Below are 144,179 nucleotides of genomic sequence, written 5' to 3'. Positions count from 1 at the left end.
GGAAAATGTTACCGTCCATGATGTTATTACTAATCACCTTCACGAATAATCCAAACAGGCCCACGTCTTCCCAAGTTCAGGCAAAAGGTTGGTCCAAAAGTACAATTCAGGGCCGGCCCTGTGGTGGAGCAGGTAAGTGCCCACATTCCGCTTGGGCGGCCCGGGCCTCACTGTTTCACATTACGAGTGCATATCACATTAGTAGTGTTAGGAAATATAGATTTCATGGTATGGTGCGGGCAGAGATCATAAATAAGCAGCAATTGTGAGGATACGTTATCAATACGCACAAGAAAAGGAACCATAAGAATATTACAATCTATGGAAGTATCTGGTACACTTCCCAAAGGCAGAAGGAAGGAAAACTTGTGACCTGCCAAGGTGGAATTGGCAGAGTGCCACGAGATGACACCATCATCGTGCATCAGAACATTCCCTGGGCAACTTCAACTTGTGAGGGAGTCCAGGACTTTTTCTGGGTAAGGTCCACCCATTTTGCCATCTACCCAAGATATAAGAGATAAAACCCAGGATAATCTTACAGGAGTGAAACCAGTGTCTAGAGAGAATGTAGGAGCCCTTTCGAAGTTCAAGGAGAAAGATAGAAACTGACAACAATTGCAGAAAAAGGAAAACTATCCTACCTAGACAGGGTGAGGAGTCAGACTGGTCTGAGATGGCTGTGAAACTCTGTGTGCACGGAGGTTGTCAGGACAACTTCGAATTTTGAGGTCGCTTATGACATCACGGTGAACATGTCCCCCAGGGTGGCCGCATGGTTACAGTCTGAGGATTGGCCTAGGCTAGGCTATTAAAGGGACAGATACCCAGAAACAGGTTTGGCAAACAGAAAGCAGGCACAGAAACTAGAAGAGATAAAACAGAGTCTGATGCAAGGGATAAGAAAGGAACCCTAGGCCACAAGTGAGAATAGAGGGACAGGCACGGAGAGGAGAACATTGTCATCTATTCAAGTCTATGGGGAGGTCATGCTGATTCAAGCTTGCAACTTCATTGGAAACAAGTGGCCGGACTTGGGGTTCATCACACCTACAGTGCCCTTGTGCCTTAAGCATAATGCAAAGTCAAGAAAGATGTCTTGAGGACATTGAAGAGAAGAATCGATGCCTCCTTTCCAAGGCCCATAGCATTCTTTGAAGGTCAGTCTCTTTTTCCGAAGCTCTGGTGTCACGTGGGCCCACTGGGCACATGGTAATGTGTCCCAAGAGATGTCTTGGAAGCCTTGAAGGAATGGAGCCCTGTCACGCTTGGGGTATGTCTCTTTGTTTGGAAGTGCTCTACAAGGGTGCTGAAAAGCACCCTCTTCCACAGGGCTTCGTTCCTTCGTGAAGGCTGCCCTCCCAGGCTAGTGTGCTCTGTTTGCCTCCATCGAAATTCTCTCCCCCTACCTCTTGCCGTAGAAGGATTATTGATTATGTGTTTTGACACCATATGTAAGGAAGTTGCACGAAAATTAGAACTTTACAGTTGTGTTTCAAGAAAAATAAACAGGCCAGGGTAGAGGATGTAGGGCAAACAAATGGCACACCCTATAAAAATTAAGTAAGCCCGTATCTGGACGGAATCTAGGGGAACGTTCAAGGATCAGGGGTCAAGTTCGAAACTTCCCAAATCCGGAAAAGAGACAGAAAAATATCTTTCCTGGAGAGTGGAATTCATCCGATTTGTCTAAGTTGTCTTGGAAACATTGTGTCCGTGAAGGGGGTTGCCAGGACCACCTCGAATTTGGAGTTTCTGATCTCAGGATGTCAAACCAACCCACATGACCACGTGTTCTCAGTGCTTAGTTTGACCTAGGCTAGGGTAGCCAAGAGTCCTACAAGTGACCGGTGCAAATTCAAGGACAACAACCAAGAGTCACGAAAGCACTCACACCTCACCCTAGAGAACATACAGCGATTAACGAAATACAAACTAATCCCTCGGAATGAAGGAGAACGGACTGATAAGCATGTCTAAGGGAGATAGCTGAGAAAGACCATGACGAGTATACTATGGAAAAGAAAAAGAGGACCCAGAAAATGGAAGGTGAACAGAAATCACACCTGAATTATCCACAATGAAAGATGATGTCCGTCTTTAGACAGACTCTGCTGGAACGTTTGAAAGTCAGAGAAATTCACAAGCCAAAAAACGGCAGCGAAGGTCAAGCATGGGCTAACTGGGAAGGGTGAGTTATGAGACTGCTCCAAGCAGGCTCTGAAACCTGTATCCAGGAAGCATGCTGGACCTCAGAGACACAATTATGACAAATCCTCTGACATCACAATGGACCCGAAAAACAACCTAGCCTCATCTACACAGTGCTAGAGTTGGGCTCACTAGTATATTTAACTCCCATTGCACTCAACTGCACGTTGCCACTGAACATGTAAGTGGCCGGCCGGTGGTGCAGTGGTGAGGTCCGCACCTTCTGGGTCTGTGGCCCAGTATGGGCTGGGTGGAATCCTCGGTTTGGGCCTCCTCACCACTGCTTCAGTTGTTCTGGTGCAGGCGTCCGAGGTAGAGTAGAGGCAGATGGGAAGGGACGTTGGACAGGGCCAGACTTCCACAGCAAATACAGGAGCATTGCCAGCAGATGTGAGCACAGCAATGCACTTGTGCCAAAACAAAACCAATTAAAAGTTGCAAAGAATAGAAAAACTGAAGCTAAGGAAAAAAAAAACAAAAAAAACAGGAGCTTGCCATTACGAAGAATAGGATCTCTGTGAATACCCTTAGCAAAACAGGTGAATTCTATGTTAATTCAAAAACTAGCAAACCTTTGGGGAAAGAAACTCAAGAAGACACAAGAAAAAAAAAGATATCGAGGGATCTAGGAATGGAAGGATTAACACACTTGAAAGGTTCATACCGCAGTAAGGAATCTCTGGATTCCATGCAATCCCAGTCAAAGTTGCAGCAGTATTTGCCACAGAGAAGAAGAGAGAATCCTGAAGTTTCTAGCCAGCAACACGAGACCCTGACTAGGCAAAGGAATCCTCAGGAAAACGAACAAAGCAGCACGTGTCACAATTTCTGATTTCAACATAGAGGACGAAGCGCTAGGTACCGAAACGGCACAGTCTGGGCCCCAAAACAGGCATGAAGACCCATGCAAAACAATTGAGAGCCCAGAGCCCAACTCAAACTTACATGGACAGCCCATTTTGGACCAGGGAGCCAAGTGGAGACAGCGGAGAAAGGAGAGTCTCTACAATAAACGGTGCTGGGAAGCCTGCACAGCCACATGGAACACAACGAGAGTACGCCATGATGTTACACCTGGCACACACACCACCTGACATGGATTAAAGCCTTGAATGGCAGACTTGAAACCGTGAACCTTGTAGGAGAAGACCTAGGCAGAGTGCTCTTTGCCATCTGTCTGAGCCGCCTATTTGGAAGAAGCATGTCTGACTGGGCAAGGGCAACAAAGGAAACAAGAAACAAACGGGACCACATCAAATGCACACACTTCTGCCCACTCAAGGAAACCATCAACTGAATACTAAGACACCACAACAATTGGGAGAGGATGTTTGCAAACCACACATCGGACAAGGGGTGAAAAGCCCAAAGATACAATCAACTCGCACGTCTCCACAAGAAAAAAAACAAGCCAATGAAAACCTGGTCAAAAGATGGAAGCAGAGATTTCTCCGAAGAAGACAGAAAGAGGGCGAGTAGGTGCATGAAAACTTGTTCACCATCATGAAGTCTCAGGAAAATGCAAATCCAAACTGCAAGGCCATGGCAGCTCACTGTGGTCAGCATGGCTAGAAGGAAGCAGACAGGAAATAACAAGTGTCAGAGAGGAGGTGGAGAGAAGGGAAGCCTCCTGCACTGCTGGTGGGAGTGTAACCCGGTGCAGCCACGATGCCAAAGGTGTGGAACTGCCTCAGAAGTTTAAGTATCCATGTCCCGTATGACCCAGCTATTAATCTGCCGCTTGCTTATCCAAAACAGTCAGAAAGACTACCGCATAAAGACATGTGCATGGCTGTGTTCACCACAGTCTTACTCCTGATATCCAAGACTTGGAAAGCACCCTGGTGTCCAGCAAGGGATGATTGGAGAAGGAAGATGGGCTATAGCCACACAATGGTATACCACTCAGCCGGAACAAATGATGCAATCCAGCCATTTGTGACCACCAGAATGGCTGTGAGGGTTTTAGGGGAAGTGTAACAAGCCCCAGTGAGAAATTCAAATACCATAGAATCTCACTTACAAGGCGAAGAAAAAGCAAGCACTAACCAACAGGTGGCACTGAACATTTGTATGCGGGCTCCCAGAGGCAAAGAGGGGCGGTGACGGAGGGTGAAAGAGAAGATTAGGCACAAGTGTGTGGTGAGGGCCTGTGATTAGTCTTACACTGGTGAAGATGATGTAAGCTACACAGAAGTCTAAAGCAATGAGGATGTGAATCTGGAAGTTATAGTACGTTCTAATGCAGGGTCATGGCTATAAATTCACCTCAAATCAAAAATCCAAAAAGGGGTCCAGAATGATGTCATAAAGCTTTGGGGGCGGAAAGAGTTTACAGAAGGTGAACTTCCAAGGATGGAAAATCACCTCCAAATGCTTACAGATGCTACAGAAAGGCAGACCATTCCAAATAGGTGAAGAGGAATACTACGAAGAGAACATGATCAGTCCTAAACCCATGAACGAACGGAAAATGTTACCGTCCATGATGTTATTACTAATCACCTTCACGAATAATCCAAACAGGCCCACGTCTTCCCAAGTTCAGGCAAAAGGTTGGTCCAAAAGTACAATTCAGGGCCGGCCCTGTGGTGGAGCAGGTAAGTGCCCACATTCCGCTTGGGCGGCCCGGGCCTCACTGTTTCACATTACGAGTGCATATCACATTAGTAGTGTTAGGAAATATAGATTTCATGGTATGGTGCGGGCAGAGATCATAAATAAGCAGCAATTGTGAGGATACGTTATCAATACGCACAAGAAAAGGAACCATAAGAATATTACAATCTATGGAAGTATCTGGTACACTTCCCAAAGGCAGAAGGAAGGAAAACTTGTGACCTGCCAAGGTGGAATTGGCAGAGTGCCACGAGATGACACCATCATCGTGCATCAGAACATTCCCTGGGCAACTTCAACTTGTGAGGGAGTCCAGGACTTTTTCTGGGTAAGGTCCACCCATTTTGCCATCTACCCAAGATATAAGAGATAAAACCCAGGATAATCTTACAGGAGTGAAACCAGTGTCTAGAGAGAATGTAGGAGCCCTTTCGAAGTTCAAGGAGAAAGATAGAAACTGACAACAATTGCAGAAAAAGGAAAACTATCCTACCTAGACAGGGTGAGGAGTCAGACTGGTCTGAGATGGCTGTGAAACTCTGTGTGCACGGAGGTTGTCAGGACAACTTCGAATTTTGAGGTCGCTTATGACATCACGGTGAACATGTCCCCCAGGGTGGCCGCATGGTTACAGTCTGAGGATTGGCCTAGGCTAGGCTATTAAAGGGACAGATACCCAGAAACAGGTTTGGCAAACAGAAAGCAGGCACAGAAACTAGAAGAGATAAAACAGAGTCTGATGCAAGGGATAAGAAAGGAACCCTAGGCCACAAGTGAGAATAGAGGGACAGGCACGGAGAGGAGAACATTGTCATCTATTCAAGTCTATGGGGAGGTCATGCTGATTCAAGCTTGCAACTTCATTGGAAACAAGTGGCCGGACTTGGGGTTCATCACACCTACAGTGCCCTTGTGCCTTAAGCATAATGCAAAGTCAAGAAAGATGTCTTGAGGACATTGAAGAGAAGAATCGATGCCTCCTTTCCAAGGCCCATAGCATTCTTTGAAGGTCAGTCTCTTTTTCCGAAGCTCTGGTGTCACGTGGGCCCACTGGGCACATGGTAATGTGTCCCAAGAGATGTCTTGGAAGCCTTGAAGGAATGGAGCCCTGTCACGCTTGGGGTATGTCTCTTTGTTTGGAAGTGCTCTACAAGGGTGCTGAAAAGCACCCTCTTCCACAGGGCTTCGTTCCTTCGTGAAGGCTGCCCTCCCAGGCTAGTGTGCTCTGTTTGCCTCCATCGAAATTCTCTCCCCCTACCTCTTGCCGTAGAAGGATTATTGATTATGTGTTTTGACACCATATGTAAGGAAGTTGCACGAAAATTAGAACTTTACAGTTGTGTTTCAAGAAAAATAAACAGGCCAGGGTAGAGGATGTAGGGCAAACAAATGGCACACCCTATAAAAATTAAGTAAGCCCGTATCTGGACGGAATCTAGGGGAACGTTCAAGGATCAGGGGTCAAGTTCGAAACTTCCCAAATCCGGAAAAGAGACAGAAAAATATCTTTCCTGGAGAGTGGAATTCATCCGATTTGTCTAAGTTGTCTTGGAAACATTGTGTCCGTGAAGGGGGTTGCCAGGACCACCTCGAATTTGGAGTTTCTGATCTCAGGATGTCAAACCAACCCACATGACCACGTGTTCTCAGTGCTTAGTTTGACCTAGGCTAGGGTAGCCAAGAGTCCTACAAGTGACCGGTGCAAATTCAAGGACAACAACCAAGAGTCACGAAAGCACTCACACCTCACCCTAGAGAACATACAGCGATTAACGAAATACAAACTAATCCCTTGGAATGAAGGAGAACGGACTGATAAGCATGTCTAAGGGAGATAGCTGAGAAAGACCATGACGAGTATACTATGGAAAAGAAAAAGAGGACCCAGAAAATGGAAGGTGAACAGAAATCACACCTGAATTATCCACAATGAAAGATGATGTCCGTCTTTAGACAGACTCTGCTGGAACGTTTGAAAGTCAGAGAAATTCACAAGCCAAAAAACGGCAGCGAAGGTCAAGCATGGGCTAACTGGGAAGGGTGAGTTATGAGACTGCTCCAAGCAGGCTCTGAAACCTGTATCCAGGAAGCATGCTGGACCTCAGAGACACAATTATGACAAATCCTCTGACATCACAATGGACCCGAAAAACAACCTAGCCTCATCTACACAGTGCTAGAGTTGGGCTCACTAGTATATTTAACTCCCATTGCACTCAACTGCACGTTGCCACTGAACATGTAAGTGGCCGGCCGGTGGTGCAGTGGTGAGGTCCGCACCTTCTGGGTCTGTGGCCCAGTATGGGCTGGGTGGAATCCTCGGTTTGGGCCTCCTCACCACTGCTTCAGTTGTTCTGGTGCAGGCGTCCGAGGTAGAGTAGAGGCAGATGGGAAGGGACGTTGGACAGGGCCAGACTTCCACAGCAAATACAGGAGCATTGCCAGCAGATGTGAGCACAGCAATGCACTTGTGCCAAAACAAAACCAATTAAAAGTTGCAAAGAATAGAAAAACTGAAGCTAAGGAAAAAAAAAACAAAAAAACAGGAGCTTGCCATTACGAAGAATAGGATCTCTGTGAATACCCTTAGCAAAACAGGTGAATTCTATGTTAATTCAAAAACTAGCAAACCTTTGGGGAAAGAAACTCAAGAAGACACAAGAAAAAAAAAGATATCGAGGGATCTAGGAATGGAAGGATTAACACACTTGAAAGGTTCATACCGCAGTAAGGAATCTCTGGATTCCATGCAATCCCAGTCAAAGTTGCAGCAGTATTTGCCACAGAGAAGAAGAGAGAATCCTAAAGTTTCTAGCCAGCAACGCGAGACCCTGACTAGGCAAAGGAATCCTCAGGAAAACGAACAAAGCAGCACGTGTCACAATTTCTGATTTCAACATAGAGGACGAAGCGCGAGGTACCGAAACGGCACAGTCTGGGCCCCAAAACAGGCATGAAGACCCATGCAAAACAATTGAGAGCCCAGAGCCCAACTCAAACTTACATGGACAGCCCATTTTGGACCAGGGAGCCAAGTGGAGACAGCGGAGAAAGGAGAGTCTCTACAATAAACGGTGCTGGGAAGCCTGCACAGCCACATGGAACACAACGAGAGTACACCATGGTGTTACACCTGGCACACACACCACCTGAAGTGGATTAAAGCCTTGAATGGCAGACTTGAAACCGTGAACCTTGTAGGAGAAGACCTAGGCAGAGTGCTCTTTGCCATCTGTCTGAGCCGCCTATTTGGAAGAAGCATGTCTGACTGGGCAAGGGCAACAAAGGAAACAAGAAACAAACGGGACCACATCAAATGCACACACTTCTGCCCACTCAAGGAAACCATCAACTGAATACTAAGACACCACAACAATTGGGAGAGGATGTTTGCAAACCACACATCGGACAAGGGGTGAAAAGCCCAAAGATACAATCAACTCGCACGTCTCCACAAGAAAAAAAACAAGCCAATGAAAACCTGGTCAAAAGATGGAAGCAGAGATTTCTCCGAAGAAGACAGAAAGAGGGCCAGTAGGTGCATGAAAACTTGTTCACCATCATGAAGTCTCAGGAAAATGCAAATCCAAACTGCAAGGCCATGGCAGCTCACTGTGGTCAGCATGGCTAGAAGGAAGCAGACAGGAAATAACAAGTGTCAGAGAGGAGGTGGAGAGAAGGGAAGCCTCCTGCACTGCTGGTGGGAGTGTAACCCGGTGCAGCCACGATGCCAAAGGTGTGGAACTGCCTCAGAAGTTTAAGTATCCATGTCCCGTATGACCCAGCTATTAATCTGCCGCTTGCTTATCCAAAACAGTCAGAAAGACTACCGCATAAAGACATGTGCATGGCTGTGTTCACCACAGTCTTACTCCTGATATCCAAGACTTGGAAAGCACCCTGGTGTCCAGCAAGGGATGATTGGAGAAGGAAGATGGGCTATAGCCACACAATGGTATACCACTCAGCCGGAACAAATGATGCAATCCAGCCATTTGTGACCACCAGAATGGCTGTGAGGGTTTTAGGGGAAGTGTAACAAGCCCCAGTGAGAAATTCAAATACCATAGAATCTCACTTACAAGGCGAAGAAAAAGCAAGCACTAACCAACAGGTGGCACTGAACATTTGTATGCGGGCTCCCAGAGGCAAAGAGGGGCGGTGACGGAGGGTGAAAGAGAAGATTAGGCACAAGTGTGTGGTGAGGGCCTGTGATTAGTCTTACACTGGTGAAGATGATGTAAGCTACACAGAAGTCTAAAGCAATGAGGATGTGAATCTGGAAGTTATAGTACGTTCTAATGCAGGGTCATGGCTATAAATTCACCTCAAATCAAAAATCCAAAAAGGGGTCCAGAATGATGTCATAAAGCTTTGGGGGCGGAAAGAGTTTACAGAAGGTGAACTTCCAAGGATGGAAAATCACCTCCAAATGCTTACAGATGCTACAGAAAGGCAGACCATTCCAAATAGGTGAAGAGGAATACTACGAAGAGAACATGATCAGTCCTAAACCCATGAACGAACGGAAAATGTTACCGTCCATGATGTTATTACTAATCACCTTCACGAATAATCCAAACAGGCCCACGTCTTCCCAAGTTCAGGCAAAAGGTTGGTCCAAAAGTACAATTCAGGGCCGGCCCTGTGGTGGAGCAGGTAAGTGCCCACATTCCGCTTGGGCGGCCCGGGCCTCACTGTTTCACATTACGAGTGCATATCACATTAGTAGTGTTAGGAAATATAGATTTCATGGTATGGTGCGGGCAGAGATCATAAATAAGCAGCAATTGTGAGGATACGTTATCAATACGCACAAGAAAAGGAACCATAAGAATATTACAATCTATGGAAGTATCTGGTACACTTCCCAAAGGCAGAAGGAAGGAAAACTTGTGACCTGCCAAGGTGGAATTGGCAGAGTGCCACGAGATGACACCATCATTGTGCATCAGAACATTCCCTGGGCAACTTCAACTTGTGAGGGAGTCCAGGACTTTTTCTGGGTAAGGTCCACCCATTTTGCCATCTACCCAAGATATAAGAGATAAAACCCAGGATAATCTTACAGGAGTGAAACCAGTGTCTAGAGAGAATGTAGGAGCCCTTTCGAAGTTCAAGGAGAAAGATAGAAACTGACAACAATTGCAGAAAAAGGAAAACTATCCTACCTAGACAGGGTGAGGAGTCAGACTGGTCTGAGATGGCTGTGAAACTCTGTGTGCACGGAGGTTGTCAGGACAACTTCGAATTTTGAGGTCGCTTATGACATCACGGTGAACATGTCCCCCAGGGTGGCCGCATGGTTACAGTCTGAGGATTGGCCTAGGCTAGGCTATTAAAGGGACAGATACCCAGAAACAGGTTTGGCAAACAGAAAGCAGGCACAGAAACTAGAAGAGATAAAACAGAGTCTGATGCAAGGGATAAGAAAGGAACCCTAGGCCACAAGTGAGAATAGAGGGACAGGCACGGAGAGGAGAACATTGTCATCTATTCAAGTCTATGGGGAGGTCATGCTGATTCAAGCTTGCAACTTCATTGGAAACAAGTGGCCGGACTTGGCGTTCATCACACCTACAGTGCCCTTGTGCCTTAAGCATAATGCAAAGTCAAGAAAGATGTCTTGAGGACATTGAAGAGAAGAATCGATGCCTCCTTTCCAAGGCCCATAGCATTCTTTGAAGGTCAGTCTCTTTTTCCGAAGCTCTGGTGTCACGTGGGCCCACTGGGCACATGGTAATGTGTCCCAAGAGATGTCTTGGAAGCCTTGAAGGAATGGAGCCCTGTCACGCTTGGGGTATGTCTCTTTGTTTGGAAGTGCTCTACAAGGGTGCTGAAAAGCACCCTCTTCCACAGGGCTTCGTTCCTTCGTGAAGGCTGCCCTCCCAGGCTAGTGTGCTCTGTTTGCCTCCATCGAAATTCTCTCCCCCTACCTCTTGCCATAGAAGGATTATTGATTATGTGTTTTGACACCATATGTAAGGAAGTTGCACGAAAATTAGAACTTTACAGTTGTGTTTCAAGAAAAATAAACAGGCCAGGGTAGAGGATGTAGGGCAAACAAATGGCACACCCTATAAAAATTAAGTAAGCCCGTATCTGGACGGAATCTAGGGGAACGTTCAAGGATCAGGGGTCAAGTTCGAAACTTCCCAAATCCGGAAAAGAGACAGAAAAATATCTTTCCTGGAGAGTGGAATTCATCCGATTTGTCTAAGTTGTCTTGGAAACATTGTGTCCGTGAAGGGGGTTGCCAGGACCACCTCGAATTTGGAGTTTCTGATCTCAGGATGTCAAACCAACCCACATGACCACGTGTTCTCAGTGCTTAGTTTGACCTTGGCTAGGGTAGCCAAGAGTCCTACAAGTGACCGGTGCAAATTCAAGGACAACAACCAAGAGTCACGAAAGCACTCACACCTCACCCTAGAGAACATACAGCGATTAACGAAATATAAACTAATCCCTTGGAATGAAGGAGAACGGACTGATAAGCATGTCTAAGGGAGATAGCTGAGAAAGACCATGACGAGTATACTATGGAAAAGAAAAAGAGGACCCAGAAAATGGAAGGTGAACAGAAATCACACCTGAATTATCCACAATGAAAGATGATGTCCGTCTTTAGACAGACTCTGCTGGAACGTTTGAAAGTCAGAGAAATTCACAAGCCAAAAAACGGCAGCGAAGGTCAAGCATGGGCTAACTGGGAAGGGTGAGTTATGAGACTGCTCCAAGCAGGCTCTGAAACCTGTATCCAGGAAGCATGCTGGACCTCAGAGACACAATTATGACAAATCCTCTGACATCACAATGGACCCGAAAAACAACCTAGCCTCATCTACACAGTGCTAGAGTTGGGCTCACTAGTATATTTAACTCCCATTGCACTCAACTGCACGTTGCCACTGAACATGTAAGTGGCCGGCCGGTGGTGCAGTGGTGAGGTCCGCACCTTCTGGGTCTGTGGCCCAGTATGGGCTGGGTGGAATCCTCGGTTTGGGCCTCCTCACCACTGCTTCAGTTGTTCTGGTGCAGGCGTCCGAGGTAGAGTAGAGGCAGATGGGAAGGGACGTTGGACAGGGCCAGACTTCCACAGCAAATACAGGAGCATTGCCAGCAGATGTGAGCACAGCAATGCACTTGTGCCAAAACAAAACCAATTAAAAGTTGCAAAGAATAGAAAAACTGAAGCTAAGGAAAAAAAAAACAAAAAAACAGGAGCTTGCCATTACGAAGAATAGGATCTCTGTGAATACCCTTAGCAAAACAGGTGAATTCTATGTTAATTCAAAAACTAGCAAACCTTTGGGGAAAGAAACTCAAGAAGACACAAGAAAAAAAAAGATATCGAGGGATCTAGGAATGGAAGGATTAACACACTTGAAAGGTTCATACCGCAGTAAGGAATCTCTGGATTCCATGCAATCCCAGTCAAAGTTGCAGCAGTATTTGCCACAGAGAAGAAGAGAGAATCCTGAAGTTTCTAGCCAGCAACACGAGACCCTGACTAGGCAAAGGAATCCTCAGGAAAACGAACAAAGCAGCACGTGTCACAATTTCTGATTTCAACATAGAGGACGAAGCGCTAGGTACCGAAACGGCACAGTCTGGGCCCCAAAACAGGCATGAAGACCCATGCAAAACAATTGAGAGCCCAGAGCCCAACTCCAACTTACATGGACAGCCCATTTTGGACCAGGGAGCCAAGTGGAGACAGCGGAGAAAGGAGAGTCTCTACAATAAACGGTGCTGGGAAGCCTGCACAGCCACATGGAACACAACGAGAGTACGCCATGATGTTACACCTGGCACACACACCACCTGAAATGGATTAAAGCCTTGAATGGCAGACTTGAAACCGTGAACCTTGTAGGAGAAGACCTAGGCAGAGTGCTCTTTGCCATCTGTCTGAGCCGCCTATTTGGAAGAAGCATGTCTGACTGGGCAAGGGCAACAAAGGAAACAAGAAACAAACGGGACCACATCAAATGCACACACTTCTGCCCACTCAAGGAAACCATCAACTGAATACTAAGACACCACAACAATTGGGAGAGGATGTTTGCAAACCACACATCGGACAAGGGGTGAAAAGCCCAAAGATACAATCAACTCGCACGTCTCCACAAGAAAAAAAACAAGCCAATGAAAACCTGGTCAAAAGATGGAAGCAGAGATTTCTCCGAAGAAGACAGAAAGAGGGCCAGTAGGTGCATGAAAACTTGTTCACCATCATGAAGTCTCAGGAAAATGCAAATCCAAACTGCAAGGCCATGGCAGCTCACTGTGGTCAGCATGGCTAGAAGGAAGCAGACAGGAAATAACAAGTGTCAGAGAGGAGGTGGAGAGAAGGGAAGCCTCCTGCACTGCTGGTGGGAGTGTAACCCGGTGCAGCCACGATGCCAAAGGTGTGGAACTGCCTCAGAAGTTTAAGTATCCATGTCCCGTATGACCCAGCTATTAATCTGCCGCTTGCTTATCCAAAACAGTCAGAAAGACTACCGCATAAAGACATGTGCATGGCTGTGTTCACCACAGTCTTACTCCTGATATCCAAGACTTGGAAAGCACCCTGGTGTCCAGCAAGGGATGATTGGAGAAGGAAGATGGGCTATAGCCACACAATGGTATACCACTCAGCCGGAACAAATGATGCAATCCAGCCATTTGTGACCACCAGAATGGCTGTGAGGGTTTTAGGGGAAGTGTAACAAGCCCCAGTGAGAAATTCAAATACCATAGAATCTCACTTACAAGGCGAAGAAAAAGCAAGCACTAACCAACAGGTGGCACTGAACATTTGTATGCGGGCTCCCAGAGGCAAAGAGGGGCGGTGACGGAGGGTGAAAGAGAAGATTAGGCACAAGTGTGTGGTGAGGGCCTGTGATTAGTCTTACACTGGTGAAGATGATGTAAGCTACACAGAAGTCTAAAGCAATGAGGATGTGAATCTGGAAGTTATAGTACGTTCTAATGCAGGGTCATGGCTATAAATTCACCTCAAATCAAAAATCCAAAAAGGGGTCCAGAATGATGTCATAAAGCTTTGGGGGCGGAAAGAGTTTACAGAAGGTGAACTTCCAAGGATGGAAAATCACCTCCAAATGCTTACAGATGCTACAGAAAGGCAGACCATTCCAAATAGGTGAAGAGGAATACTACGAAGAGAACATGATCAGTCCTAAACCCATGAACGAACGGAAAATGTTACCGTCCATGATGTTATTACTAATCACCTTCACGAATAATCCAAACAGGCCCACGTCTTCCCAAGTTCAGGCAAAAGGTTGGTCCAAAAGTACAATTCAGGGCCGGCCCTGTGGTGGAGCAGGTAAGTGCCCACATTCCGCTTGGGCGGCCCGGGCCTCACTGTTTCACATTACGAGTGCATATCACATTAGTAGTGTTAGGAAATATAGATTTCATGGTATGGTGCGGGCAGAGATCATAAATAAGCAGCAATTGTGAGGATACGTTATCAATACGCACAAGAAAAGGAACCATAAGAATATTACAATCTATGGAAGTATCTGGTACACTTCCCAAAGGCAGAAGGAAGGAAATCTTGTGACCTGCCAAGGTGGAATTGGCAGAGTGCCACGAGATGACACCATCATTGTGCATCAGAACATTCCCTGGGCAACTTCAACTTGTGAGGGAGTCCAGGACTTTTTCTGGGTAAGGTCCACCCATTTTGCCATCTACCCAAGATATAAGAGATAAAACCCAGGATAATCTTACAGGAGTGACACCAGTGTCTAGAGAGAATGTAGGAGCCCTTTCGAAGTTCAAGGAGAAAGATAGAAACTGACAACAATTGCAGAAAAAGGAAAACTATCCTACCTAGACAGGGTGAGGAGTCAGACTGGTCTGAGATGGCTGTGAAACTCTGTGTGCACGGAGGTTGTCAGGACAACTTCGAATTTTGAGGTCGCTTATGACATCACGGTGAACATGTCCCCCAGGGTGGCCGCATGGTTACAGTCTGAGGATTGGCCTAGGCTAGGCTATTAAAGGGACAGATACCCAGAAACAGGTTTGGCAAACAGAAAGCAGGCACAGAAACTAGAAGAGATAAAACAGAGTCTGATGCAAGGGATAAGAAAGGAACCCTAGGCCACAAGTGAGAATAGAGGGACAGGCACGGAGAGGAGAACATTGTCATCTATTCAAGTCTATGGGGAGGTCATGCTGATTCAAGCTTGCAACTTCATTGGAAACAAGTGGCCGGACTTGGCGTTCATCACACCTACAGTGCCCTTGTGCCTTAAGCATAATGCAAAGTCAAGAAAGATGTCTTGAGGACATTGAAGAGAAGAATCGATGCCTCCTTTCCAAGGCCCATAGCATTCTTTGCAGGTCAGTCTCTTTTTCCGAAGCTCTGGTGTCACGTGGGCCCACTGGGCACATGGTAATGTGTCCCAAGAGATGTCTTGGAAGCCTTGAAGGAATGGAGCCCTGTCACGCTTGGGGTATGTCTCTTTGTTTGGAAGTGCTCTACAAGGGTGCTGAAAAGCACCCTCTTCCACAGGGCTTCGTTCCTTCGTGAAGGCTGCCCTCCCAGGCTAGTGTGCTCTGTTTGCCTCCATCGAAATTCTCTCCCCCTACCTCTTGCCGTAGAAGGATTATTGATTATGTGTTTTGACACCATATGTAAGGAAGTTGCACGAAAATTAGAACTTTACAGTTGTGTTTCAAGAAAAATAAACAGGCCAGGGTAGAGGATGTAGGGCAAACAAATGGCACACCCTATAAAAATTAAGTAAGCCCGTATCTGGACGGAATCTAGGGGAACGTTCAAGGATCAGGGGTCAAGTTCGAAACTTCCCAAATCCGGAAAAGAGACAGAAAAATATCTTTCCTGGAGAGTGGAATTCATCCGATTTGTCTAAGTTGTCTTGGAAACATTGTGTCCGTGAAGGGGGTTGCCAGGACCACCTCGAATTTGGAGTTTCTGATCTCAGGATGTCAAACCAACCCACATGACCACGTGTTCTCAGTGCTTAGTTTGACCTTGGCTAGGGTAGCCAAGAGTCCTACAAGTGACCGGTGCAAATTCAAGGACAACAACCAAGAGTCACGAAAGCACTCACACCTCACCCTAGAGAACATACAGCGATTAACGAAATATAAACTAATCCCTTGGAATGAAGGAGAACGGACTGATAAGCATGTCTAAGGGAGATAGCTGAGAAAGACCATGACGAGTATACTATGGAAAAGAAAAAGAGGACCCAGAAAATGGAAGGTGAACAGAAATCACACCTGAATTATCCACAATGAAAGATGATGTCCGTCTTTAGACAGACTCTGCTGGAACGTTTGAAAGTCAGAGAAATTCACAAGCCAAAAAACGGCAGCGAAGGTCAAGCATGGGCTAACTGGGAAGGGTGAGTTATGAGACTGCTCCAAGCAGGCTCTGAAACCTGTATCCAGGAAGCATGCTGGACCTCAGAGACACAATTATGACAAATCCTCTGACATCACAATGGACCCGAAAAACAACCTAGCCTCATCTACACAGTGCTAGAGTTGGGCTCACTAGTATATTTAACTCCCATTGCACTCAACTGCACGTTGCCACTGAACATGTAAGTGGCCGGCCGGTGGTGCAGTGGTGAGGTCCGCACCTTCTGGGTCTGTGGCCCAGTATGGGCTGGGTGGAATCCTCGGTTTGGGCCTCCTCACCACTGCTTCAGTTGTTCTGGTGCAGGCGTCCGAGGTAGAGTAGAGGCAGATGGGAAGGGACGTTGGACAGGGCCAGACTTCCACAGCAAATACAGGAGCATTGCCAGCAGATGTGAGCACAGCAATGCACTTGTGCCAAAACAAAACCAATTAAAAGTTGCAAAGAATAGAAAAACTGAAGCTAAGGAAAAAAAAAACAAAAAAACAGGAGCTTGCCATTACGAAGAATAGGATCTCTGTGAATACCCTTAGCAAAACAGGTGAATTCTATGTTAATTCAAAAACTAGCAAACCTTTGGGGAAAGAAACTCAAGAAGACACAAGAAAAAAAAAGATATCGAGGGATCTAGGAATGGAAGGATTAACACACTTGAAAGGTTCATACCGCAGTAAGGAATCTCTGGATTCCATGCAATCCCAGTCAAAGTTGCAGCAGTATTTGCCACAGAGAAGAAGAGAGAATCCTGAAGTTTCTAGCCAGCAACACGAGACCCTGACTAGGCAAAGGAATCCTCAGGAAAACGAACAAAGCAGCACGTGTCACAATTTCTGATTTCAACATAGAGGACGAAGCGCTAGGTACCGAAACGGCACAGTCTGGGCCCCAAAACAGGCATGAAGACCCATGCAAAACAATTGAGAGCCCAGAGCCCAACTCCAACTTACATGGACAGCCCATTTTGGACCAGGGAGCCAAGTGGAGACAGCGGAGAAAGGAGAGTCTCTACAATAAACGGTGCTGGGAAGCCTGCACAGCCACATGGAACACAACGAGAGTACGCCATGATGTTACACCTGGCACACACACCACCTGAAATGGATTAAAGCCTTGAATGGCAGACTTGAAACCGTGAACCTTGTAGGAGAAGACCTAGGCAGAGTGCTCTTTGCCATCTGTCTGAGCCGCCTATTTGGAAGAAGCATGTCTGACTGGGCAAGGGCAACAAAGGAAACAAGAAACAAACGGGACCACATCAAATGCACACACTTCTGCCCACTCAAGGAAACCATCAACTGAATACTAAGACACCACAACAATTGGGAGAGGATGTTTGCAAACCACACATCGGACAAGGGGTGAAAAGCCCAAAGATACAATCAACTCGCACGTCTCCACAAGAAAAAAAACAAGCCAATGAAAACCTGGTCAAAAGATGGAAGCAGAGATTTCTCCGAAGAAGACAGAAAGAGGGCCAGTAGGTGCATGAAAACTTGTTCACCATCATGAAGTCTCAGGAAAATGCAAATCCAAACTGCAAGGCCATGGCAGCTCACTGTGGTCAGCATGGCTAGAAGGAAGCAGACAGGAAATAACAAGTGTCAGAGAGGAGGTGGAGAGAAGGGAAGCCTCCTGCACTGCTGGTGGGAGTGTAACCCGGTGCAGCCACGATGCCAAAGGTGTGGAACTGCCTCAGAAGTTTAAGTATCCATGTCCCGTATGACCCAGCTATTAATCTGCCGCTTGCTTATCCAAAACAGTCAGAAAGACTACCGCATAAAGACATGTGCATGGCTGTGTTCACCACAGTCTTACTCCTGATATCCAAGACTTGGAAAGCACCCTGGTGTCCAGCAAGGGATGATTGGAGAAGGAAGATGGGCTATAGCCACACAATGGTATACCACTCAGCCGGAACAAATGATGCAATCCAGCCATTTGTGACCACCAGAATGGCTGTGAGGGTTTTAGGGGAAGTGTAACAAGCCCCAGTGAGAAATTCAAATACCATAGAATCTCACTTACAAGGCGAAGAAAAAGCAAGCACTAACCAACAGGTGGCACTGAACATTTGTATGCGGGCTCCCAGAGGCAAAGAGGGGCGGTGACGGAGGGTGAAAGAGAAGATTAGGCACAAGTGTGTGGTGAGGGCCTGTGATTAGTCTTACACTGGTGAAGATGATGTAAGCTACACAGAAGTCTAAAGCAATGAGGATGTGAATCTGGAAGTTATAGTACGTTCTAATGCAGGGTCATGGCTATAAATTCACCTCAAATCAAAAATCCAAAAAGGGGTCCAGAATGATGTCATAAAGCTTTGGGGGCGGAAAGAGTTTACAGAAGGTGAACTTCCAAGGATGGAAAATCACCTCCAAATGCTTACAGATGCTACAGAAAGGCAGACCATTCCAAATAGGTGAAGAGGAATACTACGAAGAGAACATGATCAGTCCTAAACCCATGAACGAACGGAAAATGTTACCGTCCATGATGTTATTACTAATCACCTTCACGAATAATCCAAACAGGCCCACGTCTTCCCAAGTTCAGGCAAAAGGTTGGTCCAAAAGTACAATTCAGGGCCGGCCCTGTGGTGGAGCAGGTAAGTGCCCACATTCCGCTTGGGCGGCCCGGGCCTCACTGTTTCACATTACGAGTGCATATCACATTAGTAGTGTTAGGAAATATAGATTTCATGGTATGGTGCGGGCAGAGATCATAAATAAGCAGCAATTGTGAGGATACGTTATCAATACGCACAAGAAAAGGAACCATAAGAATATTACAATCTATGGAAGTATCTGGTACACTTCCCAAAGGCAGAAGGAAGGAAATCTTGTGACCTGCCAAGGTGGAATTGGCAGAGTGCCACGAGATGACACCATCATCGTGCATCAGAACATTCCCTGGGCAACTTCAACTTGTGAGGGAGTCCAGGACTTTTTCTGGGTAAGGTCCACCCATTTTGCCATCTACCCAAGATATAAGAGATAAAACCCAGGATAATCTTACAGGAGTGACACCAGTGTCTAGAGAGAATGTAGGAGCCCTTTCGAAGTTCAAGGAGAAAGATAGAAACTGACAACAATTGCAGAAAAAGGAAAACTATCCTACCTAGACAGGGTGAGGAGTCAGACTGGTCTGAGATGGCTGTGAAACTCTGTGTGCACGGAGGTTGTCAGGACAACTTCGAATTTTGAGGTCGCTTATGACATCACGGTGAACATGTCCCCCAGGGTGGCCGCATGGTTACAGTCTGAGGATTGGCCTAGGCTAGGCTATTAAAGGGACAGATACCCAGAAACAGGTTTGGCAAACAGAAAGCAGGCACAGAAACTAGAAGAGATAAAACAGAGTCTGATGCAAGGGATAAGAAAGGAACCCTAGGCCACAAGTGAGAATAGAGGGACAGGCACGGAGAGGAGAACATTGTCATCTATTCAAGTCTATGGGGAGGTCATGCTGATTCAAGCTTGCAACTTCATTGGAAACAAGTGGCCGGACTTGGCGTTCATCACACCTACAGTGCCCTTGTGCCTTAAGCATAATGCAAAGTCAAGAAAGATGTCTTGAGGACATTGAAGAGAAGAATCGATGCCTCCTTTCCAAGGCCCATAGCATTCTTTGAAGGTCAGTCTCTTTTTCCGAAGCTCTGGTGTCACGTGGGCTCACTGGGCACATGGTAATGTGTCCCAAGAGATGTCTTGGAAGCCTTGAAGGAATGGAGCCCTGTCACGCTTGGGGTATGTCTCTTTGTTTGGAAGTGCTCTACAAGGGTGCTGAAAAGCACCCTCTTCCACAGGGCTTCGTTCCTTCGTGAAGGCTGCCCTCCCAGGCTAGTGTGCTCTGTTTGCCTCCATCGAAATTCTCTCCCCCTACCTCTTGCCGTAGAAGGATTATTGATTATGTGTTTTGACACCACATGTAAGGAAGTTGCACGAAAATTAGAACTTTACAGTTGTGTTTCAAGAAAAATAAACAGGCCAGGGTAGAGGATGTAGGGCAAACAAATGGCACACCCTATAAAAATTAAGTAAGCCCGTATCTGGACGGAATCTAGGGGAACGTTCAAGGATCAGGGGTCAAGTTCGAAACTTCCCAAATCCGGAAAAGAGACAGAAAAATATCTTTCCTGGAGAGTGGAATTCATCCGATTTGTCTAAGTTGTCTTGGAAACATTGTGTCCGTGAAGGGGGTTGCCAGGACCACCTCGAATTTGGAGTTTCTGATCTCAGGATGTCAAACCAACCCACATGACCACGTGTTCTCAGTGCTTAGTTTGACCTTGGCTAGGGTAGCCAAGAGTCCTACAAGTGACCGGTGCAAATTCAAGGACAACAACCAAGAGTCACGAAAGCACTCACACCTCACCCTAGAGAACATACAGCGATTAACGAAATATAAACTAATCCCTTGGAATGAAGGAGAACGGACTGATAAGCATGTCTAAGGGAGATAGCTGAGAAAGACCATGACGAGTATACTATGGAAAAGAAAAAGAGGACCCAGAAAATGGAAGGTGAACAGAAATCACACCTGAATTATCCACAATGAAAGATGATGTCCGTCTTTAGACAGACTCTGCTGGAACGTTTGAAAGTCAGAGAAATTCACAAGCCAAAAAACGGCAGCGAAGGTCAAGCATGGGCTAACTGGGAAGGGTGAGTTATGAGACTGCTCCAAGCAGGCTCTGAAACCTGTATCCAGGAAGCATGCTGGACCTCAGAGACACAATTATGACAAATCCTCTGACATCACAATGGACCCGAAAAACAACCTAGCCTCATCTACACAGTGCTAGAGTTGGGCTCACTAGTATATTTAACTCCCATTGCACTCAACTGCACGTTGCCACTGAACATGTAAGTGGCCGGCCGGTGGTGCAGTGGTGAGGTCCGCACCTTCTGGGTCTGTGGCCCAGTATGGGCTGGGTGGAATCCTCGGTTTGGGCCTCCTCACCACTGCTTCAGTTGTTCTGGTGCAGGCGTCCGAGGTAGAGTAGAGGCAGATGGGAAGGGACGTTGGACAGGGCCAGACTTCCACAGCAAATACAGGAGCATTGCCAGCAGATGTGAGCACAGCAATGCACTTGTGCCAAAACAAAACCAATTAAAAGTTGCAAAGAATAGAAAAACTGAAGCTAAGGAAAAAAAAAAACAAAAAAACAGGAGCTTGCCATTACGAAGAATAGGATCTCTGTGAATACCCTTAGCAAAACAGGTGAATTCTATGTTAATTCAAAAACTAGCAAACCTTTGGGGAAAGAAACTCAAGAAGACACAAGAAAAAAAAAGATATCGAGGGATCTAGGAATGGAAGGATTAACACACTTGAAAGGTTCATACCGCAGTAAGGAATCTCTGGATTCCATGCAATCCCAGTCAAAGTTGCAGCAGTATTTGCCACAGAGAAGAAGAGAGAATCCTGAAGTTTCTAGCCAGCAACACGAGACCCTGACTAGGCAAAGGAATCCTCAGGAAAACGAACAAAGCAGCACGTGTCACAATTTCTGATTTCAACATAGAGGACGAAGCGCTAGGTACCGAAACGGCACAGTCTGGGCCCCAAAACAGGCATGAAGACCCATGCAAAACAATTGAGAGCCCAGAGCCCAACTCCAACTTACATGGACAGCCCATTTTGGACCAGGGAGCCAAGTGGAGACAGCGGAGAAAGGAGAGTCTCTACAATAAACGGTGCTGGGAAGCCTGCACAGCCACATGGAACACAACGAGAGTACGCCATGATGTTACACCTGGCACACACACCACCTGAAGTGGATTAAAGCCTTGAATGGCAGACTTGAAACCGTGAACCTTGTAGGAGAAGACCTAGGCAGAGTGCTCTTTGCCATCTGTCTGAGCCGCCTATTTGGAAGAAGCATGTCTGACTGGGCAAGGGCAACAAAGGAAACAAGAAACAAACGGGACCACATCAAATGCACACACTTCTGCCCACTCAAGGAAACCATCAACTGAATACTAAGACACCACAACAATTGGGAGAGGATGTTTGCAAACCACACATCGGACAAGGGGTGAAAAGCCCAAAGATACAATCAACTCGCACGTCTCCACAAGAAAAAAAACAAGCCAATGAAAACCTGGTCAAAAGATGGAAGCAGAGATTTCTCCGAAGAAGACAGAAAGAGGGCGAGTAGGTGCATGAAAACTTGTTCACCATCATGAAGTCTCAGGAAAATGCAAATCCAAACTGCAAGGCCATGGCAGCTCACTGTGGTCAGCATGGCTAGAAGGAAGCAGACAGGAAATAACAAGTGTCAGAGAGGAGGTGGAGAGAAGGGAAGCCTCCTGCACTGCTGGTGGGAGTGTAACCCGGTGCAGCCACGATGCCAAAGGTGTGGAACTGCCTCAGAAGTTTAAGTATCCATGTCCCGTATGACCCAGCTATTAATCTGCCGCTTGCTTATCCAAAACAGTCAGAAAGACTACCGCATAAAGACATGTGCATGGCTGTGTTCACCACAGTCTTACTCCTGATATCCAAGACTTGGAAAGCACCCTGGTGTCCAGCAAGGGATGATTGGAGAAGGAAGATGGGCTATAGCCACACAATGGTATACCACTCAGCCGGAACAAATGATGCAATCCAGCCGTTTGTGACCACCAGAATGGCTGTGAGGGTTTTAGGGGAAGTGTAACAAGCCCCAGTGAGAAATTCAAATACCATAGAATCTCACTTACAAGGCGAAGAAAAAGCAAGCACTAACCAACAGGTGGCACTGAACATTTGTATGCGGGCTCCCAGAGGCAAAGAGGGGCGGTGACGGAGGGTGAAAGAGAAGATTAGGCACAAGTGTGTGGTGAGGGCCTGTGATTAGTCTTACACTGGTGAAGATGATGTAAGCTACACAGAAGTCTAAAGCAATGAGGATGTGAATCTGGAAGTTATAGTACGTTCTAATGCAGGGTCATGGCTATAAATTCACCTCAAATCAAAAATCCAAAAAGGGGTCCAGAATGATGTCATAAAGCTTTGGGGGCGGAAAGAGTTTACAGAAGGTGAACTTCCAAGGATGGAAAATCACCTCCAAATGCTTACAGATGCTACAGAAAGGCAGACCATTCCAAATAGGTGAAGAGGAATACTACGAAGAGAACATGATCAGTCCTAAACCCATGAACGAACGGAAAATGTTACCGTCCATGATGTTATTACTAATCACCTTCACGAATAATCCAAACAGGCCCACGTCTTCCCAAGTTCAGGCAAAAGGTTGGTCCAAAAGTACAATTCAGGGCCGGCCCTGTGGTGGAGCAGGTAAGTGCCCACATTCCGCTTGGGCGGCCCGGGCCTCACTGTTTCACATTACGAGTGCATATCACATTAGTAGTGTTAGGAAATATAGATTTCATGGTATGGTGCGGGCAGAGATCATAAATAAGCAGCAATTGTGAGGATACGTTATCAATACGCACAAGAAAAGGAACCATAAGAATATTACAATCTATGGAAGTATCTGGTACACTTCCCAAAGGCAGAAGGAAGGAAATCTTGTGACCTGCCAAGGTGGAATTGGCAGAGTGCCACGAGATGACACCATCATTGTGCATCAGAACATTCCCTGGGCAACTTCAACTTGTGAGGGAGTCCAGGACTTTTTCTGGGTAAGGTCCACCCATTTTGCCATCTACCCAAGATATAAGAGATAAAACCCAGGATAATCTTACAGGAGTGACACCAGTGTCTAGAGAGAATGTAGGAGCCCTTTCGAAGTTCAAGGAGAAAGATAGAAACTGACAACAATTGCAGAAAAAGGAAAACTATCCTACCTAGACAGGGTGAGGAGTCAGACTGGTCTGAGATGGCTGTGAAACTCTGTGTGCACGGAGGTTGTCAGGACAACTTCGAATTTTGAGGTCGCTTATGACATCACGGTGAACATGTCCCCCAGGGTGGCCGCATGGTTACAGTCTGAGGATTGGCCTAGGCTAGGCTATTAAAGGGACAGATACCCAGAAACAGGTTTGGCAAACAGAAAGCAGGCACAGAAACTAGAAGAGATAAAACAGAGTCTGATGCAAGGGATAAGAAAGGAACCCTAGGCCACAAGTGAGAATAGAGGGACAGGCACGGAGAGGAGAACATTGTCATCTATTCAAGTCTATGGGGAGGTCATGCTGATTCAAGCTTGCAACTTCATTGGAAACAAGTGGCCGGACTTGGCGTTCATCACACCTACAGTGCCCTTGTGCCTTAAGCATAATGCAAAGTCAAGAAAGATGTCTTGAGGACATTGAAGAGAAGAATCGATGCCTCCTTTCCAAGGCCCATAGCATTCTTTGCAGGTCAGTCTCTTTTTCCGAAGCTCTGGTGTCACGTGGGCCCACTGGGCACATGGTAATGTGTCCCAAGAGATGTCTTGGAAGCCTTGAAGGAATGGAGCCCTGTCACGCTTGGGGTATGTCTCTTTGTTTGGAAGTGCTCTACAAGGGTGCTGAAAAGCACCCTCTTCCACAGGGCTTCGTTCCTTCGTGAAGGCTGCCCTCCCAGGCTAGTGTGCTCTGTTTGCCTCCATCGAAATTCTCTCCCCCTACCTCTTGCCGTAGAAGGATTATTGATTATGTGTTTTGACACCATATGTAAGGAAGTTGCACGAAAATTAGAACTTTACAGTTGTGTTTCAAGAAAAATAAACAGGCCAGGGTAGAGGATGTAGGGCAAACAAATGGCACACCCTATAAAAATTAAGTAAGCCCGTATCTGGACGGAATCTAGGGGAACGTTCAAGGATCAGGGGTCAAGTTCGAAACTTCCCAAATCCGGAAAAGAGACAGAAAAATATCTTTCCTGGAGAGTGGAATTCATCCGATTTGTCTAAGTTGTCTTGGAAACATTGTGTCCGTGAAGGGGGTTGCCAGGACCACCTCGAATTTGGAGTTTCTGATCTCAGGATGTCAAACCAACCCACATGACCACGTGTTCTCAGTGCTTAGTTTGACCTTGGCTAGGGTAGCCAAGAGTCCTACAAGTGACCGGTGCAAATTCAAGGACAACAACCAAGAGTCACGAAAGCACTCACACCTCACCCTAGAGAACATACAGCGATTAACGAAATACAAACTAATCCCTTGGAATGAAGGAGAACGGACTGATAAGCATGTCTAAGGGAGATAGCTGAGAAAGACCATGACGAGTATACTATGGAAAAGAAAAAGAGGACCCAGAAAATGGAAGGTGAACAGAAATCACACCTGAATTATCCACAATGAAAGATGATGTCCGTCTTTAGACAGACTCTGCTGGAACGTTTGAAAGTCAGAGAAATTCACAAGCCAAAAAACGGCAGCGAAGGTCAAGCATGGGCTAACTGGGAAGGGTGAGTTATGAGACTGCTCCAAGCAGGCTCTGAAACCTGTATCCAGGAAGCATGCTGGACCTCAGAGACACAATTATGACAAATCCTCTGACATCACAATGGACCCGAAAAACAACCTAGCCTCATCTACACAGTGCTAGAGTTGGGCTCACTAGTATATTTAACTCCCATTGCACTCAACTGCACGTTGCCACTGAACATGTAAGTGGCCGGCCGGTGGTGCAGTGGTGAGGTCCGCACCTTCTGGGTCTGTGGCCCAGTATGGGCTGGGTGGAATCCTCGGTTTGGGCCTCCTCACCACTGCTTCAGTTGTTCTGGTGCAGGCGTCCGAGGTAGAGTAGAGGCAGATGGGAAGGGACGTTGGACAGGGCCAGACTTCCACAGCAAATACAGGAGCATTGCCAGCAGATGTGAGCACAGCAATGCACTTGTGCCAAAACAAAACCAATTAAAAGTTGCAAAGAATAGAAAAACTGAAGCTAAGGAAAAAAAAAACAAAAAAACAGGAGCTTGCCATTACGAAGAATAGGATCTCTGTGAATACCCTTAGCAAAACAGGTGAATTCTATGTTAATTCAAAAACTAGCAAACCTTTGGGGAAAGAAACTCAAGAAGACACAAGAAAAAAAAAGATATCGAGGGATCTAGGAATGGAAGGATTAACACACTTGAAAGGTTCATACCGCAGTAAGGAATCTCTGGATTCCATGCAATCCCAGTCAAAGTTGCAGCAGTATTTGCCACAGAGAAGAAGAGAGAATCCTGAAGTTTCTAGCCAGCAACACGAGACCCTGACTAGGCAAAGGAATCCTCAGGAAAACGAACAAAGCAGCACGTGTCACAATTTCTGATTTCAACATAGAGGACGAAGCGCTAGGTACCGAAACGGCACAGTCTGGGCCCCAAAACAGGCATGAAGACCCATGCAAAACAATTGAGAGCCCAGAGCCCAACTCAAACTTACATGGACAGCCCATTTTGGACCAGGGAGCCAAGTGGAGACAGCGGAGAAAGGAGAGTCTCTACAATAAACGGTGCTGGGAAGCCTGCACAGCCACATGGAACACAACGAGAGTACGCCATGATGTTACACCTGGCACACACACCACCTGAAGTGGATTAAAGCCTTGAATGGCAGACTTGAAACCGTGAACCTTGTAGGAGAAGACCTAGGCAGAGTGCTCTTTGCCATCTGTCTGAGCCGCCTATTTGGAAGAAGCATGTCTGACTGGGCAAGGGCAACAAAGGAAACAAGAAACAAACGGGACCACATCAAATGCACACACTTCTGCCCACTCAAGGAAACCATCAACTGAATACTAAGACACCACAACAATTGGGAGAGGATGTTTGCAAATCACACATCGGACAAGGGGTGAAAAGCCCAAAGATACAATCAACTCGCACGTCTCCACAAGAAAAAAAACAAGCCAATGAAAACCTGGTCAAAAGATGGAAGCAGAGATTTCTCCGAAGAAGACAGAAAGAGGGCGAGTAGGTGCATGAAAACTTGTTCACCATCATGAAGTCTCAGGAAAATGCAAATCCAAACTGCAAGGCCATGGCAGCTCACTGTGGTCAGCATGGCTAGAAGGAAGCAGACAGGAAATAACAAGTGTCAGAGAGGAGGTGGAGAGAAGGGAAGCCTCCTGCACTGCTGGTGGGAGTGTAACCCGGTGCAGCCACGATGCCAAAGGTGTGGAACTGCCTCAGAAGTTTAAGTATCCATGTCCCGTATGACCCAGCTATTAATCTGCCGCTTGCTTATCCAAAACAGTCAGAAAGACTACCGCATAAAGACATGTGCATGGCTGTGTTCACCACAGTCTTACTCCTGATATCCAAGACTTGGAAAGCACCCTGGTGTCCAGCAAGGGATGATTGGAGAAGGAAGATGGGCTATAGCCACACAATGGTATACCACTCAGCCGGAACAAATGATGCAATCCAGCCATTTGTGACCACCAGAATGGCTGTGAGGGTTTTAGGGGAAGTGTAACAAGCCCCAGTGAGAAATTCAAATACCATAGAATCTCACTTACAAGGCGAAGAAAAAGCAAGCACTAACCAACAGGTGGCACTGAACATTTGTATGCGGGCTCCCAGAGGCAAAGAGGGGCGGTGACGGAGGGTGAAAGAGAAGATTAGGCACAAGTGTGTGGTGAGGGCCTGTGATTAGTCTTACACTGGTGAAGATGATGTAAGCTACACAGAAGTCTAAAGCAATGAGGATGTGAATCTGGAAGTTATAGTACGTTCTAATGCAGGGTCATGGCTATAAATTCACCTCAAATCAAAAATCCAAAAAGGGGTCCAGAATGATGTCATAAAGCTTTGGGGGCGGAAAGAGTTTACAGAAGGTGAACTTCCAAGGATGGAAAATCACCTCCAAATGCTTACAGATGCTACAGAAAGGCAGACCATTCCAAATAGGTGAAGAGGAATACTACGAAGAGAACATGATCAGTCCTAAACCCATGAACGAACGGAAAATGTTACCGTCCATGATGTTATTACTAATCACCTTCACGAATAATCCAAACAGGCCCACGTCTTCCCAAGTTCAGGCAAAAGGTTGGTCCAAAAGTACAATTCAGGGCCGGCCCTGTGGTGGAGCAGGTAAGTGCCCACATTCCGCTTGGGCGGCCCGGGCCTCACTGTTTCACATTACGAGTGCATATCACATTAGTAGTGTTAGGAAATATAGATTTCATGGTATGGTGCGGGCAGAGATCATAAATAAGCAGCAATTGTGAGGATACGTTATCAATACGCACAAGAAAAGGAACCATAAGAATATTACAATCTATGGAAGTATCTGGTACACTTCCCAAAGGCAGAAGGAAGGAAATCTTGTGACCTGCCAAGGTGGAATTGGCAGAGTGCCACGAGATGACACCATCATCGTGCATCAGAACATTCCCTGGGCAACTTCAACTTGTGAGGGAGTCCAGGACTTTTTCTGGGTAAGGTCCACCCATTTTGCCATCTACCCAAGATATAAGAGATAAAACCCAGGATAATCTTACAGGAGTGACACCAGTGTCTAGAGAGAATGTAGGAGCCCTTTCGAAGTTCAAGGAGAAAGATAGAAACTGACAACAATTGCAGAAAAAGGAAAACTATCCTACCTAGACAGGGTGAGGAGTCAGACTGGTCTGAGATGGCTGTGAAACTCTGTGTGCACGGAGGTTGTCAGGACAACTTCGAATTTTGAGGTCGCTTATGACATCACGGTGAACATGTCCCCCAGGGTGGCCGCATGGTTACAGTCTGAGGATTGGCCTAGGCTAGGCTATTAAAGGGACAGATACCCAGAAACAGGTTTGGCAAACAGAAAGCAGGCACAGAAACTAGAAGAGATAAAACAGAGTCTGATGCAAGGGATAAGAAAGGAACCCTAGGCCACAAGTGAGAATAGAGGGACAGGCACGGAGAGGAGAACATTGTCATCTATTCAAGTCTATGGGGAGGTCATGCTGATTCAAGCTTGCAACTTCATTGGAAACAAGTGGCCGGACTTGGCGTTCATCACACCTACAGTGCCCTTGTGCCTTAAGCATAATGCAAAGTCAAGAAAGATGTCTTGAGGACATTGAAGAGAAGAATCGATGCCTCCTTTCCAAGGCCCATAGCATTCTTTGAAGGTCAGTCTCTTTTTCCGAAGCTCTGGTGTCACGTGGGCCCACTGGGCACATGGTAATGTGTCCCAAGAGATGTCTTGGAAGCCTTGAAGGAATGGAGCCCTGTCACGCTTGGGGTATGTCTCTTTGTTTGGAAGTGCTCTACAAGGGTGCTGAAAAGCACCCTCTTCCACAGGGCTTCGTTCCTTCGTGAAGGCTGCCCTCCCAGGCTAGTGTGCTCTGTTTGCCTCCATCGAAATTCTCTCCCCCTACCTCTTGCCGTAGAAGGATTATTGATTATGTGTTTTGACACCACATGTAAGGAAGTTGCACGAAAATTAGAACTTTACAGTTGTGTTTCAAGAAAAATAAACAGGCCAGGGTAGAGGATGTAGGGCAAACAAATGGCACACCCTATAAAAATTAAGTAAGCCCGTATCTGGACGGAATCTAGGGGAACGTTCAAGGATCAGGGGTCAAGTTCGAAACTTCCCAAATCCGGAAAAGAGACAGAAAAATATCTTTCCTGGAGAGTGGAATTCATCCGATTTGTCTAAGTTGTCTTGGAAACATTGTGTCCGTGAAGGGGGTTGCCAGGACCACCTCGAATTTGGAGTTTCTGATCTCAGGATGTCAAACCAACCCACATGACCACGTGTTCTCAGTGCTTAGTTTGACCTTGGCTAGGGTAGCCAAGAGTCCTACAAGTGACCGGTGCAAATTCAAGGACAACAACCAAGAGTCACGAAAGCACTCACACCTCACCCTAGAGAACATACAGCGATTAACGAAATACAAACTAATCCCTTGGAATGAAGGAGAACGGACTGATAAGCATGTCTAAGGGAGATAGCTGAGAAAGACCATGACGAGTATACTATGGAAAAGAAAAAGAGGACCCAGAAAATGGAAGGTGAACAGAAATCACACCTGAATTATCCACAATGAAAGATGATGTCCGTCTTTAGACAGACTCTGCTGGAACGTTTGAAAGTCAGAGAAATTCACAAGCCAAAAAACGGCAGCGAAGGTCAAGCATGGGCTAACTGGGAAGGGTGAGTTATGAGACTGCTCCAAGCAGGCTCTGAAACCTGTATCCAGGAAGCATGCTGGACCTCAGAGACACAATTATGACAAATCCTCTGACATCACAATGGACCCGAAAAACAACCTAGCCTCATCTACACAGTGCTAGAGTTGGGCTCACTAGTATATTTAACTCCCATTGCACTCAACTGCACGTTGCCACTGAACATGTAAGTGGCCGGCCGGTGGTGCAGTGGTGAGGTCCGCACCTTCTGGGTCTGTGGCCCAGTATGGGCTGGGTGGAATCCTCGGTTTGGGCCTCCTCACCACTGCTTCAGTTGTTCTGGTGCAGGCGTCCGAGGTAGAGTAGAGGCAGATGGGAAGGGACGTTGGACAGGGCCAGACTTCCACAGCAAATACAGGAGCATTGCCAGCAGATGTGAGCACAGCAATGCACTTGTGCCAAAACAAAACCAATTAAAAGTTGCAAAGAATAGAAAAACTGAAGCTAAGGAAAAAAAAAACAAAAAAACAGGAGCTTGCCATTACGAAGAATAGGATCTCTGTGAATACCCTTAGCAAAACAGGTGAATTCTATGTTAATTCAAAAACTAGCAAACCTTTGGGGAAAGAAACTCAAGAAGACACAAGAAAAAAAAAGATATCGAGGGATCTAGGAATGGAAGGATTAACACACTTGAAAGGTTCATACCGCAGTAAGGAATCTCTGGATTCCATGCAATCCCAGTCAAAGTTGCAGCAGTATTTGCCACAGAGAAGAAGAGAGAATCCTGAAGTTTCTAGCCAGCAACACGAGACCCTGACTAGGCAAAGGAATCCTCAGGAAAACGAACAAAGCAGCACGTGTCACAATTTCTGATTTCAACATAGAGGACGAAGCGCTAGGTACCGAAACGGCACAGTCTGGGCCCCAAAACAGGCATGAAGACCCATGCAAAACAATTGAGAGCCCAGAGCCCAACTCAAACTTACATGGACAGCCCATTTTGGACCAGGGAGCCAAGTGGAGACAGCGGAGAAAGGAGAGTCTCTACAATAAACGGTGCTGGGAAGCCTGCACAGCCACATGGAACACAACGAGAGTACGCCATGATGTTACACCTGGCACACACACCACCTGAAGTGGATTAAAGCCTTGAATGGCAGACTTGAAACCGTGAACCTTGTAGGAGAAGACCTAGGCAGAGTGCTCTTTGCCATCTGTCTGAGCCGCCTATTTGGAAGAAGCATGTCTGACTGGGCAAGGGCAACAAAGGAAACAAGAAACAAACGGGACCACATCAAATGCACACACTTCTGCCCACTCAAGGAAACCATCAACTGAATACTAAGACACCACAACAATTGGGAGAGGATGTTTGCAAACCACACATCGGACAAGGGGTGAAAAGCCCAAAGATACAATCAACTCGCACGTCTCCACAAGAAAAAAAACAAGCCAATGAAAACCTGGTCAAAAGATGGAAGCAGAGATTTCTCCGAAGAAGACAGAAAGAGGGCCAGTAGGTGCATGAAAACTTGTTCACCATCATGAAGTCTCAGGAAAATGCAAATCCAAACTGCAAGGCCATGGCAGCTCACTGTGGTCAGCATGGCTAGAAGGAAGCAGACAGGAAATAACAAGTGTCAGAGAGGAGGTGGAGAGAAGGGAAGCCTCCTGCACTGCTGGTGGGAGTGTAACCCGGTGCAGCCACGATGCCAAAGGTGTGGAACTGCCTCAGAAGTTTAAGTATCCATGTCCCGTATGACCCAGCTATTAATCTGCCGCTTGCTTATCCAAAACAGTCAGAAAGACTACCGCATAAAGACATGTGCATGGCTGTGTTCACCAGAGTCTTACTCCTGATATCCAAGACTTGGAAAGCACCCTGGTGTCCAGCAAGGGATGATTGGAGAAGGAAGATGGGCTATAGCCACACAATGGTATACCACTCAGCCGGAACAAATGATGCAATCCAGCCGTTTGTGACCACCAGAATGGCTGTGAGGGTTTTAGGGGAAGTGTAACAAGCCCCAGTGAGAAATTCAAATACCATAGAATCTCACTTACAAGGAGAAGAAAAAGCAAGCACTAACCAACAGGTGGCACTGAACATTTGTATGCGGGCTCCCAGAGGCAAAGAGGGGCGGTGACGGAGGGTGAAAGAGAAGATTAGGCACAAGTGTGTGGTGAGGGCCTGTGATTAGTCTTACACTGGTGAAGATGATGTAAGCTACACAGAAGTCTAAAGCAATGAGGACGTGAATCTGGAAGTTATAGTACGTTCTAATGCAGGGTCATGGCTATAAATTCACCTCAAATCAAAAATCCAAAAAGGGGTCCAGAATGATGTCATAAAGCTTTGGGGGCGGAAAGAGTTTACAGAAGGTGAACTTCCAAGGATGGAAAATCACCTCCAAATGCTTACAGATGCTACAGAAAGGCAGACCATTCCAAATAGGTGAAGAGGAATACTACGAAGAGAACATGATCAGTCCTAAACCCATGAACGAACGGAAAATGTTACCGTCCATGATGTTATTACTAATCACCTTCACGAATAATCCAAACAGGCCCACGTCTTCCCAAGTTCAGGCAAAAGGTTGGTCCAAAAGTACAATTCAGGGCCGGCCCTGTGGTGGAGCAGGTAAGTGCCCACATTCCGCTTGGGCGGCCCGGGCCTCACTGTTTCACATTACGAGTGCATATCACATTAGTAGTGTTAGGAAATATAGATTTCATGGTATGGTGCGGGCAGAGATCATAAATAAGCAGCAATTGTGAGGATACGTTATCAATACGCACAAGAAAAGGAACCATAAGAATATTACAATCTATGGAAGTATCTGGTACACTTCCCAAAGGCAGAAGGAAGGAAATCTTGTGACCTGCCAAGGTGGAATTGGCAGAGTGCCACGAGATGACACCATCATCGTGCATCAGAACATTCCCTGGGCAACTTCAACTTGTGAGGGAGTCCAGGACTTTTTCTGGGTAAGGTCCACCCATTTTGCCATCTACCCAAGATATAAGAGATAAAACCCAGGATAATCTTACAGGAGTGACACCAGTGTCTAGAGAGAATGTAGGAGCCCTTTCGAAGTTCAAGGAGAAAGATAGAAACTGACAACAATTGCAGAAAAAGGAAAACTATCCTACCTAGACAGGGTGAGGAGTCAGACTGGTCTGAGATGGCTGTGAAACTCTGTGTGCACGGAGGTTGTCAGGACAACTTCGAATTTTGAGGTCGCTTATGACATCACGGTGAACATGTCCCCCAGGGTGGCCGCATGGTTACAGTCTGAGGATTGGCCTAGGCTAGGCTATTAAAGGGACAGATACCCAGAAACAGGTTTGGCAAACAGAAAGCAGGCACAGAAACTAGAAGAGATAAAACAGAGTCTGATGCAAGGGATAAGAAAGGAACCCTAGGCCACAAGTGAGAATAGAGGGACAGGCACGGAGAGGAGAACATTGTCATCTATTCAAGTCTATGGGGAGGTCATGCTGATTCAAGCTTGCAACTTCATTGGAAACAAGTGGCCGGACTTGGCGTTCATCACACCTACAGTGCCCTTGTGCCTTAAGCATAATGCAAAGTCAAGAAAGATGTCTTGAGGACATTGAAGAGAAGAATCGATGCCTCCTTTCCAAGGCCCATAGCATTCTTTGAAGGTCAGTCTCTTTTTCCGAAGCTCTGGTGTCACGTGGGCCCACTGGGCACATGGTAATGTGTCCCAAGAGATGTCTTGGAAGCCTTGAAGGAATGGAGCCCTGTCACGCTTGGGGTATGTCTCTTTGTTTGGAAGTGCTCTACAAGGGTGCTGAAAAGCACCCTCTTCCACAGGGCTTCGTTCCTTCGTGAAGGCTGCCCTCCCAGGCTAGTGTGCTCTGTTTGCCTCCATCGAAATTCTCTCCCCCTACCTCTTGCCGTAGAAGGATTATTGATTATGTGTTTTGACACCACATGTAAGGAAGTTGCACGAAAATTAGAACTTTACAGTTGTGTTTCAAGAAAAATAAACAGGCCAGGGTAGAGGATGTAGGGCAAACAAATGGCACACCCTATAAAAATTAAGTAAGCCCGTATCTGGACGGAATCTAGGGGAACGTTCAAGGATCAGGGGTCAAGTTCGAAACTTCCCAAATCCGGAAAAGAGACAGAAAAATATCTTTCCTGGAGAGTGGAATTCATCCGATTTGTCTAAGTTGTCTTGGAAACATTGTGTCCGTGAAGGGGGTTGCCAGGACCACCTCGAATTTGGAGTTTCTGATCTCAGGATGTCAAACCAACCCACATGACCACGTGTTCTCAGTGCTTAGTTTGACCTTGGCTAGGGTAGCCAAGAGTCCTACAAGTGACCGGTGCAAATTCAAGGACAACAACCAAGAGTCACGAAAGCACTCACACCTCACCCTAGAGAACATACAGCGATTAACGAAATACAAACTAATCCCTTGGAATGAAGGAGAACGGACTGATAAGCATGTCTAAGGGAGATAGCTGAGAAAGACCATGACGAGTATACTATGGAAAAGAAAAAGAGGACCCAGAAAATGGAAGGTGAACAGAAATCACACCTGAATTATCCACAATGAAAGATGATGTCTGTCTTTAGACAGACTCTGCTGGAACGTTTGAAAGTCAGAGAAATTCACAAGCCAAAAAACGGCAGCGAAGGTCAAGCATGGGCTAACTGGGAAGGGTGAGTTATGAGACTGCTCCAAGCAGGCTCTGAAACCTGTATCCAGGAAGCATGCTGGACCTCAGAGACACAATTATGACAAATCCTCTGACATCACAATGGACCCGAAAAACAACCTAGCCTCATCTACACAGTGCTAGAGTTGGGCTCACTAGTATATTTAACTCCCATTGCACTCAACTGCACGTTGCCACTGAACATGTAAGTGGCCGGCCGGTGGTGCAGTGGTGAGGTCCGCACCTTCTGGGTCTGTGGCCCAGTATGGGCTGGGTGGAATCCTCGGTTTGGGCCTCCTCACCACTGCTTCAGTTGTTCTGGTGCAGGCGTCCGAGGTAGAGTAGAGGCAGATGGGAAGGGACGTTGGACAGGGCCAGACTTCCACAGCAAATACAGGAGCATTGCCAGCAGATGTGAGCACAGCAATGCACTTGTGCCAAAACAAAACCAATTAAAAGTTGCAAAGAATAGAAAAACTGAAGCTAAGGAAAAAAAAAACAAAAAAACAGGAGCTTGCCATTACGAAGAATAGGATCTCTGTGAATACCCTTAGCAAAACAGGTGAATTCTATGTTAATTCAAAAACTAGCAAACCTTTGGGGAAAGAAACTCAAGAAGACACAAGAAAAAAAAAGATATCGAGGGATCTAGGAATGGAAGGATTAACACACTTGAAAGGTTCATACCGCAGTAAGGAATCTCTGGATTCCATGCAATCCCAGTCAAAGTTGCAGCAGTATTTGCCACAGAGAAGAAGAGAGAATCCTGAAGTTTCTAGCCAGCAACACGAGACCCTGACTAGGCAAAGGAATCCTCAGGAAAACGAACAAAGCAGCACGTGTCACAATTTCTGATTTCAACATAGAGGACGAAGCGCTAGGTACCGAAACGGCACAGTCTGGGCCCCAAGACAGGCATGAAGACCCATGCAAAACAATTGAGAGCCCAGAGCCCAACTCAAACTTACATGGACAGCCCATTTTGGACCAGGGAGCCAAGTGGAGACAGCGGAGAAAGGAGAGTCTCTACAATAAACGGTGCTGGGAAGCCTGCACAGCCACATGGAACACAACGAGAGTACACCATGATGTTACACCTGGCACACACACCACCTGAAATGGATTAAAGCCTTGAATGGCAGACTTGAAACCGTGAACCTTGTAGGAGAAGACCTAGGCAGAGTGCTCTTTGCCATCTGTCTGAGCCGCCTATTTGGAAGAAGCATGTCTGACTGGGCAAGGGCAACAAAGGAAACAAGAAACAAACGGGACCACATCAAATGCACACACTTCTGCCCACTCAAGGAAACCATCAACTGAATACTAAGACACCACAACAATTGGGAGAGGATGTTTGCAAACCACACATCGGACAAGGGGTGAAAAGCCCAAAGATACAATCAACTCGCACGTCTCCACAAGAAAAAAAACAAGCCAATGAAAACCTGGTCAAAAGATGGAAGCAGAGATTTCTCCGAAGAAGACAGAAAGAGGGCCAGTAGGTGCATGAAAACTTGTTCACCATCATGAAGTCTCAGGAAAATGCAAATCCAAACTGCAAGGCCATGGCAGCTCACTGTGGTCAGCATGGCTAGAAGGAAGCAGACAGGAAATAACAAGTGTCAGAGAGGAGGTGGAGAGAAGGGAAGCCTCCTGCACTGCTGGTGGGAGTGTAACCCGGTGCAGCCACGATGCCAAAGGTGTGGAACTGCCTCAGAAGTTTAAGTATCCATGTCCCGTATGACCCAGCTATTAATCTGCCGCTTGCTTATCCAAAACAGTCAGAAAGACTACCGCATAAAGACATGTGCATGGCTGTGTTCACCACAGTCTTACTCCTGATATCCAAGACTTGGAAAGCACCCTGGTGTCCAGCAAGGGATGATTGGAGAAGGAAGATGGGCTATAGCCACACAATGGTATACCACTCAGCCGGAACAAATGATGCAATCCAGCCATTTGTGACCACCAGAATGGCTGTGAGGGTTTTAGGGGAAGTGTAACAAGCCCCAGTGAGAAATTCAAATACCATAGAATCTCACTTACAAGGCGAAGAAAAAGCAAGCACTAACCAACAGGTGGCACTGAACATTTGTATGCGGGCTCCCAGAGGCAAAGAGGGGCGGTGACGGAGGGTGAAAGAGAAGATTAGGCACAAGTGTGTGGTGAGGGCCTGTGATTAGTCTTACACTGGTGAAGATGATGTAAGCTACACAGAAGTCTAAAGCAATGAGGACGTGAATCTGGAAGTTATAGTACGTTCTAATGCAGGGTCATGGCTATAAATTCACCTCAAATCAAAAATCCAAAAAGGGGTCCAGAATGATGTCATAAAGCTTTGGGGGCGGAAAGAGTTTACAGAAGGTGAACTTCCAAGGATGGAAAATCACCTCCAAATGCTTACAGATGCTACAGAAAGGCAGACCATTCCAAATAGGTGAAGAGGAATACTACGAAGAGAACATGATCAGTCCTAAACCCATGAACGAACGGAAAATGTTACCGTCCATGATGTTATTACTAATCACCTTCACGAATAATCCAAACAGGCCCACGTCTTCCCAAGTTCAGGCAAAAGGTTGGTCCAAAAGTACAATTCAGGGCCGGCCCTGTGGTGGAGCAGGTAAGTGCCCACATTCCGCTTGGGCGGCCCGGGCCTCACTGTTTCACATTACGAGTGCATATCACATTAGTAGTGTTAGGAAATATAGATTTCATGGTATGGTGCGGGCAGAGATCATAAATAAGCAGCAATTGTGAGGATACGTTATCAATACGCACAAGAAAAGGAACCATAAGAATATTACAATCTATGGAAGTATCTGGTACACTTCCCAAAGGCAGAAGGAAGGAAATCTTGTGACCTGCCAAGGTGGAATTGGCAGAGTGCCACGAGATGACACCATCATCGTGCATCAGAACATTCCCTGGGCAACTTCAACTTGTGAGGGAGTCCAGGACTTTTTCTGGGTAAGGTCCACCCATTTTGCCATCTACCCAAGATATAAGAGATAAAACCCAGGATAATCTTACAGGAGTGAAACCAGTGTCTAGAGAGAATGTAGGAGCCCTTTCGAAGTTCAAGGAGAAAGATAGAAACTGACAACAATTGCAGAAAAAGGAAAACTATCCTACCTAGACAGGGTGAGGAGTCAGACTGGTCTGAGATGGCTGTGAAACTCTGTGTGCACGGAGGTTGTCAGGACAACTTCGAATTTTGAGGTCGCTTATGACATCACGGTGAACATGTCCCCCAGGGTGGCCGCATGGTTACAGTCTGAGGATTGGCCTAGGCTAGGCTATTAAAGGGACAGATACCCAGAAACAGGTTTGGCAAACAGAAAGCAGGCACAGAAACTAGAAGAGATAAAACAGAGTCTGATGCAAGGGATAAGAAAGGAACCCTAGGCCACAAGTGAGAATAGAGGGACAGGCACGGAGAGGAGAACATTGTCATCTATTCAAGTCTATGGGGAGGTCATGCTGATTCAAGCTTGCAACTTCATTGGAAACAAGTGGCCGGACTTGGCGTTCATCACACCTACAGTGCCCTTGTGCCTTAAGCATAATGCAAAGTCAAGAAAGATGTCTTGAGGACATTGAAGAGAAGAATCGATGCCTCCTTTCCAAGGCCCATAGCATTCTTTGAAGGTCAGTCTCTTTTTCCGAAGCTCTGGTGTCACGTGGGCCCACTGGGCACATGGTAATGTGTCCCAAGAGATGTCTTGGAAGCCTTGAAGGAATGGAGCCCTGTCACGCTTGGGGTATGTCTCTTTGTTTGGAAGTGCTCTACAAGGGTGCTGAAAAGCACCCTCTTCCACAGGGCTTCGTTCCTTCGTGAAGGCTGCCCTCCCAGGCTAGTGTGCTCTGTTTGCCTCCATCGAAATTCTCTCCCCCTACCTCTTGCCGTAGAAGGATTATTGATTATGTGTTTTGACACCACATGTAAGGAAGTTGCACGAAAATTAGAACTTTACAGTTGTGTTTCAAGAAAAATAAACAGGCCAGGGTAGAGGATGTAGGGCAAACAAATGGCACACCCTATAAAAATTAAGTAAGCCCGTATCTGGACGGAATCTAGGGGAACGTTCAAGGATCAGGGGTCAAGTTCGAAACTTCCCAAATCCGGAAAAGAGACAGAAAAATATCTTTCCTGGAGAGTGGAATTCATCCGATTTGTCTAAGTTGTCTTGGAAACATTGTGTCCGTGAAGGGGGTTGCCAGGACCACCTCGAATTTGGAGTTTCTGATCTCAGGATGTCAAACCAACCCACATGACCACGTGTTCTCAGTGCTTAGTTTGACCTAGGCTAGGGTAGCCAAGAGTCCTACAAGTGACCGGTGCAAATTCAAGGACAACAACCAAGAGTCACGAAAGCACTCACACCTCACCCTAGAGAACATACAGCGATTAACGAAATACAAACTAATCCCTTGGAATGAAGGAGAACGGACTGATAAGCATGTCTAAGGGAGATAGCTGAGAAAGACCATGACGAGTATACTATGGAAAAGAAAAAGAGGACCCAGAAAATGGAAGGTGAACAGAAATCACACCTGAATTATCCACAATGAAAGATGATGTCCGTCTTTAGACAGACTCTGCTGGAACGTTTGAAAGTCAGAGAAATTCACAAGCCAACAAACGGCAGCGAAGGTCAAGCATGGGCTAACTGGGAAGGGTGAGTTATGAGACTGCTCCAAGCAGGCTCTGAAACCTGTATCCAGGAAGCATGCTGGACCTCAGAGACACAATTATGACAAATCCTCTGACATCACAATGGACCCGAAAAACAACCTAGCCTCATCTACACAGTGCTAGAGTTGGGCTCACTAGTATATTTAACTCCCATTGCACTCAACTGCACGTTGCCACTGAACATGTAAGTGGCCGGCCGGTGGTGCAGTGGTGAGGTCCGCACCTTCTGGGTCTGTGGCCCAGTATGGGCTGGGTGGAATCCTCGGTTTGGGCCTCCTCACCACTGCTTCAGTTGTTCTGGTGCAGGCGTCCGAGGTAGAGTAGAGGCAGATGGGAAGGGACGTTGGACAGGGCCAGACTTCCACAGCAAATACAGGAGCATTGCCAGCAGATGTGAGCACAGCAATGCACTTGTGCCAAAACAAAACCAATTAAAAGTTGCAAAGAATAGAAAAACTGAAGCTAAGGAAAAAAAAAAACAAAAAAACAGGAGCTTGCCATTACGAAGAATAGGATCTCTGTGAATACCCTTAGCAAAACAGGTGAATTCTATGTTAATTCAAAAACTAGCAAACCTTTGGGGAAAGAAACTCAAGAAGACACAAGAAAAAAAAAGATATCGAGGGATCTAGGAATGGAAGGATTAACACACTTGAAAGGTTCATACCGCAGTAAGGAATCTCTGGATTCCATGCAATCCCAGTCAAAGTTGCAGCAGTATTTGCCACAGAGAAGAAGAGAGAATCCTGAAGTTTCTAGCCAGCAACACGAGACCCTGACTAGGCAAAGGAATCCTCAGGAAAACGAACAAAGCAGCACGTGTCACAATTTCTGATTTCAACATAGAGGACGAAGCGCTAGGTACCGAAACGGCACAGTCTGGGCCCCAAAACAGGCATGAAGACCCATGCAAAACAATTGAGAGCCCAGAGCCCAACTCAAACTTACATGGACAGCCCATTTTGGACCAGGGAGCCAAGTGGAGACAGCGGAGAAAGGAGAGTCTCTACAATAAACGGTGCTGGGAAGCCTGCACAGCCACATGGAACACAACGAGAGTACACCATGATGTTACACCTGGCACACACACCACCTGAAATGGATTAAAGCCTTGAATGGCAGACTTGAAACCGTGAACCTTGTAGGAGAAGACCTAGGCAGAGTGCTCTTTGCCATCTGTCTGAGCCGCCTATTTGGAAGAAGCATGTCTGACTGGGCAAGGGCAACAAAGGAAACAAGAAACAAACGGGACCACATCAAATGCACACACTTCTGCCCACTCAAGGAAACCATCAACTGAATACTAAGACACCACAACAATTGGGAGAGGATGTTTGCAAACCACACATCGGACAAGGGGTGAAAAGCCCAAAGATACAATCAACTCGCACGTCTCCACAAGAAAAAAAACAAGCCAATGAAAACCTGGTCAAAAGATGGAAGCAGAGATTTCTCCGAAGAAGACAGAAAGAGGGCCAGTAGGTGCATGAAAACTTGTTCACCATCATGAAGTCTCAGGAAAATGCAAATCCAAACTGCAAGGCCATGGCAGCTCACTGTGGTCAGCATGGCTAGAAGGAAGCAGACAGGAAATAACAAGTGTCAGAGAGGAGGTGGAGAGAAGGGAAGCCTCCTGCACTGCTGGTGGGAGTGTAACCCGGTGCAGCCACGATGCCAAAGGTGTGGAACTGCCTCAGAAGTTTAAGTATCCATGTCCCGTATGACCCAGCTATTAATCTGCCGCTTGCTTATCCAAAACAGTCAGAAAGACTACCGCATAAAGACATGTGCATGGCTGTGTTCACCACAGTCTTACTCCTGATATCCAAGACTTGGAAAGCACCCTGGTGTCCAGCAAGGGATGATTGGAGAAGGAAGATGGGCTATAGCCACACAATGGTATACCACTCAGCCGGAACAAATGATGCAATCCAGCCATTTGTGACCACCAGAATGGCTGTGAGGGTTTTAGGGGAAGTGTAACAAGCCCCAGTGAGAAATTCAAATACCATACAATCTCACTTACAAGGAGAAGAAAAAGCAAGCACTAACCAACAGGTGGCACTGAACATTTGTATGCGGGCTCCCAGAGGCAAAGAGGGGCGGTGACGGAGGGTGAAAGAGAAGATTAGGCACAAGTGTGTGGTGAGGGCCTGTGATTAGTCTTACACTGGTGAAGATGATGTAAGCTACACAGAAGTCTAAAGCAATGAGGACGTGAATCTGGAAGTTATAGTACGTTCTAATGCAGGGTCATGGCTATAAATTCACCTCAAATCAAAAATCCAAAAAGGGGTCCAGAATGATGTCATAAAGCTTTGGGGGCGGAAAGAGTTTACAGAAGGTGAACTTCCAAGGATGGAAAATCACCTCCAAATGCTTACAGATGCTACAGAAAGGCAGACCATTCCAAATAGGTGAAGAGGAATACTACGAAGAGAACATGATCAGTCCTAAACCCATGAACGAACGGAAAATGTTACCGTCCATGATGTTATTACTAATCACCTTCACGAATAATCCAAACAGGCCCACGTCTTCCCAAGTTCAGGCAAAAGGTTGGTCCAAAAGTACAATTCAGGGCCGGCCCTGTGGTGGAGCAGGTAAGTGCCCACATTCCGCTTGGGCGGCCCGGGCCTCACTGTTTCACATTACGAGTGCATATCACATTAGTAGTGTTAGGAAATATAGATTTCATGGTATGGTGCGGGCAGAGATCATAAATAAGCAGCAATTGTGAGGATACGTTATCAATACGCACAAGAAAAGGAACCATAAGAATATTACAATCTATGGAAGTATCTGGTACACTTCCCAAAGGCAGAAGGAAGGAAATCTTGTGACCTGCCAAGGTGGAATTGGCAGAGTGCCACGAGATGACACCATCATCGTGCATCAGAACATTCCCTGGGCAACTTCAACTTGTGAGGGAGTCCAGGACTTTTTCTGGGTAAGGTCCACCCATTTTGCCATCTACCCAAGATATAAGAGATAAAACCCAGGATAATCTTACAGGAGTGAAACCAGTGTCTAGAGAGAATGTAGGAGCCCTTTCGAAGTTCAAGGAGAAAGATAGAAACTGACAACAATTGCAGAAAAAGGAAAACTATCCTACCTAGACAGGGTGAGGAGTCAGACTGGTCTGAGATGGCTGTGAAACTCTGTGTGCACGGAGGTTGTCAGGACAACTTCGAATTTTGAGGTCGCTTATGACATCACGGTGAACATGTCCCCCAGGGTGGCCGCATGGTTACAGTCTGAGGATTGGCCTAGGCTAGGCTATTAAAGGGACAGATACCCAGAAACAGGTTTGGCAAACAGAAAGCAGGCACAGAAACTAGAAGAGATAAAACAGAGTCTGATGCAAGGGATAAGAAAGGAACCCTAGGCCACAAGTGAGAATAGAGGGACAGGCACGGAGAGGAGAACATTGTCATCTATTCAAGTCTATGGGGAGGTCATGCTGATTCAAGCTTGCAACTTCATTGGAAACAAGTGGCCGGACTTGGCGTTCATCACACCTACAGTGCCCTTGTGCCTTAAGCATAATGCAAAGTCAAGAAAGATGTCTTGAGGACATTGAAGAGAAGAATCGATGCCTCCTTTCCAAGGCCCATAGCATTCTTTGAAGGTCAGTCTCTTTTTCCGAAGCTCTGGTGTCACGTGGGCCCACTGGGCACATGGTAATGTGTCCCAAGAGATGTCTTGGAAGCCTTGAAGGAATGGAGCCCTGTCACGCTTGGGGTATGTCTCTTTGTTTGGAAGTGCTCTACAAGGGTGCTGAAAAGCACCCTCTTCCACAGGGCTTCGTTCCTTCGTGAAGGCTGCCCTCCCAGGCTAGTGTGCTCTGTTTGCCTCCATCGAAATTCTCTCCCCCTACCTCTTGCCGTAGAAGGATTATTGATTATGTGTTTTGACACCACATGTAAGGAAGTTGCACGAAAATTAGAACTTTACAGTTGTGTTTCAAGAAAAATAAACAGGCCAGGGTAGAGGATGTAGGGCAAACAAATGGCACACCCTATAAAAATTAAGTAAGCCCGTATCTGGACGGAATCTAGGGGAACGTTCAAGGATCAGGGGTCAAGTTCGAAACTTCCCAAATCCGGAAAAGAGACAGAAAAATATCTTTCCTGGAGAGTGGAATTCATCCGATTTGTCTAAGTTGTCTTGGAAACATTGTGTCCGTGAAGGGGGTTGCCAGGACCACCTCGAATTTGGAGTTTCTGATCTCAGGATGTCAAACCAACCCACATGACCACGTGTTCTCAGTGCTTAGTTTGACCTAGGCTAGGGTAGCCAAGAGTCCTACAAGTGACCGGTGCAAATTCAAGGACAACAACCAAGAGTCACGAAAGCACTCACACCTCACCCTAGAGAACATACAGCGATTAACGAAATACAAACTAATCCCTTGGAATGAAGGAGAACGGACTGATAAGCATGTCTAAGGGAGATAGCTGAGAAAGACCATGACGAGTATACTATGGAAAAGAAAAAGAGGACCCAGAAAATGGAAGGTGAACAGAAATCACACCTGAATTATCCACAATGAAAGATGATGTCCGTCTTTAGACAGACTCTGCTGGAACGTTTGAAAGTCAGAGAAATTCACAAGCCAAAAAACGGCAGCGAAGGTCAAGCATGGGCTAACTGGGAAGGGTGAGTTATGAGACTGCTCCAAGCAGGCTCTGAAACCTGTATCCAGGAAGCATGCTGGACCTCAGAGACACAATTATGACAAATCCTCTGACATCACAATGGACCCGAAAAACAACCTAGCCTCATCTACACAGTGCTAGAGTTGGGCTCACTAGTATATTTAACTCCCATTGCACTCAACTGCACGTTGCCACTGAACATGTAAGTGGCCGGCCGGTGGTGCAGTGGTGAGGTCCGCACCTTCTGGGTCTGTGGCCCAGTATGGGCTGGGTGGAATCCTCGGTTTGGGCCTCCTCACCACTGCTTCAGTTGTTCTGGTGCAGGCGTCCGAGGTAGAGTAGAGGCAGATGGGAAGGGACGTTGGACAGGGCCAGACTTCCACAGCAAATACAGGAGCATTGCCAGCAGATGTGAGCACAGCAATGCACTTGTGCCAAAACAAAACCAATTAAAAGTTGCAAAGAATAGAAAAACTGAAGCTAAGGAAAAAAAAAAACAAAAAAACAGGAGCTTGCCATTACGAAGAATAGGATCTCTGTGAATACCCTTAGCAAAACAGGTGAATTCTATGTTAATTCAAAAACTAGCAAACCTTTGGGGAAAGAAACTCAAGAAGACACAAGAAAAAAAAAGATATCGAGGGATCTAGGAATGGAAGGATTAACACACTTGAAAGGTTCATACCGCAGTAAGGAATCTCTGGATTCCATGCAATCCCAGTCAAAGTTGCAGCAGTATTTGCCACAGAGAAGAAGAGAGAATCCTGAAGTTTCTAGCCAGCAACACGAGACCCTGACTAGGCAAAGGAATCCTCAGGAAAACGAACAAAGCAGCACGTGTCACAATTTCTGATTTCAACATAGAGGACGAAGCGCTAGGTACCGAAACGGCACAGTCTGGGCCCCAAGACAGGCATGAAGACCCATGCAAAACAATTGAGAGCCCAGAGCCCAACTCAAACTTACATGGACAGCCCATTTTGGACCAGGGAGCCAAGTGGAGACAGCGGAGAAAGGAGAGTCTCTACAATAAACGGTGCTGGGAAGCCTGCACAGCCACATGGAACACAACGAGAGTACACCATGATGTTACACCTGGCACACACACCACCTGAAATGGATTAAAGCCTTGAATGGCAGACTTGAAACCGTGAACCTTGTAGGAGAAGACCTAGGCAGAGTGCTCTTTGCCATCTGTCTGAGCCGCCTATTTGGAAGAAGCATGTCTGACTGGGCAAGGGCAACAAAGGAAACAAGAAACAAACGGGACCACATCAAATGCACACACTTCTGCCCACTCAAGGAAACCATCAACTGAATACTAAGACACCACAACAATTGGGAGAGGATGTTTGCAAACCACACATCGGACAAGGGGTGAAAAGCCCAAAGATACAATCAACTCGCACGTCTCCACAAGAAAAAAAACAAGCCAATGAAAACCTGGTCAAAAGATGGAAGCAGAGATTTCTCCGAAGAAGACAGAAAGAGGGCCAGTAGGTGCATGAAAACTTGTTCACCATCATGAAGTCTCAGGAAAATGCAAATCCAAACTGCAAGGCCATGGCAGCTCACTGTGGTCAGCATGGCTAGAAGGAAGCAGACAGGAAATAACAAGTGTCAGAGAGGAGGTGGAGAGAAGGGAAGCCTCCTGCACTGCTGGTGGGAGTGTAACCCGGTGCAGCCACGATGCCAAAGGTGTGGAACTGCCTCAGAAGTTTAAGTATCCATGTCCCGTATGACCCAGCTATTAATCTGCCGCTTGCTTATCCAAAACAGTCAGAAAGACTACCGCATAAAGACATGTGCATGGCTGTGTTCACCACAGTCTTACTCCTGATATCCAAGACTTGGAAAGCACCCTGGTGTCCAGCAAGGGATGATTGGAGAAGGAAGATGGGCTATAGCCACACAATGGTATACCACTCAGCCGGAACAAATGATGCAATCCAGCCATTTGTGACCACCAGAATGGCTGTGAGGGTTTTAGGGGAAGTGTAACAAGCCCCAGTGAGAAATTCAAATACCATACAATCTCACTTACAAGGAGAAGAAAAAGCAAGCACTAACCAACAGGTGGCACTGAACATTTGTATGCGGGCTCCCAGAGGCAAAGAGGGGCGGTGACGGAGGGTGAAAGAGAAGATTAGGCACAAGTGTGTGGTGAGGGCCTGTGATTAGTCTTACACTGGTGAAGATGATGTAAGCTACACAGAAGTCTAAAGCAATGAGGATGTGAATCTGGAAGTTATAGTACGTTCTAATGCAGGGTCATGGCTATAAATTCACCTCAAATCAAAAATCCAAAAAGGGGTCCAGAATGATGTCATAAAGCTTTGGGGGCGGAAAGAGTTTACAGAAGGTGAACTTCCAAGGATGGAAAATCACCTCCAAATGCTTACAGATGCTACAGAAAGGCAGACCATTCCAAATAGGTGAAGAGGAATACTACGAAGAGAACATGATCAGTCCTAAACCCATGAACGAATGGAAAATGTTACCGTCCATGATGTTATTACTAATCACCTTCACGAATAATCCAAACAGGCCCACGTCTTCCCAAGTTCAGGCAAAAGGTTGGTCCAAAAGTACAATTCAGGGCCGGCCCTGTGGTGGAGCAGGTAAGTGCCCACATTCCGCTTGGGCGGCCCGGGCCTCACTGTTTCACATTACGAGTGCATATCACATTAGTAGTGTTAGGAAATATAGATTTCATGGTATGGTGCGGGCAGAGATCATAAATAAGCAGCAATTGTGAGGATACGTTATCAATACGCACAAGAAAAGGAACCATAAGAATATTACAATCTATGGAAGTATCTGGTACACTTCCCAAAGGCAGAAGGAAGGAAATCTTGTGACCTGCCAAGGTGGAATTGGCAGAGTGCCACGAGATGACACCATCATTGTGCATCAGAACATTCCCTGGGCAACTTCAACTTGTGAGGGAGTCCAGGACTTTTTCTGGGTAAGGTCCACCCATTTTGCCATCTACCCAAGATATAAGAGATAAAACCCAGGATAATCTTACAGGAGTGAAACCAGTGTCTAGAGAGAATGTAGGAGCCCTTTCGAAGTTCAAGGAGAAAGATAGAAACTGACAACAATTGCAGAAAAAGGAAAACTATCCTACCTAGACAGGGTGAGGAGTCAGACTGGTCTGAGATGGCTGTGAAACTCTGTGTGCACGGAGGTTGTCAGGACAACTTCGAATTTTGAGGTCGCTTATGACATCACGGTGAACATGTCCCCCAGGGTGGCCGCATGGTTACAGTCTGAGGATTGGCCTAGGCTAGGCTATTAAAGGGACAGATACCCAGAAACAGGTTTGGCAAACAGAAAGCAGGCACAGAAACTAGAAGAGATAAAACAGAGTCTGATGCAAGGGATAAGAAAGGAACCCTAGGCCACAAGTGAGAATAGAGGGACAGGCACGGAGAGGAGAACATTGTCATCTATTCAAGTCTATGGGGAGGTCATGCTGATTCAAGCTTGCAACTTCATTGGAAACAAGTGGCCGGACTTGGCGTTCATCACACCTACAGTGCCCTTGTGCCTTAAGCATAATGCAAAGTCAAGAAAGATGTCTTGAGGACATTGAAGAGAAGAATCGATGCCTCCTTTCCAAGGCCCATAGCATTCTTTGAAGGTCAGTCTCTTTTTCCGAAGCTCTGGTGTCACGTGGGCCCACTGGGCACATGGTAATGTGTCCCAAGAGATGTCTTGGAAGCCTTGAAGGAATGGAGCCCTGTCACGCTTGGGGTATGTCTCTTTGTTTGGAAGTGCTCTACAAGGGTGCTGAAAAGCACCCTCTTCCACAGGGCTTCGTTCCTTCGTGAAGGCTGCCCTCCCAGGCTAGTGTGCTCTGTTTGCCTCCATCGAAATTCTCTCCCCCTACCTCTTGCCGTAGAAGGATTATTGATTATGTGTTTTGACACCATATGTAAGGAAGTTGCACGAAAATTAGAACTTTACAGTTGTGTTTCAAGAAAAATAAACAGGCCAGGGTAGAGGATGTAGGGCAAACAAATGGCACACCCTATAAAAATTAAGTAAGCCCGTATCTGGACGGAATCTAGGGGAACGTTCAAGGATCAGGGGTCAAGTTCGAAACTTCCCAAATCCGGAAAAGAGAAAAATATCTTTCCTGGAGAGTGGAATTCATCCGATTTGTCTAAGTTGTCTTGGAAACATTGTGTCCGTGAAGGGGGTTGCCAGGACCACCTCGAATTTGGAGTTTCTGATCTCAGGATGTCAAACCAACCCACATGACCACGTGTTCTCAGTGCTTAGTTTGACCTAGGCTAGGGTAGCCAAGAGTCCTACAAGTGACCGGTGCAAATTCAAGGACAACAACCAAGAGTCACGAAAGCACTCACACCTCACCCTAGAGAACATACAGCGATTAACGAAATACAAACTAATCCCTTGGAATGAAGGAGAACGGACTGATAAGCATGTCTAAGGGAGATAGCTGAGAAAGACCATGACGAGTATACTATGGAAAAGAAAAAGAGGACCCAGAAAATGGAAGGTGAACAGAAATCACACCTGAATTATCCACAATGAAAGATGATGTCTGTCTTTAGACAGACTCTGCTGGAACGTTTGAAAGTCAGAGAAATTCACAAGCCAAAAAACGGCAGCGAAGGTCAAGCATGGGCTAACTGGGAAGGGTGAGTTATGAGACTGCTCCAAGCAGGCTCTGAAACCTGTATCCAGGAAGCATGCTGGACCTCAGAGACACAATTATGACAAATCCTCTGACATCACAATGGACCCGAAAAACAACCTAGCCTCATCTACACAGTGCTAGAGTTGGGCTCACTAGTATATTTAACTCCCATTGCACTCAACTGCACGTTGCCACTGAACATGTAAGTGGCCGGCCGGTGGTGCAGTGGTGAGGTCCGCACCTTCTGGGTCTGTGGCCCAGTATGGGCTGGGTGGAATCCTCGGTTTGGGCCTCCTCACCACTGCTTCAGTTGTTCTGGTGCAGGCGTCCGAGGTAGAGTAGAGGCAGATGGGAAGGGACGTTGGACAGGGCCAGACTTCCACAGCAAATACAGGAGCATTGCCAGCAGATGTGAGCACAGCAATGCACTTGTGCCAAAACAAAACCAATTAAAAGTTGCAAAGAATAGAAAAACTGAAGCTAAGGAAAAAAAAAAACAAAAAAACAGGAGCTTGCCATTACGAAGAATAGGATCTCTGTGAATACCCTTAGCAAAACAGGTGAATTCTATGTTAATTCAAAAACTAGCAAACCTTTGGGGAAAGAAACTCAAGAAGACACAAGAAAAAAAAAGATATCGAGGGATCTAGGAATGGAAGGATTAACACACTTGAAAGGTTCATACCGCAGTAAGGAATCTCTGGATTCCATGCAATCCCAGTCAAAGTTGCAGCAGTATTTGCCACAGAGAAGAAGAGAGAATCCTGAAGTTTCTAGCCAGCAACACGAGACCCTGACTAGGCAAAGGAATCCTCAGGAAAACGAACAAAGCAGCACGTGTCACAATTTCTGATTTCAACATAGAGGACGAAGCGCTAGGTACCGAAACGGCACAGTCTGGGCCCCAAGACAGGCATGAAGACCCATGCAAAACAATTGAGAGCCCAGAGCCCAACTCAAACTTACATGGACAGCCCATTTTGGACCAGGGAGCCAAGTGGAGACAGCGGAGAAAGGAGAGTCTCTACAATAAACGGTGCTGGGAAGCCTGCACAGCCACATGGAACACAACGAGAGTACACCATGATGTTACACCTGGCACACACACCACCTGAAGTGGATTAAAGCCTTGAATGGCAGACTTGAAACCGTGAACCTTGTAGGAGAAGACCTAGGCAGAGTGCTCTTTGCCATCTGTCTGAGCCGCCTATTTGGAAGAAGCATGTCTGACTGGGCAAGGGCAACAAAGGAAACAAGAAACAAACGGGACCACATCAAATGCACACACTTCTGCCCACTCAAGGAAACCATCAACTGAATACTAAGACACCACAACAATTGGGAGAGGATGTTTGCAAACCACACATCGGACAAGGGGTGAAAAGCCCAAAGATACAATCAACTCGCACGTCTCCACAAGAAAAAAAACAAGCCAATGAAAACCTGGTCAAAAGATGGAAGCAGAGATTTCTCCGAAGAAGACAGAAAGAGGGCCAGTAGGTGCATGAAAACTTGTTCACCATCATGAAGTCTCAGGAAAATGCAAATCCAAACTGCAAGGCCATGGCAGCTCACTGTGGTCAGCATGGCTAGAAGGAAGCAGACAGGAAATAACAAGTGTCAGAGAGGAGGTGGAGAGAAGGGAAGCCTCCTGCACTGCTGGTGGGAGTGTAACCCGGTGCAGCCACGATGCCAAAGGTGTGGAACTGCCTCAGAAGTTTAAGTATCCATGTCCCGTATGACCCAGCTATTAATCTGCCGCTTGCTTATCCAAAACAGTCAGAAAGACTACCGCATAAAGACATGTGCATGGCTGTGTTCACCACAGTCTTACTCCTGATATCCAAGACTTGGAAAGCACCCTGGTGTCCAGCAAGGGATGATTGGAGAAGGAAGATGGGCTATAGCCACACAATGGTATACCACTCAGCCGGAACAAATGATGCAATCCAGCCATTTGTGACCACCAGAATGGCTGTGAGGGTTTTAGGGGAAGTGTAACAAGCCCCAGTGAGAAATTCAAATACCATACAATCTCACTTACAAGGAGAAGAAAAAGCAAGCACTAACCAACAGGTGGCACTGAACATTTGTATGCGGGCTCCCAGAGGCAAAGAGGGGCGGTGACGGAGGGTGAAAGAGAAGATTAGGCACAAGTGTGTGGTGAGGGCCTGTGATTAGTCTTACACTGGTGAAGATGATGTAAGCTACACAGAAGTCTAAAGCAATGAGGATGTGAATCTGGAAGTTATAGTACGTTCTAATGCAGGGTCATGGCTATAAATTCACCTCAAATCAAAAATCCAAAAAGGGGTCCAGAATGATGTCATAAAGCTTTGGGGGCGGAAAGAGTTTACAGAAGGTGAACTTCCAAGGATGGAAAATCACCTCCAAATGCTTACAGATGCTACAGAAAGGCAGACCATTCCAAATAGGTGAAGAGGAATACTACGAAGAGAACATGATCAGTCCTAAACCCATGAACGAATGGAAAATGTTACCGTCCATGATGTTATTACTAATCACCTTCACGAATAATCCAAACAGGCCCACGTCTTCCCAAGTTCAGGCAAAAGGTTGGTCCAAAAGTACAATTCAGGGCCGGCCCTGTGGTGGAGCAGGTAAGTGCCCACATTCCGCTTGGGCGGCCCGGGCCTCACTGTTTCACATTACGAGTGCATATCACATTAGTAGTGTTAGGAAATATAGATTTCATGGTATGGTGCGGGCAGAGATCATAAATAAGCAGCAATTGTGAGGATACGTTATCAATACGCACAAGAAAAGGAACCATAAGAATATTACAATCTATGGAAGTATCTGGTACACTTCCCAAAGGCAGAAGGAAGGAAATCTTGTGACCTGCCAAGGTGGAATTGGCAGAGTGCCACGAGATGACACCATCATTGTGCATCAGAACATTCCCTGGGCAACTTCAACTTGTGAGGGAGTCCAGGACTTTTTCTGGGTAAGGTCCACCCATTTTGCCATCTACCCAAGATATAAGAGATAAAACCCAGGATAATCTTACAGGAGTGAAACCAGTGTCTAGAGAGAATGTAGGAGCCCTTTCGAAGTTCAAGGAGAAAGATAGAAACTGACAACAATTGCAGAAAAAGGAAAACTATCCTACCTAGACAGGGTGAGGAGTCAGACTGGTCTGAGATGGCTGTGAAACTCTGTGTGCACGGAGGTTGTCAGGACAACTTCGAATTTTGAGGTCGCTTATGACATCACGGTGAACATGTCCCCCAGGGTGGCCGCATGGTTACAGTCTGAGGATTGGCCTAGGCTAGGCTATTAAAGGGACAGATACCCAGAAACAGGTTTGGCAAACAGAAAGCAGGCACAGAAACTAGAAGAGATAAAACAGAGTCTGATGCAAGGGATAAGAAAGGAACCCTAGGCCACAAGTGAGAATAGAGGGACAGGCACGGAGAGGAGAACATTGTCATCTATTCAAGTCTATGGGGAGGTCATGCTGATTCAAGCTTGCAACTTCATTGGAAACAAGTGGCCGGACTTGGCGTTCATCACACCTACAGTGCCCTTGTGCCTTAAGCATAATGCAAAGTCAAGAAAGATGTCTTGAGGACATTGAAGAGAAGAATCGATGCCTCCTTTCCAAGGCCCATAGCATTCTTTGAAGGTCAGTCTCTTTTTCCGAAGCTCTGGTGTCACGTGGGCCCACTGGGCACATGGTAATGTGTCCCAAGAGATGTCTTGGAAGCCTTGAAGGAATGGAGCCCTGTCACGCTTGGGGTATGTCTCTTTGTTTGGAAGTGCTCTACAAGGGTGCTGAAAAGCACCCTCTTCCACAGGGCTTCGTTCCTTCGTGAAGGCTGCCCTCCCAGGCTAGTGTGCTCTGTTTGCCTCCATCGAAATTCTCTCCCCCTACCTCTTGCCGTAGAAGGATTATTGATTATGTGTTTTGACACCATATGTAAGGAAGTTGCACGAAAATTAGAACTTTACAGTTGTGTTTCAAGAAAAATAAACAGGCCAGGGTAGAGGATGTAGGGCAAACAAATGGCACACCCTATAAAAATTAAGTAAGCCCGTATCTGGACGGAATCTAGGGGAACGTTCAAGGATCAGGGGTCAAGTTCGAAACTTCCCAAATCCGGAAAAGAGAAAAATATCTTTCCTGGAGAGTGGAATTCATCCGATTTGTCTAAGTTGTCTTGGAAACATTGTGTCCGTGAAGGGGGTTGCCAGGACCACCTCGAATTTGGAGTTTCTGATCTCAGGATGTCAAACCAACCCACATGACCACGTGTTCTCAGTGCTTAGTTTGACCTAGGCTAGGGTAGCCAAGAGTCCTACAAGTGACCGGTGCAAATTCAAGGACAACAACCAAGAGTCACGAAAGCACTCACACCTCACCCTAGAGAACATACAGCGATTAACGAAATACAAACTAATCCCTTGGAATGAAGGAGAACGGACTGATAAGCATGTCTAAGGGAGATAGCTGAGAAAGACCATGACGAGTATACTATGGAAAAGAAAAAGAGGACCCAGAAAATGGAAGGTGAACAGAAATCACACCTGAATTATCCACAATGAAAGATGATGTCTGTCTTTAGACAGACTCTGCTGGAACGTTTGAAAGTCAGAGAAATTCACAAGCCAAAAAACGGCAGCGAAGGTCAAGCATGGGCTAACTGGGAAGGGTGAGTTATGAGACTGCTCCAAGCAGGCTCTGAAACCTGTATCCAGGAAGCATGCTGGACCTCAGAGACACAATTATGACAAATCCTCTGACATCACAATGGACCCGAAAAACAACCTAGCCTCATCTACACAGTGCTAGAGTTGGGCTCACTAGTATATTTAACTCCCATTGCACTCAACTGCACGTTGCCACTGAACATGTAAGTGGCCGGCCGGTGGTGCAGTGGTGAGGTCCGCACCTTCTGGGTCTGTGGCCCAGTATGGGCTGGGTGGAATCCTCGGTTTGGGCCTCCTCACCACTGCTTCAGTTGTTCTGGTGCAGGCGTCCGAGGTAGAGTAGAGGCAGATGGGAAGGGACGTTGGACAGGGCCAGACTTCCACAGCAAATACAGGAGCATTGCCAGCAGATGTGAGCACAGCAATGCACTTGTGCCAAAACAAAACCAATTAAAAGTTGCAAAGAATAGAAAAACTGAAGCTAAGGAAAAAAAAAAACAAAAAAACAGGAGCTTGCCATTACGAAGAATAGGATCTCTGTGAATACCCTTAGCAAAACAGGTGAATTCTATGTTAATTCAAAAACTAGCAAACCTTTGGGGAAAGAAACTCAAGAAGACACAAGAAAAAAAAAGATATCGAGGGATCTAGGAATGGAAGGATTAACACACTTGAAAGGTTCATACCGCAGTAAGGAATCTCTGTATTCCATGCAATCCCAGTCAAAGTTGCAGCAGTATTTGCCACAGAGAAGAAGAGAGAATCCTGAAGTTTCTAGCCAGCAACACGAGACCCTGACTAGGCAAAGGAATCCTCAGGAAAACGAACAAAGCAGCACGTGTCACAATTTCTGATTTCAACATAGAGGACGAAGCGCTAGGTACCGAAACGGCACAGTCTGGGCCCCAAGACAGGCATGAAGACCCATGCAAAACAATTGAGAGCCCAGAGCCCAACTCAAACTTACATGGACAGCCCATTTTGGACCAGGGAGCCAAGTGGAGACAGCGGAGAAAGGAGAGTCTCTACAATAAACGGTGCTGGGAAGCCTGCACAGCCACATGGAACACAACGAGAGTACACCATGATGTTACACCTGGCACACACACCACCTGAAGTGGATTAAAGCCTTGAATGGCAGACTTGAAACCGTGAACCTTGTAGGAGAAGACCTAGGCAGAGTGCTCTTTGCCATCTGTCTGAGCCGCCTATTTGGAAGAAGCATGTCTGACTGGGCAAGGGCAACAAAGGAAACAAGAAACAAACGGGACCACATCAAATGCACACACTTCTGCCCACTCAAGGAAACCATCAACTGAATACTAAGACACCACAACAATTGGGAGAGGATGTTTGCAAACCACACATCGGACAAGGGGTGAAAAGCCCAAAGATACAATCAACTCGCACGTCTCCACAAGAAAAAAAACAAGCCAATGAAAACCTGGTCAAAAGATGGAAGCAGAGATTTCTCCGAAGAAGACAGAAAGAGGGCCAGTAGGTGCATGAAAACTTGTTCACCATCATGAAGTCTCAGGAAAATGCAAATCCAAACTGCAAGGCCATGGCAGCTCACTGTGGTCAGCATGGCTAGAAGGAAGCAGACAGGAAATAACAAGTGTCAGAGAGGAGGTGGAGAGAAGGGAAGCCTCCTGCACTGCTGGTGGGAGTGTAACCCGGTGCAGCCACGATGCCAAAGGTGTGGAACTGCCTCAGAAGTTTAAGTATCCATGTCCCGTATGACCCAGCTATTAATCTGCCGCTTGCTTATCCAAAACAGTCAGAAAGACTACCGCATAAAGACATGTGCATGGCTGTGTTCACCACAGTCTTACTCCTGATATCCAAGACTTGGAAAGCACCCTGGTGTCCAGCAAGGGATGATTGGATAAGGAAGATGGGCTATAGCCACACAATGGTATACCACTCAGCCGGAACAAATGATGCAATCCAGCCATTTGTGACCACCAGAATGGCTGTGAGGGTTTTAGGGGAAGTGTAACAAGCCCCAGTGAGAAATTCAAATACCATAGAATCTCACTTACAAGGAGAAGAAAAAGCAAGCACTAACCAACAGGTGGCACTGAACATTTGTATGCGGGCTCCCAGAGGCAAAGAGGGGCGGTGACGGAGGGTGAAAGAGAAGATTAGGCACAAGTGTGTGGTGAGGGCCTGTGATTAGTCTTACACTGGTGAAGATGATGTAAGCTACACAGAAGTCTAAAGCAATGAGGATGTGAATCTGGAAGTTATAGTACGTTCTAATGCAGGGTCATGGCTATAAATTCACCTCAAATCAAAAATCCAAAAAGGGGTCCAGAATGATGTCATAAAGCTTTGGGGGCGGAAAGAGTTTACAGAAGGTGAACTTCCAAGGATGGAAAATCACCTCCAAATGCTTACAGATGCTACAGAAAGGCAGACCATTCCAAATAGGTGAAGAGGAATACTACGAAGAGAACATGATCAGTCCTAAACCCATGAACGAATGGAAAATGTTACCGTCCATGATGTTATTACTAATCACCTTCACGAATAATCCAAACAGGCCCACGTCTTCCCAAGTTCAGGCAAAAGGTTGGTCCAAAAGTACAATTCAGGGCCGGCCCTGTGGTGGAGCAGGTAAGTGCCCACATTCCGCTTGGGCGGCCCGGGCCTCACTGTTTCACATTACGAGTGCATATCACATTAGTAGTGTTAGGAAATATAGATTTCATGGTATGGTGCGGGCAGAGATCATAAATAAGCAGCAATTGTGAGGATACGTTATCAATACGCACAAGAAAAGGAACCATAAGAATATTACAATCTATGGAAGTATCTGGTACACTTCCCAAAGGCAGAAGGAAGGAAATCTTGTGACCTGCCAAGGTGGAATTGGCAGAGTGCCACGAGATGACACCATCATTGTGCATCAGAACATTCCCTGGGCAACTTCAACTTGTGAGGGAGTCCAGGACTTTTTCTGGGTAAGGTCCACCCATTTTGCCATCTACCCAAGATATAAGAGATAAAACCCAGGATAATCTTACAGGAGTGAAACCAGTGTCTAGAGAGAATGTAGGAGCCCTTTCGAAGTTCAAGGAGAAAGATAGAAACTGACAACAATTGCAGAAAAAGGAAAACTATCCTACCTAGACAGGGTGAGGAGTCAGACTGGTCTGAGATGGCTGTGAAACTCTGTGTGCACGGAGGATGTCAGGACAACTTCGAATTTTGAGTTCGCTTATGACATCACGGTGAACATGTCCCCCAGGGTGGCCGCATGGTTACAGTCTGAGGATTGGCCTAGGCTAGGCTATTAAAGGGACAGATACCCAGAAACAGGTTTGGCAAACAGAAAGCAGGCACAGAAACTAGAAGAGATAAAACAGAGTCTGATGCAAGGGATAAGAAAGGAACCCTAGGCCACAAGTGAGAATAGAGGGACAGGCACGGAGAGGAGAACATTGTCATCTATTCAAGTCTATGGGGAGGTCATGCTGATTCAAGCTTGCAACTTCATTGGAAACAAGTGGCCGGACTTGGCGTTCATCACACCTACAGTGCCCTTGTGCCTTAAGCATAATGCAAAGTCAAGAAAGATGTCTTGAGGACATTGAAGAGAAGAATCGATGCCTCCTTTCCAAGGCCCATAGCATTCTTTGAAGGTCAGTCTCTTTTTCCGAAGCTCTGGTGTCACGTGGGCCCACTGGGCACATGGTAATGTGTCCCAAGAGATGTCTTGGAAGCCTTGAAGGAATGGAGCCCTGTCACGCTTGGGGTATGTCTCTTTGTTTGGAAGTGCTCTACAAGGGTGCTGAAAAGCACCCTCTTCCACAGGGCTTCGTTCCTTCGTGAAGGCTGCCCTCCCAGGCTAGTGTGCTCTGTTTGCCTCCATCGAAATTCTCTCCCCCTACCTCTTGCCGTAGAAGGATTATTGATTATGTGTTTTGACACCATATGTAAGGAAGTTGCACGAAAATTAGAACTTTACAGTTGTGTTTCAAGAAAAATAAACAGGCCAGGGTAGAGGATGTAGGGCAAACAAATGGCACACCCTATAAAAATTAAGTAAGCCCGTATCTGGACGGAATCTAGGGGAACGTTCAAGGATCAGGGGTCAAGTTCGAAACTTCCCAAATCTGGAAAAGAGACAGAAAAATATCTTTCCTGGAGAGTGGAATTCATCCGATTTGTCTAAGTTGTCTTGGAAACATTGTGTCCGTGAAGGGGGTTGCCAGGACCACCTCGAATTTGGAGTTTCTGATCTCAGGATGTCAAACCAACCCACATGACCACGTGTTCTCAGTGCTTAGTTTGACCTAGGCTAGGGTAGCCAAGAGTCCTACAAGTGACCGGTGCAAATTCAAGGACAACAACCAAGAGTCACGAAAGCACTCACACCTCACCCTAGAGAACATACAGCGATTAAAGAAATACAAACTAATCCCTTGGAATGAAGGAGAACGGACTGATAAGCATGTCTAAGGGAGATAGCTGAGAAAGACCATGACGAGTATACTATGGAAAAGAAAAAGAGGACCCAGAAAATGGAAGGTGAACAGAAATCACACCTGAATTATCCACAATGAAAGATGATGTCCGTCTTTAGACAGACTCTGCTGGAACGTTTGAAAGTCAGAGAAATTCACAAGCCAAAAAACGGCAGCGAAGGTCAAGCATGGGCTAACTGGGAAGGGTGAGTTATGAGACTGCTCCAAGCAGGCTCTGAAACCTGTATCCAGGAAGCATGCTGGACCTCAGAGACACAATTATGACAAATCCTCTGACATCACAATGGACCCGAAAAACAACCTAGCCTCATCTACACAGTGCTAGAGTTGGGCTCACTAGTATATTTAACTCCCATTGCACTCAACTGCACGTTGCCACTGAACATGTAAGTGGCCGGCCGGTGGTGCAGTGGTGAGGTCCGCACCTTCTGGGTCTGTGGCCCAGTATGGGCAGGGTGGAATCCTCGGTTTGGGCCTCCTCACCACTGCTTCAGTTGTTCTGGTGCAGGCGTCCGAGGTAGAGTAGAGGCAGATGGGAAGGGACGTTGGACAGGGCCAGACTTCCACAGCAAATACAGGAGCATTGCCAGCAGATGTGAGCACAGCAATGCACTTGTGCCAAAACAAAACCAATTAAAAGTTGCAAAGAATAGAAAAACTGAAGCTAAGGAAAAAAAAAACAAAAAAACAGGAGCTTGCCATTACGAAGAATAGGATCTCTGTGAATACCCTTAGCAAAACAGGTGAATTCTATGTTAATTCAAAAACTAGCAAACCTTTGGGGAAAGAAACTCAAGAAGACACAAGAAAAAAAAAGATATCGAGGGATCTAGGAATGGAAGGATTAACACACTTGAAAGGTTCATACCGCAGTAAGGAATCTCTGGATTCCATGCAATCCCAGTCAAAGTTGCAGCAGTATTTGCCACAGAGAAGAAGAGAGAATCCTGAAGTTTCTAGCCAGCAACACGAGACCCTGACTAGGCAAAGGAATCCTCAGGAAAACGAACAAAGCAGCACGTGTCACAATTTCTGATTTCAACATAGAGGACGAAGCGCTAGGTACCGAAACGGCACAGTCTGGGCCCCAAAACAGGCATGAAGACCCATGCAAAACAATTGAGAGCCCAGAGCCCAACTCAAACTTACATGGACAGCCCATTTTGGACCAGGGAGCCAAGTGGAGACAGCGGAGAAAGGAGAGTCTCTACAATAAACGGTGCTGGGAAGCCTGCACAGCCACATGGAACACAACGAGAGTACACCATGATGTTACACCTGGCACACACACCACCTGAAATGGATTAAAGCCTTGAATGGCAGACTTGAAACCGTGAACCTTGTAGGAGAAGACCTAGGCAGAGTGCTCTTTGCCATCTGTCTGAGCCGCCTATTTGGAAGAAGCATGTCTGACTGGGCAAGGGCAACAAAGGAAACAAGAAACAAACGGGACCACATCAAATGCACACACTTCTGCCCACTCAAGGAAACCATCAACTGAATACTAAGACACCACAACAATTGGGAGAGGATGTTTGCAAACCACACATCGGACAAGGGGTGAAAAGCCCAAAGATACAATCAACTCGCACGTCTCCACAAGAAAAAAAACAAGCCAATGAAAACCTGGTCAAAAGATGGAAGCAGAGATTTCTCCGAAGAAGACAGAAAGAGGGCCAGTAGGTGCATGAAAACTTGTTCACCATCATGAAGTCTCAGGAAAATGCAAATCCAAACTGCAAGGCCATGGCAGCTCACTGTGGTCAGCATGGCTAGAAGGAAGCAGACAGGAAATAACAAGTGTCAGAGAGGAGGTGGAGAGAAGGGAAGCCTCCTGCACTGCTGGTGGGAGTGTAACCCGGTGCAGCCACGATGCCAAAGGTGTGGAACTGCCTCAGAAGTTTAAGTATCCATGTCCCGTATGACCCAGCTATTAATCTGCCGCTTGCTTATCCAAAACAGTCAGAAAGACTACCGCATAAAGACATGTGCATGGCTGTGTTCACCACAGTCTTACTCCTGATATCCAAGACTTGGAAAGCACCCTGGTGTCCAGCAAGGGATGATTGGAGAAGGAAGATGGGCTATAGCCACACAATGGTATACCACTCAGCCGGAACAAATGATGCAATCCAGCCATTTGTGACCACCAGAATGGCTGTGAGGGTTTTAGGGGAAGTGTAACAAGCCCCAGTGAGAAATTCAAATACCATAGAATCTCACTTACAAGGAGAAGAAAAAGCAAGCACTAACCAACAGGTGGCACTGAACATTTGTATGCGGGCTCCCAGAGGCAAAGAGGGGCGGTGACGGAGGGTGAAAGAGAAGATTAGGCACAAGTGTGTGGTGAGGGCCTGTGATTAGTCTTACACTGGTGAAGATGATGTAAGCTACACAGAAGTCTAAAGCAATGAGGATGTGAATCTGGAAGTTATAGTACGTTCTAATGCAGGGTCATGGCTATAAATTCACCTCAAATCAAAAATCCAAAAAGGGGTCCAGAATGATGTCATAAAGCTTTGGGGGCGGAAAGAGTTTACAGAAGGTGAACTTCCAAGGATGGAAAATCACCTCCAAATGCTTACAGATGCTACAGAAAGGCAGACCATTCCAAATAGGTGAAGAGGAATACTACGAAGAGAACATGATCAGTCCTAAACCCATGAACGAATGGAAAATGTTACCGTCCATGATGTTATTACTAATCACCTTCACGAATAATCCAAACAGGCCCACGTCTTCCCAAGTTCAGGCAAAAGGTTGGTCCAAAAGTACAATTCAGGGCCGGCCCTGTGGTGGAGCAGGTAAGTGCCCACATTCCGCTTGGGCGGCCCGGGCCTCACTGTTTCACATTACGAGTGCATATCACATTAGTAGTGTTAGGAAATATAGATTTCATGGTATGGTGCGGGCAGAGATCATAAATAAGCAGCAATTGTGAGGATACGTTATCAATACGCACAAGAAAAGGAACCATAAGAATATTACAATCTATGGAAGTATCTGGTACACTTCCCAAAGGCAGAAGGAAGGAAATCTTGTGACCTGCCAAGGTGGAATTGGCAGAGTGCCACGAGATGACACCATCATTGTGCATCAGAACATTCCCTGGGCAACTTCAACTTGTGAGGGAGTCCAGGACTTTTTCTGGGTAAGGTCCACCCATTTTGCCATCTACCCAAGATATAAGAGATAAAACCCAGGATAATCTTACAGGAGTGAAACCAGTGTCTAGAGAGAATGTAGGAGCCCTTTCGAAGTTCAAGGAGAAAGATAGAAACTGACAACAATTGCAGAAAAAGGAAAACTATCCTACCTAGACAGGGTGAGGAGTCAGACTGGTCTGAGATGGCTGTGAAACTCTGTGTGCACGGAGGATGTCAGGACAACTTCGAATTTTGAGTTCGCTTATGACATCACGGTGAACATGTCCCCCAGGGTGGCCGCATGGTTACAGTCTGAGGATTGGCCTAGGCTAGGCTATTAAAGGGACAGATACCCAGAAACAGGTTTGGCAAACAGAAAGCAGGCACAGAAACTAGAAGAGATAAAACAGAGTCTGATGCAAGGGATAAGAAAGGAACCCTAGGCCACAAGTGAGAATAGAGGGACAGGCACGGAGAGGAGAACATTGTCATCTATTCAAGTCTATGGGGAGGTCATGCTGATTCAAGCTTGCAACTTCATTGGAAACAAGTGGCCGGACTTGGCGTTCATCACACCTACAGTGCCCTTGTGCCTTAAGCATAATGCAAAGTCAAGAAAGATGTCTTGAGGACATTGAAGAGAAGAATCGATGCCTCCTTTCCAAGGCCCATAGCATTCTTTGAAGGTCAGTCTCTTTTTCCGAAGCTCTGGTGTCACGTGGGCCCACTGGGCACATGGTAATGTGTCCCAAGAGATGTCTTGGAAGCCTTGAAGGAATGGAGCCCTGTCACGCTTGGGGTATGTCTCTTTGTTTGGAAGTGCTCTACAAGGGTGCTGAAAAGCACCCTCTTCCACAGGGCTTCGTTCCTTCGTGAAGGCTGCCCTCCCAGGCTAGTGTGCTCTGTTTGCCTCCATCGAAATTCTCTCCCCCTACCTCTTGCCGTAGAAGGATTATTGATTATGTGTTTTGACACCATATGTAAGGAAGTTGCACGAAAATTAGAACTTTACAGTTGTGTTTCAAGAAAAATAAACAGGCCAGGGTAGAGGATGTAGGGCAAACAAATGGCACACCCTATAAAAATTAAGTAAGCCCGTATCTGGACGGAATCTAGGGGAACGTTCAAGGATCAGGGGTCAAGTTCGAAACTTCCCAAATCCGGAAAAGAGACAGAAAAATATCTTTCCTGGAGAGTGGAATTCATCCGATTTGTCTAAGTTGTCTTGGAAACATTGTGTCCGTGAAGGGGGTTGCCAGGACCACCTCGAATTTGGAGTTTCTGATCTCAGGATGTCAAACCAACCCACATGACCACGTGTTCTCAGTGCTTAGTTTGACCTAGGCTAGGGTAGCCAAGAGTCCTACAAGTGACCGGTGCAAATTCAAGGACAACAACCAAGAGTCACGAAAGCACTCACACCTCACCCTAGAGAACATACAGCGATTAAAGAAATACAAACTAATCCCTTGGAATGAAGGAGAACGGACTGATAAGCATGTCTAAGGGAGATAGCTGAGAAAGACCATGACGAGTATACTATGGAAAAGAAAAAGAGGACCCAGAAAATGGAAGGTGAACAGAAATCACACCTGAATTATCCACAATGAAAGATGATGTCCGTCTTTAGACAGACTCTGCTGGAACGTTTGAAAGTCAGAGAAATTCACAAGCCAAAAAACGGCAGCGAAGGTCAAGCATGGGCTAACTGGGAAGGGTGAGTTATGAGACTGCTCCAAGCAGGCTCTGAAACCTGTATCCAGGAAGCATGCTGGACCTCAGAGACACAATTATGACAAATCCTCTGACATCACAATGGACCCGAAAAACAACCTAGCCTCATCTACACAGTGCTAGAGTTGGGCTCACTAGTATATTTAACTCCCATTGCACTCAACTGCACGTTGCCACTGAACATGTAAGTGGCCGGCCGGTGGTGCAGTGGTGAGGTCCGCACCTTCTGGGTCTGTGGCCCAGTATGGGCAGGGTGGAATCCTCGGTTTGGGCCTCCTCACCACTGCTTCAGTTGTTCTGGTGCAGGCGTCCGAGGTAGAGTAGAGGCAGATGGGAAGGGACGTTGGACAGGGCCAGACTTCCACAGCAAATACAGGAGCATTGCCAGCAGATGTGAGCACAGCAATGCACTTGTGCCAAAACAAAACCAATTAAAAGTTGCAAAGAATAGAAAAACTGAAGCTAAGGAAAAAAAAAACAAAAAAACAGGAGCTTGCCATTACGAAGAATAGGATCTCTGTGAATAACCTTAGCAAAACAGGTGAATTCTATGTTAATTCAAAAACTAGCAAACCTTTGGGGAAAGAAACTCAAGAAGACACAAGAAAAAAAAAGATATCGAGGGATCTAGGAATGGAAGGATTAACACACTTGAAAGGTTCATACCGCAGTAAGGAATCTCTGGATTCCATGCAATCCCAGTCAAAGTTGCAGCAGTATTTGCCACAGAGAAGAAGAGAGAATCCTGAAGTTTCTAGCCAGCAACACGAGACCCTGACTAGGCAAAGGAATCCTCAGGAAAACGAACAAAGCAGCACGTGTCACAATTTCTGATTTCAACATAGAGGACGAAGCGCTAGGTACCGAAACGGCACAGTCTGGGCCCCAAAACAGGCATGAAGACCCATGCAAAACAATTGAGAGCCCAGAGCCCAACTCAAACTTACATGGACAGCCCATTTTGGACCAGGGAGCCAAGTGGAGACAGCGGAGAAAGGAGAGTCTCTACAATAAACGGTGCTGGGAAGCCTGCACAGCCACATGGAACACAACGAGAGTACACCATGATGTTACACCTGGCACACACACCACCTGAAATGGATTAAAGCCTTGAATGGCAGACTTGAAACCGTGAACCTTGTAGGAGAAGACCTAGGCAGAGTGCTCTTTGCCATCTGTCTGAGCCGCCTATTTGGAAGAAGCATGTCTGACTGGGCAAGGGCAACAAAGGAAACAAGAAACAAACGGGACCACATCAAATGCACACACTTCTGCCCACTCAAGGAAACCATCAACTGAATACTAAGACACCACAACAATTGGGAGAGGATGTTTGCAAACCACACATCGGACAAGGGGTGAAAAGCCCAAAGATACAATCAACTCGCACGTCTCCACAAGAAAAAAAACAAGCCAATGAAAACCTGGTCAAAAGATGGAAGCAGAGATTTCTCCGAAGAAGACAGAAAGAGGGCCAGTAGGTGCATGAAAACTTGTTCACCATCATGAAGTCTCAGGAAAATGCAAATCCAAACTGCAAGGCCATGGCAGCTCACTGTGGTCAGCATGGCTAGAAGGAAGCAGACAGGAAATAACAAGTGTCAGAGAGGAGGTGGAGAGAAGGGAAGCCTCCTGCACTGCTGGTGGGAGTGTAACCCGGTGCAGCCACGATGCCAAAGGTGTGGAACTGCCTCAGAAGTTTAAGTATCCATGTCCCGTATGACCCAGCTATTAATCTGCCGCTTGCTTATCCAAAACAGTCAGAAAGACTACCGCATAAAGACATGTGCATGGCTGTGTTCACCACAGTCTTACTCCTGATATCCAAGACTTGGAAAGCACCCTGGTGTCCAGCAAGGGATGATTGGAGAAGGAAGATGGGCTATAGCCACACAATGGTATACCACTCAGCCGGAACAAATGATGCAATCCAGCCATTTGTGACCACCAGAATGGCTGTGAGGGTTTTAGGGGAAGTGTAACAAGCCCCAGTGAGAAATTCAAATACCATAGAATCTCACTTACAAGGAGAAGAAAAAGCAAGCACTAACCAACAGGTGGCACTGAACATTTGTATGCGGGCTCCCAGAGGCAAAGAGGGGCGGTGACGGAGGGTGAAAGAGAAGATTAGGCACAAGTGTGTGGTGAGGGCCTGTGATTAGTCTTACACTGGTGAAGATGATGTAAGCTACACAGAAGTCTAAAGCAATGAGGATGTGAATCTGGAAGTTATAGTACGTTCTAATGCAGGGTCATGGCTATAAATTCACCTCAAATCAAAAATCCAAAAAGGGGTCCAGAATGATGTCATAAAGCTTTGGGGGCGGAAAGAGTTTACAGAAGGTGAACTTCCAAGGATGGAAAATCACCTCCAAATGCTTACAGATGCTACAGAAAGGCAGACCATTCCAAATAGGTGAAGAGGAATACTACGAAGAGAACATGATCAGTCCTAAACCCATGAACGAATGGAAAATGTTACCGTCCATGATGTTATTACTAATCACCTTCACGAATAATCCAAACAGGCCCACGTCTTCCCAAGTTCAGGCAAAAGGTTGGTCCAAAAGTACAATTCAGGGCCGGCCCTGTGGTGGAGCAGGTAAGTGCCCACATTCCGCTTGGGTGGTCCGGGCCTCACTGTTTCACATTACGAGTGCATATCACATTAGTAGTGTTAGGAAATATAGATTTCATGGTATGGTGCGGGCAGAGATCATAAATAAGCAGCAATTGTGAGGATACGTTATCAATACGCACAAGAAAAGGAACCATAAGAATATTACAATCTATGGAAGTATCTGGTACACTTCCCAAAGGCAGAAGGAAGGAAATCTTGTGACCTGCCAAGGTGGAATTGGCAGAGTGCCACGAGATGACACCATCATTGTGCATCAGAACATTCCCTGGGCAACTTCAACTTGTGAGGGAGTCCAGGACTTTTTCTGGGTAAGGTCCACCCATTTTGCCATCTACCCAAGATATAAGAGATAAAACCCAGGATAATCTTACAGGAGTGAAACCAGTGTCTAGAGAGAATGTAGGAGCCCTTTCGAAGTTCAAGGAGAAAGATAGAAACTGACAACAATTGCAGAAAAAGGAAAACTATCCTACCTAGACAGGGTGAGGAGTCAGACTGGTCTGAGATGGCTGTGAAACTCTGTGTGCACGGAGGATGTCAGGACAACTTCGAATTTTGAGTTCGCTTATGACATCACGGTGAACATGTCCCCCAGGGTGGCCGCATGGTTACAGTCTGAGGATTGGCCTAGGCTAGGCTATTAAAGGGACAGATACCCAGAAACAGGTTTGGCAAACAGAAAGCAGGCACAGAAACTAGAAGAGATAAAACAGAGTCTGATGCAAGGGATAAGAAAGGAACCCTAGGCCACAAGTGAGAATAGAGGGACAGGCACGGAGAGGAGAACATTGTCATCTATTCAAGTCTATGGGGAGGTCATGCTGATTCAAGCTTGCAACTTCATTGGAAACAAGTGGCCGGACTTGGCGTTCATCACACCTACAGTGCCCTTGTGCCTTAAGCATAATGCAAAGTCAAGAAAGATGTCTTGAGGACATTGAAGAGAAGAATCGATGCCTCCTTTCCAAGGCCCATAGCATTCTTTGAAGGTCAGTCTCTTTTTCCGAAGCTCTGGTGTCACGTGGGCCCACTGGGCACATGGTAATGTGTCCCAAGAGATGTCTTGGAAGCCTTGAAGGAATGGAGCCCTGTCACGCTTGGGGTATGTCTCTTTGTTTGGAAGTGCTCTACAAGGGTGCTGAAAAGCACCCTCTTCCACAGGGCTTCGTTCCTTCGTGAAGGCTGCCCTCCCAGGCTAGTGTGCTCTGTTTGCCTCCATCGAAATTCTCTCCCCCTACCTCTTGCCGTAGAAGGATTATTGATTATGTGTTTTGACACCATATGTAAGGAAGTTGCACGAAAATTAGAACTTTACAGTTGTGTTTCAAGAAAAATAAACAGGCCAGGGTAGAGGATGTAGGGCAAACAAATGGCACACCCTATAAAAATTAAGTAAGCCCGTATCTGGACGGAATCTAGGGGAACGTTCAAGGATCAGGGGTCAAGTTCGAAACTTCCCAAATCCGGAAAAGAGACAGAAAAATATCTTTCCTGGAGAGTGGAATTCATCCGATTTGTCTAAGTTGTCTTGGAAACATTGTGTCCGTGAAGGGGGTTGCCAGGACCACCTCGAATTTGGAGTTTCTGATCTCAGGATGTCAAACCAACCCACATGACCACGTGTTCTCAGTGCTTAGTTTGACCTAGGCTAGGGTAGCCAAGAGTCCTACAAGTGACCGGTGCAAATTCAAGGACAACAACCAAGAGTCACGAAAGCACTCACACCTCACCCTAGAGAACATACAGCGATTAAAGAAATACAAACTAATCCCTTGGAATGAAGGAGAACGGACTGATAAGCATGTCTAAGGGAGATAGCTGAGAAAGACCATGACGAGTATACTATGGAAAAGAAAAAGAGGACCCAGAAAATGGAAGGTGAACAGAAATCACACCTGAATTATCCACAATGAAAGATGATGTCCGTCTTTAGACAGACTCTGCTGGAACGTTTGAAAGTCAGAGAAATTCACAAGCCAAAAAACGGCAGCGAAGGTCAAGCATGGGCTAACTGGGAAGGGTGAGTTATGAGACTGCTCCAAGCAGGCTCTGAAACCTGTATCCAGGAAGCATGCTGGACCTCAGAGACACAATTATGACAAATCCTCTGACATCACAATGGACCCGAAAAACAACCTAGCCTCATCTACACAGTGCTAGAGTTGGGCTCACTAGTATATTTAACTCCCATTGCACTCAACTGCACGTTGCCACTGAACATGTAAGTGGCCGGCCGGTGGTGCAGTGGTGAGGTCCGCACCTTCTGGGTCTGTGGCCCAGTATGGGCTGGGTGGAATCCTCGGTTTGGGCCTCCTCACCACTGCTTCAGTTGTTCTGGTGCAGGCGTCCGAGGTAGAGTAGAGGCAGATGGGAAGGGACGTTGGACAGGGCCAGACTTCCACAGCAAATACAGGAGCATTGCCAGCAGATGTGAGCACAGCAATGCACTTGTGCCAAAACAAAACCAATTAAAAGTTGCAAAGAATAGAAAAACTGAAGCTAAGGAAAAAAAAAAACAAAAAAACAGGAGCTTGCCATTACGAAGAATAGGATCTCTGTGAATACCCTTAGCAAAACAGGTGAATTCTATGTTAATTCAAAAACTAGCAAACCTTTGGGGAAAGAAACTCAAGAAGACACAAGAAAAAAAAAGATATCGAGGGATCTAGGAATGGAAGGATTAACACACTTGAAAGGTTCATACCGCAGTAAGGAATCTCTGGATTCCATGCAATCCCAGTCAAAGTTGCAGCAGTATTTGCCACAGAGAAGAAGAGAGAATCCTGAAGTTTCTAGCCAGCAACACGAGACCCTGACTAGGCAAAGGAATCCTCAGGAAAACGAACAAAGCAGCACGTGTCACAATTTCTGATTTCAACATAGAGGACGAAGCGCTAGGTACCGAAACGGCACAGTCTGGGCCCCAAGACAGGCATGAAGACCCATGCAAAACAATTGAGAGCCCAGAGCCCAACTCAAACTTACATGGACAGCCCATTTTGGACCAGGGAGCCAAGTGGAGACAGCGGAGAAAGGAGAGTCTCTACAATAAACGGTGCTGGGAAGCCTGCACAGCCACATGGAACACAACGAGAGTACACCATGATGTTACACCTGGCACACACACCACCTGAAATGGATTAAAGCCTTGAATGGCAGACTTGAAACCGTGAACCTTGTAGGAGAAGACCTAGGCAGAGTGCTCTTTGCCATCTGTCTGAGCCGCCTATTTGGAAGAAGCATGTCTGACTGGGCAAGGGCAACAAAGGAAACAAGAAACAAACGGGACCACATCAAATGCACACACTTCTGCCCACTCAAGGAAACCATCAACTGAATACTAAGACACCACAACAATTGGGAGAGGATGTTTGCAAACCACACATCGGACAAGGGGTGAAAAGCCCAAAGATACAATCAACTCGCACGTCTCCACAAGAAAAAAAACAAGCCAATGAAAACCTGGTCAAAAGATGGAAGCAGAGATTTCTCCGAAGAAGACAGAAAGAGGGCGAGTAGGTGCATGAAAACTTGTTCACCATCATGAAGTCTCAGGAAAATGCAAATCCAAACTGCAAGGCCATGGCAGCTCACTGTGGTCAGCATGGCTAGAAGGAAGCAGACAGGAAATAACAAGTGTCAGAGAGGAGGTGGAGAGAAGGGAAGCCTCCTGCACTGCTGGTGGGAGTGTAACCCGGTGCAGCCACGATGCCAAAGGTGTGGAACTGCCTCAGAAGTTTAAGTATCCATGTCCCGTATGACCCAGCTATTAATCTGCCGCTTGCTTATCCAAAACAGTCAGAAAGACTACCGCATAAAGACATGTGCATGGCTGTGTTCACCACAGTCTTACTCCTGATATCCAAGACTTGGAAAGCACCCTGGTGTCCAGCAAGGGATGATTGGAGAAGGAAGATGGGCTATAGCCACACAATGGTATACCACTCAGCCGGAACAAATGATGCAATCCAGCCATTTGTGACCACCAGAATGGCTGTGAGGGTTTTAGGGGAAGTGTAACAAGCCCCAGTGAGAAATTCAAATACCATAGAATCTCACTTACAAGGAGAAGAAAAAGCAAGCACTAACCAACAGGTGGCACTGAACATTTGTATGCGGGCTCCCAGAGGCAAAGAGGGGCGGTGACGGAGGGTGAAAGAGAAGATTAGGCACAAGTGTGTGGTGAGGGCCTGTGATTAGTCTTACACTGGTGAAGATGATGTAAGCTACACAGAAGTCTAAAGCAATGAGGATGTGAATCTGGAAGTTATAGTACGTTCTAATGCAGGGTCATGGCTATAAATTCACCTCAAATCAAAAATCCAAAAAGGGGTCCAGAATGATGTCATAAAGCTTTGGGGGCGGAAAGAGTTTACAGAAGGTGAACTTCCAAGGATGGAAAATCACCTCCAAATGCTTACAGATGCTACAGAAAGGCAGACCATTCCAAATAGGTGAAGAGGAATACTACGAAGAGAACATGATCAGTCCTAAACCCATGAACGAATGGAAAATGTTACCGTCCATGATGTTATTACTAATCACCTTCACGAATAATCCAAACAGGCCCACGTCTTCCCAAGTTCAGGCAAAAGGTTGGTCCAAAAGTACAATTCAGGGCCGGCCCTGTGGTGGAGCAGGTAAGTGCCCACATTCCGCTTGGGCGGCCCGGGCCTCACTGTTTCACATTACGAGTGCATATCACATTAGTAGTGTTAGGAAATATAGATTTCATGGTATGGTGCGGGCAGAGATCATAAATAAGCAGCAATTGTGAGGATACGTTATCAATACGCACAAGAAAAGGAACCATAAGAATATTACAATCTATGGAAGTATCTGGTACACTTCCCAAAGGCAGAAGGAAGGAAATCTTGTGACCTGCCAAGGTGGAATTGGCAGAGTGCCACGAGATGACACCATCATTGTGCATCAGAACATTCCCTGGGCAACTTCAACTTGTGAGGGAGTCCAGGACTTTTTCTGGGTAAGGTCCACCCATTTTGCCATCTACCCAAGATATAAGAGATAAAACCCAGGATAATCTTACAGGAGTGAAACCAGTGTCTAGAGAGAATGTAGGAGCCCTTTCGAAGTTCAAGGAGAAAGATAGAAACTGACAACAATTGCAGAAAAAGGAAAACTATCCTACCTAGACAGGGTGAGGAGTCAGACTGGTCTGAGATGGCTGTGAAACTCTGTGTGCACGGAGGTTGTCAGGACAACTTCGAATTTTGAGGTCGCTTATGACATCACGGTGAACATGTCCCCCAGGGTGGCCGCATGGTTACAGTCTGAGGATTGGCCTAGGCTAGGCTATTAAAGGGACAGATACCCAGAAACAGGTTTGGCAAACAGAAAGCAGGCACAGAAACTAGAAGAGATAAAACAGAGTCTGATGCAAGGGATAAGAAAGGAACCCTAGGCCACAAGTGAGAATAGAGGGACAGGCACGGAGAGGAGAACATTGTCATCTATTCAAGTCTATGGGGAGGTCATGCTGATTCAAGCTTGCAACTTCATTGGAAACAAGTGGCCGGACTTGGCGTTCATCACACCTACAGTGCCCTTGTGCCTTAAGCATAATGCAAAGTCAAGAAAGATGTCTTGAGGACATTGAAGAGAAGAATCGATGCCTCCTTTCCAAGGCCCATAGCATTCTTTGCAGGTCAGTCTCTTTTTCCGAAGCTCTGGTGTCACGTGGGCCCACTGGGCACATGGTAATGTGTCCCAAGAGATGTCTTGGAAGCCTTGAAGGAATGGAGCCCTGTCACGCTTGGGGTATGTCTCTTTGTTTGGAAGTGCTCTACAAGGGTGCTGAAAAGCACCCTCTTCCACAGGGCTTCGTTCCTTCGTGAAGGCTGCCCTCCCAGGCTAGTGTGCTCTGTTTGCCTCCATCGAAATTCTCTCCCCCTACCTCTTGCCGTAGAAGGATTATTGATTATGTGTTTTGACACCATATGTAAGGAAGTTGCACGAAAATTAGAACTTTACAGTTGTGTTTCAAGAAAAATAAACAGGCCAGGGTAGAGGATGTAGGGCAAACAAATGGCACACCCTATAAAAATTAAGTAAGCCCGTATCTGGACGGAATCTAGGGGAACGTTCAAGGATCAGGGGTCAAGTTCGAAACTTCCCAAATCCGGAAAAGAGACAGAAAAATATCTTTCCTGGAGAGTGGAATTCATCCGATTTGTCTAAGTTGTCTTGGAAACATTGTGTCCGTGAAGGGGGTTGCCAGGACCACCTCGAATTTGGAGTTTCTGATCTCAGGATGTCAAACCAACCCACATGACCACGTGTTCTCAGTGCTTAGTTTGACCTAGGCTAGGGTAGCCAAGAGTCCTACAAGTGACCGGTGCAAATTCAAGGACAACAACCAAGAGTCACGAAAGCACTCACACCTCACCCTAGAGAACATACAGCGATTAACGAAATACAAACTAATCCCTTGGAATGAAGGAGAACGGACTGATAAGCATGTCTAAGGGAGATAGCTGAGAAAGACCATGACGAGTATACTATGGAAAAGAAAAAGAGGACCCAGAAAATGGAAGGTGAACAGAAATCACACCTGAATTATCCACAATGAAAGATGATGTCCGTCTTTAGACAGACTCTGCTGGAACGTTTGAAAGTCAGAGAAATTCACAAGCCAAAAAACGGCAGCGAAGGTCAAGCATGGGCTAACTGGGAAGGGTGAGTTATGAGACTGCTCCAAGCAGGCTCTGAAACCTGTATCCAGGAAGCATGCTGGACCTCAGAGACACAATTATGACAAATCCTCTGACATCACAATGGACCCGAAAAACAACCTAGCCTCATCTACACAGTGCTAGAGTTGGGCTCACTAGTATATTTAACTCCCATTGCACTCAACTGCACGTTGCCACTGAACATGTAAGTGGCCGGCCGGTGGTGCAGTGGTGAGGTCCGCACCTTCTGGGTCTGTGGCCCAGTATGGGCTGGGTGGAATCCTCGGTTTGGGCCTCCTCACCACTGCTTCAGTTGTTCTGGTGCAGGCGTCCGAGGTAGAGTAGAGGCAGATGGGAAGGGACGTTGGACAGGGCCAGACTTCCACAGCAAATACAGGAGCATTGCCAGCAGATGTGAGCACAGCAATGCACTTGTGCCAAAACAAAACCAATTAAAAGTTGCAAAGAATAGAAAAACTGAAGCTAAGGAAAAAAAAAAACAAAAAAACAGGAGCTTGCCATTACGAAGAATAGGATCTCTGTGAATACCCTTAGCAAAACAGGTGAATTCTATGTTAATTCAAAAACTAGCAAACCTTTGGGGAAAGAAACTCAAGAAGACACAAGAAAAAAAAAGATATCGAGGGATCTAGGAATGGAAGGATTAACACACTTGAAAGGTTCATACCGCAGTAAGGAATCTCTGGATTCCATGCAATCCCAGTCAAAGTTGCAGCAGTATTTGCCACAGAGAAGAAGAGAGAATCCTGAAGTTTCTAGCCAGCAACACGAGACCCTGACTAGGCAAAGGAATCCTCAGGAAAACGAACAAAGCAGCACGTGTCACAATTTCTGATTTCAACATAGAGGACGAAGCGCTAGGTACCGAAACGGCACAGTCTGGGCCCCAAAACAGGCATGAAGACCCATGCAAAACAATTGAGAGCCCAGAGCCCAACTCAAACTTACATGGACAGCCCATTTTGGACCAGGGAGCCAAGTGGAGACAGCGGAGAAAGGAGAGTCTCTACAATAAACGGTGCTAGGAAGCCTGCACAGCCACATGGAACACAACGAGAGTACACCATGATGTTACACCTGGCACACACACCACCTGAAATGGATTAAAGCCTTGAATGGCAGACTTGAAACCGTGAACCTTGTAGGAGAAGACCTAGGCAGAGTGCTCTTTGCCATCTGTCTGAGCCGCCTATTTGGAAGAAGCATGTCTGACTGGGCAAGGGCAACAAAGGAAACAAGAAACAAACGGGACCACATCAAATGCACACACTTCTGCCCACTCAAGGAAACCATCAACTGAATACTAAGACACCACAACAATTGGGAGAGGATGTTTGCAAACCACACATCGGACAAGGGGTGAAAAGCCCAAAGATACAATCAACTCGCACGTCTCCACAAGAAAAAAAACAAGCCAATGAAAACCTGGTCAAAAGATGGAAGCAGAGATTTCTCCGAAGAAGACAGAAAGAGGGCCAGTAGGTGCATGAAAACTTGTTCACCATCATGAAGTCTCAGGAAAATGCAAATCCAAACTGCAAGGCCATGGCAGCTCACTGTGGTCAGCATGGCTAGAAGGAAGCAGACAGGAAATAACAAGTGTCAGAGAGGAGGTGGAGAGAAGGGAAGCCTCCTGCACTGCTGGTGGGAGTGTAACCCGGTGCAGCCACGATGCCAAAGGTGTGGAACTGCCTCAGAAGTTTAAGTATCCATGTCCCGTATGACCCAGCTATTAATCTGCCGCTTGCTTATCCAAAACAGTCAGAAAGACTACCGCATAAAGACATGTGCATGGCTGTGTTCACCACAGTCTTACTCCTGATATCCAAGACTTGGAAAGCACCCTGGTGTCCAGCAAGGGATGATTGGAGAAGGAAGATGGGCAATAGCCACACAATGGTATACCACTCAGCCGGAACAAATGATGCAATCCAGCCATTTGTGACCACCAGAATGGCTGTGAGGGTTTTAGGGGAAGTGTAACAAGCCCCAGTGAGAAATTCAAATACCATACAATCTCACTTACAAGGAGAAGAAAAAGCAAGCACTAACCAACAGGTGGCACTGAACATTTGTATGCGGGCTCCCAGAGGCAAAGAGGGGCGGTGACGGAGGGTGAAAGAGAAGATTAGGCACAAGTGTGTGGTGAGGGCCTGTGATTAGTCTTACACTGGTGAAGATGATGTAAGCTACACAGAAGTCTAAAGCAATGAGGATGTGAATCTGGAAGTTATAGTACGTTCTAATGCAGGGTCATGGCTATAAATTCACCTCAAATCAAAAATCCAAAAAGGGGTCCAGAATGATGTCATAAAGCTTTGGGGGCGGAAAGAGTTTACAGAAGGTGAACTTCCAAGGATGGAAAATCACCTCCAAATGCTTACAGATGCTACAGAAAGGCAGACCATTCCAAATAGGTGAAGAGGAATACTACGAAGAGAACATGATCAGTCCTAAACCCATGAACGAACGGAAAATGTTACCGTCCATGATGTTATTACTAATCACCTTCACGAATAATCCAAACAGGCCCACGTCTTCCCAAGTTCAGGCAAAAGGTTGGTCCAAAAGTACAATTCAGGGCCGGCCCTGTGGTGGAGCAGGTAAGTGCCCACATTCCGCTTGGACGGCCCGGGCCTCACTGTTTCACATTACGAGTGCATATCACATTAGTAGTGTTAGGAAATATAGATTTCATGGTATGGTGCGGGCAGAGATCATAAATAAGCAGCAATTGTGAGGATACGTTATCAATACGCACAAGAAAAGGAACCATAAGAATATTACAATCTATGGAAGTATCTGGTACACTTCCCAAAGGCAGAAGGAAGGAAATCTTGTGACCTGCCAAGGTGGAATTGGCAGAGTGCCACGAGATGACACCATCATTGTGCATCAGAACATTCCCTGGGCAACTTCAACTTGTGAGGGAGTCCAGGACTTTTTCTGGGTAAGGTCCACCCATTTTGCCATCTACCCAAGATATAAGAGATAAAACCCAGGATAATCTTACAGGAGTGAAACCAGTGTCTAGAGAGAATGTAGGAGCCCTTTCGAAGTTCAAGGAGAAAGATAGAAACTGACAACAATTGCAGAAAAAGGAAAACTATCCTACCTAGACAGGGTGAGGAGTCAGACTGGTCTGAGATGGCTGTGAAACTCTGTGTGCACGGAGGTTGTCAGGACAACTTCGAATTTTGAGGTCGCTTATGACATCACGGTGAACATGTCCCCCAGGGTGGCCGCATGGTTACAGTCTGAGGATTGGCCTAGGCTAGGCTATTAAAGGGACAGATACCCAGAAACAGGTTTGGCAAACAGAAAGCAGGCACAGAAACTAGAAGAGATAAAACAGAGTCTGATGCAAGGGATAAGAAAGGAACCCTAGGCCACAAGTGAGAATAGAGGGACAGGCACGGAGAGGAGAACATTGTCATCTATTCAAGTCTATGGGGAGGTCATGCTGATTCAAGCTTGCAACTTCATTGGAAACAAGTGGCCGGACTTGGCGTTCATCACACCTACAGTGCCCTTGTGCCTTAAGCATAATGCAAAGTCAAGAAAGATGTCTTGAGGACATTGAAGAGAAGAATCGATGCCTCCTTTCCAAGGCCCATAGCATTCTTTGAAGGTCAGTCTCTTTTTCCGAAGCTCTGGTGTCACGTGGGCCCACTGGGCACATGGTAATGTGTCCCAAGAGATGTCTTGGAAGCCTTGAAGGAATGGAGCCCTGTCACGCTTGGGGTATGTCTCTTTGTTTGGAAGTGCTCTACAAGGGTGCTGAAAAGCACCCTCTTCCACAGGGCTTCGTTCCTTCGTGAAGGCTGCCCTCCCAGGCTAGTGTGCTCTGTTTGCCTCCATCGAAATTCTCTCCCCCTACCTCTTGCCGTAGAAGGATTATTGATTATGTGTTTTGACACCACATGTAAGGAAGTTGCACGAAAATTAGAACTTTACAGTTGTGTTTCAAGAAAAATAAACAGGCCAGGGTAGAGGATGTAGGGCAAACAAATGGCACACCCTATAAAAATTAAGTAAGCCCGTATCTGGACGGAATCTAGGGGAACGTTCAAGGATCAGGGGTCAAGTTCGAAACTTCCCAAATCCGGAAAAGAGACAGAAAAATATCTTTCCTGGAGAGTGGAATTCATCCGATTTGTCTAAGTTGTCTTGGAAACATTGTGTCCGTGAAGGGGGTTGCCAGGACCACCTCGAATTTGGAGTTTCTGATCTCAGGATGTCAAACCAACCCACATGACCACGTGTTCTCAGTGCTTAGTTTGACCTAGGCTAGGGTAGCCAAGAGTCCTACAAGTGACCGGTGCAAATTCAAGGACAACAACCAAGAGTCACGAAAGCACTCACACCTCACCCTAGAGAACATACAGCGATTAACGAAATACAAACTAATCCCTTGGAATGAAGGAGAACGGACTGATAAGCATGTCTAAGGGAGATAGCTGAGAAAGACCATGACGAGTATACTATGGAAAAGAAAAAGAGGACCCAGAAAATGGAAGGTGAACAGAAATCACACCTGAATTATCCACAATGAAAGATGATGTCCGTCTTTAGACAGACTCTGCTGGAACGTTTGAAAGTCAGAGAAATTCACAAGCCAAAAAACGGCAGCGAAGGTCAAGCATGGGCTAACTGGGAAGGGTGAGTTATGAGACTGCTCCAAGCAGGCTCTGAAACCTGTATCCAGGAAGCATGCTGGACCTCAGAGACACAATTATGACAAATCCTCTGACATCACAATGGACCCGAAAAACAACCTAGCCTCATCTACACAGTGCTAGAGTTGGGCTCACTAGTATATTTAACTCCCATTGCACTCAACTGCACGTTGCCACTGAACATGTAAGTGGCCGGCCGGTGGTGCAGTGGTGAGGTCCGCACCTTCTGGGTCTGTGGCCCAGTATGGGCTGGGTGGAATCCTCGGTTTGGGCCTCCTCACCACTGCTTCAGTTGTTCTGGTGCAGGCGTCCGAGGTAGAGTAGAGGCAGATGGGAAGGGACGTTGGACAGGGCCAGACTTCCACAGCAAATACAGGAGCATTGCCAGCAGATGTGAGCACAGCAATGCACTTGTGCCAAAACAAAACCAATTAAAAGTTGCAAAGAATAGAAAAACTGAAGCTAAGGAAAAAAAAAAACAAAAAAACAGGAGCTTGCCATTACGAAGAATAGGATCTCTGTGAATACCCTTAGCAAAACAGGTGAATTCTATGTTAATTCAAAAACTAGCAAACCTTTGGGGAAAGAAACTCAAGAAGACACAAGAAAAAAAAAGATATCGAGGGATCTAGGAATGGAAGGATTAACACACTTGAAAGGTTCATACCGCAGTAAGGAATCTCTGGATTCCATGCAATCCCAGTCAAAGTTGCAGCAGTATTTGCCACAGAGAAGAAGAGAGAATCCTGAAGTTTCTAGCCAGCAACACGAGACCCTGACTAGGCAAAGGAATCCTCAGGAAAACGAACAAAGCAGCACGTGTCACAATTTCTGATTTCAACATAGAGGACGAAGCGCTAGGTACCGAAACGGCACAGTCTGGGCCCCAAAACAGGCATGAAGACCCATGCAAAACAATTGAGAGCCCAGAGCCCAACTCAAACTTACATGGACAGCCCATTTTGGACCAGGGAGCCAAGTGGAGACAGCGGAGAAAGGAGAGTCTCTACAATAAACGGTGCTGGGAAGCCTGCACAGCCACATGGAACACAACGAGAGTACACCATGATGTTACACCTGGCACACACACCACCTGAAATGGATTAAAGCCTTGAATGGCAGACTTGAAACCGTGAACCTTGTAGGAGAAGACCTAGGCAGAGTGCTCTTTGCCATCTGTCTGAGCCGCCTATTTGGAAGAAGCATGTCTGACTGGGCAAGGGCAACAAAGGAAACAAGAAACAAACGGGACCACATCAAATGCACACACTTCTGCCCACTCAAGGAAACCATCAACTGAATACTAAGACACCACAACAATTGGGAGAGGATGTTTGCAAACCACACATCGGACAAGGGGTGAAAAGCCCAAAGATACAATCAACTCGCACGTCTCCACAAGAAAAAAAACAAGCCAATGAAAACCTGGTCAAAAGATGGAAGCAGAGATTTCTCCGAAGAAGACAGAAAGAGGGCCAGTAGGTGCATGAAAACTTGTTCACCATCATGAAGTCTCAGGAAAATGCAAATCCAAACTGCAAGGCCATGGCAGCTCACTGTGGTCAGCATGGCTAGAAGGAAGCAGACAGGAAATAACAAGTGTCAGAGAGGAGGTGGAGAGAAGGGAAGCCTCCTGCACTGCTGGTGGGAGTGTAACCCGGTGCAGCCACGATGCCAAAGGTGTGGAACTGCCTCAGAAGTTTAAGTATCCATGTCCCGTATGACCCAGCTATTAATCTGCCGCTTGCTTATCCAAAACAGTCAGAAAGACTACCGCATAAAGACATGTGCATGGCTGTGTTCACCACAGTCTTACTCCTGATATCCAAGACTTGGAAAGCACCCTGGTGTCCAGCAAGGGATGATTGGAGAAGGAAGATGGGCAATAGCCACACAATGGTATACCACTCAGCCGGAACAAATGATGCAATCCAGCCATTTGTGACCACCAGAATGGCTGTGAGGGTTTTAGGGGAAGTGTAACAAGCCCCAGTGAGAAATTCAAATACCATACAATCTCACTTACAAGGAGAAGAAAAAGCAAGCACTAACCAACAGGTGGCACTGAACATTTGTATGCGGGCTCCCAGAGGCAAAGAGGGGCGGTGACGGAGGGTGAAAGAGAAGATTAGGCACAAGTGTGTGGTGAGGGCCTGTGATTAGTCTTACACTGGTGAAGATGATGTAAGCTACACAGAAGTCTAAAGCAATGAGGATGTGAATCTGGAAGTTATAGTACGTTCTAATGCAGGGTCATGGCTATAAATTCACCTCAAATCAAAAATCCAAAAAGGGGTCCAGAATGATGTCATAAAGCTTTGGGGGCGGAAAGAGTTTACAGAAGGTGAACTTCCAAGGATGGAAAATCACCTCCAAATGCTTACAGATGCTACAGAAAGGCAGACCATTCCAAATAGGTGAAGAGGAATACTACGAAGAGAACATGATCAGTCCTAAACCCATGAACGAACGGAAAATGTTACCGTCCATGATGTTATTACTAATCACCTTCACGAATAATCCAAACAGGCCCACGTCTTCCCAAGTTCAGGCAAAAGGTTGGTCCAAAAGTACAATTCAGGGCCGGCCCTGTGGTGGAGCAGGTAAGTGCCCACATTCCGCTTGGACGGCCCGGGCCTCACTGTTTCACATTACGAGTGCATATCACATTAGTAGTGTTAGGAAATATAGATTTCATGGTATGGTGCGGGCAGAGATCATAAATAAGCAGCAATTGTGAGGATACGTTATCAATACGCACAAGAAAAGGAACCATAAGAATATTACAATCTATGGAAGTATCTGGTACACTTCCCAAAGGCAGAAGGAAGGAAATCTTGTGACCTGCCAAGGTGGAATTGGCAGAGTGCCACGAGATGACACCATCATTGTGCATCAGAACATTCCCTGGGCAACTTCAACTTGTGAGGGAGTCCAGGACTTTTTCTGGGTAAGGTCCACCCATTTTGCCATCTACCCAAGATATAAGAGATAAAACCCAGGATAATCTTACAGGAGTGAAACCAGTGTCTAGAGAGAATGTAGGAGCCCTTTCGAAGTTCAAGGAGAAAGATAGAAACTGACAACAATTGCAGAAAAAGGAAAACTATCCTACCTAGACAGGGTGAGGAGTCAGACTGGTCTGAGATGGCTGTGAAACTCTGTGTGCACGGAGGTTGTCAGGACAACTTCGAATTTTGAGGTCGCTTATGACATCACGGTGAACATGTCCCCCAGGGTGGCCGCATGGTTACAGTCTGAGGATTGGCCTAGGCTAGGCTATTAAAGGGACAGATACCCAGAAACAGGTTTGGCAAACAGAAAGCAGGCACAGAAACTAGAAGAGATAAAACAGAGTCTGATGCAAGGGATAAGAAAGGAACCCTAGGCCACAAGTGAGAATAGAGGGACAGGCACGGAGAGGAGAACATTGTCATCTATTCAAGTCTATGGGGAGGTCATGCTGATTCAAGCTTGCAACTTCATTGGAAACAAGTGGCCGGACTTGGCGTTCATCACACCTACAGTGCCCTTGTGCCTTAAGCATAATGCAAAGTCAAGAAAGATGTCTTGAGGACATTGAAGAGAAGAATCGATGCCTCCTTTCCAAGGCCCATAGCATTCTTTGAAGGTCAGTCTCTTTTTCCGAAGCTCTGGTGTCACGTGGGCCCACTGGGCACATGGTAATGTGTCCCAAGAGATGTCTTGGAAGCCTTGAAGGAATGGAGCCCTGTCACGCTTGGGGTATGTCTCTTTGTTTGGAAGTGCTCTACAAGGGTGCTGAAAAGCACCCTCTTCCACAGGGCTTCGTTCCTTCGTGAAGGCTGCCCTCCCAGGCTAGTGTGCTCTGTTTGCCTCCATCGAAATTCTCTCCCCCTACCTCTTGCCGTAGAAGGATTATTGATTATGTGTTTTGACACCACATGTAAGGAAGTTGCACGAAAATTAGAACTTTACAGTTGTGTTTCAAGAAAAATAAACAGGCCAGGGTAGAGGATGTAGGGCAAACAAATGGCACACCCTATAAAAATTAAGTAAGCCCGTATCTGGACGGAATCTAGGGGAACGTTCAAGGATCAGGGGTCAAGTTCGAAACTTCCCAAATCCGGAAAAGAGACAGAAAAATATCTTTCCTGGAGAGTGGAATTCATCCGATTTGTCTAAGTTGTCTTGGAAACATTGTGTCCGTGAAGGGGGTTGCCAGGACCACCTCGAATTTGGAGTTTCTGATCTCAGGATGTCAAACCAACCCACATGACCACGTGTTCTCAGTGCTTAGTTTGACCTAGGCTAGGGTAGCCAAGAGTCCTACAAGTGACCGGTGCAAATTCAAGGACAACAACCAAGAGTCACGAAAGCACTCACACCTCACCCTAGAGAACATACAGCGATTAAAGAAATACAAACTAATCCCTTGGAATGAAGGAGAACGGACTGATAAGCATGTCTAAGGGAGATAGCTGAGAAAGACCATGACGAGTATACTATGGAAAAGAAAAAGAGGACCCAGAAAATGGAAGGTGAACAGAAATCACACCTGAATTATCCACAATGAAAGATGATGTCCGTCTTTAGACAGACTCTGCTGGAACGTTTGAAAGTCAGAGAAATTCACAAGCCAAAAAACGGCAGCGAAGGTCAAGCATGGGCTAACTGGGAAGGGTGAGTTATGAGACTGCTCCAAGCAGGCTCTGAAACCTGTATCCAGGAAGCATGCTGGACCTCAGAGACACAATTATGACAAATCCTCTGACATCACAATGGACCCGAAAAACAACCTAGCCTCATCTACACAGTGCTAGAGTTGGGCTCACTAGTATATTTAACTCCCATTGCACTCAACTGCACGTTGCCACTGAACATGTAAGTGGCCGGCCGGTGGTGCAGTGGTGAGGTCCGCACCTTCTGGGTCTGTGGCCCAGTATGGGCTGGGTGGAATCCTCGGTTTGGGCCTCCTCACCACTGCTTCAGTTGTTCTGGTGCAGGCGTCCGAGGTAGAGTAGAGGCAGATGGGAAGGGACGTTGGACAGGGCCAGACTTCCACAGCAAATACAGGAGCATTGCCAGCAGATGTGAGCACAGCAATGCACTTGTGCCAAAACAAAACCAATTAAAAGTTGCAAAGAATAGAAAAACTGAAGCTAAGGAAAAAAAAAACAAAAAAAACAGGAGCTTGCCATTACGAAGAATAGGATCTCTGTGAATACCCTTAGCAAAACAGGTGAATTCTATGTTAATTCAAAAACTAGCAAACCTTTGGGGAAAGAAACTCAAGAAGACACAAGAAAAAAAAAGATATCGAGGGATCTAGGAATGGAAGGATTAACACACTTGAAAGGTTCATACCGCAGTAAGGAATCTCTGGATTCCATGCAATCCCAGTCAAAGTTGCAGCAGTATTTGCCACAGAGAAGAAGAGAGAATCCTGAAGTTTCTAGCCAGCAACACGAGACCCTGACTAGGCAAAGGAATCCTCAGGAAAACGAACAAAGCAGCACGTGTCACAATTTCTGATTTCAACATAGAGGACGAAGCGCTAGGTACCGAAACGGCACAGTCTGGGCCCCAAAACAGGCATGAAGACCCATGCAAAACAATTGAGAGCCCAGAGCCCAACTCAAACTTACATGGACAGCCCATTTTGGACCAGGGAGCCAAGTGGAGACAGCGGAGAAAGGAGAGTCTCTACAATAAACGGTGCTGGGAAGCCTGCACAGCCACATGGAACACAACGAGAGTACACCATGATGTTACACCTGGCACACACACCACCTGAAATGGATTAAAGCCTTGAATGGCAGACTTGAAACCGTGAACCTTGTAGGAGAAGACCTAGGCAGAGTGCTCTTTGCCATCTGTCTGAGCCGCCTATTTGGAAGAAGCATGTCTGACTGGGCAAGGGCAACAAAGGAAACAAGAAACAAACGGGACCACATCAAATGCACACACTTCTGCCCACTCAAGGAAACCATCAACTGAATACTAAGACACCACAACAATTGGGAGAGGATGTTTGCAAACCACACATCGGACAAGGGGTGAAAAGCCCAAAGATACAATCAACTCGCACGTCTCCACAAGAAAAAAAACAAGCCAATGAAAACCTGGTCAAAAGATGGAAGCAGAGATTTCTCCGAAGAAGACAGAAAGAGGGCCAGTAGGTGCATGAAAACTTGTTCACCATCATGAAGTCTCAGGAAAATGCAAATCCAAACTGCAAGGCCATGGCAGCTCACTGTGGTCAGCATGGCTAGAAGGAAGCAGACAGGAAATAACAAGTGTCAGAGAGGAGGTGGAGAGAAGGGAAGCCTCCTGCACTGCTGGTGGGAGTGTAACCCGGTGCAGCCACGATGCCAAGGTGTGGAACTGCCTCAGAAGTTTAAGTATCCATGTCCCGTATGACCCAGCTATTAATCTGCCGCTTGTTTATCCAAAAAAGTCAGAAAGACTACCGCATAAAGACATGTGCATGGCTGTGTTCACCACAGTCTTACTCCTGATATCCAAGACTTGGAAAGCACCCTGGTGTCCAGCAAGGGATGATTGGAGAAGGAAGATGGGCTATAGCCACACAATGGTATACCACTCAGCCGGAACAAATGATGCAATCCAGCCATTTGTGACCACCAGAATGGCTGTGAGGGTTTTAGGGGAAGTGTAACAAGCCCCAGTGAGAAATTCAAATACCATAGAATCTCACTTACAAGGAGAAGAGAAAGCAAGCACTAACCAACAGGTGGCACTGAACATTTGTATGCGGGCTCCCAGAGGCAAAGAGGGGCGGTGACGGAGGGTGAAAGAGAAGATTAGGCACAAGTGTGTGGTGAGGGCCTGTGATTAGTCTTACACTGGTGAAGATGATGTAAGCTACACAGAAGTCTAAAGCAATGAGGATGTGAATCTGGAAGTTATAGTACGTTCTAATGCAGGGTCATGGCTATAAATTCACCTCAAATCAAAAATCCAAAAAGGGGTCCAGAATGATGTCATAAAGCTTTGGGGGCGGAAAGAGTTTACAGAAGGTGAACTTCCAAGGATGGAAAATCACCTCCAAATGCTTACAGATGCTACAGAAAGGCAGACCATTCCAAATAGGTGAAGAGGAATACTACGAAGAGAACATGATCAGTCCTAAACCCATGAACGAACGGAAAATGTTACCGTCCATGATGTTATTACTAATCACCTTCACGAATAATCCAAACAGGCCCACGTCTTCCCAAGTTCAGGCAAAAGGTTGGTCCAAAAGTACAATTCAGGGCCGGCCCTGTGGTGGAGCAGGTAAGTGCCCACATTCCGCTTGGGCGGCCCGGGCCTCACTGTTTCACATTACGAGTGCATATCACATTAGTAGTGTTAGGAAATATAGATTTCATGGTATGGTGCGGGCAGAGATCATAAATAAGCAGCAATTGTGAGGATACGTTATCAATACGCACAAGAAAAGGAACCATAAGAATATTACAATCTATGGAAGTATCTGGTACACTTCCCAAAGGCAGAAGGAAGGAAATCTTGTGACCTGCCAAGGTGGAATTGGCAGAGTGCCACGAGATGACACCATCATTGTGCATCAGAACATTCCCTGGGCAACTTCAACTTGTGAGGGAGTCCAGGACTTTTTCTGGGTAAGGTCCACCCATTTTGCCATCTACCCAAGATATAAGAGATAAAACCCAGGATAATCTTACAGGAGTGAAACCAGTGTCTAGAGAGAATGTAGGAGCCCTTTCGAAGTTCAAGGAGAAAGATAGAAACTGACAACAATTGCAGAAAAAGGAAAACTATCCTACCTAGACAGGGTGAGGAGTCAGACTGGTCTGAGATGGCTGTGAAACTCTGTGTGCACGGAGGTTGTCAGGACAACTTCGAATTTTGAGGTCGCTTATGACATCACGGTGAACATGTCCCCCAGGGTGGCCGCATGGTTACAGTCTGAGGATTGGCCTAGGCTAGGCTATTAAAGGGACAGATACCCAGAAACAGGTTTGGCAAACAGAAAGCAGGCACAGAAACTAGAAGAGATAAAACAGAGTCTGATGCAAGGGATAAGAAAGGAACCCTAGGCCACAAGTGAGAATAGAGGGACAGGCACGGAGAGGAGAACATTGTCATCTATTCAAGTCTATGGGGAGGTCATGCTGATTCAAGCTTGCAACTTCATTGGAAACAAGTGGCCAGACTTGGCGTTCATCACACCTACAGTGCCCTTGTGCCTTAAGCATAATGCAAAGTCAAGAAAGATGTCTTGAGGACATTGAAGAGAAGAATCGATGCCTCCTTTCCAAGGCCCATAGCATTCTTTGAAGGTCAGTCTCTTTTTCCGAAGCTCTGGTGTCACGTGGGCCCACTGGGCACATGGTAATGTGTCCCAAGAGATGTCTTGGAAGCCTTGAAGGAATGGAGCCCTGTCACGCTTGGGGTATGTCTCTTTGTTTGGAAGTGCTCTACAAGGGTGCTGAAAAGCACCCTCTTCCACAGGGCTTCGTTCCTTCGTGAAGGCTGCCCTCCCAGGCTAGTGTGCTCTGTTTGCCTCCATCGAAATTCTCTCCCCCTACCTCTTGCCGTAGAAGGATTATTGATTATGTGTTTTGACACCACATGTAAGGAAGTTGCACGAAAATTAGAACTTTACAGTTGTGTTTCAAGAAAAATAAACAGGCCAGGGTAGAGGATGTAGGGCAAACAAATGGCACACCCTATAAAAATTAAGTAAGCCCGTATCTGGACGGAATCTAGGGGAACGTTCAAGGATCAGGGGTCAAGTTCGAAACTTCCCAAATCCGGAAAAGAGACAGAAAAATATCTTTCCTGGAGAGTGGAATTCATCCGATTTGTCTAAGTTGTCTTGGAAACATTGTGTCCGTGAAGGGGGTTGCCAGGACCACCTCGAATTTGGAGTTTCTGATCTCAGGATGTCAAACCAACCCACATGACCACGTGTTCTCAGTGCTTAGTTTGACCTAGGCTAGGGTAGCCAAGAGTCCTACAAGTGACCGGTGCAAATTCAAGGACAACAACCAAGAGTCACGAAAGCACTCACACCTCACCCTAGAGAACATACAGCGATTAACGAAATACAAACTAATCCCTTGGAATGAAGGAGAACGGACTGATAAGCATGTCTAAGGGAGATAGCTGAGAAAGACCATGACGAGTATACTATGGAAAAGAAAAAGAGGACCCAGAAAATGGAAGGTGAACAGAAATCACACCTGAATTATCCACAATGAAAGATGATGTCCGTCTTTAGACAGACTCTGCTGGAACGTTTGAAAGTCAGAGAAATTCACAAGCCAAAAAACGGCAGCGAAGGTCAAGCATGGGCTAACTGGGAAGGGTGAGTTATGAGACTGCTCCAAGCAGGCTCTGAAACCTGTATCCAGGAAGCATGCTGGACCTCAGAGACACAATTATGACAAATCCTCTGACATCACAATGGACCCGAAAAACAACCTAGCCTCATCTACACAGTGCTAGAGTTGGGCTCACTAGTATATTTAACTCCCATTGCACTCAACTGCACGTTGCCACTGAACATGTAAGTGGCCGGCCGGTGGTGCAGTGGTGAGGTCCGCACCTTCTGGGTCTGTGGCCCAGTATGGGCTGGGTGGAATCCTCGGTTTGGGCCTCCTCACCACTGCTTCAGTTGTTCTGGTGCAGGCGTCCGAGGTAGAGTAGAGGCAGATGGGAAGGGACGTTGGACAGGGCCAGACTTCCACAGCAAATACAGGAGCATTGCCAGCAGATGTGAGCACAGCAATGCACTTGTGCCAAAACAAAACCAATTAAAAGTTGCAAAGAATAGAAAAACTGAAGCTAAGGAAAAAAAAAACAAAAAAAACAGGAGCTTGCCATTACGAAGAATAGGATCTCTGTGAATACCCTTAGCAAAACAGGTGAATTCTATGTTAATTCAAAAACTAGCAAACCTTTGGGGAAAGAAACTCAAGAAGACACAAGAAAAAAAAAGATATCGAGGGATCTAGGAATGGAAGGATTAACACACTTGAAAGGTTCATACCGCAGTAAGGAATCTCTGGATTCCATGCAATCCCAGTCAAAGTTGCAGCAGTATTTGCCACAGAGAAGAAGAGAGAATCCTGAAGTTTCTAGCCAGCAACACGAGACCCTGACTAGGCAAAGGAATCCTCAGGAAAACGAACAAAGCAGCACGTGTCACAATTTCTGATTTCAACATAGAGGACGAAGCGCTAGGTACCGAAACGGCACAGTCTGGGCCCCAAAACAGGCATGAAGACCCATGCAAAACAATTGAGAGCCCAGAGCCCAACTCAAACTTACATGGACAGCCCATTTTGGACCAGGGAGCCAAGTGGAGACAGCGGAGAAAGGAGAGTCTCTACAATAAACGGTGCTGGGAAGCCTGCACAGCCACATGGAACACAACGAGAGTACACCATGATGTTACACCTGGCACACACACCACCTGAAATGGATTAAAGCCTTGAATGGCAGACTTGAAACCGTGAACCTTGTAGGAGAAGACCTAGGCAGAGTGCTCTTTGCCATCTGTCTGAGCCGCCTATTTGGAAGAAGCATGTCTGACTGGGCAAGGGCAACAAAGGAAACAAGAAACAAACGGGACCACATCAAATGCACACACTTCTGCCCACTCAAGGAAACCATCAACTGAATACTAAGACACCACAACAATTGGGAGAGGATGTTTGCAAACCACACATCGGACAAGGGGTGAAAAGCCCAAAGATACAATCAACTCGCACGTCTCCACAAGAAAAAAAACAAGCCAATGAAAACCTGGTCAAAAGATGGAAGCAGAGATTTCTCCGAAGAAGACAGAAAGAGGGCCAGTAGGTGCATGAAAACTTGTTCACCATCATGAAGTCTCAGGAAAATGCAAATCCAAACTGCAAGGCCATGGCAGCTCACTGTGGTCAGCATGGCTAGAAGGAAGCAGACAGGAAATAACAAGTGTCAGAGAGGAGGTGGAGAGAAGGGAAGCCTCCTGCACTGCTGGTGGGAGTGTAACCCGGTGCAGCCACGATGCCAAAGGTGTGGAACTGCCTCAGAAGTTTAAGTATCCATGTCCCGTATGACCCAGCTATTAATCTGCCGCTTGTTTATCCAAAAAAGTCAGAAAGACTACCGCATAAAGACATGTGCATGGCTGTGTTCACCACAGTCTTACTCCTGATATCCAAGACTTGGAAAGCACCCTGGTGTCCAGCAAGGGATGATTGGAGAAGGAAGATGGGCTATAGCCACACAATGGTATACCACTCAGCCGGAACAAATGATGCAATCCAGCCATTTGTGACCACCAGAATGGCTGTGAGGGTTTTAGGGGAAGTGTAACAAGCCCCAGTGAGAAATTCAAATACCATAGAATCTCACTTACAAGGAGAAGAGAAAGCAAGCACTAACCAACAGGTGGCACTGAACATTTGTATGCGGGCTCCCAGAGGCAAAGAGGGGCGGTGACGGAGGGTGAAAGAGAAGATTAGGCACAAGTGTGTGGTGAGGGCCTGTGATTAGTCTTACACTGGTGAAGATGATGTAAGCTACACAGAAGTCTAAAGCAATGAGGATGTGAATCTGGAAGTTATAGTACGTTCTAATGCAGGGTCATGGCTATAAATTCACCTCAAATCAAAAATCCAAAAAGGGGTCCAGAATGATGTCATAAAGCTTTGGGGGCGGAAAGAGTTTACAGAAGGTGAACTTCCAAGGATGGAAAATCACCTCCAAATGCTTACAGATGCTACAGAAAGGCAGACCATTCCAAATAGGTGAAGAGGAATACTACGAAGAGAACATGATCAGTCCTAAACCCATGAACGAACGGAAAATGTTACCGTCCATGATGTTATTACTAATCACCTTCACGAATAATCCAAACAGGCCCACGTCTTCCCAAGTTCAGGCAAAAGGTTGGTCCAAAAGTACAATTCAGGGCCGGCCCTGTGGTGGAGCAGGTAAGTGCCCACATTCCGCTTGGGCGGCCCGGGCCTCACTGTTTCACATTACGAGTGCATATCACATTAGTAGTGTTAGGAAATATAGATTTCATGGTATGGTGCGGGCAGAGATCATAAATAAGCAGCAATTGTGAGGATACGTTATCAATACGCACAAGAAAAGGAACCATAAGAATATTACAATCTATGGAAGTATCTGGTACACTTCCCAAAGGCAGAAGGAAGGAAATCTTGTGACCTGCCAAGGTGGAATTGGCAGAGTGCCACGAGATGACACCATCATTGTGCATCAGAACATTCCCTGGGCAACTTCAACTTGTGAGGGAGTCCAGGACTTTTTCTGGGTAAGGTCCACCCATTTTGCCATCTACCCAAGATATAAGAGATAAAACCCAGGATAATCTTACAGGAGTGAAACCAGTGTCTAGAGAGAATGTAGGAGCCCTTTCGAAGTTCAAGGAGAAAGATAGAAACTGACAACAATTGCAGAAAAAGGAAAACTATCCTACCTAGACAGGGTGAGGAGTCAGACTGGTCTGAGATGGCTGTGAAACTCTGTGTGCACGGAGGTTGTCAGGACAACTTCGAATTTTGAGGTCGCTTATGACATCACGGTGAACATGTCCCCCAGGGTGGCCGCATGGTTACAGTCTGAGGATTGGCCTAGGCTAGGCTATTAAAGGGACAGATACCCAGAAACAGGTTTGGCAAACAGAAAGCAGGCACAGAAACTAGAAGAGATAAAACAGAGTCTGATGCAAGGGATAAGAAAGGAACCCTAGGCCACAAGTGAGAATAGAGGGACAGGCACGGAGAGGAGAACATTGTCATCTATTCAAGTCTATGGGGAGGTCATGCTGATTCAAGCTTGCAACTTCATTGGAAACAAGTGGCCGGACTTGGCGTTCATCACACCTACAGTGCCCTTGTGCCTTAAGCATAATGCAAAGTCAAGAAAGATGTCTTGAGGACATTGAAGAGAAGAATCGATGCCTCCTTTCCAAGGCCCATAGCATTCTTTGCAGGTCAGTCTCTTTTTCCGAAGCTCTGGTGTCACGTGGGCCCACTGGGCACATGGTAATGTGTCCCAAGAGATGTCTTGGAAGCCTTGAAGGAATGGAGCCCTGTCACGCTTGGGGTATGTCTCTTTGTTTGGAAGTGCTCTACAAGGGTGCTGAAAAGCACCCTCTTCCACAGGGCTTCGTTCCTTCGTGAAGGCTGCCCTCCCAGGCTAGTGTGCTCTGTTTGCCTCCATCGAAATTCTCTCCCCCTACCTCTTGCCGTAGAAGGATTATTGATTATGTGTTTTGACACCACATGTAAGGAAGTTGCACGAAAATTAGAACTTTACAGTTGTGTTTCAAGAAAAATAAACAGGCCAGGGTAGAGGATGTAGGGCAAACAAATGGCACACCCTATAAAAATTAAGTAAGCCCGTATCTGGATGGAATCTAGGGGAACGTTCAAGGATCAGGGGTCAAGTTCGAAACTTCCCAAATCCGGAAAAGAGACAGAAAAATATCTTTCCTGGAGAGTGGAATTCATCCGATTTGTCTAAGTTGTCTTGGAAACATTGTGTCCGTGAAGGGGGTTGCCAGGACCACCTCGAATTTGGAGTTTCTGATCTCAGGATGTCAAACCAACCCACATGACCACGTGTTCTCAGTGCTTAGTTTGACCTAGGCTAGGGTAGCCAAGAGTCCTACAAGTGACCGGTGCAAATTCAAGGACAACAACCAAGAGTCACGAAAGCACTCACACCTCACCCTAGAGAACATACAGCGATTAACGAAATACAAACTAATCCCTTGGAATGAAGGAGAACGGACTGATAAGCATGTCTAAGGGAGATAGCTGAGAAAGACCATGACGAGTATACTATGGAAAAGAAAAAGAGGACCCAGAAAATGGAAGGTGAACAGAAATCACACCTGAATTATCCACAATGAAAGATGATGTCCGTCTTTAGACAGACTCTGCTGGAACGTTTGAAAGTCAGAGAAATTCACAAGCCAAAAAACGGCAGCGAAGGTCAAGCATGGGCTAACTGGGAAGGGTGAGTTATGAGACTGCTCCAAGCAGGCTCTGAAACCTGTATCCAGGAAGCATGCTGGACCTCAGAGACACAATTATGACAAATCCTCTGACATCACAATGGACCCGAAAAACAACCTAGCCTCATCTACACAGTGCTAGAGTTGGGCTCACTAGTATATTTAACTCCCATTGCACTCAACTGCACGTTGCCACTGAACATGTAAGTGGCCGGCCGGTGGTGCAGTGGTGAGGTCCGCACCTTCTGGGTCTGTGGCCCAGTATGGGCTGGGTGGAATCCTCGGTTTGGGCCTCCTCACCACTGCTTCAGTTGTTCTGGTGCAGGCGTCCGAGGTAGAGTAGAGGCAGATGGGAAGGGACGTTGGACAGGGCCAGACTTCCACAGCAAATACAGGAGCATTGCCAGCAGATGTGAGCACAGCAATGCACTTGTGCCAAAACAAAACCAATTAAAAGTTGCAAAGAATAGAAAAACTGAAGCTAAGGAAAAAAAAAACAAAAAAAACAGGAGCTTGCCATTACGAAGAATAGGATCTCTGTGAATACCCTTAGCAAAACAGGTGAATTCTATGTTAATTCAAAAACTAGCAAACCTTTGGGGAAAGAAACTCAAGAAGACACAAGAAAAAAAAAGATATCGAGGGATCTAGGAATGGAAGGATTAACACACTTGAAAGGTTCATACCGCAGTAAGGAATCTCTGGATTCCATGCAATCCCAGTCAAAGTTGCAGCAGTATTTGCCACAGAGAAGAAGAGAGAATCCTGAAGTTTCTAGCCAGCAACACGAGACCCTGACTAGGCAAAGGAATCCTCAGGAAAACGAACAAAGCAGCACGTGTCACAATTTCTGATTTCAACATAGAGGACGAAGCGCTAGGTACCGAAACGGCACAGTCTGGGCCCCAAAACAGGCATGAAGACCCATGCAAAACAATTGAGAGCCCAGAGCCCAACTCAAACTTACATGGACAGCCCATTTTGGACCAGGGAGCCAAGTGGAGACAGCGGAGAAAGGAGAGTCTCTACAATAAACGGTGCTGGGAAGCCTGCACAGCCACATGGAACACAACGAGAGTACACCATGATGTTACACCTGGCACACACACCACCTGAAATGGATTAAAGCCTTGAATGGCAGACTTGAAACCGTGAACCTTGTAGGAGAAGACCTAGGCAGAGTGCTCTTTGCCATCTGTCTGAGCCGCCTATTTGGAAGAAGCATGTCTGACTGGGCAAGGGCAACAAAGGAAACAAGAAACAAACGGGACCACATCAAATGCACACACTTCTGCCCACTCAAGGAAACCATCAACTGAATACTAAGACACCACAACAATTGGGAGAGGATGTTTGCAAACCACACATCGGACAAGGGGTGAAAAGCCCAAAGATACAATCAACTCGCACGTCTCCACAAGAAAAAAAACAAGCCAATGAAAACCTGGTCAAAAGATGGAAGCAGAGATTTCTCCGAAGAAGACAGAAAGAGGGCCAGTAGGTGCATGAAAACTTGTTCACCATCATGAAGTCTCAGGAAAATGCAAATCCAAACTGCAAGGCCATGGCAGCTCACTGTGGTCAGCATGGCTAGAAGGAAGCAGACAGGAAATAACAAGTGTCAGAGAGGAGGTGGAGAGAAGGGAAGCCTCCTGCACTGCTGGTGGGAGTGTAACCCGGTGCAGCCACGATGCCAAAGGTGTGGAACTGCCTCAGAAGTTTAAGTATCCATGTCCCGTATGACCCAGCTATTAATCTGCCGCTTGTTTATCCAAAAAAGTCAGAAAGACTACCGCATAAAGACATGTGCATGGCTGTGTTCACCACAGTCTTACTCCTGATATCCAAGACTTGGAAAGCACCCTGGTGTCCAGCAAGGGATGATTGGAGAAGGAAGATGGGCTATAGCCACACAATGGTATACCACTCAGCCGGAACAAATGATGCAATCCAGCCATTTGTGACCACCAGAATGGCTGTGAGGGTTTTAGGGGAAGTGTAACAAGCCCCAGTGAGAAATTCAAATACCATAGAATCTCACTTACAAGGAGAAGAGAAAGCAAGCACTAACCAACAGGTGGCACTGAACATTTGTATGCGGGCTCCCAGAGGCAAAGAGGGGCGGTGACGGAGGGTGAAAGAGAAGATTAGGCACAAGTGTGTGGTGAGGGCCTGTGATTAGTCTTACACTGGTGAAGATGATGTAAGCTACACAGAAGTCTAAAGCAATGAGGATGTGAATCTGGAAGTTATAGTACGTTCTAATGCAGGGTCATGGCTATAAATTCACCTCAAATCAAAAATCCAAAAAGGGGTCCAGAATGATGTCATAAAGCTTTGGGGGCGGAAAGAGTTTACAGAGGGTGAACTTCCAAGGATGGAAAATCACCTCCAAATGCTTACAGATGCTACAGAAAGGCAGACCATTCCAAATAGGTGAAGAGGAATACTACGAAGAGAACATGATCAGTCCTAAACCCATGAACGAACGGAAAATGTTACCGTCCATGATGTTATTACTAATCACCTTCACGAATAATCCAAACAGGCCCACGTCTTCCCAAGTTCAGGCAAAAGGTTGGTCCAAAAGTACAATTCAGGGCCGGCCCTGTGGTGGAGCAGGTAAGTGCCCACATTCCGCTTGGGCGGCCCGGGCCTCACTGTTTCACATTACGAGTGCATATCACATTAGTAGTGTTAGGAAATATAGATTTCATGGTATGGTGCGGGCAGAGATCATAAATAAGCAGCAATTGTGAGGATACGTTATCAATACGCACAAGAAAAGGAACCATAAGAATATTACAATCTATGGAAGTATCTGGTACACTTCCCAAAGGCAGAAGGAAGGAAATCTTGTGACCTGCCAAGGTGGAATTGGCAGAGTGCCACGAGATGACACCATCATTGTGCATCAGAACATTCCCTGGGCAACTTCAACTTGTGAGGGAGTCCAGGACTTTTTCTGGGTAAGGTCCACCCATTTTGCCATCTACCCAAGATATAAGAGATAAAACCCAGGATAATCTTACAGGAGTGAAACCAGTGTCTAGAGAGAATGTAGGAGCCCTTTCGAAGTTCAAGGAGAAAGATAGAAACTGACAACAATTGCAGAAAAAGGAAAACTATCCTACCTAGACAGGGTGAGGAGTCAGACTGGTCTGAGATGGCTGTGAAACTCTGTGTGCACGGAGGTTGTCAGGACAACTTCGAATTTTGAGGTCGCTTATGACATCACGGTGAACATGTCCCCCAGGGTGGCCGCATGGTTACAGTCTGAGGATTGGCCTAGGCTAGGCTATTAAAGGGACAGATACCCAGAAACAGGTTTGGCAAACAGAAAGCAGGCACAGAAACTAGAAGAGATAAAACAGAGTCTGATGCAAGGGATAAGAAAGGAACCCTAGGCCACAAGTGAGAATAGAGGGACAGGCACGGAGAGGAGAACATTGTCATCTATTCAAGTCTATGGGGAGGTCATGCTGATTCAAGCTTGCAACTTCATTGGAAACAAGTGGCCGGACTTGGCGTTCATCACACCTACAGTGCCCTTGTGCCTTAAGCATAATGCAAAGTCAAGAAAGATGTCTTGAGGACATTGAAGAGAAGAATCGATGCCTCCTTTCCAAGGCCCATAGCATTCTTTGAAGGTCAGTCTCTTTTTCCGAAGCTCTGGTGTCACGTGGGCCCACTGGGCACATGGTAATGTGTCCCAAGAGATGTCTTGGAAGCCTTGAAGGAATGGAGCCCTGTCACGCTTGGGGTATGTCTCTTTGTTTGGAAGTGCTCTACAAGGGTGCTGAAAAGCACCCTCTTCCACAGGGCTTCGTTCCTTCGTGAAGGCTGCCCTCCCAGGCTAGTGTGCTCTGTTTGCCTCCATCGAAATTCTCTCCCCCTACCTCTTGCCGTAGAAGGATTATTGATTATGTGTTTTGACACCACATGTAAGGAAGTTGCACGAAAATTAGAACTTTACAGTTGTGTTTCAAGAAAAATAAACAGGCCAGGGTAGAGGATGTAGGGCAAACAAATGGCACACCCTATAAAAATTAAGTAAGCCCGTATCTGGACGGAATCTAGGGGAACGTTCAAGGATCAGGGGTCAAGTTCGAAACTTCCCAAATCCGGAAAAGAGACAGAAAAATATCTTTCCTGGAGAGTGGAATTCATCCGATTTGTCTAAGTTGTCTTGGAAACATTGTGTCCGTGAAGGGGGTTGCCAGGACCACCTCGAATTTGGAGTTTCTGATCTCAGGATGTCAAACCAACCCACATGACCACGTGTTCTCAGTGCTTAGTTTGACCTAGGCTAGGGTAGCCAAGAGTCCTACAAGTGACCGGTGCAAATTCAAGGACAACAACCAAGAGTCACGAAAGCACTCACACCTCACCCTAGAGAACATACAGCGATTAACGAAATACAAACTAATCCCTTGGAATGAAGGAGAACGGACTGATAAGCATGTCTAAGGGAGATAGCTGAGAAAGACCATGACGAGTATACTATGGAAAAGAAAAAGAGGACCCAGAAAATGGAAGGTGAACAGAAATCACACCTGAATTATCCACAATGAAAGATGATGTCCGTCTTTAGACAGACTCTGCTGGAACGTTTGAAAGTCAGAGAAATTCACAAGCCAAAAAACGGCAGCGAAGGTCAAGCATGGGCTAACTGGGAAGGGTGAGTTATGAGACTGCTCCAAGCAGGCTCTGAAACCTGTATCCAGGAAGCATGCTGGACCTCAGAGACACAATTATGACAAATCCTCTGACATCACAATGGACCCGAAAAACAACCTAGCCTCATCTACACAGTGCTAGAGTTGGGCTCACTAGTATATTTAACTCCCATTGCACTCAACTGCACGTTGCCACTGAACATGTAAGTGGCCGGCCGGTGGTGCAGTGGTGAGGTCCGCACCTTCTGGGTCTGTGGCCCAGTATGGGCTGGGTGGAATCCTCGGTTTGGGCCTCCTCACCACTGCTTCAGTTGTTCTGGTGCAGGCGTCCGAGGTAGAGTAGAGGCAGATGGGAAGGGACGTTGGACAGGGCCAGACTTCCACAGCAAATACAGGAGCATTGCCAGCAGATGTGAGCACAGCAATGCACTTGTGCCAAAACAAAACCAATTAAAAGTTGCAAAGAATAGAAAAACTGAAGCTAAGGAAAAAAAAAACAAAAAAAACAGGAGCTTGCCATTACGAAGAATAGGATCTCTGTGAATACCCTTAGCAAAACAGGTGAATTCTATGTTAATTCAAAAACTAGCAAACCTTTGGGGAAAGAAACTCAAGAAGACACAAGAAAAAAAAAGATATCGAGGGATCTAGGAATGGAAGGATTAACACACTTGAAAGGTTCATACCGCAGTAAGGAATCTCTGGATTCCATGCAATCCCAGTCAAAGTTGCAGCAGTATTTGCCACAGAGAAGAAGAGAGAATCCTAAAGTTTCTAGCCAGCAACACGAGACCCTGACTAGGCAAAGGAATCCTCAGGAAAACGAACAAAGCAGCACGTGTCACAATTTCTGATTTCAACATAGAGGACGAAGCGCGAGGTACCGAAACGGCACAGTCTGGGCCCCAAAACAGGCATGAAGACCCATGCAAAACAATTGAGAGCCCAGAGCCCAACTCAAACTTACATGGACAGCCCATTTTGGACCAGGGAGCCAAGTGGAGACAGCGGAGAAAGGAGAGTCTCTACAATAAACGGTGCTGGGAAGCCTGCACAGCCACATGGAACACAACGAGAGTACACCATGATGTTACACCTGGCACACACACCACCTGAAGTGGATTAAAGCCTTGAATGGCAGACTTGAAACCGTGAACCTTGTAGGAGAAGACCTAGGCAGAGTGCTCTTTGCCATCTGTCTGAGCCGCCTATTTGGAAGAAGCATGTCTGACTGGGCAAGGGCAACAAAGGAAACAAGAAACAAACGGGACCACATCAAATGCACACACTTCTGCCCACTCAAGGAAACCATCAACTGAATACTAAGACACCACAACAATTGGGAGAGGATGTTTGCAAACCACACATCGGACAAGGGGTGAAAAGCCCAAAGATACAATCAACTCGCACGTCTCCACAAGAAAAAAAACAAGCCAATGAAAACCTGGTCAAAAGATGGAAGCAGAGATTTCTCCGAAGAAGACAGAAAGAGGGCCAGTAGGTGCATGAAAACTTGTTCACCATCATGAAGTCTCAGGAAAATGCAAATCCAAACTGCAAGGCCATGGCAGCTCACTGTGGTCAGCATGGCTAGAAGGAAGCAGACAGGAAATAACAAGTGTCAGAGAGGAGGTGGAGAGAAGGGAAGCCTCCTGCACTGCTGGTGGGAGTGTAACCCGGTGCAGCCACGATGCCAAAGGTGTGGAACTGCCTCAGAAGTTTAAGTATCCATGTCCCGTATGACCCAGCTATTAATCTGCCGCTTGTTTATCCAAAAAAGTCAGAAAGACTACCGCATAAAGACATGTGCATGGCTGTGTTCACCACAGTCTTACTCCTGATATCCAAGACTTGGAAAGCACCCTGGTGTCCAGCAAGGGATGATTGGAGAAGGAAGATGGGCTATAGCCACACAATGGTATACCACTCAGCCGGAACAAATGATGCAATCCAGCCATTTGTGACCACCAGAATGGCTGTGAGGGTTTTAGGGGAAGTGTAACAAGCCCCAGTGAGAAATTCAAATACCATAGAATCTCACTTACAAGGAGAAGAGAAAGCAAGCACTAACCAACAGGTGGCACTGAACATTTGTATGCGGGCTCCCAGAGGCAAAGAGGGGCGGTGACGGAGGGTGAAAGAGAAGATTAGGCACAAGTGTGTGGTGAGGGCCTGTGATTAGTCTTACACTGGTGAAGATGATGTAAGCTACACAGAAGTCTAAAGCAATGAGGATGTGAATCTGGAAGTTATAGTACGTTCTAATGCAGGGTCATGGCTATAAATTCACCTCAAATCAAAAATCCAAAAAGGGGTCCAGAATGATGTCATAAAGCTTTGGGGGCGGAAAGAGTTTACAGAAGGTGAACTTCCAAGGATGGAAAATCACCTCCAAATGCTTACAGATGCTACAGAAAGGCAGACCATTCCAAATAGGTGAAGAGGAATACTACGAAGAGAACATGATCAGTCCTAAACCCATGAACGAACGGAAAATGTTACCGTCCATGATGTTATTACTAATCACCTTCACGAATAATCCAAACAGGCCCACGTCTTCCCAAGTTCAGGCAAAAGGTTGGTCCAAAAGTACAATTCAGGGCCGGCCCTGTGGTGGAGCAGGTAAGTGCCCACATTCCGCTTGGGCGGCCCGGGCCTCACTGTTTCACATTACGAGTGCATATCACATTAGTAGTGTTAGGAAATATAGATTTCATGGTATGGTGCGGGCAGAGATCATAAATAAGCAGCAATTGTGAGGATACGTTATCAATACGCACAAGAAAAGGAACCATAAGAATATTACAATCTATGGAAGTATCTGGTACACTTCCCAAAGGCAGAAGGAAGGAAATCTTGTGACCTGCCAAGGTGGAATTGGCAGAGTGCCACGAGATGACACCATCATTGTGCATCAGAACATTCCCTGGGCAACTTCAACTTGTGAGGGAGTCCAGGACTTTTTCTGGGTAAGGTCCACCCATTTTGCCATCTACCCAAGATATAAGAGATAAAACCCAGGATAATCTTACAGGAGTGAAACCAGTGTCTAGAGAGAATGTAGGAGCCCTTTCGAAGTTCAAGGAGAAAGATAGAAACTGACAACAATTGCAGAAAAAGGAAAACTATCCTACCTAGACAGGGTGAGGAGTCAGACTGGTCTGAGATGGCTGTGAAACTCTGTGTGCACGGAGGTTGTCAGGACAACTTCGAATTTTGAGGTCGCTTATGACATCACGGTGAACATGTCCCCCAGGGTGGCCGCATGGTTACAGTCTGAGGATTGGCCTAGGCTAGGCTATTAAAGGGACAGATACCCAGAAACAGGTTTGGCAAACAGAAAGCAGGCACAGAAACTAGAAGAGATAAAACAGAGTCTGATGCAAGGGATAAGAAAGGAACCCTAGGCCACAAGTGAGAATAGAGGGACAGGCACGGAGAGGAGAACATTGTCATCTATTCAAGTCTATGGGGAGGTCATGCTGATTCAAGCTTGCAACTTCATTGGAAACAAGTGGCCGGACTTGGCGTTCATCACACCTACAGTGCCCTTGTGCCTTAAGCATAATGCAAAGTCAAGAAAGATGTCTTGAGGACATTGAAGAGAAGAATCGATGCCTCCTTTCCAAGGCCCATAGCATTCTTTGAAGGTCAGTCTCTTTTTCCGAAGCTCTGGTGTCACGTGGGCCCACTGGGCACATGGTAATGTGTCCCAAGAGATGTCTTGGAAGCCTTGAAGGAATGGAGCCCTGTCACGCTTGGGGTATGTCTCTTTGTTTGGAAGTGCTCTACAAGGGTGCTGAAAAGCACCCTCTTCCACAGGGCTTCGTTCCTTCGTGAAGGCTGCCCTCCCAGGCTAGTGTGCTCTGTTTGCCTCCATCGAAATTCTCTCCCCCTACCTCTTGCCGTAGAAGGATTATTGATTATGTGTTTTGACACCACATGTAAGGAAGTTGCACGAAAATTAGAACTTTACAGTTGTGTTTCAAGAAAAATAAACAGGCCAGGGTAGAGGATGTAGGGCAAACAAATGGCACACCCTATAAAAATTAAGTAAGCCCGTATCTGGACGGAATCTAGGGGAACGTTCAAGGATCAGGGGTCAAGTTCGAAACTTCCCAAATCCGGAAAAGAGACAGAAAAATATCTTTCCTGGAGAGTGGAATTCATCCGATTTGTCTAAGTTGTCTTGGAAACATTGTGTCCGTGAAGGGGGTTGCCAGGACCACCTCGAATTTGGAGTTTCTGATCTCAGGATGTCAAACCAACCCACATGACCACGTGTTCTCAGTGCTTAGTTTGACCTAGGCTAGGATAGCCAAGAGTCCTACAAGTGACCGGTGCAAATTCAAGGACAACAACCAAGAGTCACGAAAGCACTCACACCTCACCCTAGAGAACATACAGCGATTAAAGAAATACAAACTAATCCCTTGGAATGAAGGAGAACGGACTGATAAGCATGTCTAAGGGAGATAGCTGAGAAAGACCATGACGAGTATACTATGGAAAAGAAAAAGAGGACCCAGAAAATGGAAGGTGAACAGAAATCACACCTGAATTATCCACAATGAAAGATGATGTCCGTCTTTAGACAGACTCTGCTGGAACGTTTGAAAGTCAGAGAAATTCACAAGCCAAAAAACGGCAGCGAAGGTCAAGCATGGGCTAACTGGGAAGGGTGAGTTATGAGACTGCTCCAAGCAGGCTCTGAAACCTGTATCCAGGAAGCATGCTGGACCTCAGAGACACAATTATGACAAATCCTCTGACATCACAATGGACCCGAAAAACAACCTAGCCTCATCTACACAGTGCTAGAGTTGGGCTCACTAGTATATTTAACTCCCATTGCACTCAACTGCACGTTGCCACTGAACATGTAAGTGGCCGGCCGGTGGTGCAGTGGTGAGGTCCGCACCTTCTGGGTCTGTGGCCCAGTATGGGCTGGGTGGAATCCTCGGTTTGGGCCTCCTCACCACTGCTTCAGTTGTTCTGGTGCAGGCGTCCGAGGTAGAGTAGAGGCAGATGGGAAGGGACGTTGGACAGGGCCAGACTTCCACAGCAAATACAGGAGCATTGCCAGCAGATGTGAGCACAGCAATGCACTTGTGCCAAAACAAAACCAATTAAAAGTTGCAAAGAATAGAAAAACTGAAGCTAAGGAAAAAAAAAACAAAAAAAACAGGAGCTTGCCATTACGAAGAATAGGATCTCTGTGAATACCCTTAGCAAAACAGGTGAATTCTATGTTAATTCAAAAACTAGCAAACCTTTGGGGAAAGAAACTCAAGAAGACACAAGAAAAAAAAAGATATCGAGGGATCTAGGAATGGAAGGATTAACACACTTGAAAGGTTCATACCGCAGTAAGGAATCTCTGGATTCCATGCAATCCCAGTCAAAGTTGCAGCAGTATTTGCCACAGAGAAGAAGAGAGAATCCTGAAGTTTCTAGCCAGCAACACGAGACCCTGACTAGGCAAAGGAATCCTCAGGAAAACGAACAAAGCAGCACGTGTCACAATTTCTGATTTCAACATAGAGGACGAAGCGCTAGGTACCGAAACGGCACAGTCTGGGCCCCAAAACAGGCATGAAGACCCATGCAAAACAATTGAGAGCCCAGAGCCCAACTCAAACTTACATGGACAGCCCATTTTGGACCAGGGAGCCAAGTGGAGACAGCGGAGAAAGGAGAGTCTCTACAATAAACGGTGCTGGGAAGCCTGCACAGCCACATGGAACACAACGAGAGTACACCATGATGTTACACCTGGCACACACACCACCTGAAATGGATTAAAGCCTTGAATGGCAGACTTGAAACCGTGAACCTTGTAGGAGAAGACCTAGGCAGAGTGCTCTTTGCCATCTGTCTGAGCCGCCTATTTGGAAGAAGCATGTCTGACTGGGCAAGGGCAACAAAGGAAACAAGAAACAAACGGGACCACATCAAATGCACACACTTCTGCCCACTCAAGGAAACCATCAACTGAATACTAAGACACCACAACAATTGGGAGAGGATGTTTGCAAACCACACATCGGACAAGGGGTGAAAAGCCCAAAGATACAATCAACTCGCACGTCTCCACAAGAAAAAAAACAAGCCAATGAAAACCTGGTCAAAAGATGGAAGCAGAGATTTCTCCGAAGAAGACAGAAAGAGGGCCAGTAGGTGCATGAAAACTTGTTCACCATCATGAAGTCTCAGGAAAATGCAAATCCAAACTGCAAGGCCATGGCAGCTCACTGTGGTCAGCATGGCTAGAAGGAAGCAGACAGGAAATAACAAGTGTCAGAGAGGAGGTGGAGAGAAGGGAAGCCTCCTGCACTGCTGGTGGGAGTGTAACCCGGTGCAGCCACGATGCCAAAGGTGTGGAACTGCCTCAGAAGTTTAAGTATCCATGTCCCGTATGACCCAGCTATTAATCTGCCGCTTGTTTATCCAAAAAAGTCAGAAAGACTACCGCATAAAGACATGTGCATGGCTGTGTTCACCACAGTCTTACTCCTGATATCCAAGACTTGGAAAGCACCCTGGTGTCCAGCAAGGGATGATTGGAGAAGGAAGATGGGCTATAGCCACACAATGGTATACCACTCAGCCGGAACAAATGATGCAATCCAGCCATTTGTGACCACCAGAATGGCTGTGAGGGTTTTAGGGGAAGTGTAACAAGCCCCAGTGAGAAATTCAAATACCATAGAATCTCACTTACAAGGAGAAGAGAAAGCAAGCACTAACCAACAGGTGGCACTGAACATTTGTATGCGGGCTCCCAGAGGCAAAGAGGGGCGGTGACGGAGGGTGAAAGAGAAGATTAGGCACAAGTGTGTGGTGAGGGCCTGTGATTAGTCTTACACTGGTGAAGATGATGTAAGCTACACAGAAGTCTAAAGCAATGAGGATGTGAATCTGGAAGTTATAGTACGTTCTAATGCAGGGTCATGGCTATAAATTCACCTCAAATCAAAAATCCAAAAAGGGGTCCAGAATGATGTCATAAAGCTTTGGGGGCGGAAAGAGTTTACAGAAGGTGAACTTCCAAGGATGGAAAATCACCTCCAAATGCTTACAGATGCTACAGAAAGGCAGACCATTCCAAATAGGTGAAGAGGAATACTACGAAGAGAACATGATCAGTCCTAAACCCATGAACGAACGGAAAATGTTACCGTCCATGATGTTATTACTAATCACCTTCACGAATAATCCAAACAGGCCCACGTCTTCCCAAGTTCAGGCAAAAGGTTGGTCCAAAAGTACAATTCAGGGCCGGCCCTGTGGTGGAGCAGGTAAGTGCCCACATTCCGCTTGGGCGGCCCGGGCCTCACTGTTTCACATTACGAGTGCATATCACATTAGTAGTGTTAGGAAATATAGATTTCATGGTATGGTGCGGGCAGAGATCATAAATAAGCAGCAATTGTGAGGATACGTTATCAATACGCACAAGAAAAGGAACCATAAGAATATTACAATCTATGGAAGTATCTGGTACACTTCCCAAAGGCAGAAGGAAGGAAATCTTGTGACCTGCCAAGGTGGAATTGGCAGAGTGCCACGAGATGACACCATCATTGTGCATCAGAACATTCCCTGGGCAACTTCAACTTGTGAGGGAGTCCAGGACTTTTTCTGGGTAAGGTCCACCCATTTTGCCATCTACCCAAGATATAAGAGATAAAACCCAGGATAATCTTACAGGAGTGAAACCAGTGTCTAGAGAGAATGTAGGAGCCCTTTCGAAGTTCAAGGAGAAAGATAGAAACTGACAACAATTGCAGAAAAAGGAAAACTATCCTACCTAGACAGGGTGAGGAGTCAGACTGGTCTGAGATGGCTGTGAAACTCTGTGTGCACGGAGGTTGTCAGGACAACTTCGAATTTTGAGGTCGCTTATGACATCACGGTGAACATGTCCCCCAGGGTGGCCGCATGGTTACAGTCTGAGGATTGGCCTAGGCTAGGCTATTAAAGGGACAGATACCCAGAAACAGGTTTGGCAAACAGAAAGCAGGCACAGAAACTAGAAGAGATAAAACAGAGTCTGATGCAAGGGATAAGAAAGGAACCCTAGGCCACAAGTGAGAATAGAGGGACAGGCACGGAGAGGAGAACATTGTCATCTATTCAAGTCTATGGGGAGGTCATGCTGATTCAAGCTTGCAACTTCATTGGAAACAAGTGGCCGGACTTGGCGTTCATCACACCTACAGTGCCCTTGTGCCTTAAGCATAATGCAAAGTCAAGAAAGATGTCTTGAGGACATTGAAGAGAAGAATCGATGCCTCCTTTCCAAGGCCCATAGCATTCTTTGAAGGTCAGTCTCTTTTTCCGAAGCTCTGGTGTCACGTGGGCCCACTGGGCACATGGTAATGTGTCCCAAGAGATGTCTTGGAAGCCTTGAAGGAATGGAGCCCTGTCACGCTTGGGGTATGTCTCTTTGTTTGGAAGTGCTCTACAAGGGTGCTGAAAAGCACCCTCTTCCACAGGGCTTCGTTCCTTCGTGAAGGCTGCCCTCCCAGGCTAGTGTGCTCTGTTTGCCTCCATCGAAATTCTCTCCCCCTACCTCTTGCCGTAGAAGGATTATTGATTATGTGTTTTGACACCACATGTAAGGAAGTTGCACGAAAATTAGAACTTTACAGTTGTGTTTCAAGAAAAATAAACAGGCCAGGGTAGAGGATGTAGGGCAAACAAATGGCACACCCTATAAAAATTAAGTAAGCCCGTATCTGGACGGAATCTAGGGGAACGTTCAAGGATCAGGGGTCAAGTTCGAAACTTCCCAAATCCGGAAAAGAGACAGAAAAATATCTTTCCTGGAGAGTGGAATTCATCCGATTTGTCTAAGTTGTCTTGGAAACATTGTGTCCGTGAAGGGGGTTGCCAGGACCACCTCGAATTTGGAGTTTCTGATCTCAGGATGTCAAACCAACCCACATGACCACGTGTTCTCAGTGCTTAGTTTGACCTAGGCTAGGGTAGCCAAGAGTCCTACAAGTGACCGGTGCAAATTCAAGGACAACAACCAAGAGTCACGAAAGCACTCACACCTCACCCTAGAGAACATACAGCGATTAAAGAAATACAAACTAATCCCTTGGAATGAAGGAGAACGGACTGATAAGCATGTCTAAGGGAGATAGCTGAGAAAGACCATGACGAGTATACTATGGAAAAGAAAAAGAGGACCCAGAAAATGGAAGGTGAACAGAAATCACACCTGAATTATCCACAATGAAAGATGATGTCCGTCTTTAGACAGACTCTGCTGGAACGTTTGAAAGTCAGAGAAATTCACAAGCCAAAAAACGGCAGCGAAGGTCAAGCATGGGCTAACTGGGAAGGGTGAGTTATGAGACTGCTCCAAGCAGGCTCTGAAACCTGTATCCAGGAAGCATGCTGGACCTCAGAGACACAATTATGACAAATCCTCTGACATCACAATGGACCCGAAAAACAACCTAGCCTCATCTACACAGTGCTAGAGTTGGGCTCACTAGTATATTTAACTCCCATTGCACTCAACTGCACGTTGCCACTGAACATGTAAGTGGCCGGCCGGTGGTGCAGTGGTGAGGTCCGCACCTTCTGGGTCTGTGGCCCAGTATGGGCTGGGTGGAATCCTCGGTTTGGGCCTCCTCACCACTGCTTCAGTTGTTCTGGTGCAGGCGTCCGAGGTAGAGTAGAGGCAGATGGGAAGGGACGTTGGACAGGGCCAGACTTCCACAGCAAATACAGGAGCATTGCCAGCAGATGTGAGCACAGCAATGCACTTGTGCCAAAACAAAACCAATTAAAAGTTGCAAAGAATAGAAAAACTGAAGCTAAGGAAAAAAAAAACAAAAAAAACAGGAGCTTGCCATTACGAAGAATAGGATCTCTGTGAATACCCTTAGCAAAACAGGTGAATTCTATGTTAATTCAAAAACTAGCAAACCTTTGGGGAAAGAAACTCAAGAAGACACAAGAAAAAAAAAGATATCGAGGGATCTAGGAATGGAAGGATTAACACACTTGAAAGGTTCATACCGCAGTAAGGAATCTCTGGATTCCATGCAATCCCAGTCAAAGTTGCAGCAGTATTTGCCACAGAGAAGAAGAGAGAATCCTGAAGTTTCTAGCCAGCAACACGAGACCCTGACTAGGCAAAGGAATCCTCAGGAAAACGAACAAAGCAGCACGTGTCACAATTTCTGATTTCAACATAGAGGACGAAGCGCTAGGTACCGAAACGGCACAGTCTGGGCCCCAAAACAGGCATGAAGACCCATGCAAAACAATTGAGAGCCCAGAGCCCAACTCAAACTTACATGGACAGCCCATTTTGGACCAGGGAGCCAAGTGGAGACAGCGGAGAAAGGAGAGTCTCTACAATAAACGGTGCTGGGAAGCCTGCACAGCCACATGGAACACAACGAGAGTACACCATGATGTTACACCTGGCACACACACCACCTGAAATGGATTAAAGCCTTGAATGGCAGACTTGAAACCGTGAACCTTGTAGGAGAAGACCTAGGCAGAGTGCTCTTTGCCATCTGTCTGAGCCGCCTATTTGGAAGAAGCATGTCTGACTGGGCAAGGGCAACAAAGGAAACAAGAAACAAACGGGACCACATCAAATGCACACACTTCTGCCCACTCAAGGAAACCATCAACTGAATACTAAGACACCACAACAATTGGGAGAGGATGTTTGCAAACCACACATCGGACAAGGGGTGAAAAGCCCAAAGATACAATCAACTCGCACGTCTCCACAAGAAAAAAAACAAGCCAATGAAAACCTGGTCAAAAGATGGAAGCAGAGATTTCTCCGAAGAAGACAGAAAGAGGGCCAGTAGGTGCATGAAAACTTGTTCACCATCATGAAGTCTCAGGAAAATGCAAATCCAAACTGCAAGGCCATGGCAGCTCACTGTGGTCAGCATGGCTAGAAGGAAGCAGACAGGAAATAACAAGTGTCAGAGAGGAGGTGGAGAGAAGGGAAGCCTCCTGCACTGCTGGTGGGAGTGTAACCCGGTGCAGCCACGATGCCAAAGGTGTGGAACTGCCTCAGAAGTTTAAGTATCCATGTCCCGTATGACCCAGCTATTAATCTGCCGCTTGCTTATCCAAAAAAGTCAGAAAGACTACCGCATAAAGACATGTGCATGGCTGTGTTCACCACAGTCTTACTCCTGATATCCAAGACTTGGAAAGCACCCTGGTGTCCAGCAAGGGATGATTGGAGAAGGAAGATGGGCTATAGCCACACAATGGTATACCACTCAGCCGGAACAAATGATGCAATCCAGCCATTTGTGACCACCAGAATGGCTGTGAGGGTTTTAGGGGAAGTGTAACAAGCCCCAGTGAGAAATTCAAATACCATAGAATCTCACTTACAAGGAGAAGAGAAAGCAAGCACTAACCAACAGGTGGCACTGAACATTTGTATGCGGGCTCCCAGAGGCAAAGAGGGGCGGTGACGGAGGGTGAAAGAGAAGATTAGGCACAAGTGTGTGGTGAGGGCCTGTGATTAGTCTTACACTGGTGAAGATGATGTAAGCTACACAGAAGTCTAAAGCAATGAGGATGTGAATCTGGAAGTTATAGTACGTTCTAATGCAGGGTCATGGCTATAAATTCACCTCAAATCAAAAATCCAAAAAGGGGTCCAGAATGATGTCATAAAGCTTTGGGGGCGGAAAGAGTTTACAGAAGGTGAACTTCCAAGGATGGAAAATCACCTCCAAATGCTTACAGATGCTACAGAAAGGCAGACCATTCCAAATAGGTGAAGAGGAATACTACGAAGAGAACATGATCAGTCCTAAACCCATGAACGAACGGAAAATGTTACCGTCCATGATGTTATTACTAATCACCTTCACGAATAATCCAAACAGGCCCACGTCTTCCCAAGTTCAGGCAAAAGGTTGGTCCAAAAGTACAATTCAGGGCCGGCCCTGTGGTGGAGCAGGTAAGTGCCCACATTCCGCTTGGGCGGCCCGGGCCTCACTGTTTCACATTACGAGTGCATATCACATTAGTAGTGTTAGGAAATATAGATTTCATGGTATGGTGCGGGCAGAGATCATAAATAAGCAGCAATTGTGAGGATACGTTATCAATACGCACAAGAAAAGGAACCATAAGAATATTACAATCTATGGAAGTATCTGGTACACTTCCCAAAGGCAGAAGGAAGGAAAACTTGTGACCTGCCAAGGTGGAATTGGCAGAGTGCCACGAGATGACACCATCATTGTGCATCAGAACATTCCCTGGGCAACTTCAACTTGTGAGGGAGTCCAGGACTTTTTCTGGGTAAGGTCCACCCATTTTGCCATCTACCCAAGATATAAGAGATAAAACCCAGGATAATCTTACAGGAGTGAAACCAGTGTCTAGAGAGAATGTAGGAGCCCTTTCGAAGTTCAAGGAGAAAGATAGAAACTGACAACAATTGCAGAAAAAGGAAAACTATCCTACCTAGACAGGGTGAGGAGTCAGACTGGTCTGAGATGGCTGTGAAACTCTGTGTGCACGGAGGTTGTCAGGACAACTTCGAATTTTGAGGTCGCTTATGACATCACGGTGAACATGTCCCCCAGGGTGGCCGCATGGTTACAGTCTGAGGATTGGCCTAGGCTAGGCTATTAAAGGGACAGATACCCAGAAACAGGTTTGGCAAACAGAAAGCAGGCACAGAAACTAGAAGAGATAAAACAGAGTCTGATGCAAGGGATAAGAAAGGAACCCTAGGCCACAAGTGAGAATAGAGGGACAGGCACGGAGAGGAGAACATTGTCATCTATTCAAGTCTATGGGGAGGTCATGCTGATTCAAGCTTGCAACTTCATTGGAAACAAGTGGCCGGACTTGGCGTTCATCACACCTACAGTGCCCTTGTGCCTTAAGCATAATGCAAAGTCAAGAAAGATGTCTTGAGGACATTGAAGAGAAGAATCGATGCCTCCTTTCCAAGGCCCATAGCATTCTTTGAAGGTCAGTCTCTTTTTCCGAAGCTCTGGTGTCACATGGGCCCACTGGGCACATGGTAATGTGTCCCAAGAGATGTCTTGGAAGCCTTGAAGGAATGGAGCCCTGTCACGCTTGGGGTATGTCTCTTTGTTTGGAAGTGCTCTACAAGGGTGCTGAAAAGCACCCTCTTCCACAGGGCTTCGTTCCTTCGTGAAGGCTGCCCTCCCAGGCTAGTGTGCTCTGTTTGCCTCCATCGAAATTCTCTGCCCCTACCTCTTGCCGTAGAAGGATTATTGATTATGTGTTTTGACACCACATGTAAGGAAGTTGCACGAAAATTAGAACTTTACAGTTGTGTTTCAAGAAAAATAAACAGGCCAGGGTAGAGGATGTAGGGCAAACAAATGGCACACCCTATAAAAATTAAGTAAGCCCGTATCTGGACGGAATCTAGGGGAACGTTCAAGGATCAGGGGTCAAGTTCGAAACTTCCCAAATCCGGAAAAGAGACAGAAAAATATCTTTCCTGGAGAGTGGAATTCATCCGATTTGTCTAAGTTGTCTTGGAAACATTGTGTCCGTGAAGGGGGTTGCCAGGACCACCTCGAATTTGGAGTTTCTGATCTCAGGATGTCAAACCAACCCACATGACCACGTGTTCTCAGTGCTTAGTTTGACCTAGGCTAGGGTAGCCAAGAGTCCTACAAGTGACCGGTGCAAATTCAAGGACAACAACCAAGAGTCACGAAAGCACTCACACCTCACCCTAGAGAACATACAGCGATTAAAGAAATACAAACTAATCCCTTGGAATGAAGGAGAACGGACTGATAAGCATGTCTAAGGGAGATAGCGGAGAAAGACCATGACGAGTATACTATGGAAAAGAAAAAGAGGACCCAGAAAATGGAAGGTGAACAGAAATCACACCTGAATTATCCACAATGAAAGATGATGTCCGTCTTTAGACAGACTCTGCTGGAACGTTTGAAAGTCAGAGAAATTCACAAGCCAAAAAACGGCAGCGAAGGTCAAGCATGGGCTAACTGGGAAGGGTGAGTTATGAGACTGCTCCAAGCAGGCTCTGAAACCTGTATCCAGGAAGCATGCTGGACCTCAGAGACACAATTATGACAAATCCTCTGACATCACAATGGACCCGAAAAACAACCTAGCCTCATCTACACAGTGCTAGAGTTGGGCTCACTAGTATATTTAACTCCCGTTGCACTCAACTGCACGTTGCCACTGAACATGTAAGTGGCCGGCCGGTGGTGCAGTGGTGAGGTCCGCACCTTCTGGGTCTGTGGCCCAGTATGGGCTGGGTGGAATCCTCGGTTTGGGCCTCCTCACCACTGCTTCAGTTGTTCTGGTGCAGGCGTCCGAGGTAGAGTAGAGGCAGATGGGAAGGGACGTTGGACAGGGCCAGACTTCCACAGCAAATACAGGAGCATTGCCAGCAGATGTGAGCACAGCAATGCACTTGTGCCAAAACAAAACCAATTAAAAGTTGCAAAGAATAGAAAAACTGAAGCTAAGGAAAAAAAAAACAAAAAAACAGGAGCTTGCCATTACGAAGAATAGGATCTCTGTGAATACCCTTAGCAAAACAGGTGAATTCTATGTTAATTCAAAAACTAGCAAACCTTTGGGGAAAGAAACTCAAAAAGACACAAGAAAAAAAAGATATCGAGGGATCTAGGAATGGAAGGATTAACACACTTGAAAGGTTCATACCACAGTAAGGAATCTCTGGATTCCATGCAATCCCAGTCAAAGTTGCAGCAGTATTTGCCACAGAGAAGAAGAGAGAATCCTGAAGTTTCTAGCCAGCAACACGAGACCCTGACTAGGCAAAGGAATCCTCAGGAAAACGAACAAAGCAGCACGTGTCACAATTTCTGATTTCAACATAGAGGACGAAGCGCTAGGTACCGAAACGGCACAGTCTGGGCCCCAAAACAGGCATGAAGACCCATGCAAAACAATTGAGAGCCCAGAGCCCAACTCAAACTTACATGGACAGCCCATTTTGGACCAGGGAGCCAAGTGGAGACAGCGGAGAAAGGAGAGTCTCTACAATAAACGGTGCTGGGAAGCCTGCACAGCCACATGGAACACAACGAGAGTACACCATGATGTTACACCTGGCACACACACCACCTGAAATGGATTAAAGCCTTGAATGGCAGACTTGAAACCGTGAACCTTGTAGGAGAAGACCTAGGCAGAGTGCTCTTTGCCATCTGTCTGAGCCGCCTATTTGGAAGAAGCATGTCTGACTGGGCAAGGGCAACAAAGGAAACAAGAAACAAACGGGACCACATCAAATGCACACACTTCTGCCCACTCAAGGAAACCATCAACTGAATACTAAGACACCACAACAATTGGGAGAGGATGTTTGCAAACCACACATCGGACAAGGGGTGAAAAGCCCAAAGATACAATCAACTCGCACGTCTCCACAAGAAAAAAAACAAGCCAATGAAAACCTGGTCAAAAGATGGAAGCAGAGATTTCTCCGAAGAAGACAGAAAGAGGGCCAGTAGGTGCATGAAAACTTGTTCACCATCATGAAGTCTCAGGAAAATGCAAATCCAAACTGCAAGGCCATGGCAGCTCACTGTGGTCAGCATGGCTAGAAGGAAGCAGACAGAAAATAACAAGTGTCAGAGAGGAGGTGCAGAGAAGGGAAGCCTCCTGCACTGCTGGTGGGAGTGTAACCCGGTGCAGCCACGATGCCAAAGGTGTGGAACTGCCTCAGAAGTTTAAGTATCCATGTCCCGTATGACCCAGCTATTAATCTGCCGCTTGTTTATCCAAAAAAGTCAGAAAGACTACCGCATAAAGACATGTGCATGGCTGTGTTCACCACAGTCTTACTCCTGATATCCAAGACTTGGAAAGCACCCTGGTGTCCAGCAAGGGATGATTGGAGAAGGAAGATGGGCTATAGCCACACAATGGTATACCACTCAGCCGGAACAAATGATGCAATCCAGCCATTTGTGACCACCAGAATGGCTGTGAGGGTTTTAGGGGAAGTGTAACAAGCCCCAGTGAGAAATTCAAATACCATAGAATCTCACTTACAAGGAGAAGAGAAAGCAAGCACTAACCAACAGGTGGCACTGAACATTTGTATGCGGGCTCCCAGAGGCAAAGAGGGGCGGTGACGGAGGGTGAAAGAGAAGATTAGGCACAAGTGTGTGGTGAGGGCCTGTGATTAGTCTTACACTGGTGAAGATGATGTAAGCTACACAGAAGTCTAAAGCAATGAGGACATGAATCTGGAAGTTATAGTACGTTCTAATGCAGGGTCATGGCTATAAATTCACCTCAAATCAAAAATCCAAAAAGGGGTCCAGAATGATGTCATAAAGCTTTGGGGGCGGAAAGAGTTTACAGAAGGTGAACTTCCAAGGATGGAAAATCACCTCCAAATGCTTACAGATGCTACAGAAAGGCAGACCATTCCAAATAGGTGAAGAGGAATACTACGAAGAGAACATGATCAGTCCTAAACCCATGAACGAACGGAAAATGTTACCGTCCATGATGTTATTACTAATCACCTTCACGAATAATCCAAACAGGCCCACGTCTTCCCAAGTTCAGGCAAAAGGTTGGTCCAAAAGTACAATTCAGGGCCGGCCCTGTGGTGGAGCAGGTAAGTGCCCACATTCCGCTTGGGCGGCCCGGGCCTCACTGTTTCACATTACGAGTGCATATCACATTAGTAGTGTTAGGAAATATAGATTTCATGGTATGGTGCGGGCAGAGATCATAAATAAGCAGCAATTGTGAGGATACGTTATCAATACGCACAAGAAAAGGAACCATAAGAATATTACAATCTATGGAAGTATCTGGTACACTTCCCAAAGGCAGAAGGAAGGAAATCTTGTGACCTGCCAAGGTGGAATTGGCAGAGTGCCACGAGATGACACCATCATTGTGCATCAGAACATTCCCTGAGCAACTTCAACTTGTGAGGGAGTCCAGGACTTTTTCTGGGTAAGGTCCACCCATTTTGCCATCTACCCAAGATATAAGAGATAAAACCCAGGATAATCTTACAGGAGTGAAACCAGTGTCTAGAGAGAATGTAGGAGCCCTTTCGAAGTTCAAGGAGAAAGATAGAAACTGACAACAATTGCAGAAAAAGGAAAACTATCCTACCTAGACAGGGTGAGGAGTCAGACTGGTCTGAGATGGCTGTGAAACTCTGTGTGCACGGAGGTTGTCAGGACAACTTCGAATTTTGAGGTCGCTTATGACATCACGGTGAACATGTCCCCCAGGGTGGCCGCATGGTTACAGTCTGAGGATTGGCCTAGGCTAGGCTATTAAAGGGACAGATACCCAGAAACAGGTTTGGCAAACAGAAAGCAGGCACAGAAACTAGAAGAGATAAAACAGAGTCTGATGCAAGGGATAAGAAAGGAACCCTAGGCCACAAGTGAGAATAGAGGGACAGGCACGGAGAGGAGAACATTGTCATCTATTCAAGTCTATGGGGAGGTCATGCTGATTCAAGCTTGCAACTTCATTGGAAACAAGTGGCCGGACTTGGCGTTCATCACACCTACAGTGCCCTTGTGCCTTAAGCATAATGCAAAGTCAAGAAAGATGTCTTGAGGACATTGAAGAGAAGAATCGATGCCTCCTTTCCAAGGCCCATAGCATTCTTTGAAGGTCAGTCTCTTTTTCCGAAGCTCTGGTGTCACGTGGGCCCACTGGGCACATGGTAATGTGTCCCAAGAGATGTCTTGGAAGCCTTGAAGGAATGGAGCCCTGTCACGCTTGGGGTATGTCTCTTTGTTTGGAAGTGCTCTACAAGGGTGCTGAAAAGCACCCTCTTCCACAGGGCTTCGTTCCTTCGTGAAGGCTGCCCTCCCAGGCTAGTGTGCTCTGTTTGCCTCCATCGAAATTCTCTCCCCCTACCTCTTGCCGTAGAAGGATTATTGATTATGTGTTTTGACACCACATGTAAGGAAGTTGCACGAAAATTAGAACTTTACAGTTGTGTTTCAAGAAAAATAAACAGGCCAGGGTAGAGGATGTAGGGCAAACAAATGGCACACCCTATAAAAATTAAGTAAGCCCGTATCTGGACGGAATCTAGGGGAACGTTCAAGGATCAGGGGTCAAGTTCGAAACTTCCCAAATCCGGAAAAGAGACAGAAAAATATCTTTCCTGGAGAGTGGAATTCATCCGATTTGTCTAAGTTGTCTTGGAAACATTGTGTCCGTGAAGGGGGTTGCCAGGACCACCTCGAATTTGGAGTTTCTGATCTCAGGATGTCAAACCAACCCACATGACCACGTGTTCTCAGTGCTTAGTTTGACCTAGGCTAGGGTAGCCAAGAGTCCTACAAGTGACCGGTGCAAATTCAAGGACAACAACCAAGAGTCACGAAAGCACTCACACCTCACCCTAGAGAACATACAGCGATTAAAGAAATACAAACTAATCCCTTGGAATGAAGGAGAACGGACTGATAAGCATGTCTAAGGGAGATAGCTGAGAAAGACCATGACGAGTATACTATGGAAAAGAAAAAGAGGACCCAGAAAATGGAAGGTGAACAGAAATCACACCTGAATTATCCACAATGAAAGATGATGTCCGTCTTTAGACAGACTCTGCTGGAACGTTTGAAAGTCAGAGAAATTCACAAGCCAAAAAACGGCAGCGAAGGTCAAGCATGGGCTAACTGGGAAGGGTGAGTTATGAGACTGCTCCAAGCAGGCTCTGAAACCTGTATCCAGGAAGCATGCTGGACCTCAGAGACACAATTATGACAAATCCTCTGACATCACAATGGACCCGAAAAACAACCTAGCCTCATCTACACAGTGCTAGAGTTGGGCTCACTAGTATATTTAACTCCCATTGCACTCAACTGCACGTTGCCACTGAACATGTAAGTGGCCGGCCGGTGGTGCAGTGGTGAGGTCCGCACCTTCTGGGTCTGTGGCCCAGTATGGGCTGGGTGGAATCCTCGGTTTGGGCCTCCTCACCACTGCTTCAGTTGTTCTGGTGCAGGCGTCCGAGGTAGAGTAGAGGCAGATGGGAAGGGACGTTGGACAGGGCCAGACTTCCACAGCAAATACAGGAGCATTGCCAGCAGATGTGAGCACAGCAATGCACTTGTGCCAAAACAAAACCAATTAAAAGTTGCAAAGAATAGAAAAACTGAAGCTAAGGAAAAAAAGAACAAAAAAAACAGGAGCTTGCCATTACGAAGAATAGGATCTCTGTGAATACCCTTAGCAAAACAGGTGAATTCTATGTTAATTCAAAAACTAGCAAACCTTTGGGGAAAGAAACTCAAGAAGACACAAGAAAAAAAAAGATATCGAGGGATCTAGGAATGGAAGGATTAACACACTTGAAAGGTTCATACCGCAGTAAGGAATCTCTGGATTCCATGCAATCCCAGTCAAAGTTGCAGCAGTATTTGCCACAGAGAAGAAGAGAGAATCCTGAAGTTTCTAGCCAGCAACACGAGACCCTGACTAGGCAAAGGAATCCTCAGGAAAACGAACAAAGCAGCACGTGTCACAATTTCTGATTTCAACATAGAGGACGAAGCGCTAGGTACCGAAACGGCACAGTCTGGGCCCCAAAACAGGCATGAAGACCCATGCAAAACAATTGAGAGCCCAGAGCCCAACTCAAACTTACATGGACAGCCCATTTTGGACCAGGGAGCCAAGTGGAGACAGCGGAGAAAGGAGAGTCTCTACAATAAACGGTGCTGGGAAGCCTGCACAGCCACATGGAACACAACGAGAGTACACCATGATGTTACACCTGGCACACACACCACCTGAAATGGATTAAAGCCTTGAATGGCAGACTTGAAACCGTGAACCTTGTAGGAGAAGACCTAGGCAGAGTGCTCTTTGCCATCTGTCTGAGCCGCCTATTTGGAAGAAGCATGTCTGACTGGGCAAGGGCAACAAAGGAAACAAGAAACAAACGGGACCACATCAAATGCACACACTTCTGCCCACTCAAGGAAACCATCAACTGAATACTAAGACACCACAACAATTGGGAGAGGATGTTTGCAAACCACACATCGGACAAGGGGTGAAAAGCCCAAAGATACAATCAACTCGCACGTCTCCACAAGAAAAAAAACAAGCCAATGAAAACCTGGTCAAAAGATGGAAGCAGAGATTTCTCCGAAGAAGACAGAAAGAGGGCCAGTAGGTGCATGAAAACTTGTTCACCATCATGAAGTCTCAGGAAAATGCAAATCCAAACTGCAAGGCCATGGCAGCTCACTGTGGTCAGCATGGCTAGAAGGAAGCAGACAGGAAATAACAAGTGTCAGAGAGGAGGTGGAGAGAAGGGAAGCCTCCTGCACTGCTGGTGGGAGTGTAACCCGGTGCAGCCACGATGCCAAAGGTGTGGAACTGCCTCAGAAGTTTAAGTATCCATGTCCCGTATGACCCAGCTATTAATCTGCCGCTTGTTTATCCAAAAAAGTCAGAAAGACTACCGCATAAAGACATGTGCATGGCTGTGTTCACCACAGTCTTACTCCTGATATCCAAGACTTGGAAAGCACCCTGGTGTCCAGCAAGGGATGATTGGAGAAGGAAGATGGGCTATAGCCACACAATGGTATACCACTCAGCCGGAACAAATGATGCAATCCAGCCATTTGTGACCACCAGAATGGCTGTGAGGGTTTTAGGGGAAGTGTAACAAGCCCCAGTGAGAAATTCAAATACCATAGAATCTCACTTACAAGGAGAAGAGAAAGCAAGCACTAACCAACAGGTGGCACTGAACATTTGTATGCGGGCTCCCAGAGGCAAAGAGGGGCGGTGACGGAGGGTGAAAGAGAAGATTAGGCACAAGTGTGTGGTGAGGGCCTGTGATTAGTCTTACACTGGTGAAGATGATGTAAGCTACACAGAAGTCTAAAGCAATGAGGACATGAATCTGGAAGTTATAGTACGTTCTAATGCAGGGTCATGGCTATAAATTCACCTCAAATCAAAAATCCAAAAAGGGGTCCAGAATGATGTCATAAAGCTTTGGGGGCGGAAAGAGTTTACAGAAGGTGAACTTCCAAGGATGGAAAATCACCTCCAAATGCTTACAGATGCTACAGAAAGGCAGACCATTCCAAATAGGTGAAGAGGAATACTACGAAGAGAACATGATCAGTCCTAAACCCATGAACGAACGGAAAATGTTACCGTCCATGATGTTATTACTAATCACCTTCACGAATAATCCAAACAGGCCCACGTCTTCCCAAGTTCAGGCAAAAGGTTGGTCCAAAAGTACAATTCAGGGCCGGCCCTGTGGTGGAGCAGGTAAGTGCCCACATTCCGCTTGGGCGGCCCGGGCCTCACTGTTTCACATTACGAGTGCATATCACATTAGTAGTGTTAGGAAATATAGATTTCATGGTATGGTGCGGGCAGAGATCATAAATAAGCAGCAATTGTGAGGATACGTTATCAATACGCACAAGAAAAGGAACCATAAGAATATTACAATCTATGGAAGTATCTGGTACACTTCCCAAAGGCAGAAGGAAGGAAATCTTGTGACCTGCCAAGGTGGAATTGGCAGAGTGCCACGAGATGACACCATCATTGTGCATCAGAACATTCCCTGGGCAACTTCAACTTGTGAGGGAGTCCAGGACTTTTTCTGGGTAAGGTCCACCCATTTTGCCATCTACCCAAGATATAAGAGATAAAACCCAGGATAATCTTACAGGAGTGAAACCAGTGTCTAGAGAGAATGTAGGAGCCCTTTCGAAGTTCAAGGAGAAAGATAGAAACTGACAACAATTGCAGAAAAAGGAAAACTATCCTACCTAGACAGGGTGAGGAGTCAGACTGGTCTGAGATGGCTGTGAAACTCTGTGTGCACGGAGGTTGTCAGGACAACTTCGAATTTTGAGGTCGCTTATGACATCACGGTGAACATGTCCCCCAGGGTGGCCGCATGGTTACAGTCTGAGGATTGGCCTAGGCTAGGCTATTAAAGGGACAGATACCCAGAAACAGGTTTGGCAAACAGAAAGCAGGCACAGAAACTAGAAGAGATAAAACAGAGTCTGATGCAAGGGATAAGAAAGGAACCCTAGGCCACAAGTGAGAATAGAGGGACAGGCACGGAGAGGAGAACATTGTCATCTATTCAAGTCTATGGGGAGGTCATGCTGATTCAAGCTTGCAACTTCATTGGAAACAAGTGGCCGGACTTGGCGTTCATCACACCTACAGTGCCCTTGTGCCTTAAGCATAATGCAAAGTCAAGAAAGATGTCTTGAGGACATTGAAGAGAAGAATCGATGCCTCCTTTCCAAGGCCCATAGCATTCTTTGCAGGTCAGTCTCTTTTTCCGAAGCTCTGGTGTCACGTGGGCCCACTGGGCACATGGTAATGTGTCCCAAGAGATGTCTTGGAAGCCTTGAAGGAATGGAGCCCTGTCACGCTTGGGGTATGTCTCTTTGTTTGGAAGTGCTCTACAAGGGTGCTGAAAAGCACCCTCTTCCACAGGGCTTCGTTCCTTCGTGAAGGCTGCCCTCCCAGGCTAGTGTGCTCTGTTTGCCTCCATCGAAATTCTCTCCCCCTACCTCTTGCCGTAGAAGGATTATTGATTATGTGCTTTGACACCACATGTAAGGAAGTTGCACGAAAATTAGAACTTTACAGTTGTGTTTCAAGAAAAATAAACAGGCCAGGGTAGAGGATGTAGGGCAAACAAATGGCACACCCTATAAAAATTAAGTAAGCCCGTATCTGGACGGAATCTAGGGGAACGTTCAAGGATCAGGGGTCAAGTTCGAAACTTCCCAAATCCGGAAAAGAGACAGAAAAATATCTTTCCTGGAGAGTGGAATTCATCCGATTTGTCTAAGTTGTCTTGGAAACATTGTGTCCGTGAAGGGGGTTGCCAGGACCACCTCGAATTTGGAGTTTCTGATCTCAGGATGTCAAACCAACCCACATGACCACGTGTTCTCAGTGCTTAGTTTGACCTAGGCTAGGGTAGCCAAGAGTCCTACAAGTGACCGGTGCAAATTCAAGGACAACAACCAAGAGTCACGAAAGCACTCACACCTCACCCTAGAGAACATACAGCGATTAAAGAAATACAAACTAATCCCTTGGAATGAAGGAGAACGGACTGATAAGCATGTCTAAGGGAGATAGCTGAGAAAGACCATGACGAGTATACTATGGAAAAGAAAAAGAGGACCCAGAAAATGGAAGGTGAACAGAAATCACACCTGAATTATCCACAATGAAAGATGATGTCCGTCTTTAGACAGACTCTGCTGGAACGTTTGAAAGTCAGAGAAATTCACAAGCCAAAAAACGGCAGCGAAGGTCAAGCATGGGCTAACTGGGAAGGGTGAGTTATGAGACTGCTCCAAGCAGGCTCTGAAACCTGTATCCAGGAAGCATGCTGGACCTCAGAGACACAATTATGACAAATCCTCTGACATCACAATGGACCCGAAAAACAACCTAGCCTCATCTACACAGTGCTAGAGTTGGGCTCACTAGTATATTTAACTCCCGTTGCACTCAACTGCACGTTGCCACTGAACATGTAAGTGGCCGGCCGGTGGTGCAGTGGTGAGGTCCGCACCTTCTGGGTCTGTGGCCCAGTATGGGCTGGGTGGAATCCTCGGTTTGGGCCTCCTCACCACTGCTTCAGTTGTTCTGGTGCAGGCGTCCGAGGTAGAGTAGAGGCAGATGGGAAGGGACGTTGGACAGGGCCAGACTTCCACAGCAAATACAGGAGCATTGCCAGCAGATGTGAGCACAGCAATGCACTTGTGCCAAAACAAAACCAATTAAAAGTTGCAAAGAATAGAAAAACTGAAGCTAAGGAAAAAAAAAACAAAAAAACAGGAGCTTGCCATTACGAAGAATAGGATCTCTGTGAATACCCTTAGCAAAACAGGTGAATTCTATGTTAATTCAAAAACTAGCAAACCTTTGGGGAAAGAAACTCAAGAAGACACAAGAAAAAAAAAGATATCGAGGGATCTAGGAATGGAAGGATTAACACACTTGAAAGCTTCATACCGCAGTAAGGAATCTCTGGATTCCATGCAATCCCAGTCAAAGTTGCAGCAGTATTTGCCACAGAGAAGAAGAGAGAATCCTGAAGTTTCTAGCCAGCAACACGAGACCCTGACTAGGCAAAGGAATCCTCAGGAAAACGAACAAAGCAGCACGTGTCACAATTTCTGATTTCAACATAGAGGACGAAGCGCTAGGTACCGAAACGGCACAGTCTGGGCCCCAAAACAGGCATGAAGACCCATGCAAAACAATTGAGAGCCCAGAGCCCAACTCAAACTTACATGGACAGCCCATTTTGGACCAGGGAGCCAAGTGGAGACAGCGGAGAAAGGAGAGTCTCTACAATAAACGGTGCTGGGAAGCCTGCACAGCCACATGGAACACAACGAGAGTACACCATGATGTTACACCTGGCACACACACCACCTGAAGTGGATTAAAGCCTTGAATGGCAGACTTGAAACCGTGAACCTTGTAGGAGAAGACCTAGGCAGAGTGCTCTTTGCCATCTGTCTGAGCCGCCTATTTGGAAGAAGCATGTCTGACTGGGCAAGGGCAACAAAGGAAACAAGAAACAAACGGGACCACATCAAATGCACACACTTCTGCCCACTCAAGGAAACCATCAACTGAATACTAAGACACCACAACAATTGGGAGAGGATGTTTGCAAACCACACATCGGACAAGGGGTGAAAAGCCCAAAGATACAATCAACTCGCACGTCTCCACAAGAAAAAAAACAAGCCAATGAAAACCTGGTCAAAAGATGGAAGCAGAGATTTCTCCGAAGAAGACAGAAAGAGGGCCAGTAGGTGCATGAAAACTTGTTCACCATCATGAAGTCTCAGGAAAATGCAAATCCAAACTGCAAGGCCATGGCAGCTCACTGTGGTCAGCATGGCTAGAAGGAAGCAGACAGGAAATAACAAGTGTCAGAGAGGAGGTGCAGAGAAGGGAAGCCTCCTGCACTGCTGGTGGGAGTGTAACCCGGTGCAGCCACGATGCCAAAGGTGTGGAACTGCCTCAGAAGTTTAAGTATCCATGTCCCGTATGACCCAGCTATTAATCTGCCGCTTGCTTATCCAAAACAGTCAGAAAGACTACCGCATAAAGACATGTGCATGGCTGTGTTCACCACAGTCTTACTCCGGGTATCCAAGACTTGGAAAGCACCCTGGTGTCCAGCAAGGGATGATTGGAGAAGGAAGATGGGCTATAGCCACACAATGGTATACCACTCAGCCGGAACAAATGATGCAATCCAGCCATTTGTGACCACCAGAATGGCTGTGAGGGTTTTAGGGGAAGTGTAACAAGCCCCAGGGAGAAATTCAAATACCATAGAATCTCACTTACAAGGAGAAGAAAAAGCAAGCACTAACCAACAGGTGGCACTGAACATTTGTATGCGGGCTCCCAGAGGCAAAGAGGGGCGGTGACGGAGGGTGAAAGAGAAGATTAGGCACAAGTGTGTGGTGAGGGCCTGTGATTAGTCTTACACTGGTGAAGATGATGTAAGCTACACAGAAGTCTAAAGCAATGAGGACGTGAATCTGGAAGTTATAGTACGTTCTAATGCAGGGTCATGGCTATAAATTCACCTCAAATCAAAAATCCAAAAAGGGGTCCAGAATGATGTCATAAAGCTTTGGGGGCGGAAAGAGTTTACAGAAGGTGAACTTCCAAGGATGGAAAATCACCTCCAAATGCTTACAGATGCTACAGAAAGGCAGACCATTCCAAATAGGTGAAGAGGAATACTACGAAGAGAACATGATCAGTCCTAAACCCATGAACGAACGGAAAATGTTACCGTCCATGATGTTATTACTAATCACCTTCACGAATAATCCAAACAGGCCCACGTCTTCCCAAGTTCAGGCAAAAGGTTGGTCCAAAAGTACAATTCAGGGCCGGCCCTGTGGTGGAGCAGGTAAGTGCCCACATTCCGCTTGGGCGGCCCGGGCCTCACTGTTTCACATTACGAGTGCATATCACATTAGTAGTGTTAGGAAATATAGATTTCATGGTATGGTGCGGGCAGAGATCATAAATAAGCAGCAATTGTGAGGATACGTTATCAATACGCACAAGAAAAGGAACCATAAGAATATTACAATCTATGGAAGTATCTGGTACACTTCCCAAAGGCAGAAGGAAGGAAAACTTGTGACCTGCCAAGGTGGAATTGGCAGAGTGCCACGAGATGACACCATCATTGTGCATCAGAACATTCCCTGGGCAACTTCAACTTGTGAGGGAGTCCAGGACTTTTTCTGGGTAAGGTCCACCCATTTTGCCATCTACCCAAGATATAAGAGATAAAACCCAGGATAATCTTACAGGAGTGAAACCAGTGTCTAGAGAGAATGTAGGAGCCCTTTCGAAGTTCAAGGAGAAAGATAGAAACTGACAACAATTGCAGAAAAAGGAAAACTATCCTACCTAGACAGGGTGAGGAGTCAGACTGGTCTGAGATGGCTGTGAAACTCTGTGTGCACGGAGGTTGTCAGGACAACTTCGAATTTTGAGGTCGCTTATGACATCACGGTGAACATGTCCCCCAGGGTGGCCGCATGGTTACAGTCTGAGGATTGGCCTAGGCTAGGCTATTAAAGGGACAGATACCCAGAAACAGGTTTGGCAAACAGAAAGCAGGCACAGAAACTAGAAGAGATAAAACAGAGTCTGATGCAAGGGATAAGAAAGGAACCCTAGGCCACAAGTGAGAATAGAGGGACAGGCACGGAGAGGAGAACATTGTCATCTATTCAAGTCTATGGGGAGGTCATGCTGATTCAAGCTTGCAACTTCATTGGAAACAAGTGGCCGGACTTGGCGTTCATCACACCTACAGTGCCCTTGTGCCTTAAGCATAATGCAAAGTCAAGAAAGATGTCTTGAGGACATTGAAGAGAAGAATCGATGCCTCCTTTCCAAGGCCCATAGCATTCTTTGCAGGTCAGTCTCTTTTTCCGAAGCTCTGGTGTCACGTGGGCCCACTGGGCACATGGTAATGTGTCCCAAGAGATGTCTTGGAAGCCTTGAAGGAATGGAGCCCTGTCACGCTTGGGGTATGTCTCTTTGTTTGGAAGTGCTCTACAAGGGTGCTGAAAAGCACCCTCTTCCACAGGGCTTCGTTCCTTCGTGAAGGCTGCCCTCCCAGGCTAGTGTGCTCTGTTTGCCTCCATCGAAATTCTCTCCCCCTACCTCTTGCCGTAGAAGGATTATTGATTATGTGTTTTGACACCACATGTAAGGAAGTTGCACGAAAATTAGAACTTTACAGTTGTGTTTCAAGAAAAATAAACAGGCCAGGGTAGAGGATGTAGGGCAAACAAATGGCACACCCTATAAAAATTAAGTAAGCCCGTATCTGGACGGAATCTAGGGGAACGTTCAAGGATCAGGGGTCAAGTTCGAAACTTCCCAAATCCGGAAAAGAGACAGAAAAATATCTTTCCTGGAGAGTGGAATTCATCCGATTTGTCTAAGTTGTCTTGGAAACATTGTGTCCGTGAAGGGGGTTGCCAGGACCACCTCGAATTTGGAGTTTCTGATCTCAGGATGTCAAACCAACCCACATGACCACGTGTTCTCAGTGCTTAGTTTGACCTAGGCTAGGGTAGCCAAGAGTCCTACAAGTGACCGGTGCAAATTCAAGGACAACAACCAAGAGTCACGAAAGCACTCACACCTCACCCTAGAGAACATACAGCGATTAAAGAAATACAAACTAATCCCTTGGAATGAAGGAGAACGGACTGATAAGCATGTCTAAGGGAGATAGCGGAGAAAGACCATGACGAGTATACTATGGAAAAGAAAAAGAGGACCCAGAAAATGGAAGGTGAACAGAAATCACACCTGAATTATCCACAATGAAAGATGATGTCCGTCTTTAGACAGACTCTGCTGGAACGTTTGAAAGTCAGAGAAATTCACAAGCCAAAAAACGGCAGCGAAGGTCAAGCATGGGCTAACTGGGAAGGGTGAGTTATGAGACTGCTCCAAGCAGGCTCTGAAACCTGTATCCAGGAAGCATGCTGGACCTCAGAGACACAATTATGACAAATCCTCTGACATCACAATGGACCCGAAAAACAACCTAGCCTCATCTACACAGTGCTAGAGTTGGGCTCACTAGTATATTTAACTCCCGTTGCACTCAACTGCACGTTGCCACTGAACATGTAAGTGGCCGGCCGGTGGTGCAGTGGTGAGGTCCGCACCTTCTGGGTCTGTGGCCCAGTATGGGCTGGGTGGAATCCTCGGTTTGGGCCTCCTCACCACTGCTTCAGTTGTTCTGGTGCAGGCGTCCGAGGTAGAGTAGAGGCAGATGGGAAGGGACGTTGGACAGGGCCAGACTTCCACAGCAAATACAGGAGCATTGCCAGCAGATGTGAGCACAGCAATGCACTTGTGCCAAAACAAAACCAATTAAAAGTTGCAAAGAATAGAAAAACTGAAGCTAAGGAAAAAAAAAACAAAAAAACAGGAGCTTGCCATTACGAAGAATAGGATCTCTGTGAATACCCTTAGCAAAACAGGTGAATTCTATGTTAATTCAAAAACTAGCAAACCTTTGGGGAAAGAAACTCAAGAAGACACAAGAAAAAAAAAGATATCGAGGGATCTAGGAATGGAAGGATTAACACACTTGAAAGCTTCATACCGCAGTAAGGAATCTCTGGATTCCATGCAATCCCAGTCAAAGTTGCAGCAGTATTTGCCACAGAGAAGAAGAGAGAATCCTGAAGTTTCTAGCCAGCAACACGAGACCCTGACTAGGCAAAGGAATCCTCAGGAAAACGAACAAAGCAGCACGTGTCACAATTTCTGATTTCAACATAGAGGACGAAGCGCTAGGTACCGAAACGGCACAGTCTGGGCCCCAAAACAGGCATGAAGACCCATGCAAAACAATTGAGAGCCCAGAGCCCAACTCAAACTTACATGGACAGCCCATTTTGGACCAGGGAGCCAAGTGGAGACAGCGGAGAAAGGAGAGTCTCTACAATAAACGGTGCTGGGAAGCCTGCACAGCCACATGGAACACAACGAGAGTACACCATGATGTTACACCTGGCACACACACCACCTGAAGTGGATTAAAGCCTTGAATGGCAGACTTGAAACCGTGAACCTTGTAGGAGAAGACCTAGGCAGAGTGCTCTTTGCCATCTGTCTGAGCCGCCTATTTGGAAGAAGCATGTCTGACTGGGCAAGGGCAACAAAGGAAACAAGAAACAAACGGGACCACATCAAATGCACACACTTCTGCCCACTCAAGGAAACCATCAACTGAATACTAAGACACCACAACAATTGGGAGAGGATGTTTGCAAACCACACATCGGACAAGGGGTGAAAAGCCCAAAGATACAATCAACTCGCACGTCTCCACAAGAAAAAAAACAAGCCAATGAAAACCTGGTCAAAAGATGGAAGCAGAGATTTCTCCGAAGAAGACAGAAAGAGGGCCAGTAGGTGCATGAAAACTTGTTCACCATCATGAAGTCTCAGGAAAATGCAAATCCAAACTGCAAGGCCATGGCAGCTCACTGTGGTCAGCATGGCTAGAAGGAAGCAGACAGGAAATAACAAGTGTCAGAGAGGAGGTGCAGAGAAGGGAAGCCTCCTGCACTGCTGGTGGGAGTGTAACCCGGTGCAGCCACGATGCCAAAGGTGTGGAACTGCCTCAGAAGTTTAAGTATCCATGTCCCGTATGACCCAGCTATTAATCTGCCGCTTGCTTATCCAAAACAGTCAGAAAGACTACCGCATAAAGACATGTGCATGGCTGTGTTCACCACAGTCTTACTCCGGGTATCCAAGACTTGGAAAGCACCCTGGTGTCCAGCAAGGGATGATTGGAGAAGGAAGATGGGCTATAGCCACACAATGGTATACCACTCAGCCGGAACAAATGATGCAATCCAGCCGTTTGTGACCACCAGAATGGCTGTGAGGGTTTTAGGGGAAGTGTAACAAGCCCCAGGGAGAAATTCAAATACCATAGAATCTCACTTACAAGGAGAAGAAAAAGCAAGCACTAACCAACAGGTGGCACTGAACATTTGTATGCGGGCTCCCAGAGGCAAAGAGGGGCGGTGACGGAGGGTGAAAGAGAAGATTAGGCACAAGTGTGTGGTGAGGGCCTGTGATTAGTCTTACACTGGTGAAGATGATGTAAGCTACACAGAAGTCTAAAGCAATGAGGACGTGAATCTGGAAGTTATAGTACGTTCTAATGCAGGGTCATGGCTATAAATTCACCTCAAATCAAAAATCCAAAAAGGGGTCCAGAATGATGTCATAAAGCTTTGGGGGCGGAAAGAGTTTACAGAAGGTGAACTTCCAAGGATGGAAAATCACCTCCAAATGCTTACAGATGCTACAGAAAGGCAGACCATTCCAAATAGGTGAAGAGGAATACTACGAAGAGAACATGATCAGTCCTAAACCCATGAACGAACGGAAAATGTTACCGTCCATGATGTTATTACTAATCACCTTCACGAATAATCCAAACAGGCCCACGTCTTCCCAAGTTCAGGCAAAAGGTTGGTCCAAAAGTACAATTCAGGGCCGGCCCTGTGGTGGAGCAGGTAAGTGCCCACATTCCGCTTGGGCGGCCCGGGCCTCACTGTTTCACATTACGAGTGCATATCACATTAGTAGTGTTAGGAAATATAGATTTCATGGTATGGTGCGGGCAGAGATCATAAATAAGCAGCAATTGTGAGGATACGTTATCAATACGCACAAGAAAAGGAACCATAAGAATATTACAATCTATGGAAGTATCTGGTACACTTCCCAAAGGCAGAAGGAAGGAAAACTTGTGACCTGCCAAGGTGGAATTGGCAGAGTGCCACGAGATGACACCATCATTGTGCATCAGAACATTCCCTGGGCAACTTCAACTTGTGAGGGAGTCCAGGACTTTTTCTGGGTAAGGTCCACCCATTTTGCCATCTACCCAAGATATAAGAGATAAAACCCAGGATAATCTTACAGGAGTGAAACCAGTGTCTAGAGAGAATGTAGGAGCCCTTTCGAAGTTCAAGGAGAAAGATAGAAACTGACAACAATTGCAGAAAAAGGAAAACTATCCTACCTAGACAGGGTGAGGAGTCAGACTGGTCTGAGATGGCTGTGAAACTCTGTGTGCACGGAGGTTGTCAGGACAACTTCGAATTTTGAGGTCGCTTATGACATCACGGTGAACATGTCCCCCAGGGTGGCCGCATGGTTACAGTCTGAGGATTGGCCTAGGCTAGGCTATTAAAGGGACAGATACCCAGAAACAGGTTTGGCAAACAGAAAGCAGGCACAGAAACTAGAAGAGATAAAACAGAGTCTGATGCAAGGGATAAGAAAGGAACCCTAGGCCACAAGTGAGAATAGAGGGACAGGCACGGAGAGGAGAACATTGTCATCTATTCAAGTCTATGGGGAGGTCATGCTGATTCAAGCTTGCAACTTCATTGGAAACAAGTGGCCGGACTTGGCGTTCATCACACCTACAGTGCCCTTGTGCCTTAAGCATAATGCAAAGTCAAGAAAGATGTCTTGAGGACATTGAAGAGAAGAATCGATGCCTCCTTTCCAAGGCCCATAGCATTCTTTGCAGGTCAGTCTCTTTTTCCGAAGCTCTGGTGTCACGTGGGCCCACTGGGCACATGGTAATGTGTCCCAAGAGATGTCTTGGAAGCCTTGAAGGAATGGAGCCCTGTCACGCTTGGGGTATGTCTCTTTGTTTGGAAGTGCTCTACAAGGGTGCTGAAAAGCACCCTCTTCCACAGGGCTTCGTTCCTTCGTGAAGGCTGCCCTCCCAGGCTAGTGTGCTCTGTTTGCCTCCATCGAAATTCTCTCCCCCTACCTCTTGCCGTAGAAGGATTATTGATTATGTGTTTTGACACCACATGTAAGGAAGTTGCACGAAAATTAGAACTTTACAGTTGTGTTTCAAGAAAAATAAACAGGCCAGGGTAGAGGATGTAGGGCAAACAAATGGCACACCCTATAAAAATTAAGTAAGCCCGTATCTGGACGGAATCTAGGGGAACGTTCAAGGATCAGGGGTCAAGTTCGAAACTTCCCAAATCCGGAAAAGAGACAGAAAAATATCTTTCCTGGAGAGTGGAATTCATCCGATTTGTCTAAGTTGTCTTGGAAACATTGTGTCCGTGAAGGGGGTTGCCAGGACCACCTCGAATTTGGAGTTTCTGATCTCAGGATGTCAAACCAACCCACATGACCACGTGTTCTCAGTGCTTAGTTTGACCTAGGCTAGGGTAGCCAAGAGTCCTACAAGTGACCGGTGCAAATTCAAGGACAACAACCAAGAGTCACGAAAGCACTCACACCTCACCCTAGAGAACATACAGCGATTAAAGAAATACAAACTAATCCCTTGGAATGAAGGAGAACGGACTGATAAGCATGTCTAAGGGAGATAGCGGAGAAAGACCATGACGAGTATACTATGGAAAAGAAAAAGAGGACCCAGAAAATGGAAGGTGAACAGAAATCACACCTGAATTATCCACAATGAAAGATGATGTCCGTCTTTAGACAGACTCTGCTGGAACGTTTGAAAGTCAGAGAAATTCACAAGCCAAAAAACGGCAGCGAAGGTCAAGCATGGGCTAACTGGGAAGGGTGAGTTATGAGACTGCTCCAAGCAGGCTCTGAAACCTGTATCCAGGAAGCATGCTGGACCTCAGAGACACAATTATGACAAATCCTCTGACATCACAATGGACCCGAAAAACAACCTAGCCTCATCTACACAGTGCTAGAGTTGGGCTCACTAGTATATTTAACTCCCGTTGCACTCAACTGCACGTTGCCACTGAACATGTAAGTGGCCGGCCGGTGGTGCAGTGGTGAGGTCCGCACCTTCTGGGTCTGTGGCCCAGTATGGGCTGGGTGGAATCCTCGGTTTGGGCCTCCTCACCACTGCTTCAGTTGTTCTGGTGCAGGCGTCCGAGGTAGAGTAGAGGCAGATGGGAAGGGACGTTGGACAGGGCCAGACTTCCACAGCAAATACAGGAGCATTGCCAGCAGATGTGAGCACAGCAATGCACTTGTGCCAAAACAAAACCAATTAAAAGTTGCAAAGAATAGAAAAACTGAAGCTAAGGAAAAAAAAAACAAAAAAACAGGAGCTTGCCATTACGAAGAATAGGATCTCTGTGAATAACCTTAGCAAAACAGGTGAATTCTATGTTAATTCAAAAACTAGCAAACCTTTGGGGAAAGAAACTCAAGAAGACACAAGAAAAAAAAAGATATCGAGGGATCTAGGAATGGAAGGATTAACACACTTGAAAGGTTCATACCGCAGTAAGGAATCTCTGGATTCCATGCAATCCCAGTCAAAGTTGCAGCAGTATTTGCCACAGAGAAGAAGAGAGAATCCTAAAGTTTCTAGCCAGCAACACGAGACCCTGACTAGGCAAAGGAATCCTCAGGAAAACGAACAAAGCAGCACGTGTCACAATTTCTGATTTCAACATAGAGGACGAAGCGCGAGGTACCGAAACGGCACAGTCTGGGCCCCAAAACAGGCATGAAGACCCATGCAAAACAATTGAGAGCCCAGAGCCCAACTCAAACTTACATGGACAGCCCATTTTGGACCAGGGAGCCAAGTGGAGACAGCGGAGAAAGGAGAGTCTCTACAATAAACGGTGCTGGGAAGCCTGCACAGCCACATGGAACACAACGAGAGTACACCATGATGTTACACCTGGCACACACACCACCTGAAGTGGATTAAAGCCTTGAATGGCAGACTTGAAACCGTGAACCTTGTAGGAGAAGACCTAGGCAGAGTGCTCTTTGCCATCTGTCTGAGCCGCCTATTTGGAAGAAGCATGTCTGACTGGGCAAGGGCAACAAAGGAAACAAGAAACAAACGGGACCACATCAAATGCACACACTTCTGCCCACTCAAGGAAACCATCAACTGAATACTAAGACACCACAACAATTGGGAGAGGATGTTTGCAAACCACACATCGGACAAGGGGTGAAAAGCCCAAAGATACAATCAACTCGCACGTCTCCACAAGAAAAAAAACAAGCCAATGAAAACCTGGTCAAAAGATGGAAGCAGAGATTTCTCCGAAGAAGACAGAAAGAGGGCCAGTAGGTGCATGAAAACTTGTTCACCATCATGAAGTCTCAGGAAAATGCAAATCCAAACTGCAAGGCCATGGCAGCTCACTGTGGTCAGCATGGCTAGAAGGAAGCAGACAGGAAATAACAAGTGTCAGAGAGGAGGTGCAGAGAAGGGAAGCCTCCTGCACTGCTGGTGGGAGTGTAACCCGGTGCAGCCACGATGCCAAAGGTGTGGAACTGCCTCAGAAGTTTAAGTATCCATGTCCCGTATGACCCAGCTATTAATCTGCCGCTTGCTTATCCAAAAAAGTCAGAAAGACTACCGCATAAAGACATGTGCATGGCTGTGTTCACCACAGTCTTACTCCTGATATCCAAGACTTGGAAAGCACCCTGGTGTCCAGCAAGGGATGATTGGAGAAGGAAGATGGGCTATAGCCACACAATGGTATACCACTCAGCCGGAACAAATGATGCAATCCAGCCGTTTGTGACCACCAGAATGGCTGTGAGGGTTTTAGGGGAAGTGTAACAAGCCCCAGTGAGAAATTCAAATACCATAGAATCTCACTTACAAGGAGAAGAAAAAGCAAGCACTAACCAACAGGTGGCACTGAACATTTGTATGCGGGCTCCCAGAGGCAAAGAGGGGCGGTGACGGAGGGTGAAAGAGAAGATTAGGCACAAGTGTGTGGTGAGGGCCTGTGATTAGTCTTACACTGGTGAAGATGATGTAAGCTACACAGAAGTCTAAAGCAATGAGGATGTGAATCTGTAAGTTATAGTACGTTCTAATGCAGGGTCATGGCTATAAATTCACCTCAAATCAAAAATCCAAAAAGGGGTCCAGAATGATGTCATAAAGCTTTGGGGGCGGAAAGAGTTTACAGAAGGTGAACTTCCAAGGATGGAAAATCACCTCCAAATGCTTACAGATGCTACAGAAAGGCAGACCATTCCAAATAGGTGAAGAGGAATACTACGAAGAGAACATGATCAGTCCTAAACCCATGAACGAACGGAAAATGTTACCGTCCATGATGTTATTACTAATCACCTTCACGAATAATCCAAACAGGCCCACGTCTTCCCAAGTTCAGGCAAAAGGTTGGTCCAAAAGTACAATTCAGGGCCGGCCCTGTGGTGGAGCAGGTAAGTGCCCACATTCCGCTTGGGCGGCCCGGGCCTCACTGTTTCACATTACGAGTGCATATCACATTAGTAGTGTTAGGAAATATAGATTTCATGGTATGGTGCGGGCAGAGATCATAAATAAGCAGCAAATGTGAGGATACGTTATCAATACGCACAAGAAAAGGAACCATAAGAATATTACAATCTATGGAAGTATCTGGTACACTTCCCAAAGGCAGAAGGAAGGAAAACTTGTGACCTGCCAAGGTGGAATTGGCAGAGTGCCACGAGATGACACCATCATTGTGCATCAGAACATTCCCTGGGCAACTTCAACTTGTGAGGGAGTCCAGGACTTTTTCTGGGTAAGGTCCACCCATTTTGCCATCTACCCAAGATATAAGAGATAAAACCCAGGATAATCTTACAGGAGTGACACCAGTGTCTAGAGAGAATGTAGGAGCCCTTTCGAAGTTCAAGGAGAAAGATAGAAACTGACAACAATTGCAGAAAAAGGAAAACTATCCTACCTAGACAGGGTGAGGAGTCAGACTGGTCTGAGATGGCTGTGAAACTCTGTGTGCACGGAGGTTGTCAGGACAACTTCGAATTTTGAGGTCGCTTATGACATCACGGTGAACATGTCCCCCAGGGTGGCCGCATGGTTACAGTCTGAGGATTGGCCTAGGCTAGGCTATTAAAGGGACAGACACCCAGAAACAGGTTTGGCAAACAGAAAGCAGGCACAGAAACTAGAAGAGATAAAACAGAGTCTGATGCAAGGGATAAGAAAGGAACCCTAGGCCACAAGTGAGAATAGAGGGACAGGCACGGAGAGGAGAACATTGTCATCTATTCAAGTCTATGGGGAGGTCATGCTGATTCAAGCTTGCAACTTCATTGGAAACAAGTGGCCGGACTTGGCGTTCATCACACCTACAGTGCCCTTGTGCCTTAAGCATAATGCAAAGTCAAGAAAGATGTCTTGAGGACATTGAAGAGAAGAATCGATGCCTCCTTTCCAAGGCCCATAGCATTCTTTGCAGGTCAGTCTCTTTTTCCGAAGCTCTGGTGTCACGTGGGCCCACTGGGCACATGGTAATGTGTCCCAAGAGATGTCTTGGAAGCCTTGAAGGAATGGAGCCCTGTCACGCTTGGGGTATGTCTCTTTGTTTGGAAGTGCTCTACAAGGGTGCTGAAAAGCACCCTCTTCCACAGGGCTTCGTTCCTTCGTGAAGGCTGCCCTCCCAGGCTAGTGTGCTCTGTTTGCCTCCATCGAAATTCTCTCCCCCTACCTCTTGCCGTAGAAGGATTATTGATTATGTGTTTTGACACCACATGTAAGGAAGTTGCACGAAAATTAGAACTTTACAGTTGTGTTTCAAGAAAAATAAACAGGCCAGGGTAGAGGATGTAGGGCAAACAAATGGCACACCCTATAAAAATTAAGTAAGCCCGTATCTGGACGGAATCTAGGGGAACGTTCAAGGATCAGGGGTCAAGTTCGAAACTTCCCAAATCCGGAAAAGAGACAGAAAAATATCTTTCCTGGAGAGTGGAATTCATCCGATTTGTCTAAGTTGTCTTGGAAACATTGTGTCCGTGAAGGGGGTTGCCAGGACCACCTCGAATTTGGAGTTTCTGATCTCAGGATGTCAAACCAACCCACATGACCACGTGTTCTCAGTGCTTAGTTTGACCTAGGCTAGGGTAGCCAAGAGTCCTACAAGTGACCGGTGCAAATTCAAGGACAACAACCAAGAGTCACGAAAGCACTCACACCTCACCCTAGAGAACATACAGCGATTAAAGAAATACAAACTAATCCCTTGGAATGAAGGAGAACGGACTGATAAGCATGTCTAAGGGAGATAGCTGAGAAAGACCATGACGAGTATACTATGGAAAAGAAAAAGAGGACCCAGAAAATGGAAGGTGAACAGAAATCACACCTGAATTATCCACAATGAAAGATGATGTCCGTCTTTAGACAGACTCTGCTGGAACGTTTGAAAGTCAGAGAAATTCACAAGCCAAAAAACGGCAGCGAAGGTCAAGCATGGGCTAACTGGGAAGGGTGAGTTATGAGACTGCTCCAAGCAGGCTCTGAAACCTGTATCCAGGAAGCATGCTGGACCTCAGAGACACAATTATGACAAATCCTCTGACATCACAATGGACCCGAAAAACAACCTAGCCTCATCTACACAGTGCTAGAGTTGGGCTCACTAGTATATTTAACTCCCGTTGCACTCAACTGCACGTTGCCACTGAACATGTAAGTGGCCGGCCGGTGGTGCAGTGGTGAGGTCCGCACCTTCTGGGTCTGTGGCCCAGTATGGGCTGGGTGGAATCCTCGGTTTGGGCCTCCTCACCACTGCTTCAGTTGTTCTGGTGCAGGCGTCCGAGGTAGAGTAGAGGCAGATGGGAAGGGACGTTGGACAGGGCCAGACTTCCACAGCAAATACAGGAGCATTGCCAGCAGATGTGAGCACAGCAATGCACTTGTGCCAAAACAAAACCAATTAAAAGTTGCAAAGAATAGAAAAACTGAAGCTAAGGAAAAAAAAAACAAAAAAACAGGAGCTTGCCATTACGAAGAATAGGATCTCTGTGAATACCCTTAGCAAAACAGGTGAATTCTATGTTAATTCAAAAACTAGCAAACCTTTGGGGAAAGAAACTCAAGAAGACACAAGAAAAAAAAAGATATCGAGGGATCTAGGAATGGAAGGATTAACACACTTGAAAGGTTCATACCGCAGTAAGGAATCTCTGGATTCCATGCAATCCCAGTCAAAGTTGCAGCAGTATTTGCCACAGAGAAGAAGAGAGAATCCTAAAGTTTCTAGCCAGCAACACGAGACCCTGACTAGGCAAAGGAATCCTCAGGAAAACGAACAAAGCAGCACGTGTCACAATTTCTGATTTCAACATAGAGGACGAAGCGCGAGGTACCGAAACGGCACAGTCTGGGCCCCAAAACAGGCATGAAGACCCATGCAAAACAATTGAGAGCCCAGAGCCCAACTCAAACTTACATGGACAGCCCATTTTGGACCAGGGAGCCAAGTGGAGACAGCGGAGAAAGGAGAGTCTCTACAATAAACGGTGCTGGGAAGCCTGCACAGCCACATGGAACACAACGAGAGTACACCATGATGTTACACCTGGCACACACACCACCTGAAGTGGATTAAAGCCTTGAATGGCAGACTTGAAACCGTGAACCTTGTAGGAGAAGACCTAGGCAGAGTGCTCTTTGCCATCTGTCTGAGCCGCCTATTTGGAAGAAGCATGTCTGACTGGGCAAGGGCAACAAAGGAAACAAGAAACAAACGGGACCACATCAAATGCACACACTTCTGCCCACTCAAGGAAACCATCAACTGAATACTAAGACACCACAACAATTGGGAGAGGATGTTTGCAAACCACACATCGGACAAGGGGTGAAAAGCCCAAAGATACAATCAACTCGCACGTCTCCACAAGAAAAAAAACAAGCCAATGAAAACCTGGTCAAAAGATGGAAGCAGAGATTTCTCCGAAGAAGACAGAAAGAGGGCCAGTAGGTGCATGAAAACTTGTTCACCATCATGAAGTCTCAGGAAAATGCAAATCCAAACTGCAAGGCCATGGCAGCTCACTGTGGTCAGCATGGCTAGAAGGAAGCAGACAGGAAATAACAAGTGTCAGAGAGGAGGTGGAGAGAAGGGAAGCCTCCTGCACTGCTGGTGGGAGTGTAACCCGGTGCAGCCACGATGCCAAAGGTGTGGAACTGCCTCAGAAGTTTAAGTATCCATGTCCCGTATGACCCAGCTATTAATCTGCCGCTTGCTTATCCAAAAAAGTCAGAAAGACTACCGCATAAAGACATGTGCATGGCTGTGTTCACCACAGTCTTACTCCTGATATCCAAGACTTGGAAAGCACCCTGGTGTCCAGCAAGGGATGATTGGAGAAGGAAGATGGGCTATAGCCACACAATGGTATACCACTCAGCCGGAACAAATGATGCAATCCAGCCGTTTGTGACCACCAGAATGGCTGTGAGGGTTTTAGGGGAAGTGTAACAAGCCCCAGTGAGAAATTCAAATACCATAGAATCTCACTTACAAGGAGAAGAAAAAGCAAGCACTAACCAACAGGTGGCACTGAACATTTGTATGCGGGCTCCCAGAGGCAAAGAGGGGCGGTGACGGAGGGTGAAAGAGAAGATTAGGCACAAGTGTGTGGTGAGGGCCTGTGATTAGTCTTACACTGGTGAAGATGATGTAAGCTACACAGAAGTCTAAAGCAATGAGGACGTGAATCTGGAAGTTATAGTACGTTCTAATGCAGGGTCATGGCTATAAATTCACCTCAAATCAAAAATCCAAAAAGGGGTCCAGAATGATGTCATAAAGCTTTGGGGGCGGAAAGAGTTTACAGAAGGTGAACTTCCAAGGATGGAAAATCACCTCCAAATGCTTACAGATGCTACAGAAAGGCAGACCATTCCAAATAGGTGAAGAGGAATACTACGAAGAGAACATGATCAGTCCTAAACCCATGAACGAACGGAAAATGTTACCGTCCATGATGTTATTACTAATCACCTTCACGAATAATCCAAACAGGCCCACGTCTTCCCAAGTTCAGGCAAAAGGTTGGTCCAAAAGTACAATTCAGGGCCGGCCCTGTGGTGGAGCAGGTAAGTGCCCACATTCCGCTTGGGCGGCCCGGGCCTCACTGTTTCACATTACGAGTGCATATCACATTAGTAGTGTTAGGAAATATAGATTTCATGGTATGGTGCGGGCAGAGATCATAAATAAGCAGCAATTGTGAGGATACGTTATCAATACGCACAAGAAAAGGAACCATAAGAATATTACAATCTATGGAAGTATCTGGTACACTTCCCAAAGGCAGAAGGAAGGAAAACTTGTGACCTGCCAAGGTGGAATTGGCAGAGTGCCACGAGATGACACCATCATTGTGCATCAGAACATTCCCTGGGCAACTTCAACTTGTGAGGGAGTCCAGGACTTTTTCTGGGTAAGGTCCACCCATTTTGCCATCTACCCAAGATATAAGAGATAAAACCCAGGATAATCTTACAGGAGTGACACCAGTGTCTAGAGAGAATGTAGGAGCCCTTTCGAAGTTCAAGGAGAAAGATAGAAACTGACAACAATTGCAGAAAAAGGAAAACTATCCTACCTAGACAGGGTGAGGAGTCAGACTGGTCTGAGATGGCTGTGAAACTCTGTGTGCACGGAGGTTGTCAGGACAACTTCGAATTTTGAGGTCGCTTATGACATCACGGTGAACATGTCCCCCAGGGTGGCCGCATGGTTACAGTCTGAGGATTGGCCTAGGCTAGGCTATTAAAGGGACAGACACCCAGAAACAGGTTTGGCAAACAGAAAGCAGGCACAGAAACTAGAAGAGATAAAACAGAGTCTGATGCAAGGGATAAGAAAGGAACCCTAGGCCACAAGTGAGAATAGAGGGACAGGCACGGAGAGGAGAACATTGTCATCTATTCAAGTCTATGGGGAGGTCATGCTGATTCAAGCTTGCAACTTCATTGGAAACAAGTGGCCGGACTTGGCGTTCATCACACCTACAGTGCCCTTGTGCCTTAAGCATAATGCAAAGTCAAGAAAGATGTCTTGAGGACATTGAAGAGAAGAATCGATGCCTCCTTTCCAAGGCCCATAGCATTCTTTGAAGGTCAGTCTCTTTTTCCGAAGCTCTGGTGTCACGTGGGCCCACTGGGCACATGGTAATGTGTCCCAAGAGATGTCTTGGAAGCCTTGAAGGAATGGAGCCCTGTCACGCTTGGGGTATGTCTCTTTGTTTGGAAGTGCTCTACAAGGGTGCTGAAAAGCACCCTCTTCCACAGGGCTTCGTTCCTTCGTGAAGGCTGCCCTCCCAGGCTAGTGTGCTCTGTTTGCCTCCATCGAAATTCTCTCCCCCTACCTCTTGCCGTAGAAGGATTATTGATTATGTGTTTTGACACCATATGTAAGGAAGTTGCACGAAAATTAGAACTTTACAGTTGTGTTTCAAGAAAAATAAACAGGCCAGGGTAGAGGATGTAGGGCAAACAAATGGCACACCCTATAAAAATTAAGTAAGCCCGTATCTGGACGGAATCTAGGGGAACGTTCAAGGATCAGGGGTCAAGTTCGAAACTTCCCAAATCCGGAAAAGAGACAGAAAAATATCTTTCCTGGAGAGTGGAATTCATCCGATTTGTCTAAGTTGTCTTGGAAACATTGTGTCCGTGAAGGGGGTTGCCAGGACCACCTCGAATTTGGAGTTTCTGATCTCAGGATGTCAAACCAACCCACATGACCACGTGTTCTCAGTGCTTAGTTTGACCTAGGCTAGGGTAGCCAAGAGTCCTACAAGTGACCGGTGCAAATTCAAGGACAACAACCAAGAGTCACGAAAGCACTCACACCTCACCCTAGAGAACATACAGCGATTAAAGAAATACAAACTAATCCCTTGGAATGAAGGAGAACGGACTGATAAGCATGTCTAAGGGAGATAGCGGAGAAAGACCATGACGAGTATACTATGGAAAAGAAAAAGAGGACCCAGAAAATGGAAGGTGAACAGAAATCACACCTGAATTATCCACAATGAAAGATGATGTCCGTCTTTAGACAGACTCTGCTGGAACGTTTGAAAGTCAGAGAAATTCACAAGCCAAAAAACGGCAGCGAAGGTCAAGCATGGGCTAACTGGGAAGGGTGAGTTATGAGACTGCTCCAAGCAGGCTCTGAAACCTGTATCCAGGAAGCATGCTGGACCTCAGAGACACAATTATGACAAATCCTCTGACATCACAATGGACCCGAAAAACAACCTAGCCTCATCTACACAGTGCTAGAGTTGGGCTCACTAGTATATTTAACTCCCGTTGCACTCAACTGCACGTTGCCACTGAACATGTAAGTGGCCGGCCGGTGGTGCAGTGGTGAGGTCCGCACCTTCTGGGTCTGTGGCCCAGTATGGGCTGGGTGGAATCCTCGGTTTGGGCCTCCTCACCACTGCTTCAGTTGTTCTGGTGCAGGCGTCCGAGGTAGAGTAGAGGCAGATGGGAAGGGACGTTGGACAGGGCCAGACTTCCACAGCAAATACAGGAGCATTGCCAGCAGATGTGAGCACAGCAATGCACTTGTGCCAAAACAAAACCAATTAAAAGTTGCAAAGAATAGAAAAACTGAAGCTAAGGAAAAAAAAAACAAAAAAACAGGAGCTTGCCATTACGAAGAATAGGATCTCTGTGAATACCCTTAGCAAAACAGGTGAATTCTATGTTAATTCAAAAACTAGCAAACCTTTGGGGAAAGAAACTCAAGAAGACACAAGAAAAAAAAAGATATCGAGGGATCTAGGAATGGAAGGATTAACACACTTGAAAGGTTCATACCGCAGTAAGGAATCTCTGGATTCCATGCAATCCCAGTCAAAGTTGCAGCAGTATTTGCCACAGAGAAGAAGAGAGAATCCTAAAGTTTCTAGCCAGCAACACGAGACCCTGACTAGGCAAAGGAATCCTCAGGAAAACGAACAAAGCAGCACGTGTCACAATTTCTGATTTCAACATAGAGGACGAAGCGCGAGGTACCGAAACGGCACAGTCTGGGCCCCAAAACAGGCATGAAGACCCATGCAAAACAATTGAGAGCCCAGAGCCCAACTCAAACTTACATGGACAGCCCATTTTGGACCAGGGAGCCAAGTGGAGACAGCGGAGAAAGGAGAGTCTCTACAATAAACGGTGCTGGGAAGCCTGCACAGCCACATGGAACACAACGAGAGTACACCATGATGTTACACCTGGCACACACACCACCTGAAGTGGATTAAAGCCTTGAATGGCAGACTTGAAACCGTGAACCTTGTAGGAGAAGACCTAGGCAGAGTGCTCTTTGCCATCTGTCTGAGCCGCCTATTTGGAAGAAGCATGTCTGACTGGGCAAGGGCAACAAAGGAAACAAGAAACAAACGGGACCACATAAAATGCACACACTTCTGCCCACTCAAGGAAACCATCAACTGAATACTAAGACACCACAACAATTGGGAGAGGATGTTTGCAAACCACACATCGGACAAGGGGTGAAAAGCCCAAAGATACAATCAACTCGCACGTCTCCACAAGAAAAAAAACAAGCCAATGAAAACCTGGTCAAAAGATGGAAGCAGAGATTTCTCCGAAGAAGACAGAAAGAGGGCCAGTAGGTGCATGAAAACTTGTTCACCATCATGAAGTCTCAGGAAAATGCAAATCCAAACTGCAAGGCCATGGCAGCTCACTGTGGTCAGCATGGCTAGAAGGAAGCAGACAGGAAATAACAAGTGTCAGAGAGGAGGTGCAGAGAAGGGAAGCCTCCTGCACTGCTGGTGGGAGTGTAACCCGGTGCAGCCACGATGCCAAAGGTGTGGAACTGCCTCAGAAGTTTAAGTATCCATGTCCCGTATGACCCAGCTATTAATCTGCCGCTTGCTTATCCAAAAAAGTCAGAAAGACTACCGCATAAAGACATGTGCATGGCTGTGTTCACCACAGTCTTACTCCTGATATCCAAGACTTGGAAAGCACCCTGGTGTCCAGCAAGGGATGATTGGAGAAGGAAGATGGGCTATAGCCACACAATGGTATACCACTCAGCCGGAACAAATGATGCAATCCAGCCGTTTGTGACCACCAGAATGGCTGTGAGGGTTTTAGGGGAAGTGTAACAAGCCCCAGTGAGAAATTCAAATACCATAGAATCTCACTTACAAGGCGAAGAAAAAGCAAGCACTAACCAACAGGTGGCACTGAACATTTGTATGCGGGCTCCCAGAGGCAAAGAGGGGCGGTGACGGAGGGTGAAAGAGAAGATTAGGCACAAGTGTGTGGTGAGGGCCTGTGATTAGTCTTACACTGGTGAAGATGATGTAAGCTACACAGAAGTCTAAAGCAATGAGGATGTGAATCTGGAAGTTATAGTACGTTCTAATGCAGGGTCATGGCTATAAATTCACCTCAAATCAAAAATCCAAAAAGGGGTCCAGAATGATGTCATAAAGCTTTGGGGGCGGAAAGAGTTTACAGAAGGTGAACTTCCAAGGATGGAAAATCACCTCCAAATGCTTACAGATGCTACAGAAAGGCAGACCATTCCAAATAGGTGAAGAGGAATACTACGAAGAGAACATGATCAGTCCTAAACCCATGAACGAACGGAAAATGTTACCGTCCATGATGTTATTACTAATCACCTTCACGAATAATCCAAACAGGCCCACGTCTTCCCAAGTTCAGGCAAAAGGTTGGTCCAAAAGTACAATTCAGGGCCGGCCCTGTGGTGGAGCAGGTAAGTGCCCACATTCCGCTTGGGCGGCCCGGGCCTCACTGTTTCACATTACGAGTGCATATCACATTAGTAGTGTTAGGAAATATAGATTTCATGGTATGGTGCGGGCAGAGATCATAAATAAGCAGCAATTGTGAGGATACGTTATCAATACGCACAAGAAAAGGAACCATAAGAATATTACAATCTATGGAAGTATCTGGTACACTTCCCAAAGGCAGAAGGAAGGAAAACTTGTGACCTGCCAAGGTGGAATTGGCAGAGTGCCACGAGATGACACCATCATTGTGCATCAGAACATTCCCTGGGCAACTTCAACTTGTGAGGGAGTCCAGGACTTTTTCTGGGTAAGGTCCACCCATTTTGCCATCTACCCAAGATATAAGAGATAAAACCCAGGATAATCTTACAGGAGTGACACCAGTGTCTAGAGAGAATGTAGGAGCCCTTTCGAAGTTCAAGGAGAAAGATAGAAACTGACAACAATTGCAGAAAAAGGAAAACTATCCTACCTAGACAGGGTGAGGAGTCAGACTGGTCTGAGATGGCTGTGAAACTCTGTGTGCACGGAGGTTGTCAGGACAACTTCGAATTTTGAGGTCGCTTATGACATCACGGTGAACATGTCCCCCAGGGTGGCCGCATGGTTACAGTCTGAGGATTGGCCTAGGCTAGGCTATTAAAGGGACAGATACCCAGAAACAGGTTTGGCAAACAGAAAGCAGGCACAGAAACTAGAAGAGATAAAACAGAGTCTGATGCAAGGGATAAGAAAGGAACCCTAGGCCACAAGTGAGAATAGAGGGACAGGCACGGAGAGGAGAACATTGTCATCTATTCAAGTCTATGGGGAGGTCATGCTGATTCAAGCTTGCAACTTCATTGGAAACAAGTGGCCGGACTTGGCGTTCATCACACCTACAGTGCCCTTGTGCCTTAAGCATAATGCAAAGTCAAGAAAGATGTCTTGAGGACATTGAAGAGAAGAATCGATGCCTCCTTTCCAAGGCCCATAGCATTCTTTGCAGGTCAGTCTCTTTTTCCGAAGCTCTGGTGTCACGTGGGCCCACTGGGCACATGGTAATGTGTCCCAAGAGATGTCTTGGAAGCCTTGAAGGAATGGAGCCCTGTCACGCTTGGGGTATGTCTCTTTGTTTGGAAGTGCTCTACAAGGGTGCTGAAAAGCACCCTCTTCCACAGGGCTTCGTTCCTTCGTGAAGGCTGCCCTCCCAGGCTAGTGTGCTCTGTTTGCCTCCATCGAAATTCTCTCCCCCTACCTCTTGCCGTAGAAGGATTATTGATTATGTGTTTTGACACCACATGTAAGGAAGTTGCACGAAAATTAGAACTTTACAGTTGTGTTTCAAGAAAAATAAACAGGCCAGGGTAGAGGATGTAGGGCAAACAAATGGCACACCCTATAAAAATTAAGTAAGCCCGTATCTGGACGGAATCTAGGGGAACGTTCAAGGATCAGGGGTCAAGTTCGAAACTTCCCAAATCCGGAAAAGAGACAGAAAAATATCTTTCCTGGAGAGTGGAATTCATCCGATTTGTCTAAGTTGTCTTGGAAACATTGTGTCCGTGAAGGGGGTTGCCAGGACCACCTCGAATTTGGAGTTTCTGATCTCAGGATGTCAAACCAACCCACATGACCACGTGTTCTCAGTGCTTAGTTTGACCTAGGCTAGGGTAGCCAAGAGTCCTACAAGTGACCGGTGCAAATTCAAGGACAACAACCAAGAGTCACGAAAGCACTCACACCTCACCCTAGAGAACATACAGCGATTAAAGAAATACAAACTAATCCCTTGGAATGAAGGAGAACGGACTGATAAGCATGTCTAAGGGAGATAGCGGAGAAAGACCATGACGAGTATACTATGGAAAAGAAAAAGAGGACCCAGAAAATGGAAGGTGAACAGAAATCACACCTGAATTATCCACAATGAAAGATGATGTCCGTCTTTAGACAGACTCTGCTGGAACGTTTGAAAGTCAGAGAAATTCACAAGCCAAAAAACGGCAGCGAAGGTCAAGCATGGGCTAACTGGGAAGGGTGAGTTATGAGACTGCTCCAAGCAGGCTCTGAAACCTGTATCCAGGAAGCATGCTGGACCTCAGAGACACAATTATGACAAATCCTCTGACATCACAATGGACCCGAAAAACAACCTAGCCTCATCTACACAGTGCTAGAGTTGGGCTCACTAGTATATTTAACTCCCATTGCACTCAACTGCACGTTGCCACTGAACATGTAAGTGGCCGGCCGGTGGTGCAGTGGTGAGGTCCGCACCTTCTGGGTCTGTGGCCCAGTATGGGCTGGGTGGAATCCTCGGTTTGGGCCTCCTCACCACTGCTTCAGTTGTTCTGGTGCAGGCGTCCGAGGTAGAGTAGAGGCAGATGGGAAGGGACGTTGGACAGGGCCAGACTTCCACAGCAAATACAGGAGCATTGCCAGCAGATGTGAGCACAGCAATGCACTTGTGCCAAAACAAAACCAATTAAAAGTTGCAAAGAATAGAAAAACTGAAGCTAAGGAAAAAAAAAACAAAAAAAACAGGAGCTTGCCATTACGAAGAATAGGATCTCTGTGAATACCCTTAGCAAAACAGGTGAATTCTATGTTAATTCAAAAACTAGCAAACCTTTGGGGAAAGAAACTCAAGAAGACACAAGAAAAAAAAAGATATCGAGGGATCTAGGAATGGAAGGATTAACACACTTGAAAGGTTCATACCGCAGTAAGGAATCTCTGGATTCCATGCAATCCCAGTCAAAGTTGCAGCAGTATTTGCCACAGAGAAGAAGAGAGAATCCTGAAGTTTCTAGCCAGCAACACGAGACCCTGACTAGGCAAAGGAATCCTCAGGAAAACGAACAAAGCAGCACGTGTCACAATTTCTGATTTCAACATAGAGGACGAAGCGCGAGGTACCGAAACGGCACAGTCTGGGCCCCAAAACAGGCATGAAGACCCATGCAAAACAATTGAGAGCCCAGAGCCCAACTCAAACTTACATGGACAGCCCATTTTGGACCAGGGAGCCAAGTGGAAACAGCGGAGAAAGGAGAGTCTCTACAATAAACGGTGCTGGGAAGCCTGCACAGCCACATGGAACACAACGAGAGTACACCATGATGTTACACCTGGCACACACACCACCTGAAGTGGATTAAAGCCTTGAATGGCAGACTTGAAACCGTGAACCTTGTAGGAGAAGACCTAGGCAGAGTGCTCTTTGCCATCTGTCTGAGCCGCCTATTTGGAAGAAGCATGTCTGACTGGGCAAGGGCAACAAAGGAAACAAGAAACAAACGGGACCACATCAAATGCACACACTTCTGCCCACTCAAGGAAACCATCAACTGAATACTAAGACACCACAACAATTGGGAGAGGATGTTTGCAAACCACACATCGGACAAGGGGTGAAAAGCCCAAAGATACAATCAACTCGCACGTCTCCACAAGAAAAAAAACAAGCCAATGAAAACCTGGTCAAAAGATGGAAGCAGAGATTTCTCCGAAGAAGACAGAAAGAGGGCCAGTAGGTGCATGAAAACTTGTTCACCATCATGAAGTCTCAGGAAAATGCAAATCCAAACTGCAAGGCCATGGCAGCTCACTGTGGTCAGCATGGCTAGAAGGAAGCAGACAGGAAATAACAAGTGTCAGAGAGGAGGTGCAGAGAAGG

Source organism: Equus asinus, chromosome 29, assembly GCF_041296235.1.
Source record: "Equus asinus isolate D_3611 breed Donkey chromosome 29, EquAss-T2T_v2, whole genome shotgun sequence".
Classification (NCBI taxonomy): Eukaryota; Metazoa; Chordata; class Mammalia; order Perissodactyla; family Equidae; genus Equus; species Equus asinus.
The sequence above is the reverse complement of the archived record's forward strand: the minus strand, read 5'-3'. Positions refer to the sequence as shown.